This window comes from Perognathus longimembris, chromosome 17 (assembly GCF_023159225.1).
Source record: "Perognathus longimembris pacificus isolate PPM17 chromosome 17, ASM2315922v1, whole genome shotgun sequence".
NCBI lineage: Eukaryota > Metazoa > Chordata > Mammalia > Rodentia > Heteromyidae > Perognathus > Perognathus longimembris.
This window is the reverse complement of record NC_063177.1, coordinates 38,458,500-38,599,036: the sequence shown is the minus strand read 5'-3', so window position 1 is coordinate 38,599,036 and position 140,537 is coordinate 38,458,500. Positions and strand designations below refer to the sequence as shown.

At 42.9% G+C, this 140,537-nt stretch overlaps 17 protein-coding genes across 17 annotated transcripts in view; 11 read left to right on the top strand and 6 right to left on the bottom strand.

Annotated features, from left to right (window-relative positions):
- The window catches only part of LOC125365329 (keratin, type I cuticular Ha4), a 3,923-nt gene extending 2,685 nt beyond the window's left edge, over positions 1–1,238 (top strand). Inside the window, exons 4-7 of the mRNA XM_048365334.1 lie at positions 1–43; positions 141–266; positions 441–661; positions 1,166–1,238. The exon at positions 1–43 is cut by the window's left edge and continues 119 nt beyond it. Coding sequence (XP_048221291.1) covers positions 1–43; positions 141–266; positions 441–661; positions 1,166–1,238 — 463 coding nt within the window. The remainder of the gene's footprint in view (positions 44–140; positions 267–440; positions 662–1,165) is intronic.
- A 7,663-nt stretch (positions 1,239–8,901) lies between these two features.
- On the top strand, positions 8,902–15,022 carry LOC125366271 (keratin, type I cuticular Ha3-II-like). Its single transcript, XM_048366859.1, has 7 exons — positions 8,902–9,252; positions 10,717–10,799; positions 11,946–12,102; positions 12,981–13,142; positions 13,240–13,365; positions 13,540–13,760; positions 14,914–15,022. Exons 1-7 carry the CDS (start codon positions 8,905–8,907, stop codon positions 15,020–15,022), a joined length of 1,206 nt encoding a protein of 401 aa, XP_048222816.1. The 5' UTR covers positions 8,902–8,904.
- A 10,111-nt stretch (positions 15,023–25,133) lies between these two features.
- LOC125365339 (keratin, type I cuticular Ha3-I) lies at positions 25,134–31,009 on the top strand. Its single transcript, XM_048365345.1, has 7 exons — positions 25,134–25,484; positions 26,969–27,051; positions 27,960–28,116; positions 29,879–30,040; positions 30,138–30,263; positions 30,438–30,658; positions 30,892–31,009. Exons 1-7 carry the CDS (start codon positions 25,137–25,139, stop codon positions 31,007–31,009), a joined length of 1,215 nt encoding a protein of 404 aa, XP_048221302.1. The 5' UTR covers positions 25,134–25,136.
- Positions 31,010–40,760: 9,751 nt separating this feature from the next.
- Positions 40,761–41,075, top strand: LOC125365346 (keratin-associated protein 17-1). Its single transcript, XM_048365353.1, has one exon. The coding sequence runs from the start codon at positions 40,761–40,763 to the stop codon at positions 41,073–41,075; it is 315 nt and encodes a 104-aa protein (XP_048221310.1).
- A 6,133-nt stretch (positions 41,076–47,208) lies between these two features.
- LOC125365318 (keratin-associated protein 16-1) lies at positions 47,209–48,525 on the top strand. The gene has a single exon (XM_048365321.1). The coding sequence runs from the start codon at positions 47,209–47,211 to the stop codon at positions 48,523–48,525; it is 1,317 nt and encodes a 438-aa protein (XP_048221278.1).
- Positions 48,526–53,166: 4,641 nt separating this feature from the next.
- Krtap29-1 (keratin associated like protein 29-1) lies at positions 53,167–54,171 on the top strand. The gene has a single exon (XM_048366858.1). The coding sequence runs from the start codon at positions 53,167–53,169 to the stop codon at positions 54,169–54,171; it is 1,005 nt and encodes a 334-aa protein (XP_048222815.1).
- Positions 54,172–64,347: 10,176 nt separating this feature from the next.
- LOC125365348 (keratin-associated protein 9-9-like) lies at positions 64,348–64,656 on the bottom strand. Its single transcript, XM_048365354.1, has one exon. It carries the CDS (start codon positions 64,654–64,656, stop codon positions 64,348–64,350), a length of 309 nt encoding a protein of 102 aa, XP_048221311.1.
- A 4,688-nt stretch (positions 64,657–69,344) lies between these two features.
- LOC125366269 (keratin-associated protein 9-8-like) lies at positions 69,345–69,758 on the bottom strand. The gene has a single exon (XM_048366857.1). It carries the CDS (start codon positions 69,756–69,758, stop codon positions 69,345–69,347), a length of 414 nt encoding a protein of 137 aa, XP_048222814.1.
- Positions 69,759–73,762: 4,004 nt separating this feature from the next.
- Positions 73,763–74,263, bottom strand: LOC125365338 (keratin-associated protein 9-8-like). Its single transcript, XM_048365344.1, has one exon. The coding sequence runs from the start codon at positions 74,261–74,263 to the stop codon at positions 73,763–73,765; it is 501 nt and encodes a 166-aa protein (XP_048221301.1).
- Positions 74,264–78,896: 4,633 nt separating this feature from the next.
- Positions 78,897–79,409, bottom strand: LOC125365336 (keratin-associated protein 9-8-like). Its single transcript, XM_048365342.1, has one exon. The coding sequence runs from the start codon at positions 79,407–79,409 to the stop codon at positions 78,897–78,899; it is 513 nt and encodes a 170-aa protein (XP_048221299.1).
- A 10,845-nt stretch (positions 79,410–90,254) lies between these two features.
- Positions 90,255–90,782, bottom strand: LOC125365335 (keratin-associated protein 9-8-like). The gene has a single exon (XM_048365341.1). It carries the CDS (start codon positions 90,780–90,782, stop codon positions 90,255–90,257), a length of 528 nt encoding a protein of 175 aa, XP_048221298.1.
- Positions 90,783–97,005: 6,223 nt separating this feature from the next.
- On the top strand, positions 97,006–104,081 carry LOC125365328 (keratin-associated protein 4-3-like). The gene is made up of 3 exons (XM_048365333.1): positions 97,006–97,468; positions 99,033–99,037; positions 103,917–104,081. Exons 1-3 carry the CDS (start codon positions 97,006–97,008, stop codon positions 104,079–104,081), a joined length of 633 nt encoding a protein of 210 aa, XP_048221290.1.
- A 2,248-nt stretch (positions 104,082–106,329) lies between these two features.
- LOC125365325 (apolipoprotein F-like) lies at positions 106,330–107,265 on the bottom strand. The gene has a single exon (XM_048365328.1). The coding sequence runs from the start codon at positions 107,263–107,265 to the stop codon at positions 106,330–106,332; it is 936 nt and encodes a 311-aa protein (XP_048221285.1).
- A 1,288-nt stretch (positions 107,266–108,553) lies between these two features.
- On the top strand, positions 108,554–109,045 carry LOC125365341 (keratin-associated protein 4-9-like). The gene is made up of 2 exons (XM_048365348.1): positions 108,554–108,771; positions 108,814–109,045. Exons 1-2 carry the CDS (start codon positions 108,554–108,556, stop codon positions 109,043–109,045), a joined length of 450 nt encoding a protein of 149 aa, XP_048221305.1.
- Positions 109,046–120,727: 11,682 nt separating this feature from the next.
- On the top strand, positions 120,728–121,261 carry LOC125365334 (keratin-associated protein 4-6-like). The gene has a single exon (XM_048365340.1). It carries the CDS (start codon positions 120,728–120,730, stop codon positions 121,259–121,261), a length of 534 nt encoding a protein of 177 aa, XP_048221297.1.
- A 5,657-nt stretch (positions 121,262–126,918) lies between these two features.
- On the top strand, positions 126,919–127,452 carry LOC125365333 (keratin-associated protein 4-6-like). The gene has a single exon (XM_048365338.1). It carries the CDS (start codon positions 126,919–126,921, stop codon positions 127,450–127,452), a length of 534 nt encoding a protein of 177 aa, XP_048221295.1.
- Positions 127,453–132,301: 4,849 nt separating this feature from the next.
- On the top strand, positions 132,302–132,808 carry LOC125365337 (keratin-associated protein 4-3-like). The gene has a single exon (XM_048365343.1). The coding sequence runs from the start codon at positions 132,302–132,304 to the stop codon at positions 132,806–132,808; it is 507 nt and encodes a 168-aa protein (XP_048221300.1).
- Positions 132,809–140,537: the final 7,729 nt, after the last annotated feature.

Sequence of the window (140,537 nt, the reverse complement as noted above, 5' to 3'; positions counted from 1 at the left end):
GGAAACCAACCGCAGGGAGGTGGAGGAATGGTTCACCACACAGGTGGGCATCGAAGCACGCGGCCACTCGGGACTCCAGGCTCTCAGATGGAGCCCACAAGCCAGGGGCTGACCCATCTCCTCCCCTTCCTCTCTTGCAGAGTGAGGAGCTGAACAAGCAGGTGGTATCCAGCTCTGAGCAGCTGCAGTCCTACCAGGCAGACATCATCGAGCTGAGACGCACGGTCAACTCCCTGGAGATCGAGCTGCAGGCCCAGCACAACCTGGTGTGTGTTGTTGGGAGTGGCTGGTGGGCAGAGTGTGGTGTGGGAGGCGTCCACAGTGGGCTGTCCCACAGGCCACACTCCTCTGAGCCCATGAAGCTGGAGAGCTGTGTGGAAGGCCCTGGAGGAAGGCTTTGCAGGAGCAGCTCCCTGACCTCCTTCTCTTGTCCCTTGCAGAGAAACTCCCTGGAGAACACACTGACGGAGAGCGAGGCCCGCTACAGCTCCCAGCTGTCCCAGGTGCAGTGTCTGATCACCAACGTGGAGTCCCAGCTGTCTGAGATCCGGTCTGACCTGGAGCGCCAGAACCAGGAGTACCAGGTGCTGCTGGATGTCAAGTCACGGCTGGAGTGTGAGATCAACACGTACCGGGGCCTGCTGGAGAGCGAGGACTGCAAGTGAGTACAAGTGAAATACTTCTGGGATAATGTGCATGATGGGACTGTATGACAGGTGGGACACATTCCTGGTGGCTGTCTTTGTAACTCCCTAAAAGATCAATGTGGATTGAGTGTCTACCATGTGCTTAGTGATCTGTGATAGCGATGCAAACTTTGATGGATGATTAGGACATCAACAGCTTCTGCCTCTGAGGACTGCTTGGGAAGTGCTGAAAGAGAGATTGCTAGTCACAATGGTCTCTTTTGGGTAAGGAAGGTCATGTTAGGTCCCATGAGCACTCAAAGCCATGAGATCATATTTTTTTGACAGTTTCAGTGCCCCTGTACATGGCATTCTGGGAGAGGGAGAAGGGTTCAATAATAATCAAAGTTTCAGTCAATTCGTTCCAATCGCTTAGGACCCACATAGGTTGGCTCCTTAAGTATAAAGCAGATGTGTGCACCTCCAGAGTTTTCTCCTTTTCCTTCCCCAATCTGATGTAAACCTTTGTGTCCCTCTAGACTCCCCTGCAACCCATGTGCTACCACCAATGCCAGTGGCTCCTGTGGCAGCTGTCAAAAGCGTTGCTGTTAAATGAACAACTTATTTCCTCTTTGAAGACATCCATAGAGCCATTAGATCAAGTGCAAGAAGCATCTTCAGGTCCTCCCTTTACCAAAGCTGAGTTGCCATGAAGAAACCACATCACACCAACTATGGTATCATGACATGAACATGTGATCCAGACCCAACATGCAAGGACACATACCATTAACATCCAACATCTGGAAAACTCCTTCGTATTGAGGGCTGTGTCTTTTTTCATTCAATGTTTGTTTCTGAAGATATAATGCTAGTTCTGGACACCACTGTTGGGAGTTTCCTGGTATATGCTTCCATTTCCTGCTTTCCTTTCTTCCCTGGAATGCATGGAGGCTACTTCATCTATTTCCCAATAAACTTCATTTCTCTGGCATAGTAAAGGTGTTTCTCATTCATAGTCATATGTTGCAAAGTACTCACCCAGACTTTTTAATAAAAAATGTGCTACATTGGAGGTTGTATTGGGTTAAGTGGCTGACTCAAGACTATTATGTCCCAAGGGAAACATTGATGGTGAGGGAGGGATGGACGCCTGGTGGGAGGGCGGGGGAGAAGGGCTCTCATGAAGGGTAGATTGTAGAAAACCTGGCTGTCAACCCATGCTCCTCTTGCTAGACCCTTGATATTCTGAGAATCCTTTCCTCATCTTTCACTGTTAGCGACTACTCTTGCCTTATTACTTCCCCTTCCCTAGACTACCTGAACATTTGTGTCTATAGAAATTGCAGTGAGAGCAGTGATCCTTTCTACTCACCTCTCTGCTGGACCTGCATCACCAACATAGATGCATCCTCATTCATTTCTCTAGTCCTGATCCCTTTGCGTCTTCTAGTAATGTCTGATTATCTGTGATCTCTCTAATCCTCTGTGCTCTGTTTTCTAATTATCTGTCTTCCTATTTTTTGTTCCAAATAGAGAGACTACCTAATTCTCCATCCTGTTTTTTAATTTTCCCTTCTACATCTTATTCCTGAAGGACTAACACCTCTATACTGTGATGACTTTCAAGTCTTGTGCTCAGTAAAACTTTCAGGTTTTCAATTGCCCATGAGATAGCCTTTCCGGATGTCCCTTCATCTCATCATGTTTAATTGATTTATGATTGTCAGGCTGGATCACTCCTTTGCTTGTTTATTATATCCAAGGCATTAGTCTCTAAAAAGACCTCGGAAATGCAGTCAACTGTTTGTCTTTATTTTTCCTTTTTCAGCTCTATTCCTTCCTCTAAGATTCTGCTCATATAGCTGTAATATGTTTCCATAAGCGTTTCTTCATTTATTTCCTGTAATTCTCAGAAAGGATATTTTTAATTAAAAATTATATTGTAAAGGTGATGTACGGAGTGGTTACAATTACATAAGTCAGGTAATGAACATTGTCACACCCTCCCTTATTCTCTTCCAGTCTTCCCCTTCCCAACTCCCTCTTACTCCCAACTTGTATAGTTCATTTCCAAATGTTCAGTTTGTTTCACTGCTGAACTGGTTCACCCACTGTCCTGCCATTTCTGTGCTTCTCCTTCCCCTCCCAAATATACAAGACAAAGTGTATAGAAATAAACAGCAACATATGAGAATACACCAAAGAAAAGAGAAAAGAAAAAAAATCCCCCTCAAACAGTATAATAAACCTCTGACTTCCATTTCTTGGAGTTCATTTTGGTAATCATCATTTAATATGATCATATGTACATAGCTATTGAGCCCTTGTGATTCTCTCCTAAGAATATTCTCCTTTGTTCTCACTGTGTGATGTTCTCACTGTGCGAATGTTTAGACTGTTGTGTAATTAATCATGTCCACGTGTAATGATTTGTTTTTTTAACTATCCATTGGATTTATTTGTAGATTTATAGGTATATTCTAATTATTATCTGGCTTACTTCGCTTAGTGTAGATTTTTCCCAAGTCTTTCCATTTAGAACGAATAATATTTTTTAGTATCCCTCAATAAACATTAACCTATAATACCCACTCATTTGGATATTTTTTTAAATCTCTGAGTTCTTAAAGCTGTCAAGTCTGTAGACCACATTCACAGTCTATTTGATTGAACTCTCTATTGGACACAACCACACTCAGCTATGTGTTGTTTGTGCCAGGATGAGGAGACACACATACACAAAGAAAACAACTCCCAGCCCTTGCCCCCCAGAATGTCTATAGCCTAGAATAAGTAAGGCAAAGAGACAGCCATCATAGACAAATGTGAGTGTGGCCCAAGGAAGGTATAAAGAATTACCAATTACAGAGAGATGTGAGGGAATGGTTAAGAAGATGCACCGAGAAGAAGGCAGTGCTCAGTAAGGGCATCAAAAACCCAGATGTTCAGTTTGCATAAACTTTCTCAGACTGCCTTATTGACTGTAACTCCTTCAGCAGAGATCACATCAGCATAATCACCTCATGAAAGCCCGGTACAAAAAAGCATGGGAAACTCTAAGTGTAGCAAATAAGAAAGAATAACATTAATGAGGATTCATGTTAAAACTTGCATACTTCCCATAGTTTCAATTAACTCTTAACTGCTATATGATATTAGCATGATTCTGAAATAAAGTTTGAATGTGAAGGAAGATGAATGTATGAAGGTCTGAGAAGAAGCAAAGTTTTTTTTCAAGCATGAATTTTTCCTGGTAAGGAGATGAGGTATATATAATAGCCCTGATAGTTCAATTCTTAGAAGTGAGAATAAATGTGGTAAGAGAACTTCAAGATAGTTAGGTAGGACCACACTGGAAAGTGCTTTGAATAGTTATCTGTGAGATTTTCTTGTGAGGAAAGTTGTCATATGATATATCTAACTGTTGGGTTATGATGTATTCTATAACTTGGCAGAGATGGGTGGTATAGAAGGATAGAAGGAAGGTCAATTATAAACCTGGTGTAAGGCCCCAGAGAGGGAGATAGATGGGTAAGTAGGATGGATATCGGATACAGAGCCTGGATAGAGGAACAATGGAGAGACAATGAAAGGAAATTAGTATTGATAAATCACGGTTACAGTTTTCAAGCAATTTTACCATAGAATATCTCTTTCTTCCTCTTTCTTTTTCCCTTCCTTCCTTCCTTCTCTCCTTCCTTCCTTCCTTCCTTCCTTCCTTCCTTCCTTCCTTCCTTCCTTCCTTCCTTCCTTCCTTCCTTCCTTCCCTCCTTCCTTCCTTCCTTCCTTCCTTCCTTCCTTCCCTCCCTCCCTCCCTCCCTCCCTCCTTCCTTCCTTCCTTCCTTCCTTCCTTCCTTCCTTCCTTCCTTCCTTCCTTCCTTCCTTCCTGTCTAATCATCTGAAAACCAAGGAGGTATTTAAATAAATTAAGCCAGAGTTTTAACCAACTTCTGAGGACAGGAGTAAGTGAATCTTTGTATACTTTTTGTTTTATTTGGGTCCCAAATAGATTAGATGATCTCTATCCACATTGTTGAAAGTTATCTTCAAATGTAAACTCATCCAGAAACATTCTTTATAACTACCCAGAAATAATGTTTACCAGTGATCTGGGTATCCTATAGTTTAGTCAAGTTTAACACAAATAACAACTACAAACACTACTATGAGTCTGAAGTTTTTAAGCCTCATAAAATGAAACAATCGTGCATCTTTGAGTAGTGAGAGCTTAACAAGGGTGGCTGGATTTGAAAGAGATGTTAGAAAATTACCTAAATAAAGATGTAGTGGTCAAGGCTGTTAAAAGGAAGGTAGTATAGAAGAATTGTGGAGACATAGGATAGAAATTTGAGCTGGGGTTCTTCCAAAGTCTGTGACTTGAAGTTCATCCATAGTTTTGTCAAATTTCTGAGGATAGGAGTGACGCCTGATTACAGCAGTTGGAGAATGAAATGGAAAAACAACTGATACAGCACAGAAGTTGGAGCTTCATTGGCAGAGGGTCAACAGCATGCAGTTAAAGAAAGATGAGAACCAGAAAAATCTAGTAGATTCATAACAATGCAAAGATACATTGTTTGTGAGAGGTTAGGTAAAAAGGAATATTGTAGTAGATCCTTCATGCTTGTTTCAAACCTCCATGTCATAGCATAATGCAAAAGTTCATCAGAACATAATTCATATTAAGTACAAAGTATACTTTATCCTTTGTATTCTGCTAAAAATGTTACAACATCTGCATATGCCCTTGACCTGTATATGTCCATATGTCCATATACAAATACATACATATACACATAGTTAATCTGTGACTGGCCCAATATATTATTCTGCATTTCCAACACAGTATATTGTACACGTTTTATAGAGAGACTTTCAAGCCAGAACACTGGCCATCATGGAAGATGGCTTTGGAAAGGAAGACAGAGGTCTTCCCCATGAGTTTAAAGTCTTATGACAGGGATGGTGGCCTCAGCCAAATTCTGCCCTGACTACTAGTTAAATACTATTGACGACTTTTCACGTGACCTCTCCCATGGAAATAGTCTTGGCTTCCACAATAAAAAAACCTCAAAAGCAGTTTGCTCTCATCCTGAGACCAGAAGCCTCAACCACAGCGTCTGCTACAATTACACAGGTAGTTGTAAAACCCTTCTGGTTGTTAGGATTTGAATTTCTCATCACATTTATTGAAAGATCATTAGCCAGAGACAATCTCATCATTTATGTAAAAGTAAGAATGTACAGTAAATATAGTAAGCAGAATAAATAAGAAGCAATGTCCTATGGGGATTCCTAGGAAACATATGGAAATTTGCTCCTTTTCTCAATAGATCTAAATCTTTTCAGTCATCATTATCTAATGGCCATGTAATTATGCAGCAAATAGTTACCTCTATATCAAGTGATAGATAGTTGGTTTCCAAACTCTGCCCTCAATTTTTGAAGATTGATGCCACAGGAATGTATAGAAGTCTCCATGGATATATACATATATGTATATATGTATATGTATGTGTGTGTATGTGTGTGTATACATACAAACATACATATATTACATGTAAATTTGTGTAATTAATTTTGATCAATCTTGGTTAAAAATTTTCAAAAACAAAGAAAGGTTTTTGGGAGGAGGTAACAAGTTTGATAAGAAATGTACTCACTGCCTTACATATGAAACTGTAACCCCTCTGTACATTACTTTGACAATAAATAAATAAATTTTAAGAAAGAAATAAAAAAAATATGTCTTGTCCTAGAAAAGTAAGTTTAAAAAAAAATTCCTGGAAGTTGGAGCTCTGGCTCAAGTGGTAGAGAGTCACTAGCCTTAGGTGAAAAAGCTAAGGTACAGCACCCAGGCCCTGAGTTCAAGCCCTATTCTCAACCCCCCCTCCCCGCACACACACACACAAGCACACACAATTGTATTCAAAAAGCGAAGTAAAAATAAATGTGCTTGGGGCTGGGGATATGGCCTAGTGGCAAGAGAGCTTGCCTCCCATACATGAAGCCCTAGGTTCGATTCCCCACCTCCACATATACAGAAAACGACCAGAAGGGGCGCTGTGGCTCAAGTGGCAGAGTGCTAGCCTTGAGCAAAAAGAAGCCAGGGACAGTGCTCAGGCCCTGAGTCCAAGGCCCAGGACTGGCAAAAAAAAAAAAAAAAAAAAAAAAGTGCTTGATTTAAGTGATAAAGTGAAAAATTTTAGTCTTTGGTGGACATTGGGGAGCATTATGGGTAAATGAATCAAGATAGTAGCGTACTTGATGCACCCTGAGCATTGATGTCTTTTCCTCAGTTGGGATCTCCTTAGAACCATATATTAATGGATACCCAGGGTCTACTGCATTCCCTTTCTACTTTTCCAAAGGTTCTTTTTTTTTCTTTTTTGGAGCTTAGATGTAGAACAGAGGGAGAACACTTGGTAATTAGAAAAAAGAAACTCATGAATTCAGCAATTTGACAGATAGGACTTTAATTGATTTGGTACTGATCTTAAACCAACTCATCCATTCCACCTCTCATGGGTGTGGGGGGGGCATTTCAAAGATAGAACAGGCAGGAGGGGCGGGGAGTTGTACATTTCGAATATGAATGAGGTCATCAATGCTTTTAATGAATTTGTTCCAAGAGACCATATATTTTCTCCAAAGCTTTTATCCTATCTAAAAAAAAAAAAAAATCACACTTGAAATTCCTCCTTGGAAAAGACCTTCAAAAGCACTCAAGAGAATACTCATTGTTATTTTACAGTTACAACCTGTTTCCAACTCATTAAAGACACTCTTCAGCTTGGTTGTTGATTTTTTACTCACCAGGCTTGATTCCCAATCTCGTCTGGCTACAAAAATAAACACAGATTTAGGAGATGGAGATTTGCTACCCATCTGGCCAGTGGAAAGAAAGACTGCAAGGGACATTTGAAGAAAGGATGGTCAGGGTGAAGACTATATTGCAGGAATTAACATATCACTTCCCTAAAGAGCAAGTATAATAAACTATCTTATACATCTGGATCACGGATAGACCGAATGTGAAACATTTGAAGTTCACAGCTCCATCTGGAACATCTTGAGGGTAGAACATCTGTTTGTCTAAATGTACTGATTGTCCAGTGAGGCCATCTTAAGCACGTGGAGCTGTAGCCTTGAAGGGTATCATCCTTTGGAGGGCTAGGCCCAGAGTTCCCCTCGTTGGATTCACTAAGGGTTTCCCCATATTACTTAGTAGACTTTCATTAGAATAGAAACTACTTTGGGTGCTTAAATAGAGGGAAGACTTGTTGTTCCTTAGCCCATTCTACTTTAGGAGGAGACAGTGTCCTGTACTACTGTGCATCTGGGCTGAACTCATTTTCACATTATTGCAGCTGATGGTGAAAAGATGGATAGGCAGGAACAGTGCAACGTGGTGGGGAGAGCCTGGCCTTTGCAATTACAGAGATCTGCATTTGAATCCTGGTATACCCAGTAGGACCTTTGTGACCTCGAGCAATATCTCAGAGTCCTGAAGATGCTTGGTACACAGTGGGTGCTCAGCTAGCAAAACAATCACCAGTAAGAGTCATATCGAGTGTAAGCATACAGTATTGTGCTTCATGCATAGTAGGAGCTCTCACAATGTTAACTTTCTTAAAGTTTTTGTAAGGATGAATAGTAGAAATGGAGCCTGATGGCTTCCTTCAACCCCTAAAAAATGGTCAAAGGTGTCACCAGGTGACCAGAAAGAATGTTAATGGGACATTGAGTTGGATTGTTTTCTATGTCTTTTCTGATCTTAGCTTGCAGGATGCTCCACTCAACAGTCTAGTTTCCAGAAAGGCTTCCTTAGATGTTTCTTCCACAAAGTCTTAGTTGAGTGTGAGCTGGATGAGACAGAAATCTTCCTTTGCTTAGGAGAAAGAGGTTAGAAGTGCCCGTCAACTGTAGGGGACAAGGGACAGCTGTCCCATGAATAAAATGCTGAGGTTTGCATAGTTGGTTACTTTGAAGCCAAACCATGAAGCTTTTCCAAAACTAACCAGTATGATTGCTGAGGAGTCCTGACTTAGCAGGAAGCTGGAGTAATACATTTTATGAGGAAAAGGGCTCACTTACCTGCCTAAGGAACACATGGAAAAACTGGTAATGAAGGGTAAAAAGGGAGTAATGTTTTACATGGTCACCACACCCATGTCGGACAGAATATAAAGCCCTGGAGAAGACCTGGGCTTACACCAGAGACAAGAAATCAGATTTTGAAGCTGATTTTCAGAGCTCTGCTCCCTCCAGCACCATGCCCTACAACTTTTGCCTGCCCAACGTGAGCTGCCGCACCAGCTGCGCCTCCCGGCCTTGCATTCCTCCCAGCTGCCACAGCTGCACCCTGCCCGGTGCCTGCAACATCCCCGCCAATGTGGGCAACTGCAGCTGGCTCTGTGAGGGTGCCTTCAATGGCAGTGAGAAGGAGACCATGCAGTTCTTGAACGACCGCCTGGCCAGCTACCTGGAGAAGGTGCGTCAGCTGGAACAAGACAATGCACAGCTGGAGAGCCGCATCCAGGAGAAGAACCAGCAGCAGGACCCACTGGTGTGTCCCGCCTACCAGACCTACTTCCGGACCATTGAGGAGCTCCAGCAGAAGGTGAGGGGGTGGGCCCCACAGTGCTCATTTAGTGAACTATCCAGATTTAGTGTATGAACTTCTGAATGGACCTAAGGCTCTGTGTAGGTACATAGTGGCAAAGGTGTAGAATTAAGTATGACAGCCAACAGTCTTTGAACAATAGTTTTGGAATCCCCACGAGGCAGGACACATGAGTGGGGATGGGGTGAAGCATCAGCTCACAGTGAGTTGCAGACATCTCTCATTGCTTCTGACCTGAAAACAAGAATGCCCAATTTAAAAAAAATCTATTATAATATTAGGGTCTTGTTTTAAGAGAATTATAATATTTAGAAAAAGGATTCACACTTGAATAATTCTCTGATCTAGGGATTTTCTGAGTGAATCATCAAATATGGGAAGCCTTCCAATGGTGTATAAAAGTGTCTTCCAGAAACCAAGAGATCCATTGACTCTAGAAGCCTAACTAAAATATGCAGGCATGCTTATCATCGAGTGGGAATTTATACAAGTGATGGCACAGGACCAGAAACACGGCATAGGATTGGGTATTAAGTAAGGAGTCCTCATAAAAGTTGGACTTGGAGGGCTCTCCTGCAGAGCCAATACCTGAGTAGGATTTGAAAGGTGAGCAGGAGTGTATATCTGGTGGTACAAGCGTTTGGTTCTTGGAGGGAATTGTTGGTCCACTGTTGTATAATTCTGGTAGAGTGAATACCAGAAAGGGTTCACATGACCTGAATATCATGATTTATTTACTCAGAGCTGGTGAGTGTTGCATACACAGTTGGAGTGGGGGATGAAATGCTGAGTGAGATAGTCTCTTTCCTTCAGGAGGTCACATCTTCATAGGAGAAAGAGAAACAAATGACCACAGCACAAGCGCAAAAATGGTACTGGAGAAGTGCAGAGTATGTGGAACAAGTGGCTGGAGGGGCTGGGGAAGAAGGGGTGTGGATTATGCAAGGTGTTGTGATACGAGAGTGTTGAAAGGCATTCCAGGTAGAGGAAGACAGTTCATGTAAAGCATGACCAAGTGCACAGTGAAGGGAGACTAGAGAGAGGTCAGCAGGGCTGGAAGGAAGATGGTATGATGGGTAAGATAACGTACTTGTTCTGTAACTTGTCTGGTTTTAGCATCGCAGGGAATCTCCTCAGGTCTAATTAAGCTGGGATGACCACTCACCATACTAAAGGTTGAGCTCTCCAGCAAGCTCAAGTCCAAGAGGAAACCAGAGGCAGACCCAGAAGCGAATAGACCCTGGGTAGAATTCAAGGCAAAGGGCACATTGCGCCTGGACTGTTCTAATTTTGAAATGATCAGTGCTATGAATGAGCTGTCCTTGTATCTCCCAACTGTAAATCTAAAAGAACACAAAGCTCAATTGGGAAGGTGTGTAGTCCCAAGGGAACAGCTTTTCACTCGAAGTCACAAGATGTTCCTTTGCACATCGCTAATTTCAGAATCAATCCTCTCCCCAGATCTTGTGCAGCAAGTCTGAGAATGCCAGGATGGTGGTGCAAATGGACAATGCCAAACTGGCTGCTGATGACTTCAGGACCAAGTAAGACTTCTCTAACAATTGGAGCAGTTTAGGAGCAGGTAGCATTGCAGGCTGATGAACTCTCTGTCCTGGAAATGTGGTAGAAGCTTATTAGTTTAGGATTAGGTTGATAGTCAGAGTTTCTGCACTGAATGCAATGTTTAACACTGAGTGCAAGTTGTAAGTTTAGTTTGAAGGAGCGTGAGAGGCCACTCATTCCGTTTTTGAACTCAGTAGCCATATTAAATTTAAAAGTGAATGTAGCTGGCCATTGGTAGCTTACACCAGGTCTCAGGAGTCTGAGATCTGAGGATCAGGGGTTTGAAGGCAGCCTGGGCATCATAGTTTCGGTGAGATGCTTATTTCCAATTAACTGCTCAAAAACTGGAAGTGGAACGATGTCATAAGTGGTAGAGCACTAGGCTTGAGCAAAAGAGCTCAGGGACAACACCTAGGCCCTAAGTTCAAACCCCACAACTGAAGAACATAGTGAATGACATGCTGGTCTTTCAGATTCTTCATTATCAGCCCATTAGAAAGAAGTTACTCAGCCACAAAAACAAGAGACAAATCCATTTCCTTCTGAGACTCAAACAGTATTTTTATGTATGACCATTGCAATGATAAGAACACTGCCATTCTGTGTGACCTTTCAGTTTAAAGTCTGATTTTTTTTTTACATGCATCATTTCCTCATCTTTAGTTTTATTCTGTGGAGATTTTTTTTCTGTGGAGATTTCATTTTACAAAGAAGGTTCAGAGAGATCAAGGACTCTGTGCACAGCCATTGAAAGTCACAGCTGGATCTAAGTGATTTCTGATTTGGTGCATCTCTTGCTATTGGGATAGTGGCATGAGCTGTAGCAGAATTCTGAAGTACCAGGACACAAAAGGGCAAAACTGTCAGGGCTTTGTCTAGAGTCACTCGTGAATAGGATTCTTGACAAATGTAGTTAGTGACAGATGACATACATACAGGCATCCCACCATTGCCTTCTCTGTGTATCTCAGGGAGGAAATAGGTCTCCCAACTCAGGGATACTTTTCTTTTTAGACAATTAAAAATAAATCTCAAAACAGAATACATTTACCTAGTTCAGATGGATAAAGCTCAGGGGAAAAATGTCTTCCTCTTTGATCTCCTTTGACCTCTGGCTGTTTATGAAGGTATCAGAAGGAGCAGTCCCTGCGGCAGCTGGTGGAGTCCGACATCAATGGCATGCGCAGGATCCTGGATGAGCTGACCCTGTGCAAGTCTGACCTGGAGGCCCAGGTGCAGTCCCTGAAGGAGGAGCTGCTCTCCCTCAAGCAGAACCACGAACAGGTATGGGAGTTCCAGTCCTCCATATCACAAAACTAAGAGCTCCTTGACTTCCCTGAGCAGGGTAAGGGAGGTCTTTCTTGATTGGCTAAACATCTTACAGCTAATATTACATTTTTGTCTGTTGTTCTGCACGTAGTTGGGGGATTGTTGGGAAGTGAGTAACAGGCTGACCTCTTTCACATGAGAGAGCATGGCAAACTGTTCTATTTCCACTTGGGTCCAGATTTATGGCTGCAGTCCACAAAGGATCTTTAAAATGCTTTCTATTGTTGGGTAAGGTCTATGATCTTCTGAGGAGATACCAAATGAATGACCAATGTAGAATTTTCTTGCCCCCTGCACCACCGTTATAGCTAGAATCCAAGCTGAGTCTATGGATAGGTGGATAGATAGATGAATGGAAGGGGGGAAAAGGGAGAAGAAATGCTTCATTACGATCTCATGATGAAATGGCATGCTAGGGCACCACATGCAGGACTCAAATATGCATTCATGAGGCACAAACAAGGTCTAGTAGTAAATAAAGATAGCAGACATGAAGGCATTAAACTTGGCTTTCCTACATCTAAGTAGCAACAGTTATAAACCACTGGTCATTCTGTACTTGCCACTGAGCAAAAGGAAATCCAGTAAGAAATAATAGGAGTAATAAAACCCTTGAAATACAAGAAATATTGACAATAACAAAATAGTACAGATGAGGAAAGAGTCTCTAAGAGGGGGCCAGAGTTTCAAGAGGTCAGTAACCTATGGACTCTATCACCTATCAACTCTATCAACCTATGTCTCCTAATTTTAATATGACCCTTTTCCTACCACTATAGGACGCCCTTTGAGAGCATTTAGGTGTAGACTTCATTCTTTGCCTCCCCCCGCAGGAAGTCAACACCCTGCGCTGCCAGCTGGGAGACCGCCTCAACGTGGAGGTGGACGCCGCTCCCACCGTGGACCTCAACCGCGTGCTGAACGAGACCAGGTGTCAGTATGAGGCCCTGGTGGAAACCAACCGCAGGGAGGTGGAGGAATGGTTCATCACACAGGTGGGCATCAAAGCACGCGGCCACTCGGGACTCCAGGCTCTCAGACGGAGCCCACAAGCCAGGGGCTGACCCGTCTCCTCCCCTTCCTTTATTGCAGAGTGAGGAGCTGAACAAGCAGGTGGTATCCAGCTCTGAGCAGCTGCAGTCCTACCAGGCAGACATCATCGAGCTGAGACGCATGGTCAACTCCCTGGAGATCGAGCTGCAGGCCCAGCACAAGCTGGTGTGTGTTGTTGGGAGTGGCTGGTGGGCAGAGTGTGGTGTGGGAGGCGTCCACAGTGGGCTGTCCCACAGGCCACACTCCTCTGAGCCCTTGAAGCTGGAGAGCTGTGTGGAAGGCCCTGGAGGAAGGCTTTGCAGGAGCAGCTCCCTGACCTCCCTCTCTTGTCCCTTGCAGAGAAACTCCCTGGAGAACACGCTGTCGGAGAGTGAGGCCCGCTACAGCTCCCAGCTGTCCCAGGTGCAGTGTCTGATCACCAACGTGGAGTCCCAGCTGTCTGAGATTCGGTCTGACCTGGAGCGCCAGAACCAGGAGTACCAGGTGCTGCTGGATGTTAAGGCCCGGCTGGAGTGTGAGATCAACACGTACCGGGGCCTGCTGGAGAGCCAGGACTGCAAGTGAGTCTCTGGAAGTTTCCCCAATTACACACACAAGGCACACACACACACACACACACACATACACACACATACCAGTCTAAAGAGTAAAATAGAGCCTCTTGGGTCAAGCTTCAGACACTACTATGTCAACAAACACTATTATAGAATATTTGTTGCTAGTTTTTTGTAGTCTAAAGATATTTGGTATTCTAAATGATAGTCATGGGTGACTCTTTTCCCTGTTGCTAATTGGCAAAGAAAGTTTTATATCTTTAGGAATAGCTTGTCCTATGAAAAGGACCCCCATCTCTAAGAACAACAAGAAGCAACACCAGCCTCTCACAATCACTACTCATCTTGCTTTATCCAAAAATTTTAAAATCCATTATTTCATGGATCCTTGTTAGAATTATTTGAGAAAGGTAGAGAAGGATCATTTATAATCACCTTGTATCATAAACTGACATGTTGAATTCAAACCTCTTTGTACAACTACTCAAAGGTAATAAAAATAAATAAATAAAAGAATTTAAAAAACCCAATCACCTTTTAGAAAAGCACTATAATATCCTAAGGGTAGACAGTTCCAGCATCAATAGTGTATGCTAGGTGGTGGTTCGCAGAGTATAATTATTCACTTCTTTATTGTCGGTCTTGGGGCTTGAACTCAGTGCCTGGGCACTGGCCCTGAGTTCTTTTGTTCAAGGCTAGCCCTCTACCAATTTAAGCCACAGCATCACTTCTGGTTTTCTGATGGTTAATTGGAGATAAGAGTCTCATGGACTTTCCTGCCTGGGCTGGCTTTGAACTGCTGCCCTCAGATCTCAGCCTTATGAGTAGCTAGGCTTCCAGGTGTGAGCTCCTGATGCCCTGTTTACACAGTATACTTACAAGCACAACTTTGGGGGGGGGGTGTTCCCACCTGTGTGCTAGGTATCACTAATCTGATTGTATAGGTATGTGGCTGAGGCTTAGAGGGTGGAAGTGACTTCCTCATGCCACTGGGCTTACGGAGTAAACACTGAGATCCTACCTCAAGTGTTGTGTCTCTGAGCTTGGTGTTAAGGCCTGATCTGATCTGAGTAAGGCATGGCCTCCTAAGATAGTTTGGGTTGAGCCCTGTCCCTTTTATAAAGTACTTTTCTGATGATCTCATAATTCTATGCTCCAGGCTGCCCTGCAACCCCTGTGCCACCACCAATGCCTGTGACAAACCCATCGGCCCCTGTGTCATCAATCCATGCTCTACCCGTTCCCGCTGCAAGGCCCTCGGGTGCTAAATACCCCAGGGATTTCCATAGGAGGATTGCATGAAGACAGGAAGATCACGGATGATCAGTTCAGCCTCTTCTCACTCCATGCTTAGCTTCGCCATGAGTTACCAAGTCACGGCCTAGAAGGAGAACAAATGCTGTGGCCTGGTTCTGAGCCCTGGCCCGCTGGGATCTTCTCATCCTGGGCCCCCTCTCTCACCATCTGCTGGTTGGTGTTCTGATGGTCTCAGCTATGAAGAGGCAGCAGGAGATGCTTTCCGGTTCTCCCATTAACCTTCTTGCCATTCTCCAAACCTCCTAATAAACGTTCCTTCTTGCAATCAGACACGCTTCTCATTTGTATTTATTCTTTCCAAAGTGTTCCGCCTGGGCGGAAGGAAAACAGGATTTTTAGGTCTCAACCTTGTCCTGAAAAGCTCTTCATCATGACTCATGAACATTTATTAGGCACAACAACCACCATTATCCATTCAGTCTGGTTAAACCAGCAGACTAGGAAGCTAAGAGACCTCCTTTGAAAACAATAAGCACAATTGTCACATGACCTTCCTCAGTAAGATGAATGTAACATTTCTAGGAAGTCCCTTGGATTCTTTTTCTAGTATCTTTAAGAAGGGGAGATCAGACTGTACCTGGCCTATTCCTTTCTTCTCCTACTCACATGGCTAAGAAGGGGCAAGTTCAGGACTGAACCCTGGAGCTAAATTGCTGCAGGGTAGTTATATGTGAGGTATAACTGGGAAAGAATGAAGCAGATTGTGCACAAGTACCTGAGCTTGCAAATCACCCAGCTTTCTTTCTTTCTTTCTTTTTTTTTTCCAAATTTTTATTATCAAACTGATGTACAGAGAGGTTACAGTTTCATACGTTAGGTATTGGATACATTTCTTGTACTGTTTGTTACCTTGTCCCTCCTACCCCCCTCCCTCCTCCCCCTTTCCCTCCCCCCGCCCGGAGGTGTTCAGTTCACTTACACCAAACAGTTTTGCAAGTATTGCTTTTGTAGTTGTTTCTCTTTTTTTAACTTGTGCCTCTCAAATTTGGTATTCCCTTTCAATTTCCTACTTCCAATACCAGTATACACGGTTTCCAATATACTCAGATAAGATTACAGAGATAGTGTAGGTACAACCACAGGAAGGTGATACAAGAACATCATCAATAATAGAAGCTACAGATACACATAGGACGTTGAAAGTAGTTACAACTGTGATATAACAATTGTTTCCATAACATAGAGTTCATTTCACTTAGCATCATCTTATGTGTTCATAAGGGCATAGCTATTGGGCCTTGTGATGCTCTGCTATGACTTGCCTAAACCTGTACTAATTATTCCCAATAAGGGAGACCATAGAGTCCATGTTTCTTTGGGTCTGGCTCACTTTACTTAGTGTAATTTTTTTCCAAGTCCTTCCATTTCTTTACATATGGGACAATGTCATTCTTTCTGATAGAGGCATAAAATTCCATTGTGTATATGTACCACATTTTCCTGATCCATTCGTCTACTGAGGGGCATCTGGGTTGGTTCCAGATTCTCGCTATGACAAATTGTGCTGCGATGAACATTGTTGTGCTGGTGGCATTACTGTGATTTTGTTTGTGGTCTTTTGGATAGATACCCAAAAGTGGGGCTGCTGGGTCATAGGGGAGTTCTATATTTAGCCTTCTGAGGAATCTCCATACTGCTTGCCAGAGTGGCTGAACCAGTTTACATTCCCACCAACAATGAAGTAGGGTTCCCTTTTGGCCACATCCCCTCCAACAATTGTTATTATTAGTTTTCTTGATATAGGACATTCTTACTGGGGCGAGATGGAATCTCAAAGTTGTTTTGATTTGCATTTCTTTTATGGCCAGTGATGTAGAGCATTTTTTCATATGTCTCTTGGCCATTCTCATTTCCTCATCAGAGAAGTCTCTTTGTAAGTCTTTACCCCACTTGATGAGGGGGCTATTGGTTCTTTGTGGTTTTGTTTTGGAAGAAGGTAATTTTTTTAGTTCTGCATATATTTTAGATATGAGGCCTTTGTTCGTTGAATGGCCAGTAAAGATCTTCTCCCAGTCTGTGGGCTTTCTGTTTATCTTGCGAGCTATGTCCTTTGCCCTGCAGAAGCTCTACAGTTTGATGCAGTCCCATTTGTCCAACCTTTCTTTGATTTGTAGCCTTTCTGGCTACAAATTGTTGTTAAGGAAGTTCCGTCTTGCACCAAGGAGCCCAAGTGTTTCTCCTACTCCTTCCTTTAGTATTTTCAGGGTGTCTGTTTAGATTTCGAGGTCTTTAATCCATTTGGAATTGATTTTGGTGCAGGCTGATATATAAGGATCTAGTTTTAGTTTGTTGCATGTGTTGAGCCAGTTTTGCCAGCACCACTTGTTAAAGAGGTTATCTTTCTTCCATACTATTGTTTTAGCTCATTTATCAAAGATTAAGTAGGCGTAGTTCTGTGGGTTCATTTCTGGGTCTTCAAATCTGTTCCATTGGTCTTCAGGCCTGTTCCGGTGCCAATACCAAGCTGTTTTTATAACGATAGCTTTATAATACAGCTTGAAGTTGGGTATTGTAATTCCTCCAGCACTGCTCTTTCTGCTTAGGATTGTTTTTGCTATTCTAGGTCTTTTATTGTTCCATATGAATTTCTGGATTGCTTCCTCTATTTCATTAAAAAATGGTGTTGTCACCCAGCTTTCTTTCTAGTAAGGGTTCAAGCTTTCTCCACACTGATTTTATTGTTCAGTGTGTGAAGTGCTTAAGACTTCATGTCTGTTGGCGTGGTCATGTTGGGATAACTGGGTTCAGAAAGCGTTGTCCTTAGTTCTTTTCTAAAAGCATGGTGCTTTCTTTGGTGGAGAAAAGGAAGGAATGTCAGGGAAATCACCTTTTCTCAGGACAAAGCCATTTCTGTGGGAGGAGGTATTTTATAAATAAATAAAATAAAAAATGTGAAAAAAAAGCCATTTCTGTTTCTGATCTGAGTAGGGTTCAATGTTACTATTTAGATTGCATATGAGCTAAATCAGTTACGATTTGTGTGATGGGTCAACATCTGGGACAAGGGGATGCCATCATTTCTTGCTTTAAATGGCTAGATATGAAAAAAAAATTCAAATGTATTAAAAATTACAGAGACAACTGTGAATCTATCACCAGGACTTAAGAGATGTTAACTGTGTACTGTATTTACATCATCTCTGATTTACTTTTTTTTGAGACATATAAAGTACATTGAGCTAAAGCCCAATTTTATCCATCCTTTTCTCCCCTAGATTGTATTGTGTTCTTGAGTACTATCTTTTTTATAATCTAAAGTTTGGCCATTGCTATTATCATTGTTTAGAATTTTCTTCACATATAAGTTCATTTGCCTCTAAAACTGCTGCTCGTATTTGATTTCTCCTTTCCGGTTTAAATCCCCTGTTTCAGAAGTACATTCTCCAGTAGTTTGTATGGAATCCATGTGATAAATTTACTGTTATTATATGAGGATAGTGGTCACTCATAAATGGAAGTTTAGTTGGTAAAGAATGCTAGGTTGAGGCAGGGACTCATCACGGAAAGAGAACTATAGATCAATTTCCCTGATGAACATTGATGCAAAAATTCTCAACAAAATTCTGGCCAATAGGGGCTGGGGATATAGCCTAGTGGCAAGAGTGCCTGCCTCGGATACATGAGGCCCTAGGTTCGATTCCCCAGCACCACATATACAGAAAAAACGGCCAGAAGCGGCGCTGTGGCTCACGTGGCAGAGTGCTAGCCTTGAGCGGGAAGAAGCCAGGGACAGTGCTCAGGCCCTGAGTCCAAGGCCCAGGACTGGCCAAAAAAAAAAAAAAAAAAAAAAATTCTGGCCAATAGACTTCAACAGGTCATCAAAAAAATCATACACCACGATCAAACTGGATTCAACCCAGGGATGCAAAGTTGGTTCAATATATGCAAGTCAATTAACGTAATCTACCACATCAACTGGAGCAAGGTAAAGAACCACATGGTCATATCTCTGGATGCAGAAAAGGCGTTCGATAAAATCCAGCACCCATTTATGCTAAAAGCCCTGGAAAAACTGGGATTCTAGGAAACACTCCTGCAAACAATAAAGGCAGTTTATGACAAACCAACAGCAAGCATAATTCTAAATGGTTAAAAACTAAAGCGATTCCCTTTAAAATCAGGAGCAAGACAGGGATGTCCACTCTCTCCCCTTCTCTTCAACATAGTACTAGAATTCCTAGCCAGAGCAATTAGGCAAGAAGAAAATATAAAGGGGATCCAAATAGGAAAAGATGAAGTTAAACTTTCTCTCTTCGCAAATGACAAGATCCAATACCTGAAGAACCCCATAGACTCTACTCCCAAGATACTAGAGCTGATCCAAAACTTTGGCAAAGTTGCAGGATATAAAATAAACCCTCAAAAATCAATGGCCCTTCATCTCTAAAATATATGCAGAACTAAAAAAATTACCTTCTTCCAAAACAAAACTGCAAAAAACCAATATCCCCCTCCTCAAATGGGCTAAAGACTTACAAAGAGACTTCTCTGATGAGGAAATGAGAATGGCCAAGAGACATATGAAAAAATGCTCTACATCATAAAAGAAATGGCCATAAAAGAAATGCAAATCAAAACAACTTTGAGATTCCATCTCGCCCCAGTAAGAATGTCCTATATCAAGAAAACTAATAATAACAATTGTTGGAGGGGATGTGGCCAAAAGGGAACCCTACTTCATTGTTGGTGGGAATGTAAACTGGTTCAGCCACTCTGGCAAGCAGTATGGAGATTCCTCAGAAGGCTAAATATAGAACTCCCCTATGACCCAGCAGCCCCACTTTTGGGTATCTATCCAAAAGACCACAAACAAAATCACAGTAATGCCACCAGCACAACAATGTTCATCGCAGCACAATTTGTCATAGCGAGAATCTGGAACCAACCCAGATGCCCCTCAGTAGACGAATGGATCAGGAAAATGTGGTACATATACACAATGGAATTTTATGCCTCTATCAGAAAGAATGACATTGTCCCATTTGTAAGGAAATGGAAGGACTTGGAAAAAGTTATACTAAGTGAAGTGAGCCAGACCCAAAGAAACATGGACTCTATGGTCTCCCTCATAGAGAATAATTAGCACAGGTTTAGGCAAGTCACAGTAGAGGATCACAAGAGCCCAATAGCTATACCCTTATGAACAAATAAGATGATGCTAAGTGAAATGGACTCCATTTTATGGAAACGATTGTTATATCACAGTTGTAATTACTTTCAACGTGCTATGTGTAACCGTAGCTTCTATTATTGATGATCTTCTTGTATCCCCTTTCTGTGGTATACCTGCACTATCTCTGTATCTTAGCTGAGTACATTGGAAAGCATGTATACTGGTATTAGAACTAGGAAACTGAAAGGGAATACCAAAATCGAGAGACACAGGGTAAAAAAGACAAACAACTACAAAAGCAATACTTGCAAAACTCTTTGGTATAAATGAACTGAACAACTCATGGGGGGGAAAGGGGAAAGGGGTAGGGGGAGGGAGGAATGAGGGAGGAGGTAACCAACAGTACAAGAAATGTATCCAATGCCTATCGTATGAAACTGTAACCTCTCTGCACATCAGTTTGACAATGAAAATTAAAAAAAAAAAGAATGCTAGGTTATCTATTTTCCTTCAGTATTTTGAAGATGTTATACCATTATCATTTGCATTTTGTGTCTAATTTTGAAAATCTGTTGTTGGCCTATTTCTGTTGTTGGTAATCCTTTATGCTACCAAAGGTAACAATAATTTGGTTTAATAACTTGATACATAAAATGATTGAACACACAAAAGGAAGATAATGAAGAAATATAGATCTTGCATTGTAGAAGTGAAAACAATGCACATTCCACTAGAAAACCAACAAAATGATTATCAACCCCTAGATCCCTTCCTCTCCCAACATATTTGTTTTTTTTTTTGGCCAGTCCTGGGCCTTGGACTCAGGGCCTGAGCACTGTCCCTGGCTTCTTCCCGCTCAAGGCTAGCACTCTGCCACTTGAGCCACAGCGCCGCTTCTGGCCGTTTTCTGTATATGTGGTGCTGGGGAATCGAACCTAGGGCCTCGTGTATCTGAGGCAGGCACTCTTGCCACTAGGCTATATCCCCAGCCCGTCTCCCAACATATTTGGATATCTACTTAATTTTATGAAAGTGATTTTTGTCTTATTTGATGAATAAAATAAAACCCCCAAATTTATTGACTCCTAGAATTCTGTGAAACTTCATTGAAGAAATATAAATAAAATTAGGCTAAAGAAAACATATGACAATTAAATAATTGCTGTGACCTAGTCAGTGGGAGAGTATTAGTCCCCTAAGAATGTCCTGTAGGATTATGGGAACTAGGACTTTGTTTTAATTATAATTCAGTTAGTCTAGTAGTAGCTAAGATGAGAGACAACTTAGCACATTGGAAAATATCATTAATGTCAAAAGAAAATCCTGAACTTTTGAAACTGCAAAAGGCACACTCTTAAAACTTAAACCTTAAGTTATCTTTCCTATATCCTATAAGTTCTACTTGTTTTTTAAATTAATACATTTATTCTTTATATAAAACAACAATCTTTTTAAAAATAAGGTCTTGACTTCCTATTATCTCTTTAAGCATATTTATTTAATATTCTTGGCTCTGCTTTCCTGTTTCTTGTGTCTTCTCTTCCTTTCTCAGCATCGGTTATTTCCTTATATGGCTGCAACTTATCATTTGTGGGGGCTTTCCAACTCTATGGGTAGAAAAGATTCAATCTCCAAACTTTGCTGATAATACAGATCAGTTTAACAATCTCTAAGGAGAATTTTACTGTTATTATTTTTAGAGCCTAGTAACAGGTAGTTCAGCTTAAAAAATCTTCCTATAACAATAAGAATCCTTTATTTTTCTAGTCCACCTTTCCCCCTAAGTCTTCTGTTGTTTTATCTGGGCCTGGGGTTTGAACTCTGGGTCTGGACTCTGCCCTTTGGGCTTCTTTTTTTCAAGGCTAGTACTCTACCACTTGATCCACAGCACCACTTCAGGCTTTTCTGAGTAGCTTATTGGAGACGCGAGTCTCATGGACTTTCCTGCCCGGGGTGGCTTCAGACTGTGATACTTAGATCTTGGCCTCTTAAGTAGCTAGGATTACAGTAGGTGCTCAAGTCTTTTGAGGGGCTTGGATTTTTCAGTTGACTCAGTTTGAGATATAGCTAGGATAGCTTTGACTTCCTAAGGGGAAGTAATTTATGTAATCTCTCATGGAGAATTTGTGCCAGGAGTCTTTCTTTGCTTTTTCAAAATTAATTTAAAAAAAAATTTATTAGCATCAATTCGTTGTACAGGAAGGCCAGCATTTTGACATGTCCACATATGCATATAATGTTCTTTGATCAGACTCATCCTCTTCCATCACTCCCCCTCCTCCCCTCCCCTTCCTTAAACCAATCTCAACAAGCTGGATGGATCCGGAAACCATCGTGTGAAGCAAAGTCAGACCAACTTGGAAGAACAAAGGTCACATGTTGTTTTCCCATCTGTAGATGCTTGACCTAAGAGACAATCTCTCTAGGGTAAAGGGAGCTCAGTTTGTATCTTACAACAAAGCTGAAGTCACATCGTAGGCACGGGCAACACAGATGGCTTACGCTTCTCCGATGGTTGCTCCTAAATTACAAACTGTTATGAGTCATCAAGTTCAAACAAGCTCAGCGTTTCTAAACTGTTTCAAGCACACTCCAATTATTGCATAAACGTCTGGTGGCTCACCAGCTTTATAATCAGCTGTCCAGATGGATTGTGACAGAACTTCTTCTAAGTCATGAACATCTTAACTCTGCAGGTTTCATGTTTCAGCTTACCGAAGGTCAGTGCAGGCATACCTTCCAGAACACAGGAGTGGTGTCCAGCAGATACACTCATGTGACCCTTGGAGGGTGCTGATAACTCTGTGGTCCACTCAGCAAACATCCTTCCCATGGTCCTGATCTCACACAGTCCATTGGCTGAACCTGGCAGCGATTCCATGCCCTCTTCTTTGATGTGCTCTCCTCACCTTCCTGTGATGCCATGAAGCCATATTTTCATTTCAATGGCTTTTTCATTCTTTGAACTGACCCAGAGGTATTTCTTTTCCTTTCTCAGCTCCTTACTGCTTTTTCTTTTATTTTTTACTGTGTGCTGGTCCTGAGGCTTGAATTCAGGGCCTGGGCTATGACCCTGAATATTTTTGATTCAGGCTGGTACTCTACCACTTGAGCCACAGCTCCATTTCTGGATTTTTTGGTGGTTAATTGGACATAAGAGTCTCACAGACTTTCCAGTCCAGGCTGGCTTCAAACTACGATCTTCAGACTGCAGGCTCCTAAGTGGCCAGGATTATAGGTGTGAACCATCGGTACTCAGCAGTAGGGACTGCTTTTGTATTTCCCCCACTGTGCTCATTTCTGGAACTCTCACAGCTTTACTTAAGCTGTCCTTCTTATCCCTTTTGTGAACTCTTAACTCTCAATTCCTTTTTGCCTCTTATTACTGCATGCCTGGCCTACTGTAATAACTTGCTTTCTGGTCTCTGCCTTTCGCTTTTCCTTCTAGTTTCTAAAACTAACAAATGTTTGCTGGAATGGTCAAGTGGTCTCTAAAATAGCTTTTTGGTTTTGCCACATTCAGGTGTTAAAACTTACCTTGGCTCTGTTACCAGGGAGGTCTAAGCCCCTTACCTTACAGTTTGTCACTCAGCATCGTTGGCCTATGACCTTGACTTTCCTAGATAGCTTCATTTTCTATCATTTCCCTACAACTCTCTCCTCTCCGCCAACCTGGCTCACTTGAGTTCTTTAACCATGCTGAACTTTCTTGCCCTCCTTGATGGGAACACACATTTCCCTCTACCTATGGATTTTTCTTTTTTGAGTCTCTTCATCCCAGCAAAGTTCCATTACTGTTTTCCCCAATATGCAAACCACCCAGGTGTCACTTATCAACTTGCTTCCTTCCTCCACGTGATCCACACCCACTCAGAGCAGAGTACACTATATGGTAGTACACTACATAGTACACTACATGAACTGAACCTTCTGGGGTCTCAAACACAGAGATACAAGCACAGAAGGCAGGACAATGCTATGCTCAAGTTAAAAGGAGAACTTGGAGAGGAGAAAGATTGGTCTGAAGATCTTAGGGGAGGAGATGGATTGTTTTTAATCTGAGCAGAATGATGTGAGGTAAAAAGCAGAGACCTGTGTTCTACTCCTGTTTCAACTTAATATCTCCTGCCCTCAATGCCTTTGCTTGTCATGTATACAGTGAGGATGCTATGATTTGACTTGAAGAGTTGTAGTGAGGAGTGATAAAAGATCCCATTTGTGAGAGTGTCCATTACCACCAGGGCCTATGCAGGTTCTCAACAAGGACAAGTTCTTTCTAATCATAGTATAGATCTGACCTTTGTCTCCTTATGGTAACATTGCACTGCTCTGGACCCAGCAGGATCTCACTGGCTGTCTGTTATTTAGTTAGTGGATACTATCATGGATGTAGCAGGAAGGAAGGTCCCCAGGAACCAGGGTTTTACAGTTCCAGAAAGAGTTTAGTATTTCTAAGAACTATTAGTTTGGCCTTTTGGCAGTTGGCAGCTGGGCCTAGCAACAGATGTCCAGGCAAGAGCTCTGCTTTTCTAATTGCACTGAGGAGAGCCAGAGGTGTGCCAGAGAGTCAGGGCGACCACAGTGTCCTTTGACCTGCCAAACCCCACTCATGAAGGTCAAGGTTTCTTTCATGACTTCAGCCCTTTGAAGCCACACCATGAAGGTCTGACTTCATGACACACAGCATGGAAGAGGAGTCCTGACTTAGGGAGAAGCTCGAGTAAAATCTTTTATGAGGTGAGGGACTCTTCTAAAAACACTCATAACAAACGGAGGGGAAGGGCTTTGACAATCACCAAATGAGGTGGGGGAGGGGAAAGAGGACCGCCCTACCTGTCCACACCCTCTGTGGAGAGGGTATAAATGCTCACCAGAGGTAGGTGACCCACAGCTCTCAGGCTTGGAGAACTTCTACTCTGCGTTCATCCGGGCATCTCCATCTGTCCAGCACCATGCCGTACAACTGCTGCCTCCCCAGCATGAGCTGCCGCACCAGCTGCGCCTCCCGGCCTTGCATTCCTCCCAGCTGCCACAGCTGCACCCTGCCTGGTGCCTGCAACATCCCCGCCAATGTGGGCAACTGCAACTGGTTCTGCGAGGGCTCCTTCAATGGCAACGAGAAGGAGACCATGCAGTTCTTGAACGACCGCCTGGCCAGCTACCTGGAGAAGGTGCGTCAGTTGGAGCAAGAAAATGCTGAGCTGGAGAGCCGCATCCAGGAGAGGAACCAGCAGCAGGACCCATTGGTGTGTCCCGCCTACCAGGCCTACTTTCGGACCATTGAGGAGCTCCAGCAGAAGGTGAGGGGGTGAGGGGGTGGGCTCCACACTAGCAGGAGAGAATGCGAGAGAAAATTTGGCAAATGATATGTGCTCTTTCTCGTGACAGTGAAGTTGTGATGACTGATGTTCTGTGTTAATTCTCCCGAGGCTGTGTACTTTCAGACCTAGGATGGTTAGTTCTAAGTTTTGGCATAGCTAGGCGTCAGTGGCTCATGCCTGTAATCTTGACTACTCTGGAGGCTGAGATCTGAGGATCATGATTCAAAGCCAGCCCAGGCAGGAAAGTCCGTGAGACTCTCATCTCCAATTAACCACCAGAAAACCAGAAGTGGCACTGGGGCTTAAGTGGTAGAGTGCTAGCCTTGAGTTGAAGAGCTCAGGGACAGAGAGTGCCCGGGCCCAGAGTTCAAGTCCCATGACCAAAAGAAAAAAAAAAAAACAGATTGGGATAAAATCATTAGAAGAGGAGGTAGCGGCACTTTGGATATCAAGCCATTATTCAAATGCCCCCATTCATTTGCCAGTCCTTACTGTTATTATCCTGGGGCAAGAGAAAAGAACTGAGTCCAAGAAGGAAGCAGAGGAAATGGATTGGGCCATTTGCTCTCTCCCTACACTGAGTTTCTGGATGTTCTGACTGTTGGTTGACTTCCTTTTTCTGGATTCCTACTTACCTCAATCCCATTGCCTTGAGCTCCATATTTCTGGGTTTCTGGATGTGCAGTGTCCCGTGGGAGAATACAGTATTTTCCTAAACCCAGAAAGACTGGAAACTCTGTAGATAGCCATCCAGAAGGGTTGGACAGCTCCACCAGCTCATTGATTGTGTATCTTCTCTACTCAACTGAAAGTTTTCTGGAGGACAGCATCCAGTACTCATTAGTTTTTTGGTGTGTTTTCAGCTTCTAGAACCATGCTGGTGACAGAGCAGATGTTATTAATAAATATGAATAAACTGGGCACTGGTGGCTCATGTCTGTAATCCTAGCTACTCAGGAGGCTGAGATCTGAGAATCATGGTTTGAAGCCAGCCTGGGCTGGAAAGTCAATGAGATTCCTATCTCCAATTAACCACCGAAAACATTGGAAGTAGAACTGTGGCTCAAGTGGTACAGCACTAAACCTTAGGCACAAAAGCTCAAGGGATAGTGTCTACACCCTGAGTTCAAGCCTCAGCACTGGCAACCACTCACAAATAAATGTGAATTAATACCACCAGCTTCTTAGTATTGCTTATTAGGAAAAGGAAGCAAAGTATGATCATTTATCTGCTCATCCTTCCCTCAAATAGCTCAGTGTTCTTTTTTTTTCTCTTTTTGAAAATTTAGTTTCTCAAATATTTGTGGAGTACATGCCGTACATGAATAGCCCTTGATAATCTTTTTATGTAAGCTACCATGTGACTTTTCATTTTGATCCTTCCATATACGTGGATTGGCATGGATTGCCCTTGGGTAAACATGAGAGCTCTTGCTCATTCTCTGATGTTTTGGGGCTTTCAGATCCTGTGCAGCAAGTCTGAGAATGCCAGGCTGGTGGTGCAGGTCGACAATGCCAAGCTGGCCTCAGATGACTTCAGGACCAAGTGAGTGTGGGAAGGGGGGGGGGCTGGTATTGCTGATCTGTCCTCTGTCTATCCTCATCCTGCTGTCAACACTGGCAAACACTGACCAAGCTTCTCTCTCAACCTTGCCACAAGATCCACGGAGCCCTTGCTCACTGCAGCTCAGAGATCGTTCCTCTCTTCCCTTGTTTTCATTTCAGGGTGACATCCCTTGGTCACCCTGTGCCCCAGTGCAGACTTCACGGTGCACTCTCATGTCCTACCACGCACAGGATTCAATCAGGAGAATGTGGGAAGTGTATTCATCTTAGAAATGCCATACTGTATCAGCCTTAGCCCTACTGGCTCTTTGTAAAAATAATTTCCAGTCACATTGCCCTCTAGGAACTGTTGTGCAACTACAGGAAAAGAGATGGTCTTAAAAACTACCAATTCCAAAGGCGCAATGCCTATGTGCATCTGATCATACAAAATAGTATTTATTGAAATGAACCTTAGGAAATGGAAACAAGAGATGTTTTTGTTCTTTGCTGCTCTTTTCATTTTCTTTTCTTTTTGTCTTGTTGGTTCCTTTACCTGTCTCTGGGGGTGGGTGTGGGGTTAAAGGGAGGCATAGAAATGGAGGAATGAAGAATAAACACACACAGCAGTGGTACTCACTAGATACTATGCTGAAAATGAACTATACAACTTGTAGGTAGGGGTGGAAAAGAAAATCTGGGAGAGAGCAAGGGAAGGGGTGACATTGCCCCAAAAAGAAATGTACCCTGTACCTGACTTATGTAACTGTAACCCTTCGGTACATCATCTTTATCATAATTAAAAAACAACAACTATCAACTTGGATTCTGGTTGTTTGACAAACCAAATCAGAGTCAAGGCTGGGCATGTTCCTGCTCAGCTCATCTGCGGTCTCCCTGCGATCACAGGTATGAGACGGAGCTGTCTCTGAGGCAGTTGGTGGAGTCCGACATCAATGGCCTGCGCAGGATCCTGGATGAGCTGACCCTGTGCAAGTCTGACCTGGAGGCCCAGGTGGAGTCCCTGAAGGAGGAGCTGCTCTCCCTCAAGCAGAACCATGAGCAGGTGAGGTTTCCCCCACAAAACCCAACAGGATCAGACTTGCTGGGGGCCTGTTTCCAACTGCCACAGGCTGAGGGAGAGGCTGTAGGCTGAAGCTCCAATGAGTCCGGGAAGCTCTTCTCCAAACATAAAAGGATTTGTAGAGAATGGGTAATCTGAAAAATCTGTGATAGGAGATAAGCGTGTGCTGCCAAAGGCAGGGACTCCAGTGAAGGAAGTTGGCCAGCCCTGGAACTACTGAAAAGGTCAGCAATACGGTGGTGGCTGTGGCACCCTTTGTGTCCAGGGGGGAGCAAATGGCCACTGTAGACTGATTCTCCATTTTGTAACTGGAGAGGGTAAGATGCCTAGGGCTACTCAGCAAGAGGGCTAAGCTAGACATAAGATGCATCCTTCCTCATTCCTATCCGCAGCCCTTTCTGCTACTCAGAAAATAGAAATGTGGAGGAAAATGCTCCGCAATATTGGGGTTGCCTTTGCATAAAGGAGGTATTTGTGAATCTTCAATCCCAGAACCAGGCACATAGTAGCAATTACTATGAATACAATGCTCTTTTTTTTTCTTCCGGTGGTAGTGGGATTTGAACTCAGGGCTAAGCAGCTGCTCTACTACTTGAAGCACTTCCCAGGCCAATACAATGCTTTCTTAAAAACCTACCATTGTGCTGCATTCTTAGAGCTCCAGAGGAAGGTGAAGAAATAAAAGATTCTTGAAGCTTCTAGAAACGCTATTGAGTAGTGGAGACGAGGTATAATTCAAATCTGCCTTATGTCTAATCTGAGTCAAGTACTAGGCAATTCTGGCTCCATGGAGGGATTAGCTGTGAAATGAACAGGTATATATTTCCTTCAGAAAGTTCTATGCCTGGCAGCACCAAGACCTCACTAGCTAATTCTGTTTTGTGTCTGCAGGGATACTATAGTGGCTTCAGGTCAAACAGGGAATATTAGGAGCTGAGGGTAAGAAAGGTCTATGTTAGTTACAAGAGTCTCAAGCCTCGGGTATGGTCTGGTTGATCACTTAGCTTGGTCTCTGGCCTTGGAGGAAGTCTTTATCATTTTACCTTTGAGACCTGAACAGGAATGAGTTGCCTGGCCGGTGTTTGAAAGTTTTTTTTTTTTTTTTTTTTTTTGGCTGTTTCCTTCTAGATTATTATGAGAAGAAGGCATTGGCTCTCCCTGAGGGGTAGTTTGCCTTCCACATAAGATGGTTGTTTATTTTATTTTTTCACAGAAGATGTTTATCTGTGATTCTTCTTTTTCCTGAAGCCCAGAGTGATTGCAAAGGGACTGCCACTGAGCAGAGTTCAGACACAGATACAAAGTTGGGGGCCTTTCAGTTAATTCACAGGATCTAGTCAGAGCATCTTTTAGGTTGCCTCTAACATTCTTATTTACTCTGCGTAAGCATCAAACCTAAGATGACATGAGATGTCCTGGCCCAAAATAGAAAACCATTGAACTGAGCTTTCAGGGCCCAGAATTTTTTAAAATCACGATTAACCATGTCTCAGCCCTGGGGACAAATCATCACAAATCTCTCTCAAGAAGAAACACACGGGCTATGAAGGCCAGCAGGAGGACTCAGAGGGTCTCTGTGAAGTTACTGAATATAGTATCTGACCATTGATGGGAAGGGAGGAAATGGAGCTTGTTGAAAGCTCAAGAATCATCACAGGTTGAATTGCATTATCTCAAGGAGAGCACCAAGATACTTGTGTTGTTTTTTTCTTTGATATTTTGAGTTTTCCCCTCCCCCCTGCAGGAAGTCAACACCCTGCGCTGCCAGCTGGGAGACCGCCTCAACGTGGAGGTGGACGCCGCTCCCACCGTGGACCTCAACCGCGTGCTGAACGAGACCAGGTGTCAGTACGAGGCCCTGGTGGAAACCAACCGCAGGGAGGTGGAGGAATGGTTCATCACACAGGTGGGCATCGAAGCACGCGGCCACTCGGGACTCCAGGCTCTCAGATGGAGCCCACAAGCCAGGGGCTGACCCGTCTCCTCCCCTTCCTTTATTGCAGAGTGAGGAGCTGAACAAGCAGGTGGTATCCAGCTCTGAGCAGCTGCAGTCCTACCAGGCAGACATCATCGAGCTGAGACGCACAGTCAACTCCCTGGAGATCGAGCTGCAGGCCCAGCACAACCTGGTGTGTGTTGTTGGGAGTGGCTGGTGGGCAGAGTGTGGTGTGGGAGGCGTCCACAGTGGGCTGTCCCACAGGCCACACTCCTCTGAGCCCTTGAAGCTGGAGAGCTGTGTGGAAGGCCCTGGAGGAAGGCTTTGCAGGAGCAGCTCCCTGACCTCCTTCTCTTGTCCCTTGCAGAGAAACTCCCTGGAGAACACGCTGACGGAGAGCGAGGCCCGCTACAGCTCCCAGCTGTCCCAGGTGCAGTGTCTGATCACCAACGTGGAGTCCCAGCTGTCTGAGATTCGGTCTGACCTGGAGCGCCAGAACCAGGAGTACCAGGTGCTGCTGGATGTCAGGGCCCGGCTGGAGTGTGAGATCAACACGTACCGGGGCCTGCTGGAGAGCGAGGACTGCAAGTGAGTCTAGGGCAAATGATGTTTCTTTTGTTTACCTTCCCCTACCCCAGGGTGCAGGGCACACAAGGCTTTCAGGAGAACAAATGTCTCCTGGGTTCGACTTAGCATTTCGAACTTTTTGTTAGGTCATCTAAGGTATCACAGCCATCCGACACAATGAGCTTCTGGTATCTTCCCAGATCCTCAGCTTGTTTGACTCTGACTTGCTCTAATGATTGATTTCCTGTTTCCAGACTTCCCTGTAACCCCTGTGCCACCAGCAATGCCTGTGACAAGCCCATTGGGCCCTGTGTCGCCAATCCCTGCCTCACCCGGGGTCGCTGTGGGCCTTGCAACACTTTTGGGCGCTAGAGGCCCCGCTGCCAGAAGGAGGACAAAGGCTCCCGTCCACTTCACCGCAAGACCTTCAGCAGCCACCGTAGTGGGCAAAGGCAGTGCCAGCCTCCTGAAGCCAGCGCCATCATGCCTTCTCCCAATAAACTCTTGATTCTGGTGTGAAAAGTGTCTTTGTCTGTTTCATGCTTGAATTCCAGAATTGGGGCCTCATATTTAAAACAAAAAGTAACCAAGGCTGGGAGTCAGCGACTCACTCCTGTGCTCCTACTTACTGCCTGAGATGTGAATGTCACAGCTTCAAGCTAGCTTGGGCAGGCTTCTCTGAGATAGTCTTATCTCCAATTGGCCAGCAAAAAGGCTAGAAGTGGGAATGTGGCTCAGGCAGTAGAGAACACAAAAGCTAAGGAAGAGGGAGAGACCTGAGTTCAAGCCTTAGTCTCTCTCTCTATCTCTCTCTCTCTCTCTCTCTCTCTCTCTCTCTCTCTCTCTCACACACACACACACACACACACACTAGAGAGCATCTTCCCACAAGATAGAAGAACTGTTCACTCCAATCTATGGTCAGTGGCTTCTTTCAAAGGGAAAGCCTCCCTTGGTGCCACCTGCTGATCTGGGTTTGTCCTAAGAGAACAAAGCTGGATGTCCTGGCAGGTGTGGGTGACACAGTGGCCACAATCAGGGTTGGTTTGGACACACACACACACAAGAAAAACTCAAGAAAGGGAACAAAGGTGCTGCCTTTCAAGGAGGAGGGGTCCAGCAGCATTGAGCCAGGGATGAGGAACCCCTAGGATAGGCAGTGGTTGGGCAGGGAAGGGAACTTGATATGGGGCTCGCTGGCTCTGGAGAAGACCTGGTTTTATCTCAAGTGTAAAGGGGAAACGAGACGAGTTCAGGGGACAGCTTGATGGGCACTGAGAGCTCAGGAGGACCGCCGAGTGGCACATAGGTGTGGGGAGTGCTCACACGAACGGCTTTGGGACGACAGTGATGCGTCCATTGTGTCGTTTGGTTTTTGTTTCAAAGCAGAATCGCTGATATCCAACAGCTGTTTACCATCCCAGCCAAAACAGGAAAGTCACACAAGAAGGGCTAGAAACGGCACAGAGGGCTCTAACTCTAAGGACAGTGATGTGGCAGGCGGCCCCATGTCGTTACGAAACTCTTGCCCCTGCCTTGACAGGGGCATGCGCCAGGTGGACGGGCGCGGCCCCACCTGGCTCTACCTGAGCCCGTTGCGGGTGTGTGGCGGTTTCAGCCTCTCACCGTTGCTCTCAGTTCAATTTCGATAGCAAGTAGGGACAAGCCTCAGTGTGAAATGTTAAGGCTTACATCCCATAGTAAATGATATAGTTACAAAAAAAAATTCAAACATGAGCTCAGCAACAGTCCCATTTATCTTGTGGATTCAATATCTAACTTTTGTTAGATCTAACTTTTTTTTTTTTTTTTGCCAGCCCTCGGGCTTGAACTCAGGGCCTGGGCACTGTCCCTGAGCTTCTTTTGCTCAAGGCTAGCACTCTACCACTTGAGTCACATCAGTACTTATGGATTTTTCTGAGTAGTTTATTGGAGATAAGAGTCTCACGGACTTTCCTGCCTGGACTGGCTTCAAATTGCGATCCTCAGACCTCAGCCTTTTGAGTGGCTAGGATTACAGGCATGAGCCGCTGGTGCTGGCTAGATCTAACTTGTTATATCTGGCCTTAGGTGTACCCCCAGGATAGTATTTGCCTCTCTTCTCTAGCTTGGCCTGTCCACTAGGTAATGCCTGTGAGCCATTAGAAGAGGAAGGCTCAGGGATTGGAGCTGCCCAGATCGGTGTGGCAGGCAGTACTTTGCTATTCTCTACCCGCTGCAGAGCCTTGCTGCAGGGCCTTGTGCCCGGGGTGACCATCCAGAATCACATCTGGAAGCCTTGCCACAACCATGCAGCCTGCTCAAAGCTGGGTGCCCGGATTCCATCTGGGCCATTGTGCCCACTGGATTGACCTCAAGTCACGCCATTAAAATAACGATTACATTCTTCCATTTTAAAATGGATCCTTGTGGTACCTTTATGATAGGCACAGGAGGCACATAGGAGATACTCAACAACTAATTAATAACATACCTGCTTGAAATTAATAACTCCTTTGAGGGAAGTTAAGGAAGCAGAGAACAGAGAGATTGTTTGAGTAGGTCATGCAGCAAAGACAATTTTATTTATTGGCAGAAGATGTTCATGGGGGCCCTGAGAAAAGCAAGAAATAGGCAGGTATATGGATCTCATTCTCTCTCTGTTTCTCTCTCTCCTTTTTTATGGTACTAGAGGCTGAAGCTGGAGTCTCTCATAGGCTAGGCAAGTGCTCAACTAGCCCATGAGGAGAAAGGCGTAAGCTCTCTCTCTCTCTCTCTTTTCTTAAATCCTGCATTGTGTTCTTTGAAGGCAGTGTGTTATTCTTGCTTTAACAACCATGGCATTTGAGGATTAGGCATGAAGCTTCATTCTGAAAGGACTGAAATGACAAGAACAGAGTTGTGGAGAGTAATTTTTGAAGGGAGCTCAGTACAAAAGAGAAATTATGAACTTCAGTGACTTGAGCACAGTTGAGAAAGATTGAGTTCAGGCCAAAAGTTTTTCCAGTTCTTCGATCGCTGAAGGGTAGGGCCAGAAGTTGCCGGGCAAGCTGCTGTCACAGGACTGCTTAGAGCCTCAGCTTTGATCTTGTGATGATGGCTTTTCTCTCTAGGGGACTGTGTTGCTCTGGTTAAACTTTTATAAACTCAAGGGCCTTCTGATAAAATAAAACAACACAAAGTCTACATTCTTGAAAGCTTTGGATTCCAGTTGAGAGAACTGATCTAAAGAACCGTTTTTATTTTCCTTTAGTCAGCACTGTGTTAAATTAACCAGCAAGCCAAGACCTGTTGGTTGGACCAAGAAATTCTCTCAATCTCCAATGCCATTTATTCCTAGATATAGGAAAAAAACACTCTGAATTCATGCACGCAGTTATAAAAATCACATATGTAATTTTATAATATGTTTGTATAAATTAATGAAAAATTTATAAATCAGATATTCTTTAATTTACATATTTATATAATTTTATGATATATGTATTTCATGATTATGTTTATCTTTAGGAAGAAAGAATTTAAGTGAGATTGTGTATGAAGTCCTCTGTATTATGATTAATCTTGCATTTACTTGATTTTAATCCCATTAGGAGCAAATATAGACATATATAAATAGCCACTGGTCCTCTTTGCACTGATTTAAAATACATTTTCTTTATTTTATTTTATTTTTTAATATCCATCAGAGTAAGCCTGCTTAGAGTTCTTTCAGAAACAACTCCCATACTTCCCATGTGTTATCACAAGTATTTGTTTTCTTACTCATACAGCATCCATCATTACAGGGACATCTTAATCACCACATTTCCATCTAAGAACTCAGGCTGGAAGTCCTTCGAACTCGAGATGTGCTTTCACAAAGTCTGCTCAGCAGGGCAAAGGAAAAGCTCATTGGCTATAAAACTTTGATCACTCTCTGTCAAGTATTATTACCCAAAGGGAGCCATTTGGTCACGTCTGATTTTGAAGCAGGTAGCATTCTCTTATAGTGTTATTTCTGAATGACAGAGAGACAGAGAGAATCACTTGGGGAAGAGTGGCAGTGACCTCTGCATTGGCTTTCCTTGGAATCTGCCTGTGGAAATGGCTGATGTAGAAGGTTGGCATGTTCTTCCAAGAAAAAAGAAGAAGGTTGGCGATTATTTCTGTCAACACATTGGAAGCAACATCAGTCAGCGCTTCAAACTCACGGTCCAATATACCCATAGGTCAACTTTACCTCATAGTTTCATGGTGGTAGGAATGGGCAGGCTGAAGTTATTTTCTAGATTATCATTCATTACATGAGGAAACTTTGGAGACCCAGTGTGATAGGGACAGAAGGGTCTTCTAGGCGTGTCTCTACCGTAGGTGTGTCCTGGGCTTTGTCATCTGTTTCTATTCCCCCTAGAAGTCATGAGAAGGGCAATTCAAGTAGACCAGGTTCAGCCAACACACAGGATTTAAGTCACTGCCATTTAAATATAATCTGCTTCTTACACCAAACCAGTTTTTCTGTAGAGTTGCTTCTGAAGCCAAGCATCAGGATCTACCAGTCAGAAGTGTCCAATCAGAAACCAGTGGAAGCTTCCTGTAATGTCAGGATGTGAACACTAGAGGCCGCCAGAGCAGCGGGGAGGCTTCGGTTTTAAGATTCTAAGTTAGTAAAGTCACCAAACCATTCATTTGGGCATTGAAGTCCTTCAAACGCGGACTCACCAGACTTGTCCACATAAAAGGAAAATCTGAACGCATAGAGGCCTCATCAACACAATGAAAAGGAAATACCGGAGGACAAATTTTGCAACCTAGGTGAATGACACAATGGGAGAGTTAATATGCCCGCATAAAATACGTGTAGCAAAGAGAGGCACGTGGTTTCCTGAAAGAGAAAAAAGTAACAATGTGTAATAAAAATAAACGCACCAATAAATAAAAATAAGTGCACAAATAAACACGACAATAGAATTTGTGGTTGGTCTACCTGATTGACAGGCATTTATTTAAAATTATTATTCTTACTTTTGAGACAGGGTCTCACTATGTCACTAAGCATGTCCTTTAAGGTGAGATCCACTTGTCTCAGCCTTCTGAATGTTGGGTTAACAGGGAATGAGCCACCATACCCAGCTTCCTTGACTGACAAAGTTACATATAATTGCTATTGGAAATGGATACAAGGGAATACTTTTTCTAGAGAGTGCCATTTACTATTATGGCAAAATTATTCAGGTTAAAAATTACTTAGTGGAAGCTTCAGCAGCTATATTTTTAGGAACTTACTTTAGCGAGATACAAAGAAAGATATGTAAAAACTCACACTTAAGAAAATTCATTCTAGTGTTTTGCTTTTATCTTTCTAGTTTTCTGTTCCTGGGGCTTGAACTCAGGGACTGGATGCTGTCCTTGAGCCTTTTTGTGCTCAAGACTAGTGCTCTGTCATTTGAACCACAGTACCACTTCTGGCCTTTTCTGAGTAGTTAATTGGGCTTTTCTGCCTGGGCTGGCTTCGCATCGTGATCCTCATACCTCAGCTTCCTGAGTAGCTAGGATTACAGGCATGAGCCACTGGTACCCGGCCTTAGTGTTTCACTTTTTTTTTTTTTTTTTGGCCAGTCCTGGGCCTTGGACTCAGGGCCTGAGCACTGTCCCTGGCTTCTTCCCGCTCAAGGCTAGCACTCTGCCACTTGAGCCACAGCGCCGCTTCTGGCCGTTTTCTGTATATGTGGTGCTGGGGAATCGAACCTAGGGCCTCGTGTATCCGAGGCAGGCACTCTTGCCACTAGGCTATATCCCCAGCCCCAGTGTTTCACTTTTAATGTTGGAAAATTGGAACTGACATAGATATCTAACAATAAGGAAGGTTTATATGAACTTGAAAATATAAATTCTCAATGTTTCATATTTAATAATTACTGTACTGTGCTGTATTTGGTGAACAAAGCAAGTTGTGTGTGTGTGTGTGTCTGTGTGTATGTGTGTGTGTAGTTTCAGTGGAGGAAATGTTTGTGTCCATGTGAAACTTGTATGACAATTTCTGGTGTTATTGTAAGTTAGAAAGTGGTAGAGATTTCCGATATTCACTTCCCCAGCACAAGGTTTAGCAGATCAATGGCTGGTTTAGGGCATTCAAAGTAGACTTTGGTGGTAGAGGATGGTGGGTGGTCAGCTTCGCTGATGCTGCCTTGGGAACAGCTGGCCACGCATAGGAGCAAGCACGTATATCCCAGCAGATGTCTATCACGAACCTGTTGCCACTCTCTTCAATACTATGATATTATTCAAGTCCCCCAAACTCAGATACCACCTCCAAAGAGGAGAGGGTGGGGAAGAAATCCTGGATGAATTCTGAGTCTATGCAAAGATAACTTTTCTTTCTTTCTCATAAGTTACAGCAAGGGTTTGAAAGAGGATTAAGCAGCTTTAGAGAAAAATGAAGTGATATATTTTTAATGTACATGCCTTAGACTGTATTGGAAACTTGTACTTAACCTATGTTTATATGTGCTCTATGTATGTATATTCTACATTCATATTCATATTTAGACACAATTCTTTAGAATTAAAGGAAAGCTAGAATGTGATATATATATACATACATATATGTGTGTGTTATGTATATAAATACGTTGTGGATTGTAGAAGACTTGTATTTTCTTCTATTGATTGTGTTTCTTGGAAATATCACAGCAAGCAGATACAAAATGTATAATGGAAAACCATAAGGTAAATTTGTAATGTAAATGGCAACCTGGGAAGATAATAATGTAACAGCATCGAAGACAATCTGGAAAAAAAATACAGCTTATAACACAACAAAGCTTTCACTTTCTATTGCTGTTTAAATGATTCCCAGTAATCAAAGTAAAAGAATGGACAACTCAAGAGAAAAAAGAGATCATTGCAGAGCTAAAGAGAATCCACACAGGTGGCACTGGGGTTTATTGTATCTGGCTTCATTTCATTTGCAACAATAGAAATGCAAATGAAAGCGATTGCAAAACCCTTCCTGCTAGCAAGATGGATGGAGCCACATTCCTGACAGTGATAGCGTGTATCATTAGTCAGATGTGAAGACAGTCTCATACTTCGTCCAATGGCAATCCCCACGATTACCAATCCAAGAAACTCACGAATCTAGCACTCCCTCTCCTAAGAACTGAAGGTAGAAGTATACCAAGAAGCATGTAAAATGACTTTATGCCACAATTACTCGTTTCCTCTTGGTGATAGTAGGAAACGAATAGGAATATGAGGGGGCGACTTGAAAGCTGGTGGTTGGCTAACCATAATTTATGGATCGAGTAGATTGCTGTGAACCTCTTAGGCACCGATCTGGAAGGCAGGCTAAGTGAGCAGAGCCTCTGCTGGGGTGCACAGCCAGGTTCTTAGTGGCAGTCTTTCAACACTTGGTGGGCAGATCTTCCAGGGGAGGCTGGGGCTTGCTGGGTGCCGTCTGGATAGTCAGCTCGAGCCCTTGGTGTTCCCACCAGGTGGCTGGAAAAGAGAAGCTACAGGACTCAAGCTCTAAGTCAAACCACCAGCCCTTGGCCTCCCTGCAGGGAAAGGACATGAGTGAAGCAGCGAGCGGCTTGCAGGGTCCTTAGGGGAGCTGGTAGAGGTGCTGGAGTTGAACAGATCTCCAGGTTCATCCAAGGGAAGCAAACGCCAAGGCTCTGCTTAGACCCAGAAAGCCACACCAAGAGTAACCAGAAAAGCCACAGAAGGGAAGAGTATGGCCTCGGGGTCCTCTAGGGAAGCAAGGACCTGTGCTCTCACGGGAAGAAGGTTCCTTCTGGGACTGGACTGCTTGCTCTGCAACCCCCCACCCTGTCTTTCTCCTTTCCTACCACTGCACCCTCAGTATCTCTCACACCTCCGCCTCCCAGGCATTGCCCACCACGAGACCTGGGGCCTTCATCTTTGTTCCCTTCCACCTGTGCATGCACACTTGCTCGCTTGGACAGGGCTAACAGCCCGCTTAACAGCCTTGTGTTGGCTGTCTCCATTTCCTTGGTCTTAGTGACGTTACTGTCTGGAATCTTGGTTTTGTGGGGGGGGCCTTCTCTGCTCCCACATTCTCCTTTTCCTACATCCACAAAGGATCATCAGAGTTCCCTTGGTTTGAAAAGGGGCTGTTGGAAGCCAGGTATGGCAGTGCACACCTGTAATCCTAGTCACATGGTAGATGGTGGTTAGGAGATTGGACGTTGGAGAACAGCCTTGGGAGAAGTTCAGCAGACTTCAGCTCACAAGCAAACAAACAACGGCCCCAAAAGTGTAGGGGCTGAGCCCCATCCCATTCTGACAGGCCTAGTGCCCTGAGGAGGCCTCTGCCCCCAACTCACCCCAGTCTCTGTTACCACGCGGCGCTCACTCCAATTGTCTTCCTGCTCCGCCCTTCCTGTTCTTGCCTTTGGTTAGACAACCCCTTTGAGGGTGCAGGAAGACGTGGAACCCTTTCTTCCTCTTCACAGACATTCCAGCCCTTCTTGCTTATACCTCAGAGCTGAGCATTTACCACAGTCCTAGAGATGCAAATCAGCTCTTCCTTAGCTGCAGATTCACAGAGTCCAGGTTCCCACTGATGGAGTAAGATGGGCGGTGAGGGTGGGGGGTATGCTCAATCGGACTTGCCTTTTCCTTTAAAAAGGACCACAGTTGAGGTGCAAGCTCTGCCTGCTCCCCCCTTCCTCTCCTCCCCCCACTCCCCATTCTGATCACCAGGCACCTCTGTGTGGCTGTGCTGGGTTTGTTCAGTGCTTCATTCTTGGATATTAGTCTCTGCTGCTGCCGCCGTCTGTGGCCCTGTTCATTCTCACCGCTTCCCACTCTGTCCACAGTCCTTCCACGAGACAGTCTTCAAGGGGAGAGGGGCTAGGTTATGTATTAGTATTAACCCCATTCCACAGAAGGTGGGGATCTGTCCTGAGGGTGCTGATGAAGATGAGGGAGGTTCCCATGTTGATTGTTGAGATGGTAGAGGGGTCACTTTCTCTCCTATTCTGTCTGTTTCCATCTGGGGATCCTTCCTTCCTTCTCTCCTCTTTCCTCTTCCTTCTTCCCTTTCCTGCCTCCTTCCTACCTTCTCTCCTCCTTCCTCTTCCTTTTTCTCTTTCCTCCCTCCTTCCCTCTCTCCTTCCTTCTTTCTTTCCTTCCATCTCTCCTTCCCTTTACTTTTCTCCTTCCTTCTTTCCTCCTTTCCTTCTCTCCTTCCTTCCTTCCTTCCTTCCTTCCTTCCTTCCTTCCTTCCTTCCTTCCTTCCTTCCTTCCTTCCTTCCTTCCTTCCTTCTTCCCTTCCTCTCTGCTTCCCTCCACTCCCTCCCTACCTTTCCTGCCCAGGCAAGGCCTGGGGCTGGGGTGGGGTGAGGGGAGCAGGTGCCCAGTGCAGCTCCTCTTGCCCCAGCAGACAGAAGAAGTATGCCTGTTTCAGTTCCCCTCGCCGTCTAGAGAGAATGTGGTTCCCCAACCTTGTGCAGTTTTATGAGGAGTCTTTCTCCATTTCACAAGTCAGTTATTACTTGTGATTGAGGCTCACGCGCCACGCCCAAATAAACGTGCTACACACTCTGCATACCACACACAGACACAAATATTTGCCCAGCTCACTTGGGCTGGGGAGACGATGCCATTTCCACGTGAGAGAAGCCGCATGATCAGACCTTCTGCACCCACTTGTGCCCTGGCACAAGGAACAAGGGCATGAAGCTTTATCCTCCTTGGCTGCCTCCATGAAAAAGAGGCCCACTTGGGTAGACAGGTCTTCAGGGGTAGGAGAGAAGATGTGGGAGAGGAGCCCAGAGTCTGTGGCCCGCTTCTCCTTCCTCTCTTCCACCGGGTTAATGACAGGTCTTTTCCTAGATGTATTTTTACCCTCTGGACAAACAGTAGTTGGGACGAGTGGGGCTCTCGTTCTTTTTGTTTTGTTTTGTTTTGTTTTTACGAGTTGAGGTACTCAGGTTGGGGAAAATAAACAGCCGGTTAATGAGACGGTTCACCTGGAAACTGACACAAATAATAACAAAGCAAACATCCTGTGTCTTGTGCCAACCACCCCCCCAGGGTGAGGGGGGTATAAAAGCTGTGGCTCTGCTGGCCACCTTCAGACCTGGGGGAACTTGGGCCGCGTTCCTGCCTCTCTGCAACCTGACCGGCTGGGACCATGGGGTGCTGCCCGGGGGACTGCTTCAACTGCTGCTCCCAAGATCAAGACTGCTGTGAGGAGTGTTGCTGCCAGCCCTCCTGCTGCGGCTGCTGCGGCTCGTGCTGCGGAGGGGGCTGCGGAGGGGGCTGCGGAGGGAGCTGCTGTGGGTCTTCCTGCTGTGGGGGGTCCGGCTGCGGAGGCTGCGGCGGCTGCGGCGGCTGCGGTGGCTGCGGTGGCTGTTGTGGCAGCTGTTGTGGCGGCTGTTGTGGCAGCTCGGGGGGTTGCTGCGGCCCTGTGTGCTGCCAGCCCTCACCCGTATGCGACACGAAATGAAGAACGCGCCTGCGACCCTGTATGAAGGGGACAGCCTCCATCGGCTCTGGCTGGAGACTCTGCCTTTCCCTGGGCTGCAGAACCTGCCACACCTGCCTCCTCCCCACCCCGAAAGACAAGTGTCCCGGCCTCTTATGGAAAAGGAGGATGCGCTCCCCATCGCCTGAGCCTCCCCCTGGTTTCAAGAGAGGGGGAACAAGAGCTATTTCCTGGCCAGAAATGAAAGCTGGGACCCCATGAAATGATTCCCCAAAGCCCACAGGGTGACTCCCGGGTGGCTTCATTGGCCCCAAGTCAAACGTTTTATCCTCCCCACAAGGCAGCTTCTCACTGCCGTGCCTTTGGCTCCGGGCCTCTCTTCCCAGCGTTCTGCTGCCTTTGAAGCCTTGTGAACCTCTGAATAAATTCGAGCATGCTGGCATATCCTAATCGGTCCTCTGGCCTCTTCCTTCACCCCTCCTCTGGGCTAGCGTAGGGAAATGTACTCTGGCATCCGCACTAAAGTTTTGCTTTGTGCGGTACCGTTGATGGATTTCTACTGGCAGAATCAGTTCCTGGAGCCTCTCTGAGACATAGGCCTGGGGAAATCTGTGGTGTGTGTGTGTGTGTGTGTGTGTGTGTGTGTGTGTGTGTGTGTGTGTGTGTGTGTGTGTGTGCCAACATTGAGGATTGAGCTCAGGGCCTGGGTGTTGTCCCTTAGCTTTTAAAATTTATTTTATTTTATTTTTTGTAAGGCTGGCTCTCTACCACTTAAGCCACAGCTCCACTTCTGGCTTTTTTTTTTGGGGGGGGTGGTTAATTGGACATAAAAGTCTCATAGGCTTTTTTGCTTGGGCTGGCTTTGAACCTTGATAGTTAGATCTCAGCCTCCTTGAGTAGCTAGAATTGCAGGCATGAGCCACCAGTGCCTGGCTGAGGTCTGTGTTTTCAGGTAATCCTTTGCAGTGAGGTTGACAACTGCACAGGTGTAGACAAGATTTCTTGTGCTGCAGGAGATAGGTTTGGAGAGACTTTTAATATATGGATTCTTGGGCTACCCTATTAGATTTTGTAACTGTTGGTTCTAGAGCTTAGGACATCTGGAATCTGTAGTTTAAAAAACTCCATGGTAAATGCTGGCTCCAGCAGCCAGGATTCCTTCTGTACTACAGAGATCTGTGGAAGGGATTCCAGGCTCAAGTAGAACTTCCTGTTAAAGTCAGGGTTCAGTAAAAAAAAACCTGGGTTCTGAATGGCAGGGATTCCTGTGGCCAAGCTATGCCAGTGCATATAGTTTCTAGGAATATTCTAGCCCGTTCAGCTCCTTCTGCAGCTGCATGCTCTTTTGCTTTAGAGAAAATAGGGAGTGAACATCTGTTCGCTTAGGCCTGACCAGGCAGGAGAGCCCAGCTGGGAATTGAAGTCCACAAGATGGTTGTCTTGCTCTGGGAAAACCTCATTTAGTTTTGCTCCTACAAAGCAATGGTTCATTTGGCCAACATGTAAGGAAAGAAATTGTGCGTGTGATCCAGAAGCACAGCAGCGATTCCTACAACTATGAAAAAATATACAGTATAAAGAAGAAATAATACCCTCCGGAATGCTCAGAGTTCATCACCAATATATATATTTCTAGAGTCTTATGCAGGCAGATTTACAAATGAAGCTGGGATTATTCCACTGTTACTCTCCTGTCTCTAATTTTTTTCTTTTGTTTCAAAGTGGGGTACCGGTGGCTCATGTGTGTAACCTAGCAACTCAGGAGGCTGAGATCTGAGAATCCCTGCTTGAAGCCAGCTGTGGCAGCAAAGTCCCTAAGACTCTTAGCTCTGATTAAGCACCAAGAAGCTAGAAGGGGAGATGTGGCTCAGGTGGTAGAGCATCATCCTTGAGAGAAAACGCTAAAGAAGGACATGAGGCTCTGAGTTCTAGCCCTAGTACCAGCGTGTGTGTGCGTGTACACACACGCACACATACACTTTTGTTTCACTTTTATAAGTCAATTTTCTTGAGCTATAATTTACATATAATAAAATACTATCATTTTTTTTTTCTCAAATTTTTATTTTCAAACTGACGTACAGAGAGGTTACAGTATCATACGTTGGGCGTTGGATACATTTCTTGTACTGTTTGTTGCCTTGTCCCTCATGTCCCCCTCCCTCCCCCCCTTCCCTCCCCCCCGCCCAGTTGTTCAGTTCACTTACACCAAACAGTTTTGCAAGTATTGCTTTTGTAGTTATTTCTCTTTTTTTTACCCCGTGTCTCTCGAATTTGGTATTCCCTTTGAATTTCCTACTTCCAATACCAGTAAACACGGTTTCCAATATACTCAGATAAGATTACAGAGGTAGTGTAGGTACAAACATAGGAAGGTGATACAAAACATCATCAATAATAGAAACTACACATTCACATAGGACATTGAAAGTAGTTATAACTGTGATATATCACTTGTTTCCATATCATGGAGTTCATTTCACTTAGCATCATCATTTTTTGTACAGTTTTAAAAATGAGATCTGACAATTTGTAAGTACTGTATGCGTGTGCTCAAAGTATGGAACTTTTCATCAGCTTTCAAATTCCCCAGTCTCCTCCTGCACTAATCTCCTGTCCCCAAGAAATTGTGCAATGTAAACATGTTTTTTGCTTAGTGTTACACTTTTGCTATTCATTTACATCGTTGTAGGCAGGGTAGCACCAAGAGTTTGTTCTTTTTTTCTATTGAACTGTACTCCATTTTATGGATAAGCTACATAAACAATGCTGGACTGGGGGTGTGGCTCAAGTGGTAGGGTGATTGCTTAGTAAACACAGTGCCCAGAATTCAATCTTTAGTACCAGAAAAAAGAAAGGTAGAAAGAAAGGAAGGAGAAGGAAAGAAGGAAATAAGGAGAGAAGGAAGAGTAGAAGGAAAGAAAGATGGAAGGACAGAAAGGTAAAAAAGGAAAGAAGGAGGGAACAAAGGAAGGATAGACAGAAAAAGCACTTGCCTGTTGATAGGCATTTGGCTGTTCCAAGTTTTAGGTGATATGAACAAAGGCAAACTCCAGCTTTTATGAATATTCATGCACAAATCTGTTCATAAACTTTTGTTTGTTTTGGGGAAATATCTAGGAGTTGAATTTCTAGGTAAATGGTGACAATATTTAACTCTGTACGAAACGACCAAATTGCTTTGATGTTGCTTATACCAATTTGTTTTCCAACTAGCAGTGTGTGAGGGTTTCAATTTTTAAAATTTTTTTGTTTATTTTTATATTTTATTAAAAATTGATATTAGTATATTATACCTTGAGGGAGATTATGAAACTGGAGTCTGTGTTGGTTTAGTCTCAGGCACTACTATTTAAGTCATTTTGAGTCTGGATGGAATTGGCCTCCCAGGAACTGACTTTATAATGGTCAGGATGAAGCCACAGCCAGAGCAGGAACAGACCAAGGAGACAAGCCTTCCTAGAGGCCAACGGGGCTGCACTGGGGAGCTGTGATTCAGAGCAACTGATTATTCTATTGCTCATGGTCATGGCACCAGATGTATGGGTAGAGGTAGTGATTTTTGTGGACTCCCGAGGAGGGTTGCCCTTCTTAGCTCTCCACAGAGGTCCTCATTTGTTCCTTCAATAAAGATTAATTGTGTACCTCTGGTGTTTCAAACACTGCTCTGGATGCTGGGTAGACATCTGTGAACTCACTATGTCATTGCGTTTGGTACTGTTGCCATGTCCAAGAATGATAGGGACCAACGACAAAGAATCAGGCAGGAATGACATACCTAGAAGACAGGAGCGACGTCATATACAGGGAGGGATTCTGTGAGGAGATGACATTTAGCATAACAGTAGGGCTATGCCTGCTTCTTGGCTGAGAGTTTATAAAGCATTGATGGGAGCACCACCATCTCCACCTATAATTCCATCACTGGCTGAGTTGAGGAAGGGAAGTTGGTCGAGAGGAGAAGTATTAGCCATGGCAGGGGGCTAGCAAACTCTATCTTAGTCTCTGCTGAGCTGTCTAAAAGTCCTTTTCCACACTCACTGAAAAGTACTTCCTCTTTCTAATCTTCCATTTTTCCATGACAAGACCGGAAGCTTCTGCTGCTTTGAAGCTTCCCCTGTTGCTCTATCCCAGAGCATGTTTCTGTTCAACTGGTCCCCATGAAGATTTTGTGTCACTGCTCTCCTTGTCTTCATGCCTTGAGACTTCCTCCCTTTTCCATAACCAAAGAGTAAAGCAGATCCATTTACCTCCCTGCATAAACATGATGAAATCCAAATTTTTACACAGGGCCCGTAGGCATTTCGTGACTGGGTGCCTTAAAATCTCCCATTTCTGTCCCTTCCTATCCCCTGTGCTTTTCATCTTGGCTATATGGAACCATCTGGCTCTTGTATGTTTGGTTTCCACAGCTTCCTTTGCTTGTCCTTGCCACTCTTCCCTTCTTCTTTGAGGATTCCCCCCTGGACATCAAATTACTGGAGAAGTCTTTCCTACCTTGCCTCTGAATCACTTTACTGATTTCTCCTGGAGGCCCCACAGGTCCCTCAATGACTGCATGTACAATACTACACCACAATTGCACATGGACACGTCAATCTCTTCTCAATGCATGCTGCTGCTGACTCCGGTTGAGGCTTTCTGTGTCTTTCCATGCCTCTCTCAGAGCTGGTTGATCTGAATGGATGAATGAAAGAGAAAACGAGTGAATGATTGCAGTATTAATAAAAAGAAGGGGCACTGGATGGCATGATAGCTTAGTTTTTCCAAGGGACAGCCTGCTTTTTGCCCTGATGAAGAAAACATGTGGTAGAGGTAACTCAGACCCTTCGTGGAACGAGAATGTCAAGCTTTGGTGTTTGAAAACCCAGGGTTCTTTTCCTACCTCATCCTCCTTGAATCTTAGAGGAATCTTTTCCTTTTGGTGCTGGTCCTGGGGCTTGAATTCCGGGCTTGGGTTCTATCCTTGAGTTTTTCTGGTCAAGGCTAGTGCTCTACTACTTGAGTCGCACCTCCACTTCTAGATTTTTTTGGTAGTTAATCAGAGATAAGAGTCTCACACAGATTTTTCTGCTTGGGCTGGCTTTGAACCACGATCTTCAGATCTCAGCTCCCGTGTTGCTAGTCTTGCAGACGTGAGCAAGGAGTATCTGGCTCTTTTAATTTTTTCTTTATATCTACTGAATGCTGGGGGATGGGCCTGGGTGGAAGAGGAAAGGTGAGATGAGAAGGAAAATGACTTTCCAGGGACTATTGGGACTCATATTCCAGGGGCAGGGCTGTTCCTGCAGCAGGATGGAAGGTGGCATCTGGTCAAAGTCTGTGATATGTGACTTCGCTGAAGTCTCCTGAGAAAAGTCAGTCGACATTGGTTCCATAGGAGAAAGAACCTCAACCCTAGCTCATGGGACACACTTTGTGCCATCTTCAACAAGTGACTTAACCTTTCTGATCCTCTACGTTGAATTCTCCGTCTTAAGGGGGGAGAATAATCTCTGCCTCGTGAGAAGGACTGACACAAGATGGCTGCTGTAAGGTGCAGTCCTTGAAAATGCAGCCTAAGTATCTCCCCCCCGTCCATTTCTCCCCACTCCTCCTGTGTATTTTAATTTGTGTGTGTGTGTGCGTGCGTGCGTGCGTGCGTGCGTGCGCATGCGTGTAGTGTATCACTGTGGGGCATGGAGTTTGTCTCCATACTTGTCTGCCCACGGCAGGGCGGGATGCATGAGGGGAGCTGTAGTCTGATTCCTGTGGACATCCTCTGTGCCCAACCCGGACAGATAGAAGAGCAGAGGGTGGATAAATTATAAGTTCCTTTCTTCTTTCCTTGTTCATGATGCTCAGAGGTAAAGACCACGCTGCTTGGAGATGCTGCTGCTTATTCCAACACTACCTGTAGCTTTGAGGATTCCAAATTTAGCCTGTCAATGCATAAACACCTTCTTTATGGGTAGATAGATGACATCTAGATCAACAAACAATGGTATAATAAGATGTTTCTCTGCAAACTGGCCCAAACAGTAATAAGGAAAAGATGCAGGGGCCTCCAACAGCATGTGGCAGCGATGGCCATATAAAAGCCAGGGCCTCGGAGCTCCAGCACAGTCAGGCAGCTCCTTTCCAGCACTCTCCAAGAAGCAGAGACACCTTGACCATGTCTGGCAGCTGTTGTTCTAGGAAATACCCTTCCCTGCCAGCCATCTCTCTCTGCTCCACTGAGGTGAGCTGCGGAGGGCCCATCTGCTTACCTAGTTCCTGCCAGAGCCAGACGTGGCAACTGGTGACTTGCGAGGACAGCTGTGGCTCCTCTGGCTGTGGGTCCCAGTGCGGTCAGCCTTCTTGCTCGGTGAGCAGTTGCTGTCAGCCTGTGTGCTGCGAGGCCACCCTGTGCCAGCCTGCCTGCCCCATGAGCAGCTGCTGTCAGCCGGTGTGCTGCGAGACCACAGCCTGCCAGCCGCTCCTCTGCGTGCCCGCATCCTGCCAGCCCCTCCTCTGTGAGCCCAGCTGCTGTCCATCCACCTGTGCGGTGTCCACTTCCTGCCAACCGATGGTCTGTGAGCCTATGGTTTGCGAGCCAGTGGTGTGTGAGCCGGTTTGCTGCCAGCCAGTGTGCCCGTCGCCCAGCTGCTGTCCCTCGGTCTGTTCCGCCACCAGTAGCTGCTGCCAGCCTGTCTGCTGTGACTCCAGTCCCTGCGAGCCATCTTGCTCAGAGACCAGTGTGTGCCAGCCAGCCACCTGTATGGCACTGGTCTGTGAGCCTGTTTGCCTCCGTCCTGTCTGCTGTGTTCCAAGCCCTTGTGAGCAGCCCTGTGGCTCCGGCCCCTGTCAAGAGCCCTCTTGCTGTGTCTCTAGTATCTGCCAGCCTATCTGCCCTGAGCCCAGCCCCTGCTCACCATCGGTCTGTATGCCCAGCCCGTGTCAACCTTCTTGCTACCTAGTCAAGCGCTGCCGTTCTGTCTGCTGTGAGCCCATCTCCTGCCCATCGACGTCGTGCCAACCTCCCTGCCGTCCAGGGTCCTCTGCATCTGCCATCTGCCCACCATCTTGCCCCCGTAGGACTTACTACATACCTAGCTCCTGCAGACAGCCGTGCAGCCCCGTTTCCTACCGTACGGTGTGCCGTCCGATCTGCCGTCCCATCTGCTCCGGACCCCTCACCTATAGGCAGCCCTACCTGACATCCATCTCTTACCGTCCTTCCTGCTATCGCTCCTGCTACTCCATCCTGCGCCGTCCCACCTGTTTCACCTCCTACTCCTACCGCCCTGTCTGCTCCCGCCAGCCTTGTGCCGATGCCGACTCCTGTAAGCGAGAGGGCAAGAAGTCCACCTCCAGCCAGCCGGATTGTGCCGACTCTACCCCTTGCAAGTCGGACATCCCACAGGAGACTCCCTGCCAGCCTTCCGAGGCCAAACCCTCTACAGAGGCTGCCGCCCCCCAGCCTCCTGCCAGCAAGCCTGCCGATCGCTGATCTGGCCTCAGCCCACCAGCTCCTGCTAAGCAAGCTCTAAGAGAGAGAGAAACCTGGACTTTCCTGCACGTAGCTCATCATGGCTTAGCTCAAATCCTGCTCTTTCTGCACTGCCACTCACTCCACCTGCTTATGCTTCGAAGACATCACCAGAAATGTCAGTGTCCTAATGGCCCAAAAGGAAGGCTTCTTGGGCATGGAGAGGGAGATGGCCTGATTTTCATCTTTTCTGCTGCCAGTAAGCTGAAAAGAGCTGCTTTCCCATAGTACCAGTCTCTTTTCTGAGACATAGTATTTTCTGTCCTTATGCCAGGGCTCCCTTGGGTGTGTGCTTGTGTTCCTTAGGAACTTCAATAAAAGTGGTGAAAAATGAAGGCATATGCTGTTCTTGCTCTGCTATTAATGCCAAAATCTCATCAGAGGCTTGTTTCATCTTTGAGTTGCTCTATCCATCATCATCCATTCATCATCCATCCATTCATCACCCACAAATGTCCGGCTCGGGTTGCCTCCCCTGGCGCGGGGATCAAGGCTCTGCTACACTTCTCACAGCTCCCTTTCTCACCCTCTCCCCTGGTCACCCGACCCGCAGGTAAAGCCAGGGTGGAGTGGGGGGCTCAGCATAGACCTCAAGTGCGTGTGGCTGAACGAGATCGCCTTGCCCACCTTCTTACCCGTAACGAAAGCCAGGCGTACCCGGACCTCGGAGAAGCTTCGGGAGCAATCTGATTTATTAAGGCAGGGGCAAGGGCTAATGGTAGGAATGGACGAGAGAGGGCGGATCGGCCAGGACGCTGATAGGCTACGAGCTTGCCATATGACACCCTCATGAGCTAAGGTCACTCGGAAAGCGCCAGGCCAGGGGGAGACTGGGGGCGCATGGGCTGGCGAGAAAGTTTGGGGGCTGTTCGCAAAGCCGGTTCTTCTGGTTCCGGACCCAGAGAATTGTGGCCTGCTTCCGCATTCCCCAGGGCTGGGGGAAGGGCGGTGTATTGGGCGCGCTCCCAATGCCCATCCCCCGTCAAGTCCAAAGGCTGGACCCCAACACACCTATTTACCCATCATCCATCTATCTATCCATCATCCATTCATCCATCTATCTGCTATCCACCTGCCATTCATCTATCATCTATTTATGCCTCCATCCACTCATTTGTCATTCATCCATCCATTTAATATCAATCAATTTATCCATCCATCCTTGAGTGATCCATCCATCCATCCATCTACCTGTTGTCCATCTGCTATTCATTCATCATCTATTTATGCCTCTATCAACCCATTTTTCATCCATCTATCTTCCGTCCATTACATCACATCCCATCTATCCATTTATCCATCCATCCATCCATCCATCCATCCATCCATCCATCCGCTTTCCATCTGCTAATTCAGCCACCTCTATTTAGGCCTCTATCAACCCATTTTCATCAATTTTCTATCAATTTGCCATCCATCCATCCATTTAACATCAATCCATCCATTCATCATACACCCATCCATGCCTGCATCCATTCAACATCCATTCATTCATCATCCATCTGACCATTAATCATCCACCTATCAATCCCATCCTTCCATCCGTCCATCATCCATCCAGCTATCCATCATTATTAGATAGCTGTTGTGTAAGTGACTGGGCTGTGTTAGTCTCTAGGAACGAACAAACCAAAAGTCTCAGTCCTCATTCTCAGGGAACTCAGTCTGCTGGGTAAAATATAGGTACTGAGAAAATTATTCTAATCCTTTGTGTTCAGCAGAGAACCCACATCCGTTCCTAACAAGTAGGAACTAACCGGGTACAAACAAGGAAGAGAGGCCTTTTAGGCTGGAACGGCACGCACAAATGAATGGGGTTGGGAGCAAACTGCTCATTAGTTGATACTTCAGCAGAAGTGTCCTTAGAGGAGAGGTGAGTCCTGAGGTGAGTCCCGAGGTGAGGCAGCACAGAGGGATCTGCCCGCACTGGACCTGGTGTGTTGCACGGAAGGGAGGCAGAAGTGTTTCCAGTTTGGTGCAGGGCTTCTGTGGAGGTGTTGCAGGGAGGGTGCTGTAAGTACTGTGTGGGCATGGAAAATGCTAACTTTTAGAAAGTCTCGTTTGCCTTGGCATAAAGAACTCAAGGGAATCACATGGGCCTGGGTATAATGGCTAAACGTGAACAGCTTTGGAGTCCACCATGAGATGAAAATAATAAATGGGAGTCATACTTATAAGAAGGAAGGTCCAGTACGCTCTGCTTCTTGTGGGACAGGTAATTTTGTGTTCTCCAGGTCGGCACAGAAATTCTTGGTGTAAACTCCACACATACTCTTTTACAACCTGCAAGGAGGGAATCTCTTCAAAGTAGTCGCCTCCAGCACTTGGCACACAGGGTAGAGGGCCATCATTTGTCTTCTATTTGCACCATCAAGCACAGGGTTGATAGGTTAGGGTTTCTCAACTTGATCACTAGACATTTTGGGTGGGATGGTTCCTTATTGTGGAGAATGTTCTGTGCATTTTGGAGTGATAAGCAGCAGTATGCTTGGTCTCTACCAGCTAAGCATCGGCAAAGATTCCCTAGGAGTGCAAAAAACCAGCCATTCCAGAAGTTTCTGATTAGGCAATGGGGGAAGGAAAAAGTCAGACGTGAAGCTTATTCTGAACATTGGGGTGGGAGTTACTAGCTCAGTGGGCCATTGAGATTTATTACCATTCCTTTCAAGAGTCACATGAAGAATTAGCCATAGTTTTAAATCTTTATGCTAAGTACTTGCTTAGTGTTTTATGTAAATCACAGTGATTCTGTTGTTTTTCTCTTCCCCCCTCCCTTGTGTTCTTCTCTATAAGACAAAATATCTGAAGGACAAATGAACAAGCCAAGGGCCCATTCACAGACAAGTAAATTGTGGTGTAGTTACACGAGAGAACATTATACTAGAATAAAAATGAGTGGGCAATGGCTATGTGTAGCACCATGGATGGACATTACTGATAATGCTGACTGATATCAATGAGCCTTAAAAAAACCATACATGGATATTTAATGTTCAGAGACAATATACACATAGTTTCTGTTGCCTATAAATATCCATGGTACATAAAGGTATTTTAATGACAATGTTTTCTAGATGTTGTTCTGATCAGAGTAGCTTGTCTTCCTTTCAAATGAGGGTGAGGAGCATGCCAAGGTGAAAGCATTTTGTAATTAGTATTCTACAAAGTAACCCCCGAAGTGCCAGCATTTAGCTGCTGAGATAGCCAAATTAACCAAGAAGCAGTAATGCAGATGATAACATCTTGGGACTTTGAAGACCTGGGTAATTAGCTATTCCATCCAACACAATATGTTAGTAGCCGATCCAGAAATCAAGGCCAGCCCTGTCTGGAATGTAAAGCCATTGTTTTTCCATGGTAGCATGTGTAATCTAGCATGAACCAGGCCCAGCAATGTGGACAGTGTGGGATGCTGGAGTTGATTGGCATTGCCAAGCTTAGGCAAGCCCAGAAGAAAAGGAGAAAGGTCCAGACATTCCCTCAGGAATTCCTCCTGCAGGAGCTACAGCCACTTTACAGTGATGTCCCACTATTACTTCTGATGTTGGTTTGTTTTTTTTCTTTCACATTTATAGAATTCATATACTGTGGGGTCAACCTTAGGAATTTAATCCTTCTTGATGAAATATTTGCAGGCTTAAAATTTTTCATCTTGGGGTGTCTTGCTAAGTAGAAGTAAATGTTAAATTAGCTTGATCCAGCCAATGATGAATATCTCTATGGTGGATAAGGCCATCCCCAGTACAGAACTTGCTAGCCTGCTGCTGTGCAAATATCAGCCTCCCTCACCATATAAAGCCATCCTTCCCTTCTCTCTTCTTCATACTCCTTTCACTCCCCAACTTCCAATGCAAGAGGCCCAATAAATAATTGAGATCTGAGATTTCAGGACCGCCAAGCCAGATTTGAATTCTGTTTATTCAAAATTACTTACATAATTGGGGAAATATGATGTTAACTCTGAGTTGAGTTTAGCTACTTGGAATCTAACACAGTGATGACAATTATACTTACTAATTAAGGTCATTTCAAGGATAAATAAAAAAAATGCAGTCAAGGGCTGGGTAGCTCTGGTAAGTATGCAACAAACAAAAACCATTACAGCTGTTATTGGTAACAATTCTAAAGTTAAATTTCCAGAAAGCCAAATGAGAAGGTTATAGAAAGAAGTGGAGACACTTAAGTGTCTTTGGGAGCCATCCACTGTACATTTTCCTGTCTTCCATCTTGGATACCCTCTCTCCCCATCGGGCCAGAGCTTCACTTCCTGATTGTCTGGATCTACAGAGCTACATTCCTGGAGGAAGAGCAGGGTGCTTTGGCTTGGTGGAGCCCACCTGATGAGAGGGTAGAGAGGTAAGACCTGCTTCGGTAAGGCTGCAAAGCAACCTGTAAAAGAGACAGCTCATCCCAGAGCAGCATCAATATATTCAAATCCCACCAAGGAAGCTCTGAAGGTTTCTAATCAGATGTTTGTATGCAAACGAGTGAAAACAATAACAAGGAAAGATGCTCTCAGGGTGGTGCCAACATCCTGAGGAGAGCGCTATAAAAGACCCTCTGTATTAGATCCTTTGCAAACTCTGATAGGCTGGGTTTGCCATGGAGGATGCCTGTACTCCTGGAAATGCCACCTCCATTCCAGCTGCCTCCTTTTCCATATGCTCCAATGGTCACAGCTTCCGCAATGCTATCTGTTTGCCCAGTGCCTGCCACAGGAAGACATGGCAACTAGTTACATGTCAAGAAAACCACCAGCCATCCAGTGGCACCCCCAGGAGCTGTGAATCCACTTCCTGTCCATCAACTTGCTTTCCAGAAACTGCTTGTGTGGGTTTTCTCTGCCAACCCATATGCTCCCACAAAGCCTGCTGTGAATCCAGCACCAGACAGTCTCCATGTCCAGTTGCCTCCTGCCAGCCATCCTGCTTGGAATCCAGTGGTTGTCAGACCAAGTCCTGTGATGCTAGCTCCTGCCAGGAACCTGTCTGCACAGCTGGATCATGCCAGACTACTTGTGGCCAACCAGTCTGCTGGGATGCTAGATCCTGCCAGCCACCTTGCCCTGAAGTAACTTCCTGTGCTGAGACATCCTGCCCCCCGGTTGTCTGTGAGGCAAGACCCTGTCAACCAGTCTGCTGCCAAGGAGATTCATGTCAACCCACCAGAGGTGAAGGCCAATCTGGCAAATCCATTTATTACCAACCTATCTGCTACATTTTCAAGCCTTGCCAATCAGTTCCCTGCCTGCCTGTCTCCTGCCAGCCGCTGACTTGTATGTTCAGTCCTTGCAGCCCTACTTGCTGTGTGCCCTCCCCTTGTCAGCTGCTTCACTGCCAAACAGTACCTTCTACACCCTGCATCTGCCAGCCTGTGGCCAACTGCCAGTCCCCTTGCTGTGTGAAGAGCTCTTGCAAATCAACTTCCTGTGGCACTGTGCTTTCTTGCCAGCCACCTTGTAGTGGATCTGCTCCTAGAACCAGAAATGACTGTAAATCCCCTTCTTGCCAGCCAGCTTGCTGTGTGACAGGTGTAGGCAAATCCTCCAGCAGTGGCTCCACTTGCTATGGCCTAGATTTTCACAGAACAGGCAAAGTAAGCACCTGATCATCAACCTTGGAATTGTGTAGCAGCGGTGAATCCAACTTCTGTAAGGCCACACTTCACAGACTGGATGGAGAACTCTTTACACATCTGGCAAGGGTGTGCTGCTGTCTGAAAGCGTACAGCCATCTGCTGGGTGCCTGCTTTTGGCTAAGCACAAATGCTTCCTGGAGTCTAGCTTCACATTCTCTCCAGGACTGATGAGAGGTCCCATCAGCTATAATGAAGTACTTCATAACCAAGGGCAAAGTGCCAGCAAGCATGAGCCTGCTCCATGGCTTGCATTTCCTGAGGTTGTCAATTCATATCATCCCAGTGGATGATCTTCTGTCCAGTCTTTTTTTCTCTTTCAATGTTGACTGGTTTTCCAAAAGACTGCCAAGAGCTAATAAAAATGTGAGTGGTGAAATATAATGAATAGGACTCGTGGAGTGCTTTCATTTATTTCCATACACCCTTGCTCAGATTTCCATCAGATCACATTTGAAAGCAATGACCCTGAGCCCTCTGAGTCAGTGGGTCTGCATGGCCCTGCTTGGGTAGCAGGCATTTAGAGCTCTGTATGCTCAAGCAGTTAACCACTAAGAACTCTTTGGAAATGGAGTTGCTTAACTTCTTGGGAAATCAAAGATAGAGATGGGGAAGTGGCACTGTGTCTCAAAGTGGTACCCTTGAGCAAAAGAGCTCGGAGACTGTGCAGGCTCTAAGTTCAAGCCCCATAACAGACCCCCCCCCAAAAAAAAAAGAGAGAGAGAGAGAGATGGTTCCAAAAAATGTGGATGAGGGCCTGATATGGTGGTGTCTGTCTGTAATACCAACCCTGGGGAGGTTGTCAGAGGAAGATCATGAGTTTGAGACCAGCCCCAGCTGTATAATGAGACCTTGTTCAAACCAAGCCAACCAAACACACGTTCTTGGAGGCATTGACCCTGGGGAATAGCTTAGGGTTAATTCACATAATTACAGCATTGGTTTTAACCATCAATTTACCTAATGGCTCATTTAAATAAAAGTTAAAACCTTTTTGTTTTAACTTTTTTTTTTTTGCTATTACTGGGTTTTAAACTCTGGGCTCCATGTATCCTCAGCTTGTGCTTACCCTTGGAGCTACACTGCTAGCTGAGCTTTTGATGTCTATTTTAGATATGGAGTCTCATGAATTTTTCTGCTCAGGCTGGCTTTGGAACTCAACCCTCCAGATCTCAACCTCTTAAGTAGCTTAGACTCTTCCTTTATGAGAATTCCTTTTCAGGGAGAATAGGACTAGCTTGTGGGTTAGGGGCCTGCTGGGTTTGTCTAACTTGCTACTGAAAAAAAATGCACTGATTGAAGGGTGCAGAATGTACTTCTGTCTCTTGTTAAAACTTCACATCCAAAGCTCACTGCCCATGGAGAGTCCAGTGTATATGTATTTGCATTATGGAAATACAAACAAAAGTGCTACTGGGTGAGGATTTCAGGGATGGAAGTCTTCTAGCTGGGGTTCAGCTCTAGATCCTTTGTGTGCGGAACAAAGGACTGAACAGGACACAGACAAGCAGCTGTGAAGCACAGGTTTATTTGAAAGCAAAAGTAGACTCTGTGAGAAAGGTCAGGAATGGGCAAAGTGAGAGCACTACAAACCCCAGGGAAATGTTCCTTCCATCTGTAGGGAGATCAGGAAAAGAGGTATGCCATTGGGTAGAACTGGGACAGCCCTTTGCATGGTTTAATCTGATGGACAGGTCGATTGACAAGTGGGGCTTATGAAACAGACTGGCGTTAGTACAGGCCCAAGTTTGTCTGAATGTATCAGGATGAATATGTGCACACTCCTCACAGAGACAGGACAGTTTTCAACTGGGATGCTGGGCATCATAGTGCCCAAAGGTCATTATGAAGTGCATCATCCTTGACTCCCAAGCATGTGCCCTGGGTGAAGGTTCTGTTTTGCTGGACAAACATTCAGGTTGGCAGGATATGACACCAATGAGTTTGGCCACAGGAATTTTTATCAGGGCTCTTGGGCAGTCTTGGGGATATCTTTTTGGAGGGGCGTTGGTGTGTTCCTTAGGCAGAGGAGAATCTGTGGGTGGATCTATGAACAGGTCTTGCAAGTGGTCCTGGCAACCACGTACCCTGTAAATATCTGCCTGTCTCAAAAGGTGGGGAAAGAACCCTGGATTACAATTCACAGGAAAACACTTAAATCCAGTACCTTCCTCTTCTATATAATGACATCTATGAGAAATGGCAGGTAGGACAAGTGTGTTTATGGGATTATTCTTGCATTGCTGGCAGGATTGTTGGCTTGTTTGGTTAAAAAATATCCAATCTGACCCCACTTATGTTACTTATGTACATGCAGGTCCCATGATTCTGAAATCTTTCCCCAAATTCCTATAACAGAAATCTTGTGCAAAACTGTTTGTCAAAACCAACTGAACAACTCATGGGGGGAGAGAGAAAAGGAGAGGGGGGAGGGAAGAATGAGGGAGGAGGTAACAAACAGTACAAGAAATGTATCCAATGCCTAACATATGAAATTATAACCTCTCTGTACATCATTTTGACAATAAATAAGAAAAAAAAGAAATCTTGTAATGACCAAAGATGATAAAATAAGGACTAGGACTCCATTATTTGCAATGACACCTAAAATGAAAGTTAAAGAAAGGGAGAGAGATTTCAGTAATTCTAGAGAAAGGATCACAGTCTCCTTTTAGTGCTTGCTCAGAACTTTCAACAATGTTCCTTACAGTATACTGTTCAAGTGTTTCCTTCATATAGCCCTGGAAATAATTCCTTACCAGAATCCTCAAAATATTTGGGATTTCAAATTTTATTTTCCTCTCATTTTTGACCTACTCAAAATTTACTTTAAAAATTTCTTCCAATTATGGATTTCTCAGTTAACTGGTAAACACTTTCCCATCAGTCATCTGCCAGCATGCAAACTGTAGGCTTTAAACATGCCAGGTATAAAATGTGGCTTGGGAAGATCTAGATCTTTCTCCATGCTTGGAAACAGTTCAAATAACACGACATTTATTTGTTCCTCTTAGGTTTGCTAGAACTTGCGGGTAAAATCATCAGAACCTCCCACCATAAACCATGTTCTGCTTAGCCTAGACACGCCCATAACTAAATTATTCCTTACATTTGTACCTCCCACAGGGGAACAATTTAAAGAACATGAGAAAAATATGACAAAAATCCACCAACCCAGAAATGACCTTTTCTTAATCTTTGCTTTAGATCTTTAAAATATTCTAGAAATAAAGTATTATTAATAATGTTTGAATTCTTTTATACTTTCCTCCATTTACTTTCCTTTTTCTTCTTTTCAGGCACAATCCCATCACAATTTTATTATATTCATCCCAGTCAACTAATTTATATATAAAATCGAGACACGCTTTAATACTTATAATCTGTTAAAATGATATGCACTGCAAGTTTAAGGACTTACATAAGCAAGGTGAAATAGTGCCATTTACTTTTAAAAAAATTTCACTGTTGCTTTTAAGAATTATTCATTTTTTTCATATATGGATCTGATTCATTGTATTAATTCTCTCTCTCTGTCTCTCTCTCTCTCCCCCGTGTGTGTATGTGTGTGTGTGTGTGTGTGTGTGTGTATGTGTGTGTATGTGTGTGTGTAACTACAGGAGCTTGAACTCAGGGCCTCATGGGCTAGTTCAGCTTCTTTGTTCAAGGCTCTACCACTTGAGCCACCTCTCTTACTTCTGACTTTTTTGCCAGTTAATTGGAGATTAGAATCTCTTGGTTTTTATCTGCCTGGGCTAGTTTTGAACCTTGATCTTCAGATCTCAGCCTCCCAAATAGCTAGGATTGATTATAAGTGTGAACTACCAGTGCCTGGCTAAAAATTCTTTTTGAATGTTTTTATAAAGGTGATATATAAAGGGGTTACAGTTACGTAAGTCAATAAAGAGCACATTTCTTTTGGATAATGTCACCCCTTCCTTCGCTAATCATCTATTTTTGCATGACAAATTATTTCCAAATTTAGTGACCAAAACAATCAACCTTTACTATCCCACCATTTCTGTGGGTTTAGAAATATAGAGGTGGATTAGGATCTGAGCTAAATGTACCTACCTAACTAAGAGCCTGAAGGAGGTAAAGGTAAGACCCTAAAATCTGAGTCCATTTTAACTGTAGTACTGCCTCCTGGCAAGCCTCAGATGCTATGAGTATGGGTAGAATATTCAGTGGTGGATCTGTTCCAGCTCTTTGCCTATTACAGCTCTCTGTCCCATTACAGTTCCTACTCAGGGTTCCAGCTTGAATTTGGTGTCAAGGGCTCGTTATTATTAGATCAAATAAGATGCCAACATTAGCAGTGAAATAGACCATGGCTAATTACCACTGAATTCAATTCATTTTCCTGCATTATTTGATGTGATTTGGTGTCTACGTTTTATCTTTTTTTTCTAGGTAATCATAAAGGATCACTTGAACAATTCATTCCAAGGATTGTTTTCTTCTGAGACAGAGAAGATCAAGCTTTTAGGGGCATGGCCTGCAGAAACTTGAAAAAGGTGGAATGGCGTTTACCCATCTCAACACACCGAGTGCCTCACATTCTCTGAAATGTCTCAAATTTTGGTGTTTTAGAGACTGGAAATGTCCAGTCTAACATAATGTGCACAGTCTACAGCAACCTGAACATGTTTAGAGAATCTAAGTGTTTGTAAATTTATTTGTCCTTAGAAATGTTTCCCCCCTCAATACTAGTATTCCCCATTTCTGCAAAGAAAACAAATGAAAATATTTCTAGCACAACATTGACGTTATTGATGCTGCATCCCATCAGGAGACCTCAGATCTGATCTTTACAATTCCTTCTCACTGTACTTCGGTCTCATGGCTGAAATTAGCTCTTTGGATATTTCTTAAAAATAATACCATTTCCCTATGTCCTTGTCTATTTATCTTGGCTCAAACAAGAATAAATGAACTGTAGTGTTCATTTGTGCAGGCAGAGAGAAAGGAATAGGATGTGTATCACTCATTACAGGTTGGTGATGTATAAAGAATGAATGAAATGGATCCATACAAAAACGAAGAGTCAGTTCAACATTGCAGCAATGATACTTCTCTACTTAGAATTCCTTTTATTTTATTTATTTATTTTGTCAGTCATGAGGCTTGAACTCAGGGCCTAAGCTCTGTCCCTGAGCTCTTTTGCTCAAGGCTAGTGCTCTATCACTTTGAGACATAGCTCCACTTTTTTGTTGTTGTTGTTGTTAATTGGAGATAAAAGTCTCCTAGGTTTTCCTGCCCTGGCTGGCTTTGAACTGAGATCTTAACTTCTCAGCCTCCTGAGTAGCTGGGATTACAGGTGTGAGCCACCAGTGCCTGGCTTTATTTTTATTTTTTTTTACCTTGGATGAAGAAACAAAGGTTTGTAAACCCCAAGTTGTTTTAAATATGGTCAGAAATGTCATCAATAGCTAACAGCTATTGAAATAGCAATGAAGTAGATGGAAAGATAGATTCCATCATGCATACTCCCATGGCAGTGGTCCACAGTTAGATACCATCTAAGATCTGGAATATGTTTGCGTCTGTAATCCTAGCTACTCAAGAGGCTGAGATTTGTGGACTGCATTTCAAAGCCATCAGGAAAGTCCCTGAGACTCTTATCTTCAAGTAATCATCCCCAAACCCATAAGTGAAACTGTGGTTCAAGTGTTAAAGCACTAGCTTTGAGCAAAAAAGCTTAAGGATGGTGCCCAGGCTCTGAGTCCAAGCCCCAGTTCTGGCCCACACACAACAAAATTGTGTCAAGTCACTTTAAATAGAAGGGTAGCTTCAAGATCTGAAGAATGGACTTAGATCTGATTGAGTATATAAAACAATGAAAGTGTTGTGGACACATGGAAACTCAGCATTCAGCCAAGTGCTGGAATAAAAGCTCCCAGTGCTGTCAGTCAAGCAACTGCCACAGAGAAAGGGAGCTGGTCCCTATAAGGTGACTTTTCCATTCCATTGGTAAGACCTACCATGAAGTCAGTGTGTCCAATGCCCTCTGACCTTTGGCTCCCTTAACTCCCAGTGCTGATTCCTGGCTAGTGTGGTGATTAAGAAGCTCCTGCAAGTCAAGTCTCCTGTATGTTAATAAATAGATGCTCCTGCTTTATGGGCTTGCTGAGGGCAAGTCTGGTCCACAAGAAAGCTTGGTATGCTTGGTATGTAAACAAAACCAAGTCTGTGGGGCTACAAGTCTAAAAGACAGATCCTGGTTTGTGTATGGAGTTTGTAAATTCTGTCCTGAAAGTCTTTTGGAAGATAGTTGTTATTTTTGTTGTTGTTGTTGTTGTTTTGCTTTTTACTTTTCTCTCCAAGAGAATGTTATTTATCATGACAGTGGGTTTGTTTTCCTCATAGCACTGGGTGTTTGAATGCTTATGGACTGTCCAGACTGATAATAGTAATAATAATAATTAGGCAATCTAGGGCAAGACAGAGGAATTTAGGGATGTTTCAGAGGAATCCCAGGCATGGAAGGAATCTTGATAATCTGCCTGCTAGGGAACTGACAAACTTAATGTCTGAATTTACTAATTACAAATTTGTAGAGCCACATGGTCTGTTCCATCCTTGCAAAGCTCCTTCAAGGTTTTTTCAACTCTTGGGCCACATTTGTTTCCTAAATTTGTTTCCCCAGAAACCATGCACATCTGTACATTCAGAATGACCTTTTGGAGCTCTTTTCTACCCTCATCCAGCTCTCTTCTTTCCAGGAGCCCTTTGCCAAGAAATCAGATTTTTCCCCCCACATGTGGCAATTATCTTTCTGCTCTGTGAGACCACTGTTGCAGTCAAACAAGCGTATATCTGCCTTGCTAATACAAATTTTTAGATGGCTCGATTGTATTGGCTTCATTAATACTAAGCTTGCCAGAACGTTCTCACTGTTAAAATAGAATTCAGAATGGTTTACTAGAATGCCCAGATGCTTTCTATCCTCCATTCAAGCTGAGATCTCAGGTAAGGATTGTTCCAGAAGGACAGTTAGGTGGATGGACAGTTTGGCCGGATGCACTGGGAAGTTTGGCTCTAGGCACTCAGGACATTGGAGGGAGGCTGGGAGATGAAACTTCAGTTAAAATATATTCAACTTTAGGCTTTTATCCTAACCTTACCAAGGCCCTTCGCTAGGTGCCTTCAGGTGTATAATGTGAACAAGTGACTTAATCACCCTTAGCCTTTGTTTTTTTCTGCTTATGTAAAAATGGGGAGAATCAAACTTTGCTGATGATGCTACCAGAAGGTCAGTTGATCCATAAACACATGCAAAACAAAGCCTGACATTGGTCAAGATGCATTGCACACATAAATTGGTATTTTGACTTGAAACCCTTTTGTATAACTACTAAAAGATAATAATAATAATAATAATAATAATAATAATAAACCACCCACAAGCTTCTCTTTAACTTTTGGAAGAGAGACCAACTCCTCGGAGTTGTGAATTTAAATTTTCAAAGTGATCATAAAATAAGCTCTTGAGTTGTCTAGCGTTATAAATAGATTTGCTAAGCAAAATAAGCCAGACACAGAAAGATGAACAGCCGTGTTTACACGCCTATGTGGAATTTAAATATAAATGAATATGAATATAGAAGGTGGAATAGTTCTCAAAGGGAGCAGTGGAAGCAGGAGGTGGATGAAGAAGTAAAAGGTACTGGGGATGTTGAACATGCTCAAAATATGTTATAGAGATGTATGAAACGTTAATGAAACCCATCATTTTATGCCACTAATATACACTAATAAAATATAATTATACTCGGATGATAGGTAATACCATAACTGGCTTTAAAATGTTATGTCATGAAGGAATAAATGCAAATGTTGCCAGGGAGGTCTTTTAGTGTGTGTGTGTGTGTGTGTGTGCACGTGCATGTGCTATTGGGCCAGCCTGGACAATAATCTCCTTATTTATGTTTCCATGTGTAGCTGGGATCATAGCCTTCAGCCAGATATGCATATGTTGAAATGGGGGGTCGCATGAAGTTTTTCCCTGGGCTGGCCTTGTACCAGCATCCATTTATTGGTTGTGGGCTCTTAGCCTGCCTCTATAGCTTGTCTATTTTGAATATTGCTGCCAGAAACATGTATACTGTTGCATGTTGACATACATTTGTTTGGATGTGTTTCCCAGGAATGGAAAGTATGGAGGAAAATCTCAGCAGGATCATTGAGTACTTCTATCTGCAGACTTTTCGAGGAACTGTCATAATGATTTCCATGGAGGCTACACTAATTTACATTCCTGCTGATACTATTTCTCCTATCCTCTTCCTCTTGTCCCTGCATCCCATTTTGTCTTGTTTGTTTTCTTGATTATTGCCACTTTGACTGGGGTGAGATAAAGCCTCACTGTGATTTTGGCTTGCATTCCCTTTATGGCTATGGATTTTTCGTCATGTATGGGAAAGTATTTGAAAAGTGTTCATTTGCCACTTGCTAGATAAATTACTTGTTCTCCTTCTTTTGAAAACTATTCAATTTATTTGTCATTTGCTGGTTAGATTGCTTGTTCTACTGGCTCTTAATTTTTGAACTTGTGATATATTCTGGATATTCATCCTTTGTGTGATAGGTAGTAACAAATATTTTCCTCTCATACTCTAAGTTGTCACTTCATTCTGGGAGTTTTTTTTCCTTTCAATGTACACAAGCCTTTTCCTTTGCTGCAATTCCATTAGTCAATACATGCTCTTATTTCCCAAGCTACTGGAATCCTATTTGGAAAATTGTTGGCTCTGCCTACATCCTCAATTATATATATATTTAATGTTTCCTAGACAAAACTGTATCAGAGCTCAACCTCATTGGTGGACTTGCCCACTGGCGAGTTCATGTTGAAGAACTACTAGGAGGTAAATTCTAGTTGAAGGAAGAAAGTTCCTGAGGGTGTTTCTGAAGGCACTACACTGTCATTGAACACTTCTGTGTTCACGTCTTGGCTGATATGAAATAAACATGGCAGAGCTGATTCACTCTGCCATGACCCTGACCCTCTGCCAGAAACTTGACTCAGTATGCAGTATGTTTGGGATTCTACATTAAGAATGCTATGCAATAAAAGGAAACAAAAATAGTATGAAAAATGGTTCCAAATTTATTTATTTTTAAAAATGTAGCCAACAATCCCTGTTGTTGGGAAGATAACCCGAAGTGAGTATGAAAAGTAAAAAGCATGATATGGGAAAATGTGAATACACTGAAAAGAAAACAGGACTGTAAAGATCATCCGTCATTTCCAGGCATCTAGGAGAGAGTTGGGAGACTGTCTTCCTGAGTAACTGGGAGAGAAAGATATGAAGATATTGGCTCTGAGTCAGATGATACCCTAATGCCCCACTAAGCCTATAGGAAAGTTCTCACTAATCCCCAGGACATAGGGTAGAATAAAATCAGGATGAGGTACTCTGCACACGCTGACTCTTAAGGGTTCCAACTATTGTAAAGTAATTCAGTTAAGAGAAACCACATTTTGAGAGGTCGAATTGGGAGTCCTTACTGGAAAGTCAGTGACTGCAGGTGGACTCCTGTCACAAAGACCTGCAGCCCTTTGGATACACTTAACATGGTCAGAAAACTGAGCCATGAGAACAGGAGAGGAAAGAAAGAGTAGAAAAACAATACCAACAAACTATATCAGCCCCAATGGGGAGCTGAAGTGGGACGCCATGAAGTCCAGAATAGAGCCAGGAGCCAGGAGACACAGGAATATGATACCCAGAGTAATGGCACCTGAGCTGGTCTTGGCCTAAATAGGGTTGGGCCAGGGGGTAGGATCACAGGGAGCTTCAGGGTCTCTCGTGTTCCAGGCACAGGACCGACAGGCTCAGTAACCTATTATCCTCTGAGTCCCTGCCCCTGCTTCTAGGAATTTGGGCACTCCCATCACCTGGGAGGTGGGACTTCACCTTCCTCCTCCATGAAGACAAGATGGCACCAGTTAAACCCAATTCCCTATCCACTATGTGATCAAGATGACACAGGTTAAACCCGGCATCCCCATTTCAAAACAAACAGTTGAACAATAGAAACTTCAGGGACAGCATGCTGGGGTTGGAAATGAATTTTTCCCTATTGAAGCAAATCCAGTGGCAGACGGTTGTGTGAGGAGGAGGATGTCCTTCTGGGAGTTAATCAGCAGCAGCAAGGCTGGCAGCAGCTGGATCCGCAGCCTTGGGACAGGCAACCGGGCACACGGACGCACGTGGGGTGGTAGCATGTTCTGGTGCAGTACACAGGCCCAGAGCAAGCTGGCTGGCAGCAGATCTGGCAGCAGCTGGACTCACAACAGCCGGGTTGGCAACATGGCTGGCAGCAGCTGGGCTGGCAGCAGGGCTGGCAGCAGCAACTGGTCATACAGGTGGGTCTCCAGCAGGTGGTCCTACAGCAGGTAGACTGGCAGCAGGTGGGCTGGCAGCAAGGGCAACAGCAGGAATGGGTCATGGTGGCAGGTGTGGGTAGTGGACTCCTTTCACGGTTAGTATTTTGGAATGTGGTGCCTTTTTCCTTCTGATCTGGACGTTTTATATACTTGGCCTCCCGAATTCAGACCAATCAGTAAACATTTTCCTGGTTTCTTGTTTATGTTGTTTTTTTTGTATTCGGTGTAGGAACTGACATGGAGGAAGTTTTTTCTTTTTTCTCCTTAAATGGTATGAGTCTTTTGAAAGTGTTTAATCTTTTCCTAATTAGCTGTAACTCATAGAGGCCTTTTCCAGATAAAAGGAAGGCGTTATGTCATCAGCATCTTTCTTGCAGTCATCAACAATCTGATCATGTGGTAGCTCCTGTTAAGTACTGTTTCCTCTGTGGGGCTTTGTTCCCCTGACTAGACTTTGATTATCTCTGGGTTGGGGTGGGGGTGGGGTTGATTGTGTTATGTTCACAGTGCTGCACTGAATGTCTGGTTTCATGTCTGTGTGGGTACATAAATCAGAGTCCAAACCGGTACAGGCATCTACTCTGTATAAATAACCCTGCTTGTATGTCAGATACGCTGGGAAAGGGATATGTGGTAAAAATGAGTTTCCAGTTATACAGCAAAAGCATAGCAGGTAGAAGCAGAAAGATTGGACCTGGACTTAGAAAATACTAATTTTCACCCCCTCCCCCATCAAGGGATGACACAGATCAAGATGCATTGTAAAAGTAAATTGCTTTGTTAAGTGGCAAAACTTTAATGCATAACCTAAAAATTAAGGAAAGTGAGGGAAGAATGAGGTGGGAGGTGTGGGTGAGAATATCAGGAGTGACAGTGATCAGAAGGCACTGTATTCACCAATGGCTCTGTTGAATGGCAGCTCCTTTGTGCAACTATTTAAAGATAAAAAATATTTTAAAAGATCTATGTGCTGGGGTGACTGGTTGCACAATTGTTATTTTCTTTCTTTTGTGGTTTTTCTTGTTAACAAAGGAACTAGATTAGAGGCTATGATACTGGAATTATCTGTCAATGCTAGTACCACTCAAACTTTTTTGTTTACACCTTCATTGATACAATGCTCCAGTTATGAGTTCCCAACTTAAGAGGTCATCACAAAATTTGGTACATTCGTGTCACTATAATCACTGAAGAAATAGAATATAATTCCTTTTCCTTTAAACTATACCACCTTGTCCATATCCACAGGTAGATAATCAGTCTATTAACTTCTGATATTGTAGGTCAGTACAATATTATAGTGTGACAGTCTGTATATGAGTGAAATACATAATACAAAACTGGCTACTTTTTTCTGCATATTAGAATAACGAGCTTCATGTATTTCACTTATTGTTATTGCTCTAAAATCTTCCAGTGAATGAAGAGCTGGAGAGGGATAAATATGAACAATGCATGGTATACACATATATGATAGTGTTATGTGTGAAAACCATTAATATGTATACTTTTTCCACATTTATTGGCATCCATTTCATTGGTTTCATATTGGTATGCCCATGTATGCATACCACGTAGCTTGATCAGACTTACCCCCTCTGTGACTCTCCTTTATGGCACTTTCCCCAAACAATCTCAATACACTCTATTGTTCCACTTTCATACATGTTTGTGAAGTGTTGTGACTATACTCACCCAAGAGTCATCCTCTCCATTTACCCTACCCCCTCCCATGAGTACCACACCTCAGACATTCTGGATACCAGCAACACACAGGCTGAACAAAGAATCAGGAGAACAATTCCATCTACTGTAGTCTCAAAAAAAAAAAATCTAGGAATCGACTTAATCAAGCAGGTGAAAGACTTCTATGATAAAGCCTTAAAGAATAAAATTAAAGAAGACTCCAGAAGATAGAAAGACTTCCTGTGCCCACAGATTGGTAGAATTAATATCATGAAAGTGGCTGTCTTGCCAAAAGCAATCGATTCAATGCAATCCCCATCAAAATGCCAATATCATTGTTCACAGAAATAGAAAAATTAATTCTTAAATATCTACACAAACACAGGAGACTCTGAGTAACCAAAAAAAACCCCTCAAGCAATGCTGGAGATATCACAATGTTGGACTTCAATTGATATTACAAAGTTATAATAACACAAGCAACATGGTTTGTATGTGGTACGAAACCAGATACAAACCCCAATGAGACAGACAGGTTGCAGTTTCAACCAAGCATATATGTGTTCTCCCCCCCAACACCCCATCCCCATTCTTATCAGCATCTGTTTGTGTTCTCAACCTTGGTCATTCTGACTGGAGTGAGATGAAATCTCAGGATCTCTTTGTTTTCCTTAATGACCAGGGATACTGAGTACTTAGGGATTTATTAGCCATTCAAACTTCTTCTTTCAAGAATTGTCTGTTTAGTTTATTTGTCCATTTGTTGGTTGGATAGTTGGTTCTTTGACAGTTTAGGTTGTTAAGCTTCCTGTAGATCATGGTCACTAGCTTCTTGTCATGTATAGCTGACAAGGATTCTCTCCCATTCTGAGGCTGTCCCTTTAATGAATATTTCCTCTGCTGTGCAGAAGCTTTTTAGTTTGGATGCAATCACATCTACCATCACTTGCTCTTATTTGAGGAGCTGTTGGCATTCTATTTAGAAAGTTACTGCCTATGCCAATAAGTTACATGGATTGGTGATAGAAGCCTCTAGAAATCTTTACATATGTAGATATACTGTTTAATTTCTTTTTGCCATTTTGTGTTACATGTCTTCCCTCTCTTAATTGTCTTATAGCAAGAAGAGATTCACATGTTCAATACAATAATGTTTTTTTTGTTGTTGTTGTTTTTTACTTTTTTGTTTTTAATTTTTTTGCCAGTCCTGGGGCCTGAACTCAGGGCCTGGATCCTGTTCCTGAGCCTCTCGGTGCTCAGGGCTAGCACTCTGCCACCTGGGCCACAGCCACTTCCAGCTTTTTCTGAGTAGTTTATTGCAGAGAAGAGTCTCGCAGACTTACTTGCCTGGGCTGGCTTTGAACCATGATCCTCAGATCTCAGCCTCCTGAGTAGCTAGGATTATAGGTGTGAGCCACTTGTGCCTGGCTCCATATAATAGTTTTATTTAGACTTATTGTAAGTCTTTAAGAAACCCAGTATCATGAAGATGTTGTTTATTGTCTTCCATAAGATTTATTATTTTACCTTTGGTTATTACACCTAAAATACAGCTTTGATTGATTTTATGTGGCTTCATTTCTCCCCTCAGGTGAAAGGTTCCATAAGAGAGCCAAGATTCATATGCATGAAACATGTATTGGTTGACAAACTTTATCATTCTCTTGTGTGTGGACTAAACTTTCTTCTATTTTTTTCATGTTAACTTTTATTGAAAGCTAGGCATTTAAAATAATATAGTATGATAATAATAACACCTCTGGGATTAAGATTCTTTTGTAGGGCTTTTCACTACTTTTTGACTTCTCTTAACTAATTCTGTTAAGTGTAGCAGGCTTATCATATTTGGATGACTGAAATCTCAACTGGGTTGGCTAATAATTAGCCAGAGGCTTCCTTCAATACCTCAGACCAGTAAAGGGGTTCTCTGCCATGGAATTCTAGAAGTGGTTAGCATGCTGGGTGAGGCAGGCTCTTCAGAAGCCAATAAAATTCTGTGTTTCTCTTTCTGGCAGCTTGCAACAAGATGGTAGCCTGCTCTTGGACCTAACTTTCCTCTCAGAGGCAGGCGTGGCCTACAGTACTCTAAACCCTTAGTGTTGTGGTTTCCAGAATGCCTATTCACATCTCCCTCACGCTCACTGTATATTTTGGCAGTATCTAGTAGTGTGTGTGTGTGTGTGTGTGTGTGTGTGTGTGTGTGTGTGTGTGTGTCTGTGTTCTTCACTTTCATCTACCTGTACACAGAAAACTACCTTGCAGAGGAAAGTGTTGATTTTTATCTACAAGAGAAAGGCAAAGCTGGACAAAGAGTGAAACCCGCCCAGGGTCAGTCCGTTCTGCTTGGAGAGAAATAGATATATTAGTGTACCTGTCAGATACAATAAGAGGCCTAAGATGCCAGGCCCAATGACATTGGACAAGTAGGTTTTCTCACTTACTGATCACCAAAGATATTCTTGGCCCTGAACATTTTTTTCAGGTTATTGTGTGGCTACAAAGGAATACTAGAAGCAGGGAACAGTGAATGTAAGGCCTTAGGCATAAAGTGCCATAGAAACAAAAAACAAAACACAGAGACATGTAAAGGAGTACAGATTTATTAGGAAATAAATGCAAGTAGAATACACAGGGCCCTCATCACCAAGAAGACAATTTTTTTTTAAAGATAAGCATAGCATGGAGAAGAATAAGCCACAGGATAAAAGTCCAGTGAGGAAATATCCATCACTGAGAAGAGTTAGGAAAGGGACTAGATATTTGTCAGCTTGTTTTTCAGGTTGTTTAGAGCAAAAGGACATAGGTCACTTTTCAACATCTGAGAACATGACTCAAGGTCAAAAGCAGATAACATAGACCAGGAGCAAGAACACAGATCAGCCGGCAAAGAGTTGAACAGCCAATGAAGTAAATTTTTCCCTATCAAGGAGACCTGTCCTTTGTAAGAACACAACCAGTGAATGGTTGATGGTAGCAAAGCCTGGCAGTCATGTTATTGCTGGGCTTGGGTTGGTAGATGGGAAGCTGCAATGTGAGACAGGGATGAGGGTCAACAGCAACAAGGTTAGAAACAGGTGCATCCGCAGCCCAGGGACAGGCAGCCAGGCACACGGACACATGTGGGGTAGTAGCAGGTTCTTGTACAGTACACAGGTCCAGAGCAAATTGGCTGGCAGCAGCTGGGCTGGCAGCAGGGTTGGCAGCAGCAGGGCTGGCAGCAGCTGGACTCGCAGCAGCGGGGCTGGCAGCAGGGCTGGCAGCAGCTGGACACACAGCAGCAGGGCTGGCAGCAGGGTGTGCTGCAGCAGCTGCTCACACAGGTGGGTCTGAAGCGAGTTGTGCAGCAGGTGGTTTGGCAGCAGGGCTGGCAGCAGGGCTGGCAGCAGCTGGTCACACAGGTGGGTCTCCAGCAGGTGGTCCTGCAGCAGGTGGTCCTGCAGCAGGTGGGTTGGCAGCAAGGGGAGCAGCAGTTGGTCATGGTGGCAGGTGTGGAGGGGCTTCTGTTCACAGGGGAGATTACCAAGTTCTGACAGCTTCTTTGATTCTGGGGCTTTTTATACACTGGGCACTGGTGTGGGAACCAATGAGAGAGCAGGACTTTTCCTTGTTGTTGTTTGTTTTCTGTGGGTTCATGGGCAAATGGCTATGGGGGGAAGTTTTCCCCCAAGTATTACAAATCTTTTGGAAATCATCCAATAAGCAATTAATAGTGGATAATTCATGGAGAGTATTTCTAGAAGTCACCAGCATCATGCTTCCTATTGTAGTCATCATTTGGGGTCACATGACAGTTCCTGTGGCCAGAGGAGGAGCTGCAACTTCTCCTTCCTCAGCATGCTTTCCCCCACCCTCTGTGGAGAGACTGGGACATGTCTGTGATGTCCCTGTGTTCACAGTGGCAACTCGAACCCATGTCTGTGTCCAGATGGGTTCAGCCAAAAACCCGTTTATTCAAGACTACAAGTATGTCTGACTGAGAAAACCTTGTTTGTGTTATACTTGTTTTTAACACAAAAGATGTGGCACCATCTTTTTCCATATATACATCAGCACCAAGGACCGAGGAGAGAGGCAAAAAGAAGATGCAGTGTTTTCAGAAAGCATCCATTTGGATTTCTCCTAGAGTTTATCAGCAGGGTGGGCCGTCTCAGGCAGACATTTCTTCTTTGCTTGCTGTTTCTATAAACTAAGACATTTATATTCCCTATGATGACACCACACTGTTTATCATTCTCAAGGAAATCAAGGCATAATGTACTGTGTGACAAGGACACACATGTTTATGTATCGATTGATCAAATGTGACAGAGAGTAGTGTGCCCATCATTCACGCCAGGACCTCATGTTTTTCCTTATCCCTCTCTTCCCTATAGCAACTAGTTTCTTTTTTGGTCTACTATAGTTGTAGCAAGTTTTGAACTTTATCCAAATTGAAACTATGTAGTCTATACTTTTTAAAAACAAACAAACATGGTATCTTCTGATAAAAATTACTCTTGTATTGTCAGGTACTAGTTGTTCATGCCTATAATCCTAGCTACTCAGGAGGCTGAAATCTGAGAATTGCGGTTCGAAGCCATCCCAGGCAAGAGGAAAGTCTGTGAGACTTTTACCACCAATTAACCACCAAAACCCAGGACATGGCGCTGTGAATCCAGTGATAGAGCACTAGCTCTGAGCAAAAAAAAAGCTTAGAAACAGCACTCAGGCCCTGCATTCAGGCTCCACTACTGGCACACAAAATGTTTGAAAGATTCATTCACTTTGTATAAGGAGGCATTTGTTCATTTCCAATGATCTGATCTTATCTTTGGATAACAGGAAAACAACTTATTTATGCTTCTCTTGTTGATGGACATTTTTCCATCATTAGCGTTTGGGTGAATCATGATCTCAGGGATCTTTTTGCTGTCATCTTGGTCAATGAGTGCATGCATTCCTGTGACTATATTCTTGGAATGAGATTCCTAATTTCTGTGTTCTAAATTATGCACATTAGTAGATCCATACTTCCTTTTTTCCAAAACAAACTGCTACAACACATACAAATGACTGTTCTCCCTGCCTTATGTTTGATCAATACCTGAGTTGCTTCTCCATGGACTAATCCATAGTCCTATGGGTTTTCCATTCCTACGTGAGATTCATATTTTTTGAAAAAATGTTTGAAGCAGGTGCCATTCAGTACTCAGCCCTTTGAGCCCTGTGTTCTACTTTCTGCAACAGAAACAACAAACCCACCAACCAACAAACAACCCTTGTGGGTTATGCTTTTTCTCTCTTTGCAAATCAGTTCTAGTTAGACTGCTGGAAAGTGCCTGCAAGGAACTTTTAGACTTTGCATTTGAGAAGACCACACATTTCCTGAACCAAGTCAAGTTAGGTATGGAAGAAACACTGTGCCTCTGAGAAAGGGGCCCTAGTCATCTCTTACCTTTCTTTTCTTCTTCCTTGTAGGAGTATCAGCCCTCTCATTACCAAGTACTTGAGTTCTATGTTGTTGTTTGTTCCCTTTCTCTGAAGGTCTGGTATTCAAACCTTTAGACTGCATTCATCCAATCACGGCTCTTGGCAGTACATACTCCTTTTTATTTTTATTTTTATTTTTGGCCAGTCCTGGGCCTTGGACTCAGGGCCTGAGCACTGTCCCTGGCTTCTTTTTGCTCAAGGCTAGCACTCTGCCATTTGAGCCACAGTGCCACTTCTGGCCGTTTTCTATATATGTGGTGCTGAGGAATGGAACCCACGGCTTCATGTATACGAGGCAAGCGCTCTTGCCTCTAGGCCATATGCCCAGCCCCACACACTCCTTTCACTATCTTTCTTTCCTTATATTTTTGTATTCCAGAATCTTAGACTTTCATTTCCTTAAGTCAACTGGTCTTCCCTTCTCAAAAATTTTAGGGAGTTATTTCCCTCTTTTCAGTCTAGAGTTTATAGAAGGATCAAAGGCTGATAAGCACTTTTGTTACCTTGATTTCAATGAGTTGTCATTTAATTTCTTTAATAGTATTTTGATCTAGGAACAAATAATCTCTCAAAGTCTGAGTACAAATGAAATTTGGTCTATATTTCATCAGACACAACTCTCTCATGGCTATTCTTTAGGTAATCAGAAGACTTTTCTAGATGTTTCTTTTGTATCATAGTCCCAGTAGAGTGGTGAGAACCCAATGGACGATCAAAAATATTTCAAGCATTTACCACTGGCTTGGTAGAGACTCAGACAATATAGAAGTTCACACTTACTAGGGTTCTTTTTTAGTGGCACATACTGGTATTTGAACTCAGTGCTTCATGCAATACTCTTATTAATTGAGCCACATCCTTATGCCTTTTGTTGTTGTTGTTAGGTTTTGGATAGATTCTCATGTTTACTTTGGTCTAGGGCCAGCCTCAGATAAGATCCTCCTATCTATGCTTTCTTGGTAGCTGGACAATAGGTGCATGCCTACAACTAGCTTGTTGGTTGAGATGGGGCCTCAGTGGTATATGGGCTGCCTTGAGCTACAGTCCTCTTGGTCTCTGATTGCCCAGTAGCTGGGATTACAGATGTGACCTACCATCCCTGATGTTTACTGGAGTTCTAAAAATCACTGTTGCTCTTATTACACTGCTTCTAGTTACCAGGGAGCCATGAATGGGGAAGAGTTTTGAAAGTAGAAAATGACTTGAAAAATGTAAGGGATTTCAGACTCCCAAGCCAGAGGGCAACCTGAAGTGCATGATCTCTCCAGTAACAGGTCAACCTGAAGTGCATGATCTCTCCAGTAACAGGTCACTGGTATCATTTCTATTTATCATGTAAGCTGTACCTGAGCACCTGAGCTTGAGTAAGAAAGCCCAGATCTTGCACTTGATTCTGTCTATCATCACATCACATGATGCAGGCCACTGAACTCACCACGCTTCTGTGCAAATTTTTCATGTGATGTGATATAGATAACAATCTCAGAGGCAAAACCAAAGTCATGGAAATGACATAGAACATAACATAGGAAGCAATGTAGTGAAAACTTTATTAGGAAAGAAATGGGCAATGCCCTTTTAGCTAAGGGAGAAATACAAAGATGTTTTAAGAGATAGAAAACAGGTTACAAAAATGTAAATCATATTGAAACAAATGATAGTTATTTACCATTGTAAGACCTAATAAGATATGTCTGGGGATGGCTATCTAGCTTTCTTTTTAACTTCTTAATGTAGAAGGCAATAATCCCTTTTTGAAGGCCAAGACCATGAGCTAGGTCAAGAACAGATGATACTGACAGCTAGGGAGCAGAGTAAAGAGACCATCGAAGTGGATAGGAACATACTTCCCGAGCAAGCTCACAAATCTGCTCACAAGAAGATGACTGGAAGTTGGATGACAGTGTGCGTCTGATAGGCAGAGACAGGGCAGTGGGTTTCCCACAGTGTGGGTAACTGGCAGGTCTGAATGGAAGGTTATTTTAGGCAGGTAGTGGGTCTATGGTGAGTTGATCAGCAGCTACAGGGCTGGCAGCAGCTGGATCCACAGCCCTGGGACAGACAACCAGGCACACAGACGCATGTAGGGTAGTAGCAGGTTCTTGTACAGTACACAGGTCCAGAGCAAACTGGCTGGCAGCAGCTGGGCTGGCAGCAGGGCTGGCAGCAGCTGGACTCACAGCAGGGCTGGCAGCAGCTGGACTCACAGCAGCGGGGCTGGCAGCAGCTGGACTCGCAGCAGCGGGGCTGGCAGCAGGGCTGGCAGCAGCTGGACACGCAGCAGCAGGGCTGGCAGCAGGGTGTGCTGCAGCAGCTGCTCACACAGGTGGGTCTGAAGCGGGTTGTGCAGCAGGTGGTTTGGCAGCAAGGCTGGCAGCAGCTGGAGCCGCCGCAGCTGGGCTGGCAGCAGGGCTGGCAGCAGCTGGTCACACAGGTGGGTCTCCAGCAGGTGGTCCTGCAGCAGGTGGTCCTGCAGCAGGTGGGCTGGCAGCAAGGGGAGCAGCAGTTGGTCATGGTATCTTAGATGGAGGATGGATCCCTGTTTGCAGCTTAGTTTCCTGGATTCTGACAAGTTCTTTCAATCCCGGGGCTTTTATACTCTAGGCAGGCTGTGTTAGGACCAATGAGCAGGGCTTTTCCTTGTTTGTTTTCTGTGGCTCATAGGGGGAAATGGCCTGAGAAGGAAGTTGTTGCCTGGACTGGAACTGGAAATACTTTGAAAATTATGTTTTAAGTAGTAAATTGTAGATAATTCATTTGCATATTTCTAGAATTGATCAATCTTGTTCCTGCTCTGATATCAGTCGGGTCACATGATACTTCCTGCATGCAGGGAAGAGCCTATGAGCTGTCCTTCCTCGGCTTGTTCTTTTGGAGACTGTAGGGTGTCCGCAGGGTGGAGGGTGATGGTGCTATGTTCACGGTGACCACTTGGATCTGTCCCTGTATCCAAGTCTGTTCACTAAAAAAGCCAGCTTAGTCAACCACAATGTGCGTGTCTTTCTGTCAAAAGTGTTGTCCCTGTGGTACCAGTTCTATGAAAGAATACCTAGGGTAGATGAGGGGCGACCCAATCTTTTCATACACACATCAGCACCAAAGCCTGAGCACAAAAGCAAAAACAAAACACAGAGAATCTGAGTACATCCATCCATTTAGATCATAAGCCTATTTACCAGTAGGATAAATCCTCTCAGACTGGACATCCGCACATGTATGTTACTTTGAGAAAACTGAGGAGCGCATATGCCATGTGACTGTATATTAGGTACCCTCATTTTCAAAGAAATTGATGTATAATATAGTTCAAGAGGAGGTGGCCTAGGGTCTTTGCTGAAGTGATACAGTGCCTGCGTAGCAAGCACAAGACTCTGATTTCAAGTAGTGAAAGGAAAAGAGAGCAAGAAAGAAGAGAATGAGGAGGAGAAGGTAGAGGAAGAGTGTTAAGAAGAAGAGGTGAGGGGAGGAGGAGGAGAGACAGAGAGGTAGGACAGATGGACTGGCAGAGAGACAAAGAAGGAAATTTATTTTAATGTATATCTTAAAATATAACTAAAGAAATAATGTTCACAAATCATGTCGGATATCTGGCCTCATACTGTAGTAGCCTTCTTCCTGTTTTTCCTTGCTATTATCTTTTCCCGCCTTCCTAAGGTAACTAATATGTTAACTTAGAATAAAATTTCCAATCTTTGAACTTTATCCAAGTTGAAATTAAGGAGCATATTCTTTGAGGGTTTCTTTTATTTTCCTCAGAACTTTGTGTGTTGAGATTATGGACCTTCCCCCCAAACCCCATACAGTAGTCATTTGGTTATTATTATTTTTTTAATGGATAGTTTCATATCGTTGCTTGCTGAGACCACAAGTTGGATGATTTCTATTGTTGGTGGACATTTTGTCATGATTAGGACCTTTGGGAATCATGATTCTATGAATATATTTGTCAAATCATGGCCCACATATGCATGCATTTCTGTGGATTTATTCTCATGCTGAAGTTTCTGGATTCTAAAAAAAAAAAATTGTATATATGATTCACATTAGGAAATAGTCCCAAATATTTCTTTTTCAAAAAAATTGCAATAAAATGCCCTAGCATGTATTATCCACTTTGCTTTATAATGTGGGGTGTGTGTGGGGGGGGCGTGTGTGGGCGTACCATTACTGGGGCTTAAGCTCAGGTAATCACACTCTTGCTTGGCTTTTTCCACTCATGGCTGGTGCTCTACCACTTGAGCCACACCTCTGCTTCTTCCTCCTTGCTTTATGTCTGATAATTTTCACTCAGAACTTTTAACTATTTTGGTTGTGCATTTGTTATGGTTTGTACCTTAAGTTCACCCAAAGCTCGTGTATTGAAAGCTTGGTTCCCACCTGTTGGCCTATTTGGGTGGTGGTGGCAAATTTAAGGGTGGGGCCTACTTAGAGGTTGTAGGCTTTTCCTACTTCCTGGATAGGCTCTGGAATCTTGGGATTCTTTTCCTTTCTTTCTCATTGATTCTTGGCCATCAGGAGGTGAGTAGCTCTTCTTTGAACCTTGTTTCTATCATGACATACTGCTTCATCAGAGACCCCAAAGTGACCATGCATTGAAGTATCTGGAACCATGAAAATAAGCATATTCTCCTTTTAACTTATTGGTCTTAGGCATTTTGTTGCAGTACTGGAAAGTTGATTCTCATACCATCAATGTTGTGCTGCCTCAGTTCTGTGAAGGTGAATGTGTTGAAGCTCCATAAGCTTAATGGACATTGGCATTTGCTTTTGTGAAGTTTAGATCATGTCTTAAATTTATAATGTTACATCATCTTTCTCTTACTTCTCATTGAAGTTCTTTATGTATTCTGGATCCTGCTTTTGCTCATATTTTGCTTGATCAATATCCTTTCTTACTCTGTGATTGTAACTCTTAATTCTGTGGTGTGTGTGTGTGTGTGTGTGTGTGTGTGTGTGTGTGTGTGTGTATACAGAATTCAAGGCATTGTTACTTGGCTTTTTCACTCATGGCTAGTGCTCTACCACCTGAGTCACGTCTCTGTTTCTTGCCTAGACCCTCCCATTTAATTTATTATTTTATAGCCAATCAGGCTTCTCTGGTACTTATAATGCTTCCTGCTTTTTATATAATTGATTATTACCCATACCATTGGGTATTACTCTATATTAAATCCTAGAAATGCTACTGCCCTACCATTTACTTTCATGTATGTAGTATTCCTGGTGTTGGTTTCTGTTTGAGATTGGGGTCGATTTTCCTTTCTGCCTTAGGTGGGTATATAATGGTCACAGAACCACTGAAAAGTCCAACATTTCCCTCACTTGTCTCCATACAAACCTTGCTGCCAATCGAGTGATCTCATAGGAGGTGGCCCTAGTGATTTATTCTTTATTCTTGTATTTTTCCTTTCCATATAGCAATATTAGCTATAACATTGTCAATTGTTATTTTCTTTCCTAGGAAGCCTAGTGATAACTCTTTTAGCACTGCACCCTTGTCAACCATGGGTCCTAGTGTTGCCTACTTCTCTCTCAGTCTCTCTTACCTCAAATACTTGTTTTTTGGCTCTCATGTACCTCAGTTGGCTGGTCTTTCTTTCCCCCAAATTCCAGGAGCTACTTTGATCTTTAAGGAGATTATGGAAGGATCAAAGGCTGATAGGCCCATTTCCCTGTTACTGTGAATCCCAGGATTTGTCATTACTTTATTTCCTTAATAATATTTTGACCTGAAAGCAATTATCTCCCCAAGTCTAAGTTCAAATGAAATTTGGCCTTTGTTTTAGAGCATGACTTACTACCTGATGGCTATTTGTACAGGTGACTAAAACAATGTTGACATGAATAATGCTATTTACATAACATCAAGAAACTCTTTCTGATGAGCTTCTCACATCAAAGTTCCAGACTGTGGTAGGAACAACAATAAACAATCAATAAAAATTAATGGAGTTTACTATTGGCTGGCAAGAAACTGAGACAATAAAGATTTCACACCATTCACTAGTGCTCTTAAGAAACCATGAAGGCTCTTACTATGTGGTTATCATTACCAAGCTTTGGGAAATGAATTGAGAAGAGCCTTGTTAAAGGAAAATAAATTTAAAACATAAGGAACTGGATTTTCCACTAGATTGAACAACATTTTAGTATATAAAACTGCACTCATGACTATGCCAGGGCTGGAATGAGACATCCTGGGCTCTAGAGCAGATCTGTCCATCATTAGCTACACGCCATGCTGCAGGTTCCTCCACTTGTACTGGTTTGCTTACATGTGATGGTTTGAGTAAGAAATGTCTTTGCAGGTTCACGTGTTCCAGGTTTAGATCCCAGTTGGTGACATTTTGGGGGGAAGTTCTGGAATCTTTGGGAGATGAGAGCTAGCTGGAAGAAATGCTCTACCAGTTGCATGTCTATGAAGATTATGTCTGGTCTCAAGTTCCATCTTTGCTCTGCTTCCTGTCTACCATAAACATCCTGAAGATCGTCCTGAGCCTAGAATGTTCCTTCCAAGTCTGTGGGTCCAACCCACAATGGATGGACTCTTTGAAGCCATGAGCTCAATAAATCTTTCCGCCTGTAAGATGTTTTACAGGTATTTTAGTCGCAGTAATGAAAGATAGTCTGACTAATGTACCAAATTTGGGACAATGATGTGATGTAGGTAATATTATGAGATAATAATGTGAAGTGCAAAACAAACCATCATAGATGGGGTAATTTAGTGAATCCTTTATTAGTAAGTTAAGAGGCAATGCTTTTTCAACAAGGGAGACAACACAAGGTTGTCATGTAAAAGTCACAAGCAGGGTCAGGAAAATGATGAGCATTTGGAAACAACATGACAGGTTTTTGGTATTGCAAAGATACAGTAAGATGGTTATGGGTGTCTGCTTTCCTTCTTTTTTAACTTCTTACTATAGAAGACAATCCTCACTTTTCCAAGACTAAGACCAAGAATCAAGGTTGAATGACGAGATTATCAGAGTGGATAGGAACACAAATCTGCTCACAAGAAGATGATTGGAAGTTGGATGACAGTGTGTGTCTGGTAGGCAGACAGGGCAGTGGGCTTCCCACAGTGTAACTGGCAGGTCTGAATGGAAGGTTATTCTAGGCAGGAAGTGGTTCTATGGTGAGTTGATCAGCAGCTACAGGGCTGGCAGCAACTGGATCCACAGCCCTGGGACAGACAACCAGGCACACGGACGCATGTAGGGTAGTAGCAGGTTCTTGTACAGTACACAGGTCCAGAGCAAACTGGCTGGCAGCAGCTGGACTGGCAGCAGGGCTGGCAGCAAGGCTGGCAGCAGCTGGACTGGCAGCAAGGCTGGCAGCAGCTGGACTCGCAGCAGCGGGGCTGGCAGCAGCTGGACTCGCAGCAGCGGGGCTGGCAGCAGGGCTGGCAGCAGCTGGACACACAGCAGCAGGGCTGGCAGCAGGGTGTGCTGCAGCAGCTGCTCACACAGGTGGGTCTGAAGCGGGTTGTGCAGCAGGTGGTTTGGCAGCAAGGCTGGCAGCAGCTGGAGCCGCCGCAGCTGGGCTGGCAGCAGGGCTGGCAGCAGCTGGTCACACAAGTGGGTCTCCAGCAGGTGGTCCTGCAGCAGGTGGTCCTGCAGCAGGTGGGCTGGCAGCAAGGGGAGCAGCAGTTGGTCATGGTGGCAGGTGTGGGGGAGGGGCTTCTGTTCACAGGGGAGATTCCCAAGTTCTGACAGCTTCTTTGGTTCTGGGGCTTTTTATATGCTGCTAGGTAGACAAGAATCTTGCAGGGCTTTTCCTTGTTGTTTGTTTTTCAGGGCTTATGAGGAAATGACCTGGGGTGCAGATTGCTTTCTTAAGTATTAGATATCATTTGAAATGTATGCTTTATGTGGTTAATTGTGGATAACTCATTGGAATAATTGTAGAAATCATCAACTTTGTTCCTGCTCTCATCTTCATGTGATCATATGATGCCTCTGGTAGCAACTTCCCCTTCCTCAAATTGTTCCTTTGGCTGTACGGGGTTGGGTGTTTCTATGCAGAGGACTATGATGTGTGTTCATGTCTGTTCATCAGCAAAGTCTATTTATTCAAGACTACAATAGACATGTGTTTCTGCAGCAAAAACTGTACATGTCCTGCGAGTTTTGTCAAAAAGTTCTTGGGTAGAGAATGCCTGTGACATAATTTTTTCTCCATATACAAGTTAGCCTCAAAGCTTGGGGATTCAGGCAGAAGTAAGACACAGTAGTTAAGAAAGTATCCATCATTTTAGGTCCTAAATCTGTTCACCAGCAAAATAGGTAACCTCAGAAGGAGCACTCTCAACCTATGCACAGTTTTCCTGAAATTATACACCATGGGACAATTCCTTAGGTTACTTTGCTTTCAAAGAAATTGGGTATAATATATACTGAGGGAGTGACATTCCTATCTATCCATCCATCTATCTGTATCTTAATCAACTATGAGCAAAGTTTCTCATTCATGTCAAGAAATAGTATCCCTATTCAGGAGCTGAAGATTCCTTAGATTCTATGGAGAAAGATAAAAAATCAATACAAATCCAGTCTAATCAACAAAACAGATCGCTACAGGAGATTCAAGACACGGTCAGGAAACCCAATTTAAGGATAATAGGTATTGAGGAAAACTTGGAGAAAGAGGTTAATGGGATAGGCAACCTATTTAACAAAATATTAGCTGAGAACTTCCCAAATATCCAGAAGGAAAGGCCTATAGAGATACAAGAGGCATTTAGAACCCCAAACCAACCAGACCAGAATACGACATCCCACCGACACATTGTGATCAAAACAGGATCAGTAGAGTACAAGGAAAGAATCCTTAAAGCTGTTAGGGAGAAGAAAACAATCACATATAAAGGAAAAGTAATCAGAATTACCCCAGACTTCTCAGCAGAGACCATGAAAGCAAGGAGATCCTGGAATGAAGTATACCAAACACTAAATAAAAATAACTACCAACCAAGAATTCTATACCCAGCCAAACTCTCATTCATAGCAGAAGGTCAAATAAAAGTCTTCCACAGTAAGGAAAAACTGAAACAATATATCTCCACCAAACCAGCTTTACAGAAAATCTTCAAAGATGTACTATACAGGGAAAATAATCAAGATCCCAATACAGACAGAGAAATGAACCCTAAATAGTAAGCATCAGATCAAGAAATGGGAAGACACAGCTTTAAACAAGATAGTGATAATGAAAGCAACAAACGATCATCTCTCAATCCTAACTCTCAACACTAATGGACTTAATTCTCCAATCAAATGATGTAGGCTCATAAGTTGGATCAAAAATCAAGATCCATCTTTCTGCTGCCTCCAAGAGACACATCTATCCAGCAAAAGTAAACATCTTCTAAAAGTGAAAGGCTGGAATCAAATCTATCAAGCAAATGGCCCCCATAAGCAGGCTGGAGTTGCAATCCTAGTATCAGACAAAATTGACTTCAAATAAAAAAAGGTAAGAAGAGACAAAGAAGGTTACTACATATTAGTAAAGGGATCTCTCCTACAGGAAGATATAACCATTCTAAATATCTACACACCAAATGCAGGAGCACCCAACTTCATCAAACAAACACTACTGACTCTAAAATCACTCATAGACCCAAACACATTGATAGTTGGGGACTTTAACACTCCACAATCACCTCTGGACAGATCAACACGCCAAAAACTGAACAAAGAAACCACAGAACTAAATAATTGCATAGACCAACTAGACTTAACCAACATCTACAGAATATTCCACCCAGGAACAACAGAATACACATTCTTCTCTGCAGCACATGGAACATTCTCCAAAATAGATCACATCTCAGGGCACAAAGAAAATCTGTACAAATTCAGAAGTATCAAAACCATTCCCTGCATTCTCTCAGACCACAATGGAATAAAATTAGAGCTCAACTCAAACAGCCACCACAGAAAATCCTACAATTCATGGAGACTAAACAACACACTGCTGAACCGTCAGTGGGTCATTGAAGAAATTAAAACGGAAATTCAAATGTTTATGGAATTCAACCAAGTTGAGGACACAAAGTACCAGCTCCTTTGGGACACAGCAAAGGCAGTACTCAGAGGAAAATTTATATCTCTGAGTGCATACATCAACAAACTGGAGAAACAGCAACTCAATAACTTAAGGAAGCACCTTAATTTCCTTGAGAGAGAACAACAAGCCAAACCCCAAGTCAATAGACAGAAGCAAATAATTAAAATCAAATCAGAATTAAATCAATTAGAGACGAAAAAAACCATTGAAAGAATCAACAAAACGAAGAGTTGGTTCTTTGAAAAAATCAACAAGATAGACAGACCCCTGGCAAACATGACTAAAAAACAAAGGCAGCACACTCAAATAAACAAGATAAGAGATGAAACAGGTAACATCACCACAGAAATAATCCAAATTCAGAAAAGAATAGGGGACTATTTTGCAAACCTTTATGCCAACAAATTCGAGAACTTGGAAGAAATGGATGATTTCCCAGAAAAAATTCATATCCCCCTAACTCAACCATGAAGATTTAAACCTTCTAAACAGACCCATATCCAGTATTGAAATAGACACGGCAATAAATGATCTCCCATCCAAGAAAAGCCCAGGTCCAGACGGATTCACTGCAGAATTCTACAAGGCCTTCAAAAAAAAACAGAACTCACACCAATATTTCTCAAACTCTTCAATGAAATTGAAAGAGAACGTTCACTACCAGACTCATTCTATGAAGCCAGTATAACCCTCATCCCAAAACCAGGCAGGGACTCATCATGGAAAGAGGACTATAGACCGATTTCCCTGATGAACATAGACGCAAAAATTCTCAACAAAATTCTGGCCAATCGACTTCAACAAGTCATCAAAAAAATCATACACCACGATCAAACTGTATTCATCCCAGGGATGCAAAGTTGGTTTAATATAAAGTCAATTAATGTAGTCCACCACATCAACCGGAGCAAGGTAAAGAACTATATGGTTTTATCTCTGGATGCGGAAAAAGAGTTCGATAAAATCCAGCACTCATTTATGCTAAAAGCCCTGGAAAAACTGGGATTCCAGGGAACATTCCTGAATATAATCAAGGTAGTTTATGACAAACCAACAGCAAGCATAACTCTAAATGGTGAAAAACTAAAGCCATTCCCTTTAAAATCAGGAACAAGGCAGGGATGTCCACTCTCTCCCCTTCTCTTCAACATAGTACTAGAATTCCTAGCCAGAGCAATCAGTCAAGAAGAAAATATAAAGGAGATCCAAATAGGAAAAGATGAAGTTTAACTTTCTCTTCGCAGATGACTTGATCCTATACCTAAAGAATCCCATTGACTCTACCCCCAAGATACTAGAGCTGATCCAAAACTTTGGAAAAGTGGCAGGATATAAAATAAACCCTCAGAAATCAACGTCCTTTCTCTATGCTAATGACCCGAAGACCGAGGCGGAAATAAGGAAAGCAACTCCTTTTGCAATAGCCCCCCAAAACATAAAATACCTAGGAATAACCTTAACTAAAGAAGTGAAAGACCTCTTTGAGGAGAACTTTAAAAGCTTGAAAAATGAAAGTATGTCAGAACTAAGGAAATGGAAAAACCTCCCATGCTCCTGGATTGGGAGGATTAATATAATCAAAATGGCAATATTGCCAAAGGCTATCTACAAATTCAATGCAATACCCATTAATATCCCAACACCATTTTTTAATGAAATAGAGGAAGCAATCCAGAAATTCATATGGAACAATAAAAGACCTAGAATAGCAAAAACAATCCTAAGCAGAAAGAACAGTGCTGGAGGAATTACAATTCCCAACATCAAGCTGTATTATAAAGCTATAGTAATAAAAGCAGCTTGGTATTGGCACCGGAACAGGCCTGAAGACCAATGGAACAGAATTGAAGACCCAGAAATGAACCCACAGAACTACGCCTACTTAATCTTTGATAAAGGAGCTAAAACAATAGTTTGGAAGAAAGATAGCCTCTTTAACAAATGGTGCTGGCAAAACTGGCTCAACACATGCAACAAACTAAAACTAGATCCTTATATATCACCCTGCACCAAAATCAATTCCAAATGGATTAAAGACCTTGAAATCAAAACAGACACCCTGAAAACACTAAAGGAAGGAGTAGGAGAAACACTCGGGCTCCTTGGCGCAGGACGGAACTTCCTTAACAATGACCCAGAAAGGCTACAAATCAAAGAAAGGTTGGACAAATGGGACTGCATCAAACTGTAGAGCTTCTGCACGCAAAGGACATAGCTTGCAAGATAAACAGAAAGCCCACAGACTGGGAGAAGATCTTTACCGGCCATTCAACAGACAAAGGCCTCATCTCTAAAATATATGCAGAACTAAAAAAAATTACCTTCTTCCAAAACAAAACCGCAAAGAACCAATAGCCCCCTCATCAAGTGGGCTAAAGACTTACAAAGAGACTTCTCTGATGAGGAAATGAGAATGGCCAAAAGACATATGAAAAAGTGCTCTACATCACTGGCCATAAAAGAAATGGAAATCAAATCAACATTGAGATTCCATCTCACCCCAGTAAGAATGTCCTATATCAAGAAAACTAACAATAACAATTGTTGGAGGGGATGTGGCCAAAAGGGAACCCTACTTCATTGTTGGTGGGAATGTAAACTGGTTCAGCCACTCTGGCAAGCAGTATGGAGATTCCTCAGAAGGCTAAATATAGAACTCCCCTATGACCCAGCATCCCCACTTTTGGGTATCTATCCAAAAGACCACAAACAAAACCACAGTAATGCCACCAGCACAACAATGTTCATCGCAGCACAATTTGTCATAGCTAGAATCTGGAACCAACCCAGATGCCCCTGATATCGGTCATCTACAGAGAACTCAAAAAACTAAGCCCCTCCAAGCCCAATAAACCCATTAGGAAATGGGCAAAAGAGCTAAAGAGAGACTTCACAAGAGAAGATATAAAAATGGCAAAGAAACATATGAGGAAATGCTCAACATCCCTGCTAGTAAAGGAAATGCAAATAAAAACAACCCTGAGATACCACCTCACCCCAGTTAGAATGGCCTATACTCTGAACTCAGGAAACAACAAATGCTGGAGGGGCTGTGGGGAAAGAGGAACCCTTCTCCATTGTTGGTGGGAGTGCAAATTAGTACAACCACTTTGGAGAACAGTATGGAGGTTTCTCAAAAAGCTCAATATAGACCTACCCTATGACCCAGCCATACCACTCCTAGGCATCTATCCTAAACAGCAAAATCCAAGATATCAAAAAGGCATTTGTACTTCCATGTTTATCGCGGCACAATTCACAATAGCCAAAATATGGAAACAACCCAGATGCCCCTCCACAGACGAATGGATCCAAAAAATATGGTACTTATACACAATGGAATACTACACAGCGATTAGGAATGGTGAAATACTGTTATTCGCAGGGAAATGGTCAGAACTCGAATAATGTTGAGTGAGACAAGCCTAGAACACAGAAAACAAAGGGGCATGATCTCCCTGATATATGACTGTTAACAAAGGGAGATGGAGAGACAGTAGAGACCAAGTCTGTGAATACTGTATATGTTCTTGATACATTGTATATTGCATATATGTCAACCTGACCTAGACACGGGATAGAAAAACAGGTCGTAAGATATCATAAGAAATGTACACACTGCCCTACTATGTAACTGCACCCTCTTTGCACAACACCTTGTAAAAAAATTTATGTCCAATTAATAAAAAAAAAATTGGAGGAGGGGCTGGGAATATGGTCTAGTGGCAAGAGTGCTTGCCTTGTATACATGAAAGTCCTAGGTTCGATTCCTCAGCACCACATACATATATGGAAAAGGCCAGAAGCAGCTCTGTGACTCAAGTTGGCAGAGTGCTAGCCTTGAGCAAAAAGAAGCCAGGGACAGTGCTCAGGCCCTGAGTTCAAGCCCCAGGACTGGCCCCCCCCCAAAAAAAAAAATTGGAGGAGCTGGGAATGTAGCTTAGTGGTAGAGTGCTTGCCTAGCATGCATGAAGCCCTGGGTTCAATTCCTCAGTAACACATAAACAGAAAGAGCCAGAAGTGGTACTGTGGCTCAAGTGGTAGAACGCTAGCCTTGAGCAAAAGAAGCTCAGGACACACACAATTTGCCTTTGGCTCACACATGTACTCCTAGCTATTTAGGAGGCTGAGATCTGGGGACCATGGTTCAAAGCCAGCCCAGGCAGGAAAAGTCCCTGACACTCTTATCTCCAATGAAACACCAAAAAGCTAGAAGTAAAGCTGTGGCTCAAGTGGTACAGTGCTGGGCTTGAGCCCAAAAGCTTAGGAACAGAGCCCATGACCATTCAGGTAAGCCCTAGTACCAACACACACACACACACACACACACACACACACACACACACACACACACACACACAGAGAGCGCCTCTAAGAAGTTAGGGGGCAACATCTTCAAATTCTTGTTTTAAAAGGAAACTGCATCTCAATCATCAAGGCTGCAACATTTGGGCCTGTAAAAATCACAATGAATTTGAATCAAGAGATCTGGACTTCCTCACTAATCAATATCCTAACTATGAATGGATCTGCAAGATGATAAATAATGAGACTAAGAGGGAAATAGAGAAAGAGGGAGGGAGGGAAGGAAGGAAGGAGGGAAACTAATTTTGAAATATCCCCAAAAGAAACCTATATATTTTTAGTTATCTTTGGTATGATTATCAAGTGCTGTGTCTATGTAAGGCAGGTATTTGTTTTAAATAATATTTTTATTTTTATCCAATCTGACAGTTCATTTAATTTAAATTTACTATGAATTATGATTAGTGAAATAAAGCTTTCTTTTCTTTTTTGTGACAATCCTGGGGCTTGAACTCAGGGCTTGGGCAATGAGCTTTTGTGCTCAAGGCTAGTGCTCTACCATCTGAACCATAGCTCTACTTCCAGCTTTTTTGGCAGGTTGGATATTCCTGCCCAGGCTGGCTTTGAAGCGCAATTCTCAGATCTCAGTCTCCTTAATAGCTAGAATTACACATGTGAGCCACTAACCCCCAGCTTTTTTTTTTTTCTTGTTTGAGTCAGTCTCAATATGTAATCCTACCTAGTGTGAAACTCTTGCTCCTCCTACCTCAGGTCCCCAAGTGCTGGGACTGTATATCCTTGGCTCAAGTGATTATTTTTCATCTTACATCAGTTTCCTGATTATCATTCTTTACCTTTGGTTGTTGTTTTTCCTATTTTCTTACTCTCTAAGTTTGAATAAGGTTTAAATTTCTGCTGGTAAGTAAATTAATTCCTTGTATGGGAGTGTTTATCCCTAATACTTTAACATACATTTTTTTTTATTTCCAATAGCCATTTTTGTTGGCTCAAAAAAAAAAAAGAAGAAGAGTTTTAACAAGTTTTACACACTGCACAGTCTTTCTAAGCCCTTGATATGATTGTCATTTTAAATACAAATAAAATGTTTAAAAAAAAACAACTGTTTGGTGTAAGTGAACTGAACACCTCGGGGTGGGGGGGGAAGGGAAAGTGGGAGGAGGGAGGGGGGTATGAGGGACAAGGTAACAAATAGTGCAAGAAATGTGTCCAATGCCTAACATATGAAACTGTAACCTCTCTGTACACCAGTTTGATAATAGAAATTTGAAAAAAAAAGAAGTAGTATCCCTATACTCTAGTAACTTTCTTTCTCTTTTCTTTTCTTTTTCTTTCTCTCTTTCTTTTGCTGGACCTGGAGCTTGAACTCAGGGTGCTGTCCATAAGCTTCTTTTGCTCAAGGCTAGCACTCTACCACTTGAACCACAGCTCCACTTCTGGCTTTTTCTGAGGAGTTTATTGGAGATAATAGTTTCACAGACCTTTCTGCTTGGGCTGGCTTCAAATCGCGATCCTCAGATCTCAGCCTTCTGAGTAGCTAAGATTACAGGTGTAAGTCACCAGAGCCCAGCTTCTAGTAATTTTCTTGTTTTCCCTTATGACTCTTTCTCCTCTTCCCCAAAGCAACTATTATAGTGATGTGTTATATTGCAGTTTTGCAGAGTTTCAAGCACATACAAAATGAAATGATATAGCATATATTTTTAGATCTCCTTAGGTCAAAACTATGTTTGGGAATTTTACTGAAGTTATTGTTGATAGGATTCTTTTCTGTCTATTGCCATTGACATTTTCTCTTTTTTTTTGTTTTTTAAAAAGATATTTTCTTGCCTTTAGATGATGAGAACATAGTTTAATAATGTGTCTATCTATTCTTTTTTTTTTTTTTTTTTTTTTTTTTGGCCAGTCCTGGGCCTTGGACTCAGGGCCTGAGCACTGTCCCTGGCTTCTTCCCGCTCAAGGCTAGCACTCTGCCACTTGAGCCACAGCGCCGCTTCTGGCCGTTTTCTGTATATGTGGTGCTGGGGAATCGAACCTAGGGCCTCGTGTATCCGAGGCAGGCACTCTTGCCACTAGGCTATATCCCCAGCCCCGTGTCTATCTATTCTTGATGGGCATTTTCCACCATTAAGGCTTCTATGAATCCTACTCATGAATATATTTTTTGTCCACATCCTGCTCTACAAATAATGCCTCCCTGTGCAATGCATTCTTGGAGTAAAATTTCTGATTTACAAAATTGTGAGTATGGTTTACATTACTAGATTGTTCCATATATTTTTAAAAAGTTACAATAACATGTATAAGTTATTATAGGCATTACTTTATATCTAGTAAATCACTTATGTTCACAATGGAGTTTTAGTCATTTTTTAAAAACATCTACTTTGTATGATCTCATTTTAGCTTTAATTTCTTGTGGTCATAGGATCCTTAGAATTTTCTTTTATGAAGTTCTGACCATGCCTTAATTTTTTTTCCTGCTGCATTGTAGGTCTTTTTTTCTTAGTTTTTTTCTTGGAGGTTCTTTATATACTCTAGTCTAGCCTGTTTTGATTTTATACTTGATAGTGCACTTTGCTATACTGAGGGTGTCTCCCTTCTAATTTTAATATTATATAGGGCTAAGAAATCTTTTACATAGCTTTCAAATCCTGATTTGTTTTTTGTATAATGAATTGGTTATGGTTTAAAACAATATATTATCCTATGTTAATATCCTACGATATTATCCTATGTTAAATCCTAGAAATACTATTGCTTTACTACTGACTTTTTACCCCCAAACATGAGAATCTTTATTTTTTAATATTTGACAGTGCTCCTTTCAAGATGATTCACTACTTTTAATAAGTGAAAAAAATCAAAGCTGTAACCATTTTTTTCCATTCAGAAACTTATTATTGCCTTTATGTGTACAGTATCCCTGAAGTTGGTTTGCAGCTGATGCTAGGTAGGAGTTAAGTTTCTCTTCTCTCAGGTGGAGACTCAATTGTCCTGGCACCATTGCTGAAAAATCAGCCTTTCCTCAACTTAATCTGCTGTGTCCATTTTGTTGTCTAGTCAAATGATCTCATGTAAGTGGCTGTCTTTTGTACCTGTGTTTCCTATGTCAACTAAACCCATTGCAAAAAAAGTGGTACCAAGAGCTGACTTTACCTAGTACCTAGTTTTGCATTTTCTTTCATTCAGAGCTCCTTTTTTTGTATGTTGTTTTTTTTTAAATGGTCTGCTGGTCTTTTTTTCCTCATCTGGGACACTTCTTGATTGTGTAAGCCTCTAAATATAATTTATTAAAAAAACAGCAACAGGAAATCATTCCATCTTCTTAATTGGAAGTGATCTGAAAATGTAAGGAATTGCTGACACCATGGTGAGAGAGCAACCTGGATGTACATTTTGCCACCACTATGATTTCCACTTACGCTAAACTGATCCTGAACATCAGAACTTGAATCCTTATGCCTAGGCCCTCGACCTGATTCTGACCATCTTTAGCTTCATGGCATGCTGTCCTTCATTTAACTTGTCCTATTTCTCCTCAAGTTGGGTTCTCATGTGATTTAGATGAGATCTCATGCAATGGAATCATAGAAATAAAGCAAAACATAATATGAGAGGGAATGCGGTATAAATTTTATTGGGAAACCAAGGGGCAATGGCCTTTTTGGTTAGAAAGAAGATACAAAGGCCTTAGGGAAAGTCAGAAGAGGAGTCACAAAATTTGTGTTGAGATAAAATGACAACTTTTAGGCATTGCAAAGACCTAAGGAAGTCATGAGTGCTTACTGTCTTTTAAAAAAATTAATCTTAACTTAAAGAGACAGAAGTCAGTTTTTCAAGGTATAAACCATGAATCCAGGTTGAGAAGAGATGGTATTACCAAGTAGCAAGCTAAACAAAGGTCATCTTGCTGAGCGCACACACACACACACACACACACACACACACACACACACACACACACACCCACCCGTTTTCAGGAAGATTGGCAGCTTGATGCGTGAGGGTATGATTAACAGAGAAAATATGGGGAGGCTGGCATGGTTTTTGTCAGGTCTGAATGGAAGGTTATTCTAGGCAGGTATTGATTGGGTCTGTAGTGAGGTGATCAGCAGCTACAGGGCTGGCAGCAACTGGATCCACAGCCCTGGGACAGACAACCAGGCACACGGACGCATGTAGGGTAGTAGCAGGTTCTTGTACAGTACACAGGTCCAGAGCAAACTGGCTGGCAGCAGCTGGGCTGGCAGCAGCTGGACTGGCAGCAGGGCTGGCAGCAGCTGGACTCACAGCAGCGGGGCTGGCAGCAGGGCTGGCAGCAGCTGGACTGGCAGCAGGGCTGGCAGCAGCTGGACTCACAGCAGCGGGGCTGGCAGCAGGGCTGGCAGCAGCTGGACACGCAGCAGCAGGGCTGGCAGCAGGGTGTGCTGCAGCAGCTGCTCACACAGGTGGGTCTGAAGCGGGTTGTGCAGCAGGTGGTTTGGCAGCAAGGCTGGCAGCAGCTGGAGCCGCCGCAGCTGGGCTGGCAGCAGGGCTGGCAGCAGCTGGTCACACAGGTGGGTCTCCAGCAGGTGGTCCTGCAGCAGGTGGTCCTGCAGCAGGTGGGCTGGCAGCAAGGGGAGCAGCAGTTGGTCATGGTGGCAGGTGTGGGGGAGGGGCTTCTGTTCACAGGTGAATTTCCCTGAAATCTGTTGTTTCTTGGTCTCTTGCACCTTTTATAGTTGGTGCTCCAAAGTTTAGACCAATGAGCATAACTTATGTTTGTTGTTGTTTGTGCTCATTTCCTTAATCCACTTCCTCCTTAAGGAGGAAGTAGTTCCTAGGTGCTGTCCATTTCCTTTGAGTGGTTTACTTGTTTGCTTTCCTAATTGGCAATTAACCAGCCCAAACTCTTTTCCGGCAATGAGAAATCAGTCATCATTCTCTGTGTCAGTGAAATGATAATCCCTGTCTTTGAAGACAGGTATAGTGTTTGATCATCTACCAGGTCCAGATTAGATTGTTGATAGGTCAGAATTACTCTTAGTCTCATCTAGTTTTCCTGGGTGCTACTTAGTTTGGGAAGTATCATGAGTCATGATGCTGAATTAAACTCAGATTAAGTGACGCTCTGAATGTCACTTGTACTATAGAAGCCTGGAGTAAGATTTATCTTCCTGCTGTAAGCAGGGAGGATAATTTCTACAGGAGACAAGAGACCTGAGAATTAGACCTTCTCTGTCATTTAAAATCACTTTTCTTTTCTCTAAAAGTGAAAGGCAGTCTTTCCTTTGGGCAAAGGCATTCTGAGATGAAAATGAGAGACTATATAGAAGATTCAGCTCAAGAGTAAGGCTTAGATATACCAACAATAAAATAAACCAACAAGTAATAAAAAAAAAATTGTAGGATGCAGGATAATGTGATTTTTATCCTGGAACTGTGTGGCTCATCCCTGAATTCCTAGCTACTTGGGAGGATGCGATTGTGGTTTGAGATCAGCCCAGGCAGGAAAGTTGTTTTGTTTTTTTTTTCCTTTCCACTTTATTTTATTTATTTTTTTAAGTTTTTATTATAAAACTGATGTACAGAGAGGTTACAGTTTCATACGTTAGGCATTGGATACATTTCTTGTACTGTTTGTTACTTTGTCCCTCATACCCCCTTCCTCCTTCCCCTTTCCCCCCTGAGGTGTTCAGTTCACTTACACCAAACAGTTTTGCAAGTATTGCTTTTGTTGTTTTTTTCTCGTATTTTACCCTTTGTCTCTCAATTTTCGTATTCCCTTTGAATTTCCTAATTCTAATACCAGTACACACTGTTTCCCATACACTCAGATAAGATTACAGAGATAGTGTAGATACAATCACAAGAAGGTGATACACGAACATCATCAATAGTAGAAACTACAGATACACATGGGATGTTGAAAGTAGTTACAACTCTGATATAACAATCATTTTCATAAAATGGAGTTCATTTCACTTAGCATCATCTTATGTGATCATAAGGGTATAGCTATTGGGCTCTTGTGATCCTCTGCTGTGACTTGCCTAAACCTGTGCTAATTATTCCCAATAAGGGAGACCATAGAGTCCATGTTTCTTTGGGTCTGGCTCACTTCACTTAGTATAATTTTTTCCAAGTCCTTCCATTTCCTTACAAATGGGGCAATGTCATTCTTTCTGATAGAGGCATAAAATTCCATTGTGTATATGTACCACATTTTCCTGATCCATTCGTCTACAGAGGGGCATCTGGGTTGGTTCCAGATTCTCGCTGTGACAAATTGCAGGCAGGAAAGTTTTAAGAGACCTCTCTCAACCCATAGCTGGACACAATGGTGTGTGCTTGTCATCCCAAAATACCAGTGAAGCTGAGATTGGGAGGATCATGTTTCTGTGCCCAGCCTGAGCAGAAAAGCCCGTGAGACTTCACCTCAACACAAGAGAAAGGTCTGAGGATTGCAAATTTGAAGCCAGCCTGGGCAGGAAAATCCACAAGACTCTTATCTCTAACTATCCACCAAAAAGCCAAAAAGGTAGAGCTATGGCTGGAGTAGCAGATTGCTAGCCTTGAATGAAAAAGCTAGGGAGCAATGTTCAAGCTCTGAGCTCCAGCCTTAGTACTGACACATAGAGACAAAAGTTGAACTCAGGTACCTTAAACCCAGTCACATTTCTTATTTTTGTTATACTTTATAAGTATGCTTTGCTGATTTTATTACCAGCTTTTTTGGAACAATGCCCTAAGGCCTAACTTCTTGTATGTTAACTTGCATCTGTTTTTAATCGTCTTCTATGTCATCTGGGAACATAAGTTAAATGGTTGGATGGCAAAAAGAATGACTCATCCTGTGCCCAAAGTATTCATGGCACATCCAAGAGTATAGGAGGAAGTGGAGGGGATGGCGAAAAGATTTATAAGGCTTTGTTTACTTTTAGGGATAAAGAGCTGATTAAATGAAAATGATCTAAGAATTCATAGAGGTTTTGAAAAAAGCTCAGAAAATCTGGTAAGTTTCTCTTTCAATAATATAAGCAATAGTAAGAGAAAAATACCCTGAATGTAGGCTTCTCCGCACGGTATAGAAGGAGACTTGAGTAGAAAATGACATTTGTACTCAAGAACTGTGAAGGTCAATATTTTTTTTTCGAGATTGTGGGGCTTGAACTCAGAGCCTGGGTGCTGTCCCCTGAGCTATTTTGCTGAAGGCTAGCTCTCTACCACTTTGAGCCACAGCTCCACTTCGGGTTTTGGAGTGGTTAATTGGAGATAAGAGTCGCACAGGACTTTTCTGCCTGGGCTGGCTTTGTACAGAGATCCTCAGATCGCAGCCTCCTGAGTAGCTAGGATTACAGGTGTGAGCCACCAGTGTCTGGCGATGTCAATCTTGATAGGCAACTTGGTCAGATTGACAGACACCTGGGAGCTGAGTAATGCCCACCTCCAAGTGTCTGTGAGGGCATTCCTAGAGATGACTAGAAGAGAAGGGCTATGAACTAATGAATTGTCTAATCCATTTCTGGATCCAAAACCTGAGTAGAGGTAGGATGTGTAACAGTCATGTGCAAAGAGATCTTGGTTGGAGGAAGGACATTAGAGGTATGTTCTTGGGGAGGGGCTACATCTTGCCCTGGCCCCTTCCCGTTATGGCTCTTCTCTGCTTCCTGGCTGCCCCCACGTGAACTGATCCTACATGGCTGACATGGCGGAGAGTACGAGTCTGTTGGGGGGCTCTGGACCCCCTTTCCCCCTATCTCCCGGGGGAATGCCTGATCCCAAACTATGAAAGAACACTGGGCTTTTATTCCCCTCAAGTGTCAGAAACAGCGGCAGAGAGAGAGGCATAGGGGAGACAACCCAATGGTCCATACGTCTGACAAGATTTAATTGGGGGGGGGTTATATAACGGTAATGGCGGGAAAGGAGGGGGGGGACTGGCCAAAGGGTCAGTCATAGGCTAAAGACCGTGTCCATCACGGTGATGTCACGAACTTCCTCTATGGGCGGGGATCACAATCCAAGGGCCAGGCCTCCGCCATTAGACACGTGGCCAAGCCGAGAGGCGGGACCGCTCGCTTCTCTTCTGGTTGAGGCCGGGAAGGTGGGAGGGGCTCCCTCCCACACTGCCCCAGGGCTGGGGGAAGGGCAGCGTGAATCCCCAACACCAGTCCACCTCAATCTTCCCTGTTCACTCAGTGTTTCCGTCAGGGATTCAGTAAACAGCAATGATAAAGCTGCCTAACACCGAGCCTCCTGCGATTGGAGACCCATCTAGAATGTTTTTTGTTTTTGTTTTTTTTTGCCAGTCCTGGGGCTTGGACTCAGGGCCTGAGCACTGTCCCTGGCTTCTTTTTGCTCAAGGCTAGCACTCTGCCACTTGAGCCACAGCGCCACTTCTTGGCCATTTTCTGTATGTGTGGTGCTGGGGAATCGAACCCAGGGCCTCATGTATATGAGGCACTCTTGCCACTCTTGCCACTAGGCCATATCCCCAGCCCGAGACCCATCTAAAGTGTAACCCACGATCCTACTCTGACCAGAGCTGTGACGAAAGCCTCTGCTAGGAGTAGATCTGCTTCCGCTTCCTGTTGCTGCCAGCCCAGCTGGTACCAGGCCAAATGCTAGCACCTACCCTTCCATGGAGTCTCTTGTTGAACGTCTTTACTCACCACCAGCCCTTGATAACCATCTGTGCTGCCATTGTGTTTGCCTTTCTCATTTTCTTTGCCTATTATCCCTGGCCCTCAGCTTACAATCACTGCGTATATTTATCCCCCATTGGCCAAGCTACTGAGGAGCTATTTAAAGTGGCTATTTAAACCAGTAAATCCCCAGAACCACTAACTTCTATGTGTATTACATTGGCATCCAGTCAGATGACCAAATGTTTCACATGACCTCATTGGAACACGTGCCTAGTCTTACCACTGCTGAGCAGGGGTTGGTTGTTGCAAGGAATTTTGTGTGATGGAGTGTCTGTGTCCCAATAAATACTTACTCTTGGTATCATAATCATTTGTGGTTCTTAATTATTATTTTTATTTAAATAAAATATTTACAAATTATTTGAATCCATTCATTTAGTCAAACATACTCATTTAAATAAAATCTGCTGGGGGGGGGCATGTTCTGTCATGTGAACAAAGGAAAGGGCTTGCATATAAGAATCAAAACCTATATTAAAGAAAATGTGAAACCATTAGATTTCTCCAAAAGCAGATTGCCTACTTTACCTGCCCTTGAGTTTCTTGAGATAAAACCAGAACACCTCTTTTAACTGCATTTGATTCAAGGATCAAGCAGCAAGTTAAAGATAATTCAACATGCCATCTTCCAGTACCAGGGGGCTACAGGCATGGATGGCACTCTTGTGCCTGTGTAGCAAGCACTGGGCCCTGAGTTCAAACCCCACTGCCACCAAAAGAAATATCCTTCAAATTGTACATTGAAGCCTATTAAAATACATTTCCGTATAGCTGTGCTAATTCGTTAAAGTTTTAAAACTTAAATAGTTTACACTTATCATTAAAAATGGCAACTCTTTCACTCTTGTATTCCCAGAGTTCAGGGTAGCACCTGTGCCTCTGAACAAATAGTATGTGGTTTGAAGAAGGAATAAATTACTCAACTAAACATTGTTTAAAGTTGCGAGTGAGATGATCTTTCAGAAGCCCGATAAGTATTTAAGTTCCTTTTCTTGTGAAATGATATTGAATATCCTTTGGTGGTTGATCATTTTTTTCCTTAATAGGTTGTAATGGATGTCCATACATGCAGGAAATTAGTTCATTTTCTGTTAAAGTATTTATTATTTGCTAACAATATGTCTTTAAGCTATTTGATTTCATTCACAGTTTTTAATACAAGGTCTCTCTTTGTAGTATTAAACACTTAATCCTCTTATTTCAACTTCCTGAATGCTTAGATGATAGGCATGTACTACCAGGCCTAGATTTCAGATTTTCACTTCTTTCCCTCCCTCCCTCCCTCCCTCCCTCCCTCCCTCCCTCCCTCCCTCCCTCCCTCCTTCCCTTCCTTCTTTTTCTCTGTCTCTTGTCTGTGGATGTGCTGGTACTGGGGCTTGGACTCAGAGCCTGGACACTGTCCCTTAGTTTTTTTCATCTAGGCTGACACTCTACCACTTGAGCCACACCTTCACTGCTGGTGAAGGAGTGTTTAACTGGAGATAAGAATCTCAGGGATTTACCTGCCTTGGATGACTTTGCACAGCGATGCAATTTCTTTCTTTCTATTATAAAATTTTAAAACTTTTTTCTGAATAATTACTTATTTATTGTCAAAGTGATGCACAGAAGGGTTACAGTTTCATACATAAGGCAGCTGGTACATTTTTTGTAAAATTTGTTACCTCCTCCTGTTCTGTTTCATAAAAGTCGTACTGCTTCACATATTTCAAGAAAACATATCTTTGTTCTGTACTTTCACATGATCTGCTGTTGATCTCAAAAGAGTCTAGAAAACAAGGAGTAGAGTCGTAGAGAACACAGGAATGCGATGCAAAGCCCTCATGCTGACACACAGAAGGTTGAAATTTATGTGATCTTTCACATGACAACCAATCAGAAGAGCAACATTAACAGTCCTTGACCTTAAAGGAAGTACACCAAGGTGACTCAGGAGAAAAGACTGGATCCGATCAACCTAAGGCAATGCATACTCCCTGACTTCGATATAGAATCTTCCACAACAATTCATTTGGTCATTGCTTCTTTATTATATAAACAATAACAAGGAAACAGCCCTTTGCAGAGCAAGAGCAGCAGAGTATAAAAGTGGACACAGTGTAGGAAACTCCCACATCTGAGAAACTCACTCTCTTGGAAACTTATTCAGAACCTCCATCCCCAGACACCATGGTCAACTCCTGCTGTGGCTCTCCCTGCTGTGAGCAGGGCTGTGGCCAAGGCCTCTGCCAGGAGACCTGCTGCCAGCCCAGCTGCGGTGGTTCTAGCTGCTGTCGTCCCACCTGTTGTCAGACCACCTGCTGCCAGACCACCTGCTGCCGTCCCAGCTGCTGTGTGTCCAGTTGTTGCCGCCCCAGCTGTTGCCGCCCAGTCTGCTGCCAGACCACCTGCTGCCGCCCCAGCTGCTGCCGCCCAGTCTGCTGCCAGACTACTTGCAGCCAGACCACCTGCTGCCGCCCCAGCTGCGGTGTGTCCAGCTGTTGCCGCCCCAGTTGCGGTGTGTCCAGCTGTTGTCGCCCAAGCTGCTGCCAGACCACCTGCTGCCGCCCCAGCTGTGGTGTGTCCAGCTGTTGCCGCCCCAGCTGCTGCCAGACCACCTGCTGCCATACAACTTGCTGTCGCCCTGCCTGCTGTGGTTCTTCCTATTGAAGAACCTCCAGTCTGACGAGACAGTCATTCTTAGAACAGTGTGAAAGTGCCATCTACAGCTACTTTTCCCTGTGCTGACTGACTGGTCATCAGCTTTCTTATCCCACTATGCTAGTAAGAACTTTGCCGAAGGACATCTGTCTACATTAAATGCCACTCATCAGTCCTGTGAGTGTCCCCCACCAGGCCACAGATACACAAAATCCTCACACTCAGCCCCTGATTCTGACTGTCCTCTTTGTCTTTATCTTTGCAATTATGTGTTAACTATTCTTCAATAAATATTACATTGGTACCAATCATTCTTGTATTTTCTTCCTTTTTTTAAGGCTTGACTGTCCCTTTCTTTTCTCATGCTATTTCTTTCAAGATGAAGAAAAGTGTCTGTAGCCACAAGAAAAGCTGATTTTGCTAGAACATTGATTTTGCTAGAACATTGATTTTGCAAGTACATGCCTATTCTTATTATGGCCCAGTCCACATCAACCAAGGAACTGAATCAACCTGAATGTCCACCAAACTGATGGGTGGCTAAATAAAATGTTGTATGCACAAGGGAATGCAAATCACCCACAAAAATGAATGGAATCCTGTCCCTTGTACCACCATGGATGGATCTAGAATACAGTATGTTAAGTGACATCAACCAGGCATAGAGAGAAAAATTCAGCATGATGTCATTCACATGAGGAATCTAAAAAAGTTATTCTTATAGAAGTTAAAAATAGAAAAGTGGTTCCCAGAGGTTGGGGAGAGTAAGGGGAAAGAGATGGGGCCAGGTTGGCTAATAATAAAGTTACACTTAGATGAGAGAAATGAGTTTTGGTGTTCCATTGCACAGTATGGTGTCTATTGCTTCAAAATACATAAAATCTTATGTATTCTATATATTTCACAGAAAGCTAGAAGAAGTGGTGTCGGATGTTTTCAGCATCAATAAATGGTAACTGTTGGAGGAGATAAACATCCTTATTCTGATTTGAACATTATATAAGATGTATGAAAACATCAGGTGATGCCCTATAAATATATACAAGCTTTATATGCCAACTATAAAAACAAAGAAAGGGCTGGGTGTGGTGATGCGTACCTAGAATCCTTAGCTATTTGAGAGTCAGAAATAGGAGTCATAGTTTGAAGCCAATCCAGGCAAAATGTTAGTAAGATTTATTAAAAAAAAAAGCTGTCTATGGTGGTACACATTGGTAATCCTAGCTATTTGGGAAGGTAGGAGGCTCATGATCTGAGGCCAGCCCAGGAAAAGGTCTGAGATCTTATCTGAAAACAAAACCCTAAAACAAGGCAAAAGGGGCTAGAAGTGCAGCTAAAGTAGTAGAGTGCTTGCCTAATAAACATAGGCACTAAGTTCAAACCCCAGAAGGAAGGAAAGGAGGGAGAGAGAGGAGGATGGAAGTGAGGGAAGAAAAATATATTAACTAACAATATCTTTCTTTTTCAGTGGATAAGATGATTGATCACCTAGTATTTCCAGTAAACTTCTGGATGACTTACTCTACAACCTTAGATTTAATAGGAAGACATGGCAGATAGAGTATGTTTGGAATATTAGTGAAAACGAGGAATGTATTGGTGGAAGAAGAACAAAATGCATGAATCGGTTCATATACATAAAATGTATTAAGTCTGAAAACTCAGGAGAATATACTCAGCCTTCAATATATAAGCCAAGATAAAATCAGAGGATTGGGCTGGGAATATGGCCTAGTGGTAAAGTGTTCGTCTCATATACATGAAGCCCTGGGTTCGATTCCTCAGCACCACATATATAGAAAAAGCCAGAAGTGGCACTGTGGCTCAAGTGGCAGAGTGCTAGCCTTGAGCAAAAAGAAGCCAGGGACAATGCTCAAGCCCTGAAGCCACGCCCCAGGACTGGACAAAAAAAAAAAAAAAAAAAAATCAGAGGCTTGAATGACTGCTATATGTTCATATTCTTATTTGTAACCTTTCTCTTAGTGACTTCTATGCTACTTTTTTGGTAGTATTAAAATCAGAGTTTTGTACATAGAAGGTAAAATGCTCTACTACTGAGCTACATTTCCCAGATCTATATGTTCATATTCTTATGAAGGAATTGTTGTTCAAAAGATACCAAGAGAACATGGCAATCCTTTCAAGGAGAAGATAGATGTAAAGATTCATTCACAGGGACTTAAATAATTCATTCATTAATTCATAGGGACTTGCTGTGGTAGGTCCTCTGAGCAGAAAAGGCTCTGAGATGCCAGATCGAAGCCACAGATACAGGGAGAAAGTTAGCGAGTGTAATGGATAAAACATGTCATGTATGGGAAGAAAAGTAATGCAAGTTAAGTTGGAAATACTAGGTGAGTTCTGTTTTTATGGTGCTGGACATGTAAGTGACATCCATTTGGTCATGCTCCATTAAAGTTCCAAACACAGGGTTTGCAGGCATGTCTAACTAGGACACCTGGACTCACTCACTCAACATGGCCTGGATGAAGTCACCCAGCTACCCGTGTTTTCTCTGCAATGTGCGGTTCACAGGGTTCTTCTGTGACTTTTCAAGCATTTCCTTTCCATTGCAAAATCACAGCAACAGATTTAAGAGCTAAACACTGTGACTCTGGGCAAAGGCTTTTTATTCAGAAAGGGAACAAAAGGGAAACAAAGGTGTCACAAACATAACACATTCTGACATGAAGGGAGTGGTAATGGAATCCAGCAATCATATCCTCAGGTTCAGTCTCCACTCCTCATGTGACAATATACATATCCAAAATATAGGGAACATTCTTTAGCCTTAAGAAGGAAATCCTGACACTTGTGCAAACATGGATCGACCTGCAGAATGATATGTTAAATGAAATAAGCCAGACATGGTTGCATAAAAAGTACATGATCTCACTTACACTTCATCCCAAAGAGTCAAACTCATTGAAGTAAACAGAGAGTAAAAATGATAGTTGAGAGGAATGGGGAAAATGTTCACTGAAGTGTTTTAGTTCCTCAAGATGAAAAAGTTCTGAAAATCTAATGTACAATAAGACCACAGTTACCAGTATTGAATTGTATAATCAAAATTTACTAACATAGTATGTCTTAAATTATCTCTCTGTAAAAGGGTCATTATATGAGGTAAAAGATTTGTTAATGAGCTTGACTGGTGTAAAAATTTCACAATGGATATGTATGTCAAAATACCCTGAATACATGCAATTTTATTTGTTAATTGTATCTGAAAAATACCTAAGCTGAAACATTTCCAAGAATATAAAATAAAAGGAGCACAGGACCAGGATGCTAGATGGGGTGATTTAAGGGAGGAGTGGTTTGGGCTGAGTGTTGGAAAAGTTTGGTGGAGAAGATAATGTCACCAGTCTTAAAGAACAAGTAGGTTAGAAACAGAAATGGGGGATCTTAAGCATTATTTATTGGCTATGAATAATGACAATCTGTAGTTCTACAGGACTCCAGCTTTACAATTCTATCAACCTCCAAAAGACTTTCCAAGCGCATTTCTGACGAACATAAAGCTTATGTTTGCAAACATGTGTTTTCTGTTGTAAGCCTGGTTATGAGTCACTGGGGCTTTTTCAGTCCCCAATCCCCCCACCCCCATGATATGGGTATGGAACATTGCAGACTATGGAATCAGCAACTCACTTTCCCTCTGAGAATGATTCATCTCTAAGAGCATTATATACTCCTGGGGAATGTTGAGTGTTGGGACAATCATTACTTACTGCTTTTACCTCTTCTCTTCCCATGATCTATGCCAAATACAATCTATTTTTTTAAATAAAACATTCATTAACATAAATTAGTTTTAGTTATTTTTAATAGTTTGGTTTGTTTACTTTGACCAGTTTTAGTTCTTGGGGACGGGGGAAGGAATCGTGGAATGTACCATTTATCTGTTGTACATTAGGATCTCAAAGTTCTTCCAATTATTTTCCATCAGTTCTAGAATAAAGGCTAATAAAATGTCCACTGCGTCTGGAGCACATGGGAGATCAGAATGGTGAATATGCAGTTAAAGCCCCTCCAGTCAGAAATTGAGATTTTGTTTTTCTTGCTAGCTCTACATTGAGCTAGAGGGAATAACCATTGATAGTGTACCTGAGCCTGCTGAAAAGTGCGTCTTTGATCTCTTTCTTGTCCTTGTGGGCCCTTGAATTTAAGAGGCAGTCCTTTTGATGGGAGCTATAAAAGTTAAGAGTGCTTGATGGGTGGTCAAACTCCTTTCAAGGAGAAGATGGAGACTTGGTTTTATTGAGATGGGAAGAGGATGAAAGTCTTACTAATTACCTCTTCTGCCAATTCTTAGATGCAGGCTAGAAGCCTGATCATGGAGAGCAGCTAGCAGAACTGTGCAGTCAGATTCCTCCAGGAAAACTCTGGGACTTGGTATTATTGCTTCCTCTGTATGATCTGAGTCAAGGGCTGGGAGTTAGTAAATTGAAGGAGAGATTGCATGACTGCATATTTAAAGCCATCTCTTTGTTCCAGAAAGCTAGCTGTGCTGGGTGTCTTAAGAACTAGTCTCTCTGGCTGGAGTTGTAAGATCGAAGAATCTGATTTAATGCCAGATTGATTTCTTCTGAGGCAAAGGTTGGAGGCTTGGTCTTATTGCTGGAATGCACTGGTCAGAGAGAGCTGGAGAAGTGCCCACATATGCATTCAGGCTCCCTGTGGTCTTACCGAATCCCTGCCACATGAACTCCCTGATTGACTTTCTCCATTTCTGTAGCCTCATGTGCATTTCTGCATCCGTCCCTGAGCTGCAGCTCTCTGCTCACTTGTGGCTTATCATCTTAGAGTCTTGACATTGGAATTACCACAGAAGTAATAAAGAAAAAAGAAAGAAGGCCTAGGCTCACTCAAAGACCTTCTGAGACAGCCCTCCTGCTTGAAATGCCACGGTCCTCTCTTCTAGTTCACAGAAAGCCCTTCTGTTTCTAGTGAGGCTTTGCTTTCCTATGCACTCAACAGTGTAAAAGCATTGTCTTTGTAGAATTCCTTCTCATGAAATAGATCAGTGGTCATTTGGGTTTGTTTATCAGCTTTCTGTGGCAAGAGGGAGACTCAAAATATTTAGAAACCCCTATTTTAAGTTCACAAGCTAGTCAGAATGGGTATGAGGCTTAGTTCCAGAATGAGGGTAAGGTTCTCCCTTGTGGTTCTTGGTGGTATCTTTCCTGCTGGATACAGAGAACTCAAGGTGATGGTTGTTTACCAGCTCATTTTTGAATCTCAACCATACAATTGACCTGAACATTGCCTGAACATTAGGCTAGCCTGAGATGACCCAGCCCAACCTCAAAGGTCCTGATAAAAATTACAAGCTGTCATGATCCCATTGACCACATATAATTACTATTAGCAATTAATTATTACTTTAGTGCTTTGATATTTTCCCATTCACCTTAAAAATAATTGAAGCCACACTGTAGACTCCAGTTTTTAAATAGAAGCATAAATTTTTCCAGTAATATAGGTGCAAATTCCAGTGGTGACTCCTGAAACTTTGTGTCCATCCAAGATTTACTTTTGCCGTTCTTTCTTTTTTGCAATCTCCTTTTGGCAGCATTGAGGTTTGAGCATCGGGCTAAATAATTGCTAGAGAGGTATTGTTCTACTTGAGCTATGCCTCCAAACCAACCTGTTTGCCTTTCAAAAAGAGGATATCTGTTAATAAACCTAAGAATCAAGAAGTAGGGTAAGAATAATTTGTATGTCTTGGAGTTTCTTCTAATTTTGCTCGCTTGAGTATTTTAAATTACAATGGGCCATACTGATAGATCTAACCTTGCCTTCCAGTGCTAAGATGCTATACTTCTGAAATTTCATTAGATCTGCTTGAACCCATGTTTAAGTCTCTGGTACATAGGAATGGAACAAAAACTGTGGCCATGGCATGACCCAGTGATGGGGATGAATGACATCTGAATTTCATGTCAATCTTCACATGAACACTGCCCAGTAGAAGAAGCTGGAATATTTTAAACCCAGAAGAGAATGATGATGCCGCTCAGAAGGAAAGATCAGATGGTGTTAAGAGATGGCACATTTACATTGGAATAGCTAGCCAGCATCTGAACCAAAATAAAGCACACAAAGGAATCAAAAAGTAGATGTGGTACAGGAAGAATGAACAGCATGAATGTCATCCATCAGGAAAAGGGAACAGTGTTTGCCATTCAATTTGGAAAACATAACTGCCTAACAATTAGTTACTTATTAGGATAAATAATAACAAGGGAGCGCTCCCTCACCAGGCATATACAAAAAGGGACCTTGAGCAAGAAGATTTCCAGATTAAAGAAATAAATTCATCTGGAAACCCACTCAGAACTTCCATCCTGAACATCATGGTCATCTCTTGTTGAAGCTCGGTCTACCCTGAGCAAGACTGTGGCCAAGGTCTCTGCCAGGAGACCTGTTGCCAGCCCAGCTGCTGTGTGTCCAGCTGCTGCAGGCCCCAGTGCTGCACCTCCAGCTGTTGCTGCCCCAGCTGCTGTGTGTCCACCTGCTGCCGCCCTTCCTGCTGCCAGACCACCTGCTGTAGACCAGCGTGCTGCCACCCCAGCCACTGTGGGAGTTCTTGTTGCTGAATCTGGGTTGTGATCTGGGTCTGTGGGCAGTCTAACCCCATCTTTCAGCCACCGCAGAGAGGACCTCTTTTCAACAGAAAATGTAGACCTTGCTGTGATAGTATGAACTTCAGACACATCGAGTAATTTGGAAAAGTCTGTTTTCTATCTTGTTATTTATTCTCTTTCTTTTTAAAAAAAAATTAGATACACTCTCAATTGAATCAGAATATAGACTCAACTTATGTAGAGTTGTTTGAGAATCCCTAACTCTGATTTTAAAACAAAAGCATCCAAATGTTTCACTTATTGATTTATTTTCTTACCCATGTGTTGTTTTTTTTTTTTTTGTGAAATCTATTTTGATACAGATTTGCTTGAAGGTTTCCAATAAAGCTTTGTTTTAATACTCAGATCCTGAGAGTTCTTATCTCTCATTATTTCTTATTAATGCTAATTTTGCTTCATGGCACAGGAGGACATGATATCAGAGGGCCTTAAAATTGAGTTTAGTCTTATAGTAAAAATAGGAACAAATGACTTTAAAAAAGAAAGGTTTGCACACATCATAATCCAGTTGGTGTTTATTTCAGGCTAAACATAAGTAAACTAATAAATGTAATATAGTAGATAAGAAGACTCAAGGATAAAACCCACATGACCATCTTAATGTTACTTATAAAATCCTTTGCTAAAACTCAAAATCATTTCATTATGAAGGTTCTGAATAAATTAGACATAATAGGGGAGACTTGGGAGCATTCCCTCTAAGATCAGGAACAGGAGAAGATTGCCCACTCTCACTTCTTCTTTTCAGTACAGTGATTGAATTCTTAGCTCTAACACTAAGGCAAGAGAAACAAAAAGGATATGAATTACAAAGGAGGACATTAAACCACCCCTATTTGCAGATGATATGATTGCAGATGATGTAATTCTGTAGTTAACCCTACTGATGTCATTAACCACCACTTTAGCATTGACTGACCTATTCAATCAAGCAGTAAGATGCAAAATCAGCATACAAAAGTATATTATTAGTATATAGCTTTTGCTATATGCCAATAATAAATTCACTAAGAAATCAGGTAAGCAATTCTGTTCATAAATTCTGGACTGTGGTAAAATGGCTACAAGTTCTGACCTGCCTATTATTACCTTACCTTGGCCATAAATACATTACATTCTGGAATCAAAAGTCAAGGCTCAGCCCAGACACTGGTGACTCACATTTGTAATCATAGCTACTCAGGAGGCTGAGATCTGAGGATCGCAGTCCAAAGCTAGCCTGGGTAGGAAAGTTCATGAGACCTTTATCTCTAATTAATTACCAGAAAACCAGAAGCAGAGTTGTGGCTCAGAGGGGTAGGGTGTTATCCTTGAGCAAAAGAGCTCAGGGATAGCAGCCAGTCCCTGAGTTCAAGCCCCATGACTGACAAAAATAAGTTATGGCTCACATCTGTAATCCTATTATTTTGGAGGCTAATGCTGGAGTGCTATGAGCCAGAGGCTAACCTGGGCCACTGGCTGAGTTTCAGAATAGCCTGGGCCTACAAGCAAGACTTATTAGAAATAGTGCTGCAATGGGCATGGGCTTGCAGGTGCCATTATTATGGTCTGACTTACATTCTTTCAAATAAATGCCCAAGAATAATATTGCTGGATCGTAGGGTGTTTTATTTTTAACTCACCAAGAGATCTCCATTGCTGACTTGCATAGTAGTTATACTAATTTACATCCCCACCAACAGTGTTAGTAGAGATAATTTTCTCCAGTATCCTCTCTAGCATTTGTTGTTGCTCTGATGGTCATTTTGACTGGAATTAGAGGTCATACACTAATGATGAACCTCAAATTCCTTGAGAACAAAGTACTAGCTAAACTCCCAAACCAGTGGATAGAATGAAATAATAAGGGTTAGAGTAGAAACCAATGAAGTAGATACTGAAAAACCATATAAAAAAACCAATGAAAGAAAAAGTTGGTTCTTTGATAAACCCGTAGCCAATCTTACCAAAAGCAGAATGGAAATGACTCATTAACTAAAATCCAAGATGAAAATGGAGCTATCACAACAAATACAAGTGAAATTTGTGGGTTCCCATGAACCAGGGTACAGGAAATACATTCCAACTAGTGGACTAGTGTCATTTCTTACTTTGGCTAGTCATTGAATTAGGCTCCTTTTTTTTTTTTTTTTTTTTTTTTTTTTTTACCAGATACAGCTTGTCAGAATATTTGATTTATTCCTTCTGTGGTTACCATCTTTTATACCCCCAAACTCCCAGCCTCAAGATCTAAGCCATAGCTCTTGAATAAGGCCCAGGCCCAGGAGGGAGGTGAACTTACTACTTCTGCTATCAAAGGAGCCATGGTAATTGTCTCTTCCCAGTCACTCACATCTGATGTACCTCTTAAGCCCTCCATGCTAGTGGTGTTTACCTCTTTCTCAGCATGGTAATACTGGATCAGCCGATGAACCCCAGCCTTCAAAGCTGGTTTAAGTGCAGCACTGATAACTATGCCAGCAGGCCCCCCTGATGCTCCTGCCATGGACATCAGAAGGTCAAAGCCCAGATCTATGGCCCCCTCTTTGCCTCGTTCCTTGGCCTTTTCAGAGCAATTCCAAACAGCATAATACACAGCTGTGCCCAAGTTGTAGTAGGTTCCCACTCCTGGCAGTAGTCTGATTATGTTGTATACTTCGTTTTCCCGATGGTTGTCACAGTCCACTGTGGGGATGGAGCGTGGAGCCCTCTTTGGTCCTGGCTGGTCCCTGACTAACAGCTGCAGAGCTGAGGCCAGGATTTCCATTGAGATTTCCCTCTTTGTCCTTTTGCCTTTCTGGAGTCCTTGAAGATGATGGATGAGGAGCTGTGTTGCATTCACACCTCCCAAGCGAAAGAGCCAAAGCTGTAGGGCCCAAGCCTCAGACTGACAGCCAGCGACTTCCAGGGCATTTCTTAGAGCCAGGCCTACCAGAAACTTGGGTAGAGGGGCCATGGAGTTGAATCCAGGCAGGGACTTTGGGAGCAGGGTTTGGCAGGATAAGGAGCCTAAGGACGGAAGTTGGGGTCCCAAAGATGAAGGAAGGTACACCTTGGAGACATTTGTCTGCTTTCTATCTGAAATGGCATCCGCAGGAGACATCAGGAGACAGACAAGAAGCCCAACTGCTATTGTGATGAGTTTGCTGCTAGGCATGTCTAGAGCAAAGGACCCTGGAAAGAAGAGGACCCCAAACATGTGAATATTTTCCTTTTTCTTTTTTTTCAGTCCTGAGGCTTGAACTCAGGGCCCGGGCACTGTCCTTGAGCTGCTTTTGCTCAAGGCTAGCACTCTACCACTTGTAGGCTCCTTTTAATCATTTAAGATTTTGCTACTTTTAATGATGAAAAAAATTACCCACATAAGCAGATGCCCATTGATCTAGAACTCTGTTTTCTGTGGTCAGCCTTCTGTCTCTTGCTTGGAAGAACACAAAGAACTAGAGAGTGAATTCTGCTGAACAATTCAAATAATAAAAGAATAGCAATGAGCCAAGCAAGATGACACAATATGAGCTAGGGTAAGAGGGTGATTTGAAGTAGGCAATCCAATCCAAAAGGCAAAGTTGATGAGTTACCATGGCCAGCCAGCTAAAAAGACAAGAAGTCAAAGAAAGAAGAAAAATCAGTCCAACAGAGCAAGAGAGATCAAAGAACTGAATATCATAGCACAGCTGAACTTTACTTTGGCAGCCCGTTTTTGCCAGAGGCCCTAAAGATGAGTTTTGGAAATTTGTGTCCAAGGAAAGAGAAACATCAAAATTTCAGGACTTGGCATTTTTCCTGAAAATAGTTTTGTATTTGCCATGATAAATTCTCAAAATAGTTCCTAAATTACATGGTGGCTGGAGGAGGGGTATGCGTGTGTGCTTGTTTCAAGGGTCTTCTTGTTTTCATGTCAGTAGTCTGTGTTTTACATTCAAAAACCTCTTTACCATGGGGGATAAACCCCTAAAAATGAGCTATCTGTCAGCATTGTCTTTCTGGGTCTCCAGACAAACAACAAGAACAAGAACAACAACAACAACATGGGTCTTTAAGAATCATTATTACCCAAGGACAGACAAGATGTATTATACAAACTGAGACTGAAGCATATAGTCCCAAGAGACAAAATGTCATGGGACAGCTCTCTTCCCAAGTGCGAGAGCAAGAATGACCTATGCGAGATGATTCAGGAAGAGCTGGCGGATGAATCCTAACACACCAGGAAAAGGAAATTGTGTTTTGCAACCAGTTAAAAAAAAATTCAATCAGGAAAACAATCGTGTCTAATGTAATACCCACTTATATCACACAAACAATAACAAGGAAAGAATGCTGCAGGTGATGACAGCAGACCCTTAGTAGGGTATAAAAAGAGCTCTGGATGAGGGTAAAGACTATTCCATACTTTCCAAAGCACCCCCAAGAAAACCCACCCAGAACCTCCATCCACTGACACCATGGTCAACTCCTGTTGTGGCTCCGTCTGCTCTGAGCAGGGCTGCTGCCAGCCCAGCTGCCTGCAGACCACCTGCTGCAGGACCACCTGCTGCCGCCCCAGCTGCTGTGTGTCCAGCTGCTGCAGGCCCCAATGCTGCCAGTCCGTGTGCTGCCAGCCCTGCTGCCGCCCCAGCTGCTGCATCTCCAGCTGCTGCAGGCCCCAATGCTGCCAGTCTGTGTGCTGCCAGCCCTGCTGCAGGCCCAGCTGCTGCATCTCCAGCTGCTGCAGGCCCTGCTGCCGCCCCAGCTGCTGCATCTCCAGCTGCTGCAGGCCCTGCTGCCAGTCTGTGTGCTGCCAGCCCTGCTGCCGCCCCAGCTGCTGCATCTCCAGCTGCTGCAGGCCCTGCTGCCAGTCTGTGTGCTGCCAGCCCTGCTGCAGGCCCAGCTGCTGCATCTCCAGCTGCTGCAGGCCCTGCTGCCGCCCCAGCTGCTGCGGTGGTTCTTGTTGCTGATCGCTCTGATCTTTACCTTCTGGTCCTCAGCAGCCAATATTCTGGTTGGAGACCACCTGTGAGCTGAATCATGGAGGACAGCTCCCACTGGGGTGCACGTGGGCCTGTCAATATACTTCCTCTCTTGCTGCTCAGGTTACTATGTCTCTCTAGAACAAACAAGAATTTGAATTTTCTCTGAAATCTGTCTACTATCATGCGCCCCCGCCCCCATGGGAACATTTGTGTTTTGAAATGCTGTAATTCCTACATCTTAAATAAACCTGACTTTTGCGTATATACAAATGCAAAGATATCACGCCTCTTTATTTTTAGTTCTTGAATATCCTTATCTGACATCTCTTTTGGTAGTCCATCTCTAAAGAGGGAGAGGACCATAGCGGGCAATTTTATGTGTGTCGGCTCTGTCTCCTCAAGTGTCCTCACTCTAAAGATGAAGAGGATTTCTTCGAGCAAGTGAACATCTTAGTACCATGGCTGAGCACTTTCCCTAGTTGAAGATGTAGCTTTGCACAGTACTGTGTCTAGGAGCAGAGTTCAACCAATGAAAGGGAGCTGGGGAAATCTGTAACTCGTTTCTCGTTGATTGGCAACATCCTCCAGCAGCTGCCATTCTGTACAGGTTTCCTCCCTACTCAGAATCATTTCGATAGTGCCTGCAGTGTGTTCTGAGATCATCTGCCAAAGACACTTGGTTCTCACACTTGCATGCCTAAATAGATCTTAGAAGAGCATAGACTAAGGTAACAGTCTCTGTCACTGTTCTTCAACACATTAGTGTGTGTGTGTGTGTGTGTGTGTGTGTGTGTGTGTACCAGTCCTGGGGCTTGAACTTGGGGCCTGTGTGCTGTCCCTGAGCTTTTTAGTCAAGGTTAGTGTTCTACCACCGAGCCAGAGCACTACTTCTGGCCTTTTCTGAGTAGTTTATTAGAGATCAGAGTCTCACGGTCTTTCCTGCCTAGGCTGGCTTTGAACTATGATCCTTAAATCTCAGCCTCCCGAGTAACTAGAATTGCAGGTGTGAGCTACCAGCACTTGGCTGTTATGCTTTATTTCACATCACTGTCTTAGGAAGAGGAAGCAATAATATGTTAGTAATTCCCATGGCATCTGAGGCCAGACTTCAGGGGCTACTACCTGGACATCTTATTTCTTTTATTGTTTTGTCAGTTATGGAGCTTGAGCTTGGGGTCTGAGTGCTATTCCTGAGCATTTTTGCTCAAGGCTAGCACTTTACCAGTTTGAGCTACAATTCCACTTTTGGTTAATTGGAGAGGAAAAACCCCACAGGGACTTTTCTTCCCAGGCTGGCTTTGAATGGCAATCCTCACATCTCAGCCTCCTGAGAAGCTAGGCTTATAGGCATGAGCTACCAGCGTCCGGCTCTACCTGGGTATCTTTAAAGGAAAGTGTTCAAGTTTACTTGGTTGCCATCCTAAGATGCATATACTACGTTGGATTCAGTTGAAGGAGAACTTTACACAAAATGTAGTTTTAGTGAATTCCTTGGGATGTTCTAGAGTTGAGTAAGACCAATAGCCCTTCCTCTCCCTGAGGTAACGTAGGCCTTTACACTGCTCAGTATCCTTATCTGTGACCACTCAGGGAAAAGAAGAGGCTATAGTGAGGCCAGACAGATCCAGAAGATGGCATCTATGGTTGAGGGCAATTGCCTGGGTAGTACAGCAGGTAAACTATGTGAGCTGCAGAAACGCTATGCCTCTTAATGTACACCTACATTTTACATTCACCATAGTTTTGGGATGGGAGGCCATTAGGGTTCAGAACTCATAGCATGCAAATGACTTTTGCAAATGGCTTTATCAGGCAAGTCACCTAGACCAGGAGACATCTGGCCCAATTAAAATCGTCTCTATGCGACTTTCACAGGCAATTTTGACTGACTAGATGCATGGGCTGGGTAAAAGGTATCATACTATACCTTGATGGACGTCTCCTACACAAAAGCTTGATTCATCAGAGCCAGTGAAAGAGGGGGAGGGGACCTGAAAGATAGAATTGACTAGCAGTAGGGCTGTCATCATCTTTCGTTATTCTATTGGGTAGAAGTAAGTTGTTCAAGGATAGGAAATTATGCATATCATGAACACGAGTGGAAATAATTGGGGACCACTAAAATCTCCCTGTCCCAGCTAGTATACAACACATAGCAAAATTCTTTTTTTTTTTTTTTTGGCCAGTCCTGGGCCTTGGACTCAGGGCCTGAGCACTGTTCCTGGCTTCCTTTTTGCTCAAGGCTAGCACTCTGCCACTTGAGCCACAGCGCCACTTCTGGCCATTTTCTGTATATGTGGTGCTGGGGAATCGAACCCAGGGCCTCATGTATACGAGGCAAGCTCTCTTGCCACTAGGCCATATCCCCAGCCCCACACATAGCAAAATTCTAAAGACTCAAAATACATATAGTGAGATTCTGGTTTTACAAAATTCACACCCTTATTGTAGGACCCAAGTGTGTGGTTTATACAAACTGTGTGGTTTGGATCAAGGTGATGCACGAATTAAGAAAAGCAATATAATGACTACTTTCACACTAGGAATAGTAGCCATGTGCTGGTGCTAGGCATATGTAATCCCAGCTACTCAGGAGACTGAGATCTGGACAGTCGTAGTTTGAGGCCATCCCAGGCAGAAGAGCAAGACAAGTTGAGGTTTGAGGCCAGCCTGGGATAAAAAGTTCATGAGAGTGTCTCCAGAGTAAGTAGCAAAGAATTAGTCTGGATGCACAATAGGAAGCTAGCTGAACAAGCAAGATGAGGAAGCATAAGGTTCTGAGTTCAAACCTCCGTACATCCATTAAAAAAAGAAAAAGAGACCCAGGTGTCAGTAGTTCATGCCTGTAATCCTAGCTACTCAGGAGGTGAAGATCTGAGGATGGCGGTTCAAAGCTGGACCAAGCAGGAAATTCCATGGGACTCTTATCTCCAATTAATCATAGAAAAATCCAGAAGTGGTGCTGTAGCTCAAGTGGTAGAGTGTTAGCCTTGAGCAAAAACAGCTTAGGAACAGCACTCAGGTCCAGAGTTCAAGGTCTAAGACTGGAAAAAAAACCTCATAAAACTCAGAATAGTGAAGATGTGGTCCAGAAAATAAATGCAGATGAAAACATTTCTTCTTAGATGTGGACTTTGGGTAACTCCTTAATATCTATTATATTTGCATATTGTATATATTTATTTTTTTAACCATATGTTTCTTTCATGATAATAAAAAGTTTTAAGGGATTCAGGTGAATTGAAATGGAAAATCAAGATTTTAACACCAGTATTAGATTAAGCAATGAATAGAGATAGCTTAAGAACAAAGAGAAATTCAGTTCACCTTAAATATTGCTTTAATTTATAAACCCTTCATATTAGGACTGGTTACACCTTTCAATTTCTATTTTCAGACATGGAAATGGGACTTAATTTTTTTAGGGCAAAGTAACACAATGGAGCTGAAAATGTCAGTTAGGCATGGGTATTATAGGGGTCTCTACTCACATTATGATATTGTAACTAGTACAGTATAATTCTAATTCATTTTATATTATATGGCAGGGATTTACAAGAATGGTAGTTCATACTATCATAATAATAAATGGTATGTGACAAGAAAAATGTATGTTGGCATGCCATGTCATTATATTTAGAATAACTGGCAGACATAGCCATTTTCTTCCTGGATCTTCACAAATGTATTTGTGTCCACTCCCTTCTGACTTCTCTGGTATTTACTCATGATATTCAAAAAAGATGAAAAATAAAAGTTTAAAGAGAAAAATATCAATTAATAAAAAATTATACTGCGACTGCTCTATAAGAGGTGGAGTTCAGATAGCTGTCACACCATTTTGTGTCTAGCCTAGATTTTAATATTCTATTCTAGATTTTATTTTGCTAGACCACAGATGCAACTTAGTAAGAAACAGAGTGCTTTCTCTCTTTGCTTCATTTTCCTCTTTTAAAAACCAGAGTGCTTTCTTATAGCAATCCCCTATTGCTTCATTCCCTCCTGGCTCAATTTTATCCATAAAGGATCTGTTGGTTTTGCCATTAGAATGATCTAAAATAGCAGAATGGATTGTCAGTGTTCCACCCTACAGTGCTGAAAGTTAAGGGTCTCTAATTCAGGATTGTTTTCTCAGTGACTTAGATACCATCAATTAAAATTTGACCATGCATTGACTTTGTCTCTCAATTGAAGATGCTTGTTATATGGAAGCATTAGGAAATGGCTGTAAAATATCACTGGCCATTGATACAATCAGGAACTATGGAAACTTCTAACCCTCAGGACTTGCTAGACTAGTTAAGTCACAATAGTTCTGGGAAGGAGCCAGGCACTGACAGTTTTTTAACTCTTCCCAAGTGATTCTATTATTCAGCCAGGGGCTGTAATTGTCTATACCTTGTTCTAAAATTAGAACTTACTATGCTTTTTACTGCAAGAAAAATGATGTCTTTTTTTTTTCTCCCCTCTCCTCCAAGATCTAGACTCAAACTCAGTATCTGATGATTTCACTATGCTTCCAACCTCAGAAAGGGATTTCTTAATCTTCAAAATTTTATAGAGAAACCTTTCTTAATAACCAAGGAGTTTTGTATTTCTTTATGTTTTCTTCTACCCCCTTATGTAGGAAATTCCAGTGATAAATCTTTCCACTTAGAACATAAAATTGTTTAGATATTTTATATTCATTAATTAGAGAGCACAAATCTATGACTAGCATATAAACCAACTGCTTACTTAGCAAGCCTATTGCAATAGGCTTGGTTTTTAAATGGTCATAATTAAGACATTCAGTGATGTCATCATACTCTTACAACGAGCCTCTGACTATTTCTTGAGCCACAAGGACAGAGCATACAAATCACATAGAAACTTAAATGGAGACATGTGCATCCTATAATCCTTTACTGTATCCCTTCTTCAAATATATTTGAGATGCTTTCCTTTCATCTAGATGTCTGATTTCCACCTCTCTTTCTTCACACCAAAATGGTATAAAGCAGAGCAAGGTGCAATTCCTCTCTTGAATGATGAAGTATGAGAATTTAGTGCATTCAGGAACCCAACAGAGAACAGGAAGGCCAGGTGTAAATTAGAATAAGAGGGCAACTACAGTGGGTCATCTAACTTAGGTTGGCAGAGAAAAAAAAATCCTGGAGGAAGGGCATGAGTCATGAGTCGGTATATGCTGTTAAAACCAGAACCAGAGGAAAGGAAGCCTGTCGTACAGAATTGAGGTTTTTCAATTTTGTGGGATAGGAGAGTTCTGCAACCCATCTCCACTACATGAGTTTCACCATCCAGTTTTATTTTTCCACCAGGAAGTAGTTCCATGTTCCAGACTTTTCACTAAAAGTCTAGAAAATGGATTGTGATTCACAAAGGAGAAAGGCACATGTCCTAATGGCTTTCCAGTCTCATGGTCTTTCTCCTTCAAACTCCCATGCCCATTTGACCCATTAGGGATGAGCCATCAAACTCAAATACAGCTTTCCTCCCGGGTTGCCACAAACAATTATAAGCCTACATGGATGATGATTAAGGATATCCAGTGCACAAGACGGAAGCAAACACAGGGCAACACAGAATGCCATGTGACAGCTCTCCTTCAGGCACGAACTCGAGAAATTTACTTAGGAGATGGTTCCATGGGGGAGGGTGACAAATCCTAAAACATCAGGAAAAGGAAATGCTTTCCATTGAACTCCAACACTTGACCAGGAAAAGAAACTTGGCTAATTTGATAAGTATCTGTTTACTAACATAAACAATAACAAGGAAAGAATGCCACAGGTAATGACAGAGACCCTTAGCAGGGTATAAAAGGGCACCAGGGGCAGAGAGACCTCCAAACTTTCCAACCACATCTCCTTGGACACTAACTCAGAACCTCCATCCTCCGACACCATGGTCAACTCCTGTTGTGGCTCCACCTGCTCTGAGGAGGGCTGCTGCCAGCCCAGCTGCTGCCGCCCTAGCTGCTGTGTGTCCAGCTGCTGCCAGCCTAGCTGCTGCAGGCCTACCTGCTGTGTGTCCAGCTGCTGCAAGCCCCAGTGCTGCACCTCCAGCTGCTGCCGCCCCAGCTGCTGTGTGTCCAGTTGCTGCCGCCCCAGCTGCTGTGTGTCCAGCTGTTGCCGCCCCAGCTGCCAGTCTGTGTGCTGCCAGCCCTGCTGCCGCCCCAGCTGCTGCATCTCCAGCTGCTGCAGGCCCCAGTGCTGCACCTCCAGCTGCTGCCGCCCTAGCTGCTGTGTGTCCAGCTGTTGCCGGCCCTGCTGCCGCCCCAGCTGCTGCATCTCCAGCTGCTGCCGCCCCAGCTGTGGAGGTTCCAGCTGCTGCCGCCCTAGCTGCCAGTCTGTGTGCTGCCAGCCCTGCTGCCGCCCCAGCTGCTGCATCTCTAGCTGCTGCAGGCCCTGTTGCCAGTCTGTGTGCTGCCGGCCCTGCTGCCGCCCCAGCTGCTGTAGTGGATCTTGCTGCTGAGCACTCAAACCTGTACCCTCCTGGTCTCAATGGAGACCATCAGTGAATGGAATGTTCCTCCACTGGGAATATTTGTTCTCTGTCATCTTTTCTCAAATGCTGTCCCTCCTTCATCTTAAATAAATCTGAGTTCTACACACCTGCAATTATAAAGGCTTAATGTCTCCTTGTTGATTTTTTCCTCCCTTCTGGAATTATTGCTCATACTTGTTAGTGTTTGCCTCACCTCTTTAAATGATAAAATGACCAGAATCAAGGGATTTTGTGTGTCGGCCTTAGTCCCTCATCACTCCATGCAGGAAGACAGCTTCCCAGGTCAGCTCCTGGTGCTCTCTTGCTGAAGAATCTCATCATTTGAAGTGCGAGCAATAGGCAAAAGGATTCAACATCCTTAGCTGCAGAGTTCAACCCGTGAAAGGTGGCTCTGCTCCTTCTGTGGGCCAGTGTCAGCCCATTGACCAAAGGTCCTCAGTGGGATTAGAGTCCATCTGTCCACACAGGAGAACTGTGTCACTGTGCACCAGTCCCCTCCCTACCTTGGTTTGTTTCCTAGTTTCCCTGCAGGTCTTCTTGGCCTCATTTCCTAAAGAAAGTGCTTTGTTTGAGTCTCTGTAGTGGGCACTCAGGCTAAGTAATCCCTTTCTTAATCTTAGTGTCATTGCCCTGTCACACATTTTCTACAACGTGGATGATTGGGATGGCGTGTGGTCAATCCATAGGTTTGCTGTCCATTGGCTTCTAAATCTTCAGAGCATCCCACTGTATGTCCTTTCTGATTTTTTGAACATTCATTACCAGACTCATTGTCTTCAGTCTTTTTTTGTTGATGTGTGCTTGTGTGTGTTCATATGAATAGATCTAGAGCTTGAGACCAGCAATCATTATGGTCAACCTCATGCTAAAGGGTACAGTGTTTACACAAAGTATGATACAACACTGTGGAGAAAGCTCTGGTCTATAGAAGGCTGTGTGGAAGGAGATACAAACCTATGTGTGTAACAGAAAACTCAGTAAGAGAGAGCCTGCTAAGTTGGATTTGTGAAAAGTCCGCCTGGAGCAAGGGATTCTTTTATTATTATTTTTTAATCAGTTGTGGAGCTTGAACTTGGATCCCTGGGCACTGTCCCTGAGCTCTTTTGCTCAAGGCTAATACTCTATCATATTGAGCCACAGTGTTACTTCTGGTTATCTGGTGGTAATTGGATATGAAAGTCTCACTGACTGTTCTTCTCAGGCTGGCGATCCTCAGATCTCGGCCTCCTGAGTGGCTAGGATGACAGGTGTGAGACACTAGTACCCAGCTGCAAGGGATTCTTATACAGACCATTTATAAGGAAGTGCTCTGTGCTAACAAAACAAAGAGAATGTGGATACTAGAAACAGTTGAGAAGAAATGGTGTTTCCAAGATTCTACTTCATCTGACCAACAATGAGCTCTAGGAAGTAAATGGGACCAAAACTGTTTATCTCCTAGAGGTAAGGTAGTGAGTGGGGGAGGCTGGACCTTTGCACTGATACTCAGTTATGAGCACCTGTGGGCTTCCTTGCACATGAGGAAATAAAGAATATAGGGCAAATATATCTACAGGCATTGACACCTATGCCTGACAACAAGTAACTAGAAACTTGAGTAAGTGAACCTATCATCACACTGGTTTGGTGATGGGGACCTTTAAAGTAAACAATACTTTAGTAGATATCCTGTCCTCCCTGGCCACCTGGAAAGCCCAGCTGTTTCTCTGATTCAGGTCACTGACATAGGACAATCATAAGGTATAGAGATTGCTAGGTAGGCATTCTGGTCCTCTAGGACAATTGCCTGTTGGAGTTATATGGGTTTTTTCCTGAGAGTTCTGAACCCAAGATTACTCTAGTTGCTACTGGTTGTAGCAGTTAAATGATGTGCAAATACCAGCACATCACCAGTGGATGCTATAGAGCTAGGTATCTTCCTCCCTGACCTCACAGTACAGCAGTGATCCTGTATCACATGGAAATGAAGTCAGTTATCTTGGCGCAGCCCCTTACCTGGCCTGCTTATCCATGGTGAGAGAAACCTAGAGAGCTAAGGACACAGACATAAAATTAATTCCCATGAAACCCTTGCAGTGTTGCCTTGAGTATTCTCATATCTTCAGCAAAAGACTTCTACATCTACAGAATCTAAATTTATGTGGAGGAGGCAAGATTTTTTTCCCCAAAACAGATCAGCAGGTTGATGAAAGTGTCTCATCTTTAGACTTCTTGCTTTTCTAGGTCGATGCAATTTTAATTGTTGAGAACAGAGCTTCACACAACAGTCACAGGTGTAAAATACATACTGTGTTCTGGGGGACAGGGATCTGGCCTCGTAGGGTGTCAACTCCAAGCTGGCACCTCAACTACTGCTTATGTGGTGGCAGCATCACATTTTCTTCTTGCTAGGTGTGGGTTAGGGCAATATGAAGTTGTAGCAATGCAACAGGTCCAACAGTTCTGTGCTTGTGGTACCACATCCCGTGCTGCATTTTCTCTTGATCTCAAGTGTGGTTGTTGAGGATTCCATGGTAATAGTTCAAATGTTCTGGAGCCTGGATATGATGGTGCTAAGGTGTTACAGAGAGAAAAAGCAGAGTCTTATCCAACTGAACGTGAATCCCAGTCAGAAAGAAGCAACTGCATGATCTCCTCATAGAGAGTCCCTTACTAGGGACTCTTGTTTTTCATCTTTTGCTGGCAAAGACATATTAGTGGTGGATAGCTGGGTATTTGGTAGGCTGGACTTTTGAACACAGCACCAGTGGACAACCCTGTAAATCATTGTCACCTGCATTTCCTATCGGCTGGAGCAACTATATCTTGTTGAGGTACAGTACCCATAGTCTTTACATCTCTTTGTTCATCAGGCGTGACTAACTGATGCCATCATTACTATGAGTCAATATATTTGTAGTTCAGATAAACTAACATACCTTTAGAGTACATTGTGATACAGAGGAGATGAATTCACCCCAACAGAGAGAAGGTTACTTGCATTTATAAGTGCTCTTCATTCCACAGGTCCTGAGTCTACCTCTGCATCTCCACTTCTGGCTATTTTAAGGAACCCATATGCCAGTTCAGGCTCCATAGAGATCCCATACACGAGACTGTGGGAATTTGCTCTAGTCTATATTCTCACAACTAAAATTCCTATGCCCCATAGTCACCCACAGTCTCTGTGTGATCTATTTTGGGAGGAGGAGATGGCATTGAGGAGCTAACCTAGTGAATTCAGTGGAAATGTGAAGAGATTTACTGCCCTTGCATTTTCCCTGTCTTTGAAGATGGCTCTAGTTGATTTTTATTTACCTTTTCTAGATGTTTGCAGTGCGTTTGGTCTTTAAATGGTCTCAATTAAGACACTTAATGATGTCATCACATTCTTAAGGACAAGTCTCTATCTGCTTATTTCTTGACTCATAGTGGACTAACTGATGGACTGGTAGCATTCTTTATATTTAGAAATGCCAATCTTCTAGCCAACTGGATGGGCATTTTTGTACCATTTAACCCTTTACTATATCAATATTGTAAATAGTGTGAGTCAAAAGTCTTTCATTTAGGTGTCTATTCACTATTACTCTTTTCTTTCTACTATTGCTCTGTTCCTTTTGCCTTCATGTTTGAAAAGTGAGGAGCTGAACAAGGATGCATAAATAACCACTTGGATAAGCAGTGCTCAGTGACTTCCACAGAAAGAAGAAAAGATGGGTATGAATTATAAAGAGGCCACAACAATGTGTCATCACTCTTGGGTGGGCAGGTAAATGTTGGAAAAAGAGCAGAACATAAATGCACATGTCCTGGAAAAAACTGAGCTCTGTAGACCAATTCCACCAGGTTTGCTTCTGTCAAAAATTCATGCATATAAAAAATATATATATTTACATTTTCTTTCCTATGTATACATATATGTATATATATTACATTTTTACATTATATATCCTTTATATATAATGTACTTTTACAATTTTTACATTATATATGGGATATATAAAGGATATGTATTATATATACATGTAATATATTTCACATTATATATTGTATATATGTATATACATTATATATAATATTTACATTTTATATATAATATATTATATGTATATGCATGTAATACATTATATGATATACAATATATTATATAATGTATATAATGTAAGAATGTGATATATATGGTTTAATATATAATATAAAATGTAAATGTATAATATATAAAAGGTATATAATATATACGTATATATGACATACGTATATATATATACCCTTTATATATAATATATACTTATATATATTACAGTACCCATAGTATTTACATCTTTTTGTTCATCAGGAGTGACTAACTGATGCTATCATTACCATGAGTCAATATGATATTTGTAGTCCAGATGAAGTACATTGTGACACAGAGAAGACGAATTCACCTTGACAAAGAGAAGGTGACTTGCATTTATAAGTGCTCCTCATTCACATATGTGTGTACATATATTATATACCCTTTATATAAAATACATTTACATTTTACACATATATACATATATATTATATATATGAAAGAAAATACCAACATTTCACCATTTTGTGTTTCTCATAAGAAATGTAAACTGTGACCATGATCCCCTGCTGGGAATGGGTCATGTCCTAATGGGCTTCCTATCCTCATGCCAGTGGTCTTTCACATTCCACCCTTCCTTGTCCACCTGACTCACGATGAATGAACTGTGTGACTCCAGTGCAATTTTGTCCTTCCAGATCACCAGAAATAGTAGTGTCCCTCAAAGAAACTTAGGTACCTACAGGCTCACCCGATGTTCTAGAGAAGATGAGACCGAAGCATTTCTACTAGCTACAATGCCAGGTGACAGATTCTGTAACAGAAGTGAGAAAGACTCTCTTAAGGGGTGGATCTGTAAGGGATAAGTGATGAATCTTAACAGATCAGGAGAGGGAAGTCATATTTTCCATTCACCTTAAATACTTAACCAGGAAAATAAACTTGCTTAATTGGGTAAGTGCCTATTTATTGATACAAACAACAATAAGGAAAGAATGCTATAGGTCATGACAGTAGACCCTCAGCTGGATATAAAAGGCCACCATAGGCAAGGAGACTTCTAAACTTTCCAACTCATCTTCTTGGACACCCACCTAGAACCTCCATCCTCTGACACCATGGTCAACTCCTGCTGTGGCTCATCCTGCTCTGAGCAGGGTTGCTGCCTGCAGACCACCTGCTGCAGGCCCAGCTGCTGCCGCCCCAGCTGCTGTGTGTCCAGCTGCTGCAGACCCTGCTGCCAGTCTGTGTGCTGCCAGCCCTGCTGTCGCCCCAGCTGCTGCCGCCCCAGCTGCTGCATCTCCAGCTGCTGCCGGCCCTGCTGTCAGTCTGTGTGCTGCCAGCCCTGCTGTCGCCCCAGCTGCTGCCGCCCCAGCTGCTGCATCTCCAGCTGCTGCCAGCCCTGCTGTCAGTCCGTGTGCTGCCAGCCCTGCTGTCGCCCCAGCTGCTGCATCTCCAGCTACTGCCGGCCCTGCTGTCAGTCCGTGTGTTGCCAGCCCTGCTGCCGCCCCAGCTGCTGCACTTCTAGCTGCTGCAGGCCTTGTTGCCAGCCCAGCTGCTGCCGCCCCAGCTGTTGTACTTCTAGCTGCTGCAGGCCTTGTTGCCAGTCCAGCTGCTGCCGCCCCAGCTGCTGTAGTGGATCTTGCTGCTGAGCGCTCTGACCTACATTCTCCTTGTCTTCAGTAGCTGGCATTCTTGATAGAAACCACCTGTGAGCTGAATCATGGGAGGCCAGCTTTCACACCTCAGTTCCCCTTGAGGTTCATAGGGGCCTCAAAATATACTGTCCCCTCTCCTAAGAGGTTGCTGTCTTTCTCCAACCTGGACAGCAGTTTTGAGTTTTCTTACATGTCAGCAGTGTGTTACTAAGTCATGTTATCATGTAACCACATATTCCCTCAGGAGAATATTTCTTCCTCCAATGCTATTATTCCTACATTTTGAATAAATCTGAATTGTGCAAGCATCCAAATAAAAAGACATTACATCTCCTTATTTTCCCTTCTCTACCTCTTTTCTTTATTGGTAGATTTCTTGTAACTGATCTCTTAATAATGAAAAGATCAGAATAGATGATTTGATGTGGGTCAACTGTGTCCTCTTAGTCCTCCTCATCCTCATACAGAAATATGGATTCATAGAGCCAGGGCTTGAAACTCCCAGCATAAAGACTTTCTCTGGTTGAAAAACACACTATTGGCATGAGTTAAAGCCTCTAGCAGAACTCAGCCAGTAGAAGAAGAGAACCCACAGTACAGCTCATTCCCCACCTCCCCCTTGGAGTCTGCTTTGTAGGTGCTTAGATGGACTGAGGTCCACCTACCTCCCAAAGTGTTCTGCTGTATAAATTACTCTGTAACAATAGCACCCTTGCCTCCAGATCAGTTCACAATTTCTTTACCATTCTTCCTATGATCTTTCCCAAAGTAAATTCCTTTTTGTGTGTTTGTGTGAAGGTCCTTGGCTTGAACCCAGGAAAGCCTTGAGTGCTGTCTCTGAGCTGTTTTGCTCAAGTCTAGAACTCTACCACATGAGCCATAGCTCCACATCTGGCTTTTTTGGGTGCTTAATTGGAGATATTAGTCTTGTGGACTTTCCTGCCCTGGCTGGCTTTGAATCATGATCTTCAGATCTCAGCCTCCTGAATAGTTAGGATTCTAGCCACAAACCACCAGGATCCAGCCAAGTAAACTGCTTTTTATTCATCTGTCCTAGAGAGCACAGTCTAAAACAACCAAGATCCTGATCTAGTGTCTGGGTTCTTCACCATAGTTTAACAAATTATGGATGTTTGTCATGCAATATAGGGTCACGCTTTTGGTGTACTGTTCACTAATTTATAAACTTTCTGAATATGTTGCTGCATCCTCTTTCCAATTTTTGCTCAACTGTTATCCTAACATTTTTATTGTCTTTGGTTTATAGTTTTTTTAAAACATTTTATTAGTGTATATTAATTATTAAAAATAGTAGTTTTCCTTCTTTTTGTGTATGAGAGACAAATTCTTGGTATGTTCCTCAGATTAGCATTGGGCTTACTATCCCTGAATTGCTGGAACTACAGGCATATGCCATCAAAGCCAGTTAAAACAGTCCATTTCATTATGACATTTTCAGATATGTCTTGGCTCATGTTTACTTCTGTGATTGCCACAGTTATCTTCCCTTCCCTGAGGGAGAAGAGTTGTTTGACAAGTCAGAAGTGGACATGGAGAGGGAAGTTGGGCTTTGAGAGCAACTTCCTATCTTGAGAGTCACTCTAGGAATATAAAAGACTGAAGCTATCCTTGTAGAGAGCTCTGACCACCAGGCAATCAGTTTACACTGAGTGTGGGCAGGAGGCCAGGGACCAGGCAGGCTGTGGGACAACTCATAATGGTCTTTTCATTACCCAGTAGCCATTTCAGGAAACAAAATGTTTAGCCCTTACTAGACTCCAGAGTAAATATAAATAAATATTTATAAACATAAAGGGGTGAATAAATGCAAAAGAGTATATGAATAGGAAAGCTGAATGATGTAAGAAAGACAATGAGATTAAATAAGGATACAGAAAGCCTGAAAAAGAATCAAACTGATATTGAAGAAATGAAAATCTCAGCAAGTAAAAAACAAACAAACACACAAAACAACAACAACAACAAAAACTAACAAAACTCCACAAAAAACCAAAACCTCTTTGGAAAGTCTCTTGTAGAGTGGATAAAATTCAAGTCAGAACATCAGAACTTGAGAACAACATAGATGTATGAGAATAGTCAAAAAGAATTGAGAGGAAATTAAGAAATATGGGTGGAACATGAAAACCATCTCAGACACTATTGAGAGACCAAACCTAAGAATCATGAGCATGAAAGAAGAAGAGGTAAAAGGTAAAGGGATAGAAAACATACTCAATAGAACAAGCCTTGAGAGAGAAGCAGCCATATAGGTCCAGGAAGCCTTTAAGACACTCAAAAGACAAGGCCAGAAAAGAACCATGCTAAGACATGCAAAAATAAAATAGTCAGTGTGGGGGACAAGAAATAGTACTGGAAGAGGCAAAAGAGAAGCACCAAGTTATTTACAATAGTAAGCTTATCAAGCTAATAGCAGATCTCTCACCAAACAGCTTTAACACAAGGAGGGCTTAGAATGATGTGTTTGAAGTTCTGAAAAGAAAACAACTACCATCCTAGATTAATGTTAAATGAAGCCAAAGCTATTATTCATGACCACAAAACCATCACTATAGAAGATACTCAAATGAATCCTAACCACAAAAGAAGAAAGATGTAAGCAAGAAAAAAAAAGGAGAAGATAAATCACACTAGATATTTAAATACGTTTTTAAAAACCTAGACAATGCAGAAACAACAAAAAGGCAAAAACGACTCTGAACTTGTCAATAATAATACAGAGCAGTGACAGTCTCAAATCTCTAGTCAAAAGACATGGAAAGGCAGATTAAAAAACATGATCTATCCATTTATTGCCTATAAGAAACATCTCACTGGCAAAAACAAACCCTGTCTTAGAGTAAAAGATTAGAAAAAGATCAACCAAGCAAATAAATCCCAGACTCAGGCAAAAGTAGCTATACTTGTACATGATAAAATACACTTTGTCAAGAGAGACAAAGAATGTCACTTCATATTAGTAAAGGGAACAATCTGTTAAGAATAAACAACAATTGCTCACATCTCTAAGCCAAATGTTGGTGGTGTGCCCAGCTTCATTAAATAAATACTATTGGGCTTAAAATGACAGGTAGAACAAACACAATGATAGTGGTGACTTCAAAATTCTCCTCTCAGCAATAGGTAGTAATCTAGACCCACTGCCCCCCACCCCCTGAAAAAACCCCTACAAACACACATAGACAAGAAACTTCAGACTAAATTGACACTATATGCAAAATGGACTTGACAGACATCTACAGAGTATTTCATCCAACAGCTGCATAATACATATTCTAATAAGCAGCCCATGGAACTTTCACCCAAATACATCATATTTTAGGATCCAAAACAACTCTTAGCAAATAAAAAAAAATCAAAATAATCACTTGTACTCTATCAAATCACAAGAGAATAAGATTAGGGCTCAAAAGAAAGGAAGAATGCAGAAAATCCTCCAACACATAGAGACAGAGCAACACTTGGTTGAATGATGAGTGAAGAAATGGAGAAAATCTGAAAGTCCCAAGTGTCCAGTAAACATTTTTGTAAAATTCCCTATTACTGCAAAACTAGATTGTTCTTTATGAATGTGCATCAAGATCATAACAGTATTAATAAAAAAATTATAAAAACGTTCAAACTCATACTAGTGAGTGTTTCTAGGATGGAGGAAGAGACTTCCAGTCAAGAAAAGATAAATAGGGCTGGGGATATAGCCTAGTGGCAAGAGTGCCTGCCTCGGATACACGAGGCCCTAGGTTCGATTCCCCAGCACCACATATACAGAAAACGGCCAGAAGCGGCGCTGTGGCTCAAGTGGCAGAGTGCTAGCCTTGAGCGGGAAGAAGCCAGGGACAGTGCTCAGGCCCTGAGTCCAAGGCCCAGGACTGGCCAAAAAAAAAAAAAAAAAAAAAAAAAAAAGAAAAGATAAATAGTATCCCCTTCCTGGTGAAGGAAATGTCCTCTTAGACATGGGCTTAGAGTTCTTGCTTGATAATTCTTTATTACACTGTACATGTAGTTTACATACATTTTCAGCACATAGATGTTTTCATAATGACAAAAGAAGGTTAAAAAATTCAGGTGGACCGAAATGCTACTCTAGATTTTTCAAAGATTAGATTAAATCATGAATGGAGATAGTTTAAGAACAAAGAGGAGGAACATTTCCATCACTTTAAGTAAATTTAATATGTATTTAATCTATCCAAATATTTAAATGATATTTTAAAATATACAATCATATAGTATTAACATATTATTAAAATAAAATATATTTTAGTATTGTTATCAAATATATATTTAATAATATATTTAAAGTGATAGAAATGCTCACCAATCAGATTTACATATAGTCACATTTCATGAATATTTATAAACATTTCAATGACCATGAATAATCAGTGAAAGTTTGATTTTTTATTACAATGTAACAAATTGAGAATTTTTAGAAACACTACTCGCTGCTTAACCGTGACTGACTGCTTAACCTTAACTGACAGGGGTCCGTCTAAAGGACTGATAGCCTTCATTTTTAGGAACACTAATCACCTAGACAATTGGATAGGCCTTTTTCAACCCTCTGAGCTCTTATGGTGGTCACACTATAGATAAATTCCAGATAATTTTCCTCATCTAGGCAACCTGTTTTCCATCTCTCTTTCTTTTTGTATTAGCTTTTGTGAAGTGAAGACTCCAACATGGAAATATAATATACCATGTAAATAATGAAAGAAGAGAGTCCAGTTCATTCTTTCTAGGAACTCAAGAGAGATCAGGTCAGGTGTATATGAGAGGGAGAGATGACAACACCGGGACATCTAGCCAGTTAGCAAAGAAAAAATTTAAAAAGACAAGAATTGACATGTCTGCTAAAGGCCAGAAAAACACAATAGAAAATCAGAAGGGAAATAAGCCTATAGAGCAGAATCGAGGGTATCTGAACTTCATGATGTACATAGATGAACCCTGCTGCTCTCCTCTCCCACAAAGCCCTAAAAGTCAGTTTTAGAAATATGCTCTGGGAAACAAACCAACAAAAAAAATACAATATTCCCAATTCAGATGTCCAACTTGAAAGACATCTGTGTTTCCCAAAGAAGTCTAGAAAATATGCTGTGATTCAGAGTGAGGAAGAGGATGTAAATCTTCCTGTTCTCATGTGAATGGCCTTTTGCACTAAAAATTCCTATGCTAAGCCGAACCATTAGGAATGAGCCACCACACTCTGATGTGGGTATTTCCTCCTGGGTCCTCAGAAACAATTAAGGGCAGTAAGAATCTACAATCATGATTACAAGAACACACAGGAAGTACTGTACATGAGACACAACCATACACACTAAGACACAAAGTATCATGTGACGGCTCTCTCTGAGGAACTAAAGGTAGAAGGACACCTGTAAGAACTGACACCATTTCTAACAAATCAGGAAAAGGGAAACCAAATTTTCTTTACATCCTGGAAATGGAACCAGGAAAATAAACTGTGCTAATTTGTTAACACAAATAATAACAAGGAAAGAATGCCACAGGTAATGACAGAGACCCTTAGCAGGGTATAAAAGGGCACCAGGGGCAGAGAGACCTCCAAACTTTCCAACCACATCTCCTTGGACACTAACTCAGAACCTCCATCCTCTGACACCATGGTCAACTCCTGTTGTGGCTCCACCTGCTCTGAGGAGGGCTGCTGCCAGCCCAGCTGCTGCCGCCCCAGCTGCTGTGTGTCCAGCTGCTGCCAGCCCAGCTGCTGCAGACCTACCTGCTGCCAGTCTGTGTGCTGCCAGCCCTGCTGCCGCCCCAGCTGCTGTGTGTCCAGCTGCTGCAGGCCCTGCTGCCAGTCTGTGTGCTGCCAGCCCTGCTGCCGCCCTAGCTGCTGCATTTCTAGCTGCTGCAGACCCTGCTGCCAGCCCAGCTGCTGCCGCCCCAGCTGCTGCATTTCCAGCTGCTGCAGACCCTGCTGCCAGCCCAGCTGCTGCCGCCCCAGCTGCTGCATTTCCAGCTGCTGCAGACCCTGCTGCCAGCCCAGCTGCTGCCGCCCCAGCTGCTGCATTTCCAGCTGCTGCAGGCCCTGCTGCCGCCCCAGCTGCTGCATTTCCAGTTGCTGCAGGCCCTGCTGCCAGCCCTGCTGCCGCCCCAGCTGCTGTGTGTCCAGCTGCTGCAGTGGTTCTTGTTGCTGAGCCCTCTGACTTGCACGCTCCTGGTCTTCAGCAGTCAGCACTGTGAGCTACATCATGGAAGGCCACTTGTGAAACTTCTGCCTAAACTGCTTCCTCTCCTGCCAGGCTGCTGTCTGCCTCCACCGTTCATAGAAACTGGATTTTTCTGTGTTAGCCGTCACCTATCAGCTATCATGGTGTGCTCATGGAAGAAATCACTCCCTGACTTTTTTTTCTTAAATCTTGTAATTCTGACATCTTAAATAAACCTGAATTTCGCAGACATCCAAATCTAAAGGCATGATGTCTCCTGGTTTTCTCTTCTCAATTTCTCATTGTGTGAGTCAAATGTTTGTGTCACCCATTCTAAATAAAATGACCATTCCAAGGGTTTTCAGCCATATCAGCTCTGTTCTGATAACAGTCCTTGTTCTAGTCAAGGATTATAGGTTCATAGATGGGGTGTCTGGTATTCTCTGCCCAAAGAATTCTTTAGGTTCACAGCAAGTTACTGGCACAAGCTCTAGCAGAGTTCAACCCGAAAAATGGAGCTGGTGAACAAACACTCTGGCTTCTTAGTGAACATGCATTATTCTAGAGGTGTGTTGGAAATCCAGCTGCATCCAGACATGCTCTGCTCTTTATTTCACTCTGCAATGACTTCCGCCCTGACCTAGAGATTTCAAAGGTTCCCTACGACATTTGCTGGGATAATTTCCTAAGTAAACTAACCCTTCATAGTGGGCTGTCCTGGAAGCACAATCTAAGGTGCCCCTGTCCCTGAACTCAGCTTCTGTGTCGGTCATCATATTTTAAGCACAATATGGATGCTTGCCAGGGAATTAGGTCAATTGCTGAGTTTATTACCCATTAAAATGGGTAAACTTCATAGGCATGGTGCTCTCTCTTCAGTTTCTCAGGTAAACTACTTAGTGATATAGGTACTTGATTTATCTCACCTTTACCACACTTACACATCTCCCCTTCCTATTCTCCAAAACAATTTTCCTTTCTATTTTCATAACTTAAAAAAAGATTCCACATATAAAAGAAAACATTGATCTTTCTGAGTTCATCTAACATGACGATCCTCATTTGCATTCATTTCTCTGCACATGACATGATTTCTTTATTTTTAGTGGTTGCATAATATTCTGTTATGTGTATATGCTACATTATCTATTTATCATCTGTTTATGGGCACCTAGATGAATCCCACTATTTGGTTTTGGCTCCACTATATCTACTTCATCAGCCCCCCGCCCCCTCCCACTTTCTCTCTTTCTCTTTTGATGGTTGTGGGTCTTTGAACTCAGGGCCTGGGCACTGTCCCTGAACATTTTTGCTCAGGGATAGCTCTCTAACACTTTGAGCCACAGCAACACTTCCAGTTTTCTGGTGGTTAATTGGAGATAAGAATCTCGCTGCCTTTCCTGCCCGGGCTGGCTTTGAACCACTAGCCTCAGATTTCAGCTTTGGAGTAGCTAGGATTACAAGCATGAGCCACCAGCACCTGGCTCTATTTTTATTGTGTGTGTGTGTGTGTGTGTGCCAGTTCTTTTTCTTAGTATGATTCTGTAGTACAACTTTAAGTCAGGTATTTTTGTTCTAACTACAACAATCCATGAGAAAGAAACCACATGATTGCACGTTCACCCCAAATACCCAGGAATCAATCCCATGTGAGTTGTGAAACCCAGAGAAAAGAAAATGAAGATGACATTAGAGGGTGGAATGATATCTCATGTTCATGGATGGACAAAATTAACATGTGAAAATGTCTGTACTAACAAAACCATCTTGAGATTCAATGCAATCTTCATCAAATTTACAATGAAGTTCTACATAGAAATAAAAAAACACTAAAATTCATTTTGAATAGTCTCAAATAGATGAAACAATTTTAAGCAAGAAAGAGTGAGGGAGAGAGAGCAAAGTTGTTTGCTTTTTTTTTCTTTTTGTCAGTCATGGGGCTTGAACTCAGGGTCTGGAATCTGTCCCTGAGCTTCTCTGTGCTCAAGGCTAGTGCTCTACCACTTGGGCCATAGCACCACTTCCTGATTTTTCTGATTAGTTTATTGGTGATAAGAGTCTCATGGACTTTACTGCCCAAGCTGGCTTGGAAGTGCAATTAGATCTTAGATCTCAGCCTCCTGAGTAGTTAGGATTACAGGTGTGAGCCATTGTTACCTGGCTAGTTGTTTACTTTTTAAGAGAAGTATAGCTAGAGCTTTAGGGAAAATGTTCATGGTGAAGGTGCTTTGTGTTACCATGTTTAAGAAAATATGAGTGGAAGCTATTAGTTGAGGAGGCTGAGTTAAGGTGAACCAATAAATGTTGCGGGCAGAGGAGGCTATGTGTAAACATACACAGCCTGAACTATGACACTCAGTTTAGTAAATGAGGGATTCAGAAATTAGGCTGTGTGGAATAAATTGGATTCACTAGAAATAGAACCTGACATAGGTATTCTTCTACAAGTGAGTTACAAGGAAATGCTCTGGGTAAAATCTATTAAGACATGGAAGTGAGAGGCATACAGGGTAGCAAGACATTGATCCTAAAGGAATATTCTTTTTTTTTTTTTTTTGGCCAGTCCTGGGCCTTGGACTCAGGGCCTGAGCACTGTCCCTGGCTTCTTCCCGCTCATGGCTAGCACTCTGCCACTTGAGCCACAGCGCCGCTTCTGGCCATTTTCTGTATATGTGGTGCTGGGGAATTGAACCTAGGGCCTCGTGTATCCGAGGCAGGCACTCTTGCCACTAGGCTATATCCCCAGCCCCTAAAGGAATATTCTTGGTGAACTCAAACTCATTTAATTTCCAAGCACCTCTAGAGTGTGACTGGCACCACAGTTTTTCGGCCTCTAGGAGCAAGGTGGTGGCACAGAAACAGGGACAAAGGGTGAACAAATGCAGCAGGGGTACTTATTAGACACTATGTTGGAAATGAACTATACAACTTGTGGGTAGGGAGGGGAGGGGAAAACCCAAGAAAGAAGGTGGCTAGCTTTTTGTCTTTTTACCCAACTATCACTGGGTGCAGTCACATAGGGCAGGAGGACAGGGTATGGAGAGGGCCACTATGTCTGTAATCTTATTATCCCTAAAACCCCAAGGGGAATAGCTAGTTTCTGCAATGCAGTAATACTTCATAAAAATTAGAAAACAGGCCTCACTGCATTCCTCTGTGATGCTGGCAACCCCCTCCTGTCACTCTTTCCTCATCTCAGTAAGGAGAATGCGCTGTTGCACCCAGAGGACAGTATGTTGAGGTTTCAAGCTTTATGGCTAGATCTGTGCTGGCCTACCCACTTCTCTGTAGCCTTTGATCATTTCTTTGGCTTTCCAGTGTTGTGTGCAGAACCAGAGAAATCTAAATGAGTCATCTCTCGTTATATTACCTCAAAACCTAATATCTTAAAACACCACACAATTATCATGTCACAGTTCCTATGCATTGGAAATCAGGAGCAGTTCCGTTGTCTCCTTCCTGTTGTCTCACCAGGCTCCAGGGTCAGTGTTAGCAGGAGCTTGCTTCTCAAGTTAAGGGCTCAGCTTTGAAGGATCCACTGTGCAGGCAGCTTCAGTGCTTTCTAAGACACTTGGTTCCTCATGCCCAACTTCAGTGCGAGCCTCCGTGCCCTATGGGCTGCTGAATGGAGGCTTTTTCCCCAGTGGTAAATGCTCTCAGTAACTGCTGAAGGGAACTTCAAATAGGGAATCAATTCAGTGAGATTCTATGTACATAAAAGTCCAAGAACATGAACACATGGATGCATTTATATCATCCTTTCTACCTCTCTATGTAATGAAAGAGGTACCTGCTGAAGTACACATCCTAATTTGTGTTCCCAGGACATGTTCATTATCCATCTATTTTTCCAGGCCAGGAGAGATTTAGCAAGGAGTAGAGTCAACGATGACTCTCCAGGGTTTTGAGTTTTATAAAACTCCAGACTGTTCTTGATAGTAATCACCCATTATGCTTCAAGCCTTGTCGGTTCCTTCTCAGCCTGTGTGGGTTTGTTGGTCTGGAGTTCAAGTGAAATGAAATAACACAGAGAGTTATCATGGCTTCAGTCTACAGGGTTCAATGTTTCTGCTTCAGGATCATTTCCTCTATTGTTTAGATAACTTGAAGTGTAATTAGATTGCTTGTATGACTTCTCTTTTCTGGATATTGAAACAGAAGGATAGAATAAGAATAATTTTAAGGGCCTCAGCCTCAAAAGGAAAAAAAAAACCTCACCAATAATTTACCATTCAGTTTTCCAACAGGATGTAGTCTTGTGTGTCCCTAAAAAAGAATCGTGATTCTCAGCAAGAAAAGTGTCATGTCCCAATGTCCCGTTCTCTCATCAAGGATTTTCATGCAGACTGTTCTTGTCCACCTGGACCAGGACGACGGAGCCTCCAGACTCACATGAAATTTTAATCCTCCTGGGTCAACAAAACCGTTGTGGGTCCATAAGAATCACGATTCCTGAGGAGTAGGCAGCACAGGCTGCAAATATTAAGATGGAAGTGTACATTGTGAGACACAGACTATCACGTGACTGCTCTCTTTGAGAAATTAAAATCAAACAAGCAAACAAACAGGAAAACAATCAGGAAGTGATTCCATAAGAGCTGCCCAGTGAATCCTACACCAGGAAAAGGAAATCATGTTTTCCTTCCCTGACATTTAACCAGGGAAATACAATTGCCTAGGTTGATAATTACCAATTAATGAACACAAACAATAACAAGGAAAGAATTCTGGACGTAGACCCTTAGCAGGGTATAAAAGGGCATCAAGGCAAGGAGACTTCCACACTTTCCTGATCTCCCTCGAGAAAACTCACTGAGAACCTCCATCCTCTGACACCATGGTCAATTCCTGTTGTGGCTCCACCTGCTCTGAGGAGGGCTGCTGCCAGCCCAGCTGCTGCCGCCCCAGCTGCTGTGTGTCCAGCTGCTGCAGGCCCTGCTGCCAGTCTGTATGCTGCCAGCCCTGCAGCCGCCCCAGCTGCTGTGTGTCCAGCTGCTGCCGCCCCAGTTGCTGCATCTCCAGCTGCTGCAGGCCCTGCTGCCAGTCCAGCTGCTGCCGCCCCAGCTGCTGCATCTCCAGCTGCTGCAGGCCCTGCTGCCAGCCCAGTTGCTGCATCTCCAGCTGCTGCAGCCCCTGCTGCCAGTCCAGCTGCTGCCGCCCCAGCTGCTGCATCTCCAGCTGCTGCAGGCCCTGCTGCCAGCCCAGTTGTTGCATCTCCAGCTGCTGCAGGCCCTGCTGCCAGTCCAGCTGCTGCCGCCCCAGCTGCTGCATCTCCAGCTGCTGCAAGCCCTGCTGCCAGCCCAGCTGCTGCCGCCCCAGCTGCTGCAGTAGTTCCTGCTGCTGAGCAAGTTGACTTGCATGCTCCTGATCTTCTGCAGGCAGCATTCTTGATGCTGAATCATAGGAAGCCAATCACAAAACCTCAGTTCCCACTGTTGGCATGGGACTCTGAATACACGGCCCCTCTCCTGCCAGCTGACTATCTGTCTCCAATAGGAACAAAAAATTGAACTTTGAAATCGGTCACCTTGTCACGTTTCCCCCCTGGAAGTGTTTGCTCTTTAATCTTTTTTATTTCAAATGTTGGAATTACTCATAAATAAACCTAAATTCTGCAAGCATCCAAATATAAAGACATCGTGTCTCTTCCTTTTTAATTCCTGAATTTTCCTTAGCTATGAGTACATGTGTATAGAAGGCACACTGACTTATCCCATGACTCTCCACACTGATCCCTTCACTAATCTCCAGCTAATCCACTTCCTACTCCATAGTAACTCCTTCCTCATTTGCATTTCTAAATAACTGAAAGACAGAAATAAAGGACTTGAGGGGTGCCTTCTCCTCATCTTTCAGAACTCCTCCCTGAATGCAGAGGGGATGTTCCCTAGGGATCCATCCATACCAGGAATTCTTTGCAGAGGACTTCTCTATTAAAGAGAAAGTTGTGGGCTGGAGTGAAGAGCCCCAGGCACACAGCTCAATTGAGGGAATGGAGTTGGTGCACCCTTCTCTGTACAAGGATGTCCAGTGTCCCAGAGGTCATCAGTGGAAATACAGTCCAGGTGTTCCTGAGCATTCTGTCTTGGTTCCCTTGCCGACCTCAATTATTTCCTACAACCTTTCCTGTGATCATTTCCCAGGTAAATTGTTCTGTTTGAACACCCACCCCCTCTCCTCCTGTTTGGGCTGCCTCAGAGTGTACAAGGTCTAAGGCGCCATGTTCCTCATCTAAGTGTTGCTGTCATCACACACGTTTGTTTGTCCACCCCTCACCCCCAAATACAGGTGGTTGTCACTGTTTCAAAACTCACTCTGGTATGTGTGTGTGTGTGTGTGTGTGTGTGTGTGTGTGTGTGTGTTTCCCCCTGACATGTTCAATCTTCTTGATATTTTGCTGAGTCTTCCTTGCATCTTTTGCACAACTGTTGCCAGACCAGTTGTAGTTAGACTTTTTATCCTGGATGTTTCACTTTCAAAAACTTTGTCATCAGCATGTATTAATTGTGCAAAATAGTAGGCTGCATTGTGACATTTTTCACACATGCATTCCTGACAATTTTGTCTTTGGCACTCTTACTTATCCTAGTATTCCACATTCACTCCTTGTACTTTCTTTTCCATAGGATACTTCCTCGAGTCCGTTGTTGTTGTTTTTAAAGTCCCACATGGAATTTCGTATTCTCAGAGAGGCTATTTCACTTAACAACATGATCTCCTATCCTATGAATCTTTGGCAAAGGACAAAATTTTATGTAACTGTGTGTGTGTGTGTGTGTGTGTGTGTGTGTGTGTGTGTGTGTATGTGTTTTCATTTCTAGTAGTGGAGGTTTAACCTATTAAACTTGTTAGGCTCTCTACCTCTAGAGCCACACCTCCAGCCTTTTATATTTTTAGATATTTTTCAAATAGGCTATGGAATTCCCCCCACAGGTCAGCTTTTAAAGCATGATAATGAAGTCTAATGAAGTTAGCCCTGAACTGCAGTCCTTCCAATCTCCTGAGTTCCTACATTATAGGTGCAAGCCACTGTGTCCAGGTGGTTTCATTTTTCTTAAGGTATGAATAAATAATACTCAATCAAATATTATTATACATGAACCATATTATCTTTATTTTTTTATTTGTTGATGGGCTCCTAGGTTGATTATATGACTTGGCTACTTATTCCTGAGATACTGATACCACTTCAATATATTTGTTCTTGGAGGTTGTAGTTTAGATTTACAGTAAGTCAGTGAATTTCATATAGAATCTCACCGTGTGTGTGTGTGTGTGTGTGCATGTGTATTTATGTGTATGCATGTATATATTCTTTTGCTACAAACCTAAAACCTTTCAAGTAGCTCTCAATTATTTCTACTTCCTGGTATTCATGGTCTGCAATTCTCCATACTTCACCAACTTGCTTCAAAGCAATGTCACCTAAAAGCATTAAATAGTCAGTGACAAACACTGTGACTTCCTCGTGCTAGTCAACTCTTCAGGCTAACCTCTGATGAATGCCTATCTTGTCAGCAAGAGAGTAACACCTAGATCCCAATAAGCTACCATCCCTGGAGACCATCAGCCAGTTTCTTGTGTCCAAATGTTATATAACAGGAAAGAAATGACACTCTATCTACTATCATTTGTATTAAAAATTAGCTTCACTCAAGCAGACTTCACAAAATTTTCTTGTATGCTAACTGTCCGTGGCATTTTATGAGACATAGGTGAACTTCAGTAAGGAATACAGAGAGTGATGGAATGTTTGGTTTCACATTTAATACTATGCCCTAACTCCGAGGCATGCTATTGATAGTAATTTTATATTGGATTTCATGTGCTGATAGGCCGTTCTCCACCATGTAGGTCTGTAGCCTTTGGTACTAGAGTCATGTAAAATACTAATGCCAATGATCAGTGCGTCAATCCACAAGGCTCAAAGTCTAGTGCTTTAAGTCAGAATTATTTCTTCTATTTGGGTACCTAAAGATACCATCAAATAAAATGGAGTTATTTTTGTGTCTTCTAGTCTCTGGATATGAAAACAAATAGATGTCCTATGGACACTTTAAGAAGGTGGATCTCATGCTTCCCTACCTAGTGGGAAACTAAAAAGCTCCCAGGGCACAGGCATTACTCCACACCAATTAATTCACAGTTGTTCTGGACAGGAGCCAGAGACTGGCAGTTTGTAATATTCCCCAGATGATCTTCCAGGCAGCCACCTGTAAGAAAAACTTACTTAGGGAATCTAGTGCCTATATCATTCTAGAGAATGTTCTCTTCCCTTTTATCAGTGGGGAAAGAGCTTTCTTTACTGCCTAAATTTATGTGGACCCATCCCCTCTAAGAATCAACAAGTTTTTCTTCTATGTTTTTATGTTTTCCTATGTCTCTCTTAATCAGTCAAAAGAAAATTAAGTCCACACAGAACATATCATTTTTCAACTTTCAGGGTTTCAGCTTCATAAGCATGAACCCATGCATCAAAGTATAGAAATAAAACATTTGAAAACAGGGGCTGGGGATATGGCCTAGTGGCAAGAGAGCTTGCCCTTGTATACATGAGGCCCTGGGTTCGATTCCCCAGCACCACATATACAGAAAACGGCCAGAAGTGGCGCTGTGGCTCAAGTGGCAGAGTGCTAGCCTTGAGCTAAAGGAAGCCAGGGACAGTGCTGAGGCCCTGAGTCCAAGGCCCAGGACTGGCCAAAAAAAAAAAAAAAAAATTGAAAACAAAGTTAATGTGATAAGAATATTGCAAGTGATTTTTGTCTTCTTTAAGACACTTGGTTATTTCACCACATAACTTCTCAGTAGTCTCTTCAGTGTTTCCTGAACCACATGAGGCTGACAGCATTTCTTTCTTCTAGAAAGACTAATCAACTTTCTGTATGGGCATATTTGCATGTGTTAAGCTTGAGTATCCACACTACAAATAAATGAGAGATGAAAATAGTTCATTTATGTCTGTTTTCTATTATGTTTCTATTTATATTGGTTCTTTGAAGTTTGTTTTTCTTTATGCTTCACTGTGTATTTGAAAAAATGAAGTCCGGAGCAGGGGAGTTTAATGACCCTCTTGAATAATGAAACAGGAGAGTCTAGTTCCTTAGCAGGGCCTAGGAGTTACACAGAGGGCTAAAAGGTTGTGTGTAAAAAAGAAGAAATCACAAAACTATGAAATGTGCTTTTCCTTTGCAAGTAAGTGTTGCAAAAACGACAGGATTCCAGATGACCTGTTAAAAAACATGTGGAAAAGTAAAGCATGGGTCTCAGGTGGGAGACATTTGCTTGGCAAGCATGAGATTCTCAGTTCAAAATATTTGTAGAATAAAACAAACAAAAACCACAAATCAGAAACGACAAAAAGACAGGAAGACAAAGTCAGCAAAAAAAATAAAAAAAACACACCAAAAAAACCAAGCCCACAGTACAGTAGTAAGGAGATACTTCAGGGTATAAGAGAGTTCTGTAGACATATGCTCACAGGATGCTAAAAATGGCATGCAGATACTTGTTTCTCACAAAGAAATAAAAAGGTATATCAATATTTTTCCTTTTGGAGAGTGTCCTATTCTTCCCATAAAACATCAAGGACAGGGATCCTGACTCACAGTGGAGGAAGGGACATGTCCTGATAGCTTTCTTGTCTCCACGCTCCACTGGCTCTCACCTGCAAACCTTCCTTCCCACCTGACCTGATGAAGGGCTCATTAGGTTCTAGTGAGGCTGTAGACTCCTGGGTTACCACACACAGAAATATGGGTCTATAAATTGTTGAATACCTGACAGTAGACATGATGTGCCATGTAAAAAGAGATTGAAGCATAGCATAAGGAGACGCTAGCAGCCACGTGACAGCTCTTTGAGGAACCAGACCAACAGGCACACACTGAGGAGATGGTTCTCTGTGAATGGACAGGGGAATTCCAATTCACCAGAAAAATGGCATCGTGTTTTCCTTCCCACTTGAAAATTCAATCAAAGGGGGCTGGGAATATGGCCTAGTGGCAAGAGTGCTTGACTCGTATACATGAAGTCCTGGGTTTGATTCCTCAGCACCACATATATCAAGGATATGGAAATTACAATAGTGCCAATGGTGGTGATCAAAACTATAGTGTCTATGGCGGATATGATTATACTTGGTATATCTATGGGAACTATGGATATAGATATGGATATGCAGACTACTGTGGTCAACAGAGCACTATGGCAAGGCATCCCGAGGAGGTGGCAATCAACAAAATAATTACCAGCCATACTAAAGGAGAGCATTAGAGAAAGCAGGAGATGCTAAAGAAACCCATCTTACAGGACTACATTGAAGATTTGGTCTTCTGTTGATCTGACTATTTTGTAAAGACTTTCTAGTGTATAAGACACAATTGTGTCCAACTGTATATAGCTGCCAGTTAGTGTTCTTTGTTTTCACTTTGTCCTTTGTTATGTGTTATGACTCAATGTGGATTTGTGTATACAAACTTTTCTTTCTACAATTTCATGTTAAACCTCAAATAAATGCTTCCTTATGTGATTGGTTCAGCGTCAGGAAAAAAAAAATAGAAAATTCAATCAGGAAGCCATGGTGGCCTAATTTGATAATGACCTGTTTGTAAACATAAACAACCACAAGGAACAAACACTCCATGTGATCACACTTTCTGTTTAGCAGGGTATAAAAGAGCATGTGGGACACAGAGCCTTCCAAACCATTCAGCCACATCTCCTTGCACACCCACCCACAACCACCCACAACCTCCATCCTCTGACACTATGGTCAACTCCTGCTGTGGCTGCTCCTGCTGCCAGCCCTGCTGCTGCCAGCCCTGCTGCTGCCAGACCACCTGCTGCAGGACCACCTGCTGCCGCCCCTGCTGTTGCTGCCAGCCCTGTTGCTGCCAGCCCTGCTGCTGCCCCAGCTGCTGCACCAATTCCTGCTGCTGAACCCTCTCGCTTGCACCCTCCTGCTCTTCAGTTGCCAACACTTATGAAGTAGAAATCTGCAAGCTGATCATGGAGGCCAACTGCAAACCTCAGTTCCCACTTTGGTTTGTGTGGGCCTCCACATACACTGCCCCCACCCAGTGCTTGTCAGCTCACCATCTCACTTCAAAATAAAGCCAAGCTGGAATATTTCATGAAATCTGTCAACTATGTCATTCCCTTCTCTAATGCTATTATTCCTACATCTTCAATAAATGTGAATAAATGAAAATATAAAAGCATCATGTGGTTTTTATTCTTCCTTCTTCAATTGTTGTTCAAATATGTAGCTCGTTTACATACAATAAAAATCCCATGGTAGGGCATTCTGGGTGTGCCAGCTCTGGTCTTTCCTATTGCTACCTCAAATATACACCATGGTTGCCAGAGCCTTGAGCTCTCTGCTGAAGTCTTCCTATATTGGATAGAAAGCCGTAGGAATCACCTAGGGTCCAAAGGTATAGACCTCCAATAATGACCAGAGCTGGTGAGCCTCTAGTCCTGCTCACATCCTCTTCAGTGCCCATGTGTCCATTGTGTCTAGGGTTTCACAGGTTGTCCCTGGGAACATATTCCAGATGCCAAAGGAGAATTTTCCATGTGGCATTCCTTGGTAGTATGTCCCTTCTTACTCTCAATCATTTCAAGTTTCCTACATCTTGTCTTGTCACCATCCCCAAATCAACTACTTACTCAAACTCCTGGGTCTGGTTCTGTCCCAGAGTGCACGCAATCTAACCTCACATTTTTTTTCATCCAAGTGTTGCTGCTTTTCCATACATTTTTAAACAATGGGGTTGGTTCTCCTTATCTATGTACACACACGTTTATACACAAATAGGTACAATATCTATATATACATATATACATATACATATACATTTAAATGCTTTAGCTGGATCAGGTGTGAATTCTATATTTATATATTTCAGGAAATTCTATACTTATTGGTGTAATGGATGAACAAATCACATTAACATACTCAACAGTGTGTGGGGTCTCTTTTCTTTCCCTGGATCCTCACTAACTCTTAATTTTCTTGACAGCAGCCATTTGGACTGTGGTGAAATGGAATCTTGATGTTTTGAATGGAAAATCTCTGCTAGTGAAATGTTTTGAACTGTTTCCTTATAATGTTGGCTGTATATGTTTATTTAAGGTCTATTCACTTCATTTTTCATTTTTATGGATATATATACTGGTGAGTGGACACTATGTCTCATGCTTCTTAGCATTGTGTTCTTGTGGTCAACTTTTCTATGTTTGGATGTTCATTTGTTCTGGCCATACTTGAGAAAGCTATTATCTTTCTCCAAGATAGTAGTACTTTTGAGATGTATGTGTTTCTGGTACTTTTTGCCAAGAAACAGAATACTGCAGCTAGCTAGCTGATTGGGTAAATTTCTTGGATCCTCTATTCTATTCCATTGGCACTTGTTTCTGTTTTAGGTGTGTGTGTGTGTGTGTGTGTGTGTGTGTGTGTGTGTGTGTGTTTTGTTTGTTTGTTTGATTTAACTTGCTATGAAAGAGCTGTACAACTTGAGCCATCTCCTCAGGTCTGTCAGAACCATGCTCTGTCTCTTCCTTACTGTATGCATGGGACTGCTCTGTGGCTATACAGAAAATTACCTCTTTGCTCCAGGATAGTATGTGATGAGTAGAGGAGACCTTGGTAGGAAAAAAATCCCTTATAACTTAGTATCATTCATCTTGATTATCTAAACTGCAAAAGAAAAAGTAACTCTCCTATTGTACTCAGGAACTTCACTTGAGCCTTGAAGAACTATAGTTTGGGTCTGTGAAAGTGGAGGAGAGAACACTCTGGAAAAAGTCATTGCTAAGACCTAAGGAAAATAGTAATGTCACCTCATGTCTGTTAGAAGCTCAGTAATGCAGAGGGACAGCACAGAGTTGTGAAAAGGACAGGAAATGCCAGGAGTTGGGGAAGGGGGAGGCTAGCTTCTGATACAAGTGAGGCAAATAATTAGCAACACCCACACAAGTGGAAATGTAGAGATTGAAGTTTAGAGTCCTTTCACTAGCAATAGGAGAGCCACTGTAAATCTTTGAGGAAATAACATAGTTATGGCTTTAAG

What these genes read in the sequence shown, in the direction of transcription:
- LOC125366271 (XM_048366859.1), top strand. Translation starts at nt 8,905, where the DNA reads ATGCCCTACAACTTTTGCCTGCCCAACGTGAGCTGCCGCACCAGCTGC. An exon ending in TGCAGGCCCAGCACAAGCTG is followed by an intron (nt 13,366 to 13,539) that starts GTGTGTGTTGTT and finishes TGTCCCTTGCAG; the next exon opens with AGAAACTCCCTGGAGAACAC. An exon ending in CTGGAGAGCCAGGACTGCAA is followed by an intron (nt 13,761 to 14,913) that starts GTGAGTCTCTGG and finishes TCTATGCTCCAG; the next exon opens with GCTGCCCTGCAACCCCTGTG.
- LOC125365339 (XM_048365345.1), top strand. Translation starts at nt 25,137, where the DNA reads ATGCCGTACAACTGCTGCCTCCCCAGCATGAGCTGCCGCACCAGCTGC. An exon ending in TCAAGCAGAACCATGAGCAG is followed by an intron (nt 28,117 to 29,878) that starts GTGAGGTTTCCC and finishes TCCCCCCTGCAG; the next exon opens with GAAGTCAACACCCTGCGCTG. An exon ending in TGCAGGCCCAGCACAACCTG is followed by an intron (nt 30,264 to 30,437) that starts GTGTGTGTTGTT and finishes TGTCCCTTGCAG; the next exon opens with AGAAACTCCCTGGAGAACAC.
- LOC125365346 (XM_048365353.1), top strand. Translation starts at nt 40,761, where the DNA reads ATGGGGTGCTGCCCGGGGGACTGCTTCAACTGCTGCTCCCAAGATCAA.
- LOC125365318 (XM_048365321.1), top strand. Translation starts at nt 47,209, where the DNA reads ATGTCTGGCAGCTGTTGTTCTAGGAAATACCCTTCCCTGCCAGCCATC.
- Krtap29-1 (XM_048366858.1), top strand. Translation starts at nt 53,167, where the DNA reads ATGGAGGATGCCTGTACTCCTGGAAATGCCACCTCCATTCCAGCTGCC.
- LOC125365348 (XM_048365354.1), bottom strand. Translation starts at nt 64,656, where the DNA reads ATGACCCATTCCTGCTGTTGCCCTTGCTGCCAGCCCACCTGCTGCCAG.
- LOC125366269 (XM_048366857.1), bottom strand. Translation starts at nt 69,758, where the DNA reads ATGACCAACTGCTGCTCCCCTTGCTGCCAACCCACCTGCTGCAGGACC.
- LOC125365338 (XM_048365344.1), bottom strand. Translation starts at nt 74,263, where the DNA reads ATGACCAACTGCTGCTCCCCTTGCTGCCAGCCCACCTGCTGCAGGACC.
- LOC125365336 (XM_048365342.1), bottom strand. Translation starts at nt 79,409, where the DNA reads ATGACCAACTGCTGCTCCCCTTGCTGCCAGCCCACCTGCTGCAGGACC.
- LOC125365335 (XM_048365341.1), bottom strand. Translation starts at nt 90,782, where the DNA reads ATGACCAACTGCTGCTCCCCTTGCTGCCAGCCCACCTGCTGCAGGACC.
- LOC125365328 (XM_048365333.1), top strand. Translation starts at nt 97,006, where the DNA reads ATGGTCAACTCCTGCTGTGGCTCTCCCTGCTGTGAGCAGGGCTGTGGC.
- LOC125365325 (XM_048365328.1), bottom strand. Translation starts at nt 107,265, where the DNA reads ATGCCTAGCAGCAAACTCATCACAATAGCAGTTGGGCTTCTTGTCTGT.
- LOC125365341 (XM_048365348.1), top strand. Translation starts at nt 108,554, where the DNA reads ATGGTCAACTCCTGTTGTGGCTCCGTCTGCTCTGAGCAGGGCTGCTGC. An exon ending in CCCCAATGCTGCCAGTCTGT is followed by an intron (nt 108,772 to 108,813) that starts GTGCTGCCAGCC and finishes CTGCATCTCCAG; the next exon opens with CTGCTGCAGGCCCTGCTGCC.
- LOC125365334 (XM_048365340.1), top strand. Translation starts at nt 120,728, where the DNA reads ATGGTCAACTCCTGCTGTGGCTCATCCTGCTCTGAGCAGGGTTGCTGC.
- LOC125365333 (XM_048365338.1), top strand. Translation starts at nt 126,919, where the DNA reads ATGGTCAACTCCTGTTGTGGCTCCACCTGCTCTGAGGAGGGCTGCTGC.
- LOC125365337 (XM_048365343.1), top strand. Translation starts at nt 132,302, where the DNA reads ATGGTCAATTCCTGTTGTGGCTCCACCTGCTCTGAGGAGGGCTGCTGC.